General features: G+C 40.8%; 3 protein-coding genes, 1 long non-coding RNA gene and 1 pseudogene across 9 annotated transcripts; 2 read left to right on the forward strand and 3 right to left on the reverse strand.

The window, feature by feature from the left end:
* Positions 1–6,803: 6,803 nt before the first annotated feature.
* jhy (junctional cadherin complex regulator) lies at positions 6,804–36,641 on the reverse strand. 4 transcript variants are annotated; one of them, XM_030439147.1, is made up of 9 exons: positions 36,019–36,641; positions 30,689–31,129; positions 25,084–25,813; positions 20,422–20,517; positions 19,605–19,942; positions 19,124–19,424; positions 12,570–12,656; positions 9,190–9,297; positions 6,804–7,561 (listed from the first exon to the last, which is right to left on the reverse strand). In XM_030439147.1, exons 2-9 carry the CDS (start codon positions 31,072–31,074, stop codon positions 7,352–7,354), a joined length of 2,256 nt encoding a protein of 751 aa, XP_030295007.1. In that variant the 5' UTR covers positions 31,075–31,129; positions 36,019–36,641; the 3' UTR covers positions 6,804–7,351. The 4 variants fall into 4 exon arrangements, with proteins under 4 accessions (XP_030295007.1, XP_030295006.1, XP_030295004.1 ...); XM_030439146.1 differs by having other exon boundaries at positions 9,190–9,312; XM_030439144.1 differs by having other exon boundaries at positions 9,190–9,318; positions 36,019–36,640.
* A 1,017-nt stretch (positions 36,642–37,658) lies between these two features.
* On the reverse strand, positions 37,659–45,545 carry hspa8 (heat shock protein 8). Its single transcript, XM_030438845.1, has 9 exons — positions 45,391–45,545; positions 44,228–44,438; positions 42,306–42,511; positions 42,071–42,223; positions 39,808–40,363; positions 39,515–39,717; positions 39,126–39,324; positions 38,819–39,051; positions 37,659–38,090 (listed from the first exon to the last, which is right to left on the reverse strand). The coding sequence occupies exons 2-9, from the start codon at positions 44,430–44,432 to the stop codon at positions 37,893–37,895; spliced, it is 1,953 nt and encodes a 650-aa protein (XP_030294705.1). The 5' UTR covers positions 44,433–44,438; positions 45,391–45,545; the 3' UTR covers positions 37,659–37,892.
* A 1,522-nt stretch (positions 45,546–47,067) lies between these two features.
* crtam (cytotoxic and regulatory T cell molecule) lies at positions 47,068–56,767 on the reverse strand. 2 transcript variants are annotated; one of them, XM_030438846.1, is made up of 11 exons: positions 56,685–56,767; positions 55,350–55,487; positions 55,059–55,226; positions 54,754–54,873; positions 53,701–53,856; positions 52,964–53,242; positions 48,494–48,544; positions 48,221–48,289; positions 47,913–48,062; positions 47,585–47,671; positions 47,068–47,406 (listed from the first exon to the last, which is right to left on the reverse strand). In XM_030438846.1, the coding sequence occupies exons 1-11, from the start codon at positions 56,737–56,739 to the stop codon at positions 47,246–47,248; spliced, it is 1,434 nt and encodes a 477-aa protein (XP_030294706.1). In that variant the 5' UTR covers positions 56,740–56,767; the 3' UTR covers positions 47,068–47,245. The 2 variants fall into 2 exon arrangements, with proteins under 2 accessions (XP_030294706.1, XP_030294707.1); XM_030438847.1 differs by lacking the exon at positions 48,494–48,544 and having other exon boundaries at positions 47,082–47,406.
* A 1,743-nt stretch (positions 56,768–58,510) lies between these two features.
* On the forward strand, positions 58,511–59,468 carry LOC115594709 (heat shock cognate 71 kDa protein-like; annotated as a pseudogene).
* A 1,541-nt stretch (positions 59,469–61,009) lies between these two features.
* LOC115594648 (uncharacterized) lies at positions 61,010–85,176 on the forward strand. Of its 2 annotated transcripts, XR_003986536.1 has the most exons (6): positions 61,010–61,082; positions 70,236–70,348; positions 70,735–70,975; positions 77,115–78,878; positions 79,589–80,286; positions 84,146–85,176. It is a non-coding gene; the product is annotated as an uncharacterized LOC115594648 (long non-coding RNA). The 2 variants fall into 2 exon arrangements; XR_003986535.1 differs by lacking the exon at positions 77,115–78,878.
* The last annotated feature ends 59,003 nt before the right edge of the window (positions 85,177–144,179 follow it).

A 144,179-nucleotide genomic window follows, 5' to 3' on the forward strand; every position in this document is an offset into this window, starting at 1 on the left:
AGAAAAGCATCGGGTTGCTATAACAACGGACAACGGGAGCAACATCGTCAAAGCGGTTGAGCTGAACGAGTGGCAGAGGATGCAGTGCTTCGGTCACAGATTACACTTGGCTATTAGTGAGTGCAGTGTTTTATTTTAAACAAAAACATATTAAAATGTTAGTTTTTACTTATTTTCCTTTGTATCTGTCTGCAACTTTGTGTATTATGCTGCTGTCTTGGCCAGGTCTCTGTTGAAAAATTGATTGTTAAATAGAGGTAAATAAATTAATAAAACACAAAACTTAAAGTGCTAAAAGTAAAATCGCTTACAATACAGAATGTTAGCTTTCAGAACCATATTTATTAGATTATTACAGCTGGTAAAGGTGAGGTAATTATGACTTTAAAATGCTGGTTAGCCTGTTGATATCATCAAAGTAACATATATTTAGCTATTATGATAGACTATAGTTAAAAAATATTGGTATATATCGTACATCGATATTCAGCCTAAATATATCGGGATATGACTATTGGTCCATATCACCCAGCCCTATCTTCACCCTTACCTCTACAAATGAACTGAAGGACAAAGACCCACTTAAAGTAGTGTATACACCACTAAACATAACATAAAATAAGTCCTTCCCCATTCGAAAGGCAGGACTCATGACCTGCTGTGTTTCCCATTCCAACTTTCTCGTACAACACAGAGCTGGCTTTGAGCCAAGGCAATGAGATTTATTTAAGAGATGGCACCACACTAATGCCTAGCAGAGGCGATATTTTACTATACAGCTTACCCCAATGATGCCCAGAGGTCAGGAGTGGCACAAGCACTAGTCGAGAAGCATCCCTGCTTGAAGGAGCCTGGCTCTTTTATTGGATGTTATGGGTGGCAGCAAAGCCTAAAATACAAATGAGCCCTGAACTCCTGATAAACTCAATGAAAGACAAGATGGAGGATGACAAAAAACCTGCTAAAAACATCAAGAAACCAAAGAAGGCAGAAGTCAATAACCTGCCCCCACATCCACCTGGTGAAACAGACAACACCCTTGAGAATGTGAGACTTGACCTAATTGCAGCCAGCAAGGAAAGGGACAGTGTCAAGAGAATAAATGACATGATGGCCAGGACCTACAGCTGGAGAAGAATAGAAGTGGTTTCCGTTCATTCAGTTAAGTGTCATTAGAAGAGTAAAGTTAGATAATAGATATTAAATATCAAAATTTAATAAGCTGGTATGAGTGAATTTTGACTTAATTTTTTTAATGAAAAACACTTAGACCGATTAGCCAATTATAAAAATAGTTGGTGATTAATTTGGTAGTCAATTACTAGTCAATTAATTGTTGCAGCCCTACTTTACACCTTCTGAATGTCAGTAACAGCCATACAATTGCTGTATTACAGATAAAAGAGGAGTTGCGACAGTGTGCCACAGTTCCACTGGAGTGAACCTTTATGTCCCAGCTGGACAAGTACACTCCAAAGCTGGAGTTTTTCTGTGTGAAGGGAGGAGCAGTTGGTCAGCGCATCAAGAACTTGTTGATGGAACTGATACAGGTGAGGCAAAAGTCGTAAAAACTGGAGCATACTAATACAATGAGTAGTTTGTTGATCTGTTTTCTTGCCTCAGTTGACCCCTTGCTAAGAATATTAAGTTAAGTTGCTCTCTCCCTGCCACTAGACTCTCATGACAAAAATAGTAATTATACCTCACAGAACACCAGAGTTGCTGTTCTGCTACTACATTGATAGGTTAGTTTATGTTAAGTCTGTGGTATAGCAAGGAAAAACAATAATTTTTTTAAATATAGCATACACTTAAACTGATTTTGATTGTTTAGGTGGGCCTGTTTTTTAGGTGGCTTAAGCAACATATTGCTTCAACTGAGAATCCTAATAGCTTTATCCACAGACTACACATTTCAACCTCTCTGGGTAATGTGTATTGCTATTACGCAACATTTATCTATGACTCTCAAAACCAGCTGGAAGGAAGAAAATATCAAGTGGCTGCATGGTAGTCTACTAGCTGGATGATACTAGTGTGTGTTTGAGGGCCAGGACTAGGTGAAGGGTTAATAAGGTGGATATTTCAATTAACATTTTTTGTTAAAAAAAAGTTTTCAGTAATTTTCATTACTTCACTGAATTTAAGGTAGATTTTGTTTGTTTGTTTGTTTGTTTGTTTGTTTGTTTATTGTTCTATTGAATAGGTAATGCAGACCACAGTGATCATGGTATTCTAAGTTTAGAATGATATTGACTGCAAGATTGTTTTTTTTTCATTATTCACACTAGGGACCCTCTGTGGTAAAGAAAAGAGATGTGACTCTGAGATGCCTCATTGAGTATATGGGGGAGAGTGGAGAGGAGCTCATCTCTGACTACTACGTAAGTATTGTATAAGAAGAAGAGTTTTACTTTTTGGGAAATGCACTTTGGTATCAATTTCATATATGTGTGAGTTTAGGATGGAGCTGGAGGTGGGGCTTGATTAGCCGATCATATAATAAATACTGGAAACAGGAGAAACGGCTAGTGTGGTTCTGTCCAAAGTTCAAAGAGACACCTACAATTACCTGTATATCTCTAATATTTGTTATAATAGCCTATAGTCTACCAGCTATCATTATTGTCCACATCGTGCTATACTGTGTATAATCTCAAGTAATATTCTGCATTTTTAGCTAACCGGTGTCCTGCTGAAAATATAACATTGTTACAAAACACCAGAACAAGCGAGCTGTACAGAAGATGTTGCATGGTAACCAGTTAAAATAAAAGGTATTGTCCCAAGTTGACACTCAATTAAAAAACATAGCAGTCAATGCGAGTGCGAAAAATTTCTCAAATCATGGCAAGGGCCTTTATTTACCTCCCCTACAAGAGGGTAAAGGCCTTTTATTATAAGCACGATGTGGTCCAGGTCTCAAATAAGGGCTGTTCTTGAATGTTTAAAGTGGTCACCACAGATGTCATGTTGAATGACTATCTGAATTTCATAACATAACTATCACCAACAAGTGAGACAGTTTGTCTTAATTATTCTTCATACAGGGGACAACAGAGAGCAGTGTGCATGAGGACCTGAAAATGCAGAGTATGAGGATCTATGCTTGTCGTGAGCCAGATGCAGTGGGCATCATCATCGAGGGAATCCCAGTGCTTACTGATCTTGGCAATATTGAATCTCCAATATCTGCCCAAACTATCCAAAACATTCAAGGTCTTTTAAAGACTTTTTGTGGGACTCGATACACTGTGCCCAAAACCAACCTCCAAGTTCATTGGCCTCAAAAACAAGCTCCTTACCTAGACAGCTTGACTTGTCTGCCTTGCAATCATTAATGGCTGTTTTTTGTTGACTGTTAGGTCAACTGTCAACTGTTATTACTGGTATGTCAATTATTAGGATGTTTTAATGAATATACAAAAATAACTCGTTCTGTGAAGGTGTTCTACTAAGCTGCTTTTTGTTGAAATGTTTTAAAATGTAAAATACACTGCTGTGAAGATGTTCCAAGTTGCACAGCTGGTGTGTAAGTTATTTTATGTTGAAAGGGGAGAATTTGTCCATTTTCAACCTCACCCCCATGTTGAAAAGTTTGGGATATAGTGTAAAATGTAAGTTTCTGCTGATCTTCTGTGTCTCTGGGATGCAGCTTTTATTATCCCGTTGCCATTTACAAACTGACTGACAAATGACAATGTTAAGAGGATATACACCGTAAAAGACATTGTACTGTGGAGTTGTAGTACTGTAAATGTGTTGTAAGTAAATAAATGTTGGAAACAAATACCTCTTTCTTTTTGTTAAATTGATGTCAGAGCTAAGTAATTATTTGAAGCAGAGTGCGCTTTTAAAACGGAAAGGAAAACTTGAACAAAATTAATAAGATTGAATATCATCTAAATCAAATTATAAATTTTTCTTTTCAATTTTACTTAATTTAATGACGTTCAATGTGGTTAATATGCTGACCTTTTTTTTTTTTACAGTGGTTAAACAAAATTTTTTGGCCTTTTCTCATACACTATACTTCACTTTTTAGCTTTCAGTAAAGTGCATATTAGTGATTTTTCCAAACTTAAAATTACAAGAAGTTCACTAAACTTCCAAAAAGTGCCTGGAAAATGTTGACTTGTTTTTTTAAAGTAATACCTGAGCAACAGTTTTTACAGTGTAATAGGGTCGTTATAAGCCTTTGGTTTATTGGGTCACATTTTATGTTTGTTAAAGTTTACATCTGTGTTAAAACACAGTTAAAGTGTATTACTGTTAATACTCCACACCTTAGCTTTCCCATATCATTCACAGGCAAAATATATATACACACTGCACTTGCACTCTGGTTAGACTATATTGTTTTTCAATGACAATAAAGTTGAATGAATCTCATCACATTTTCATTATTAGTCTATATTAGTCTTGTGTATGGCACACACCAATCAGTTTTTTTTTTTGTTATTAAAATGTAACATGCAGTGGTCACATATACTTCTCTTCTCTCTTCAGATGCACTTTTAAAGTATTTCACCACCACACCAGTGACACAGAATCAGGTGCTCCTGTCCCTCTACCTCAGTACAGTAGAGTGACAGCATCAGGACGAAAGGCTGCACCAACAGACCCTGCTGACTGGCCATCTCTTCTAACTGACAGTGAGATGAGAGTTAGTTCAAGAGGACCAGTTCAAATAAAAAAGCAGTTACACATCTCTCTATAAAAGCAAGGAATCTCTGTCTGTCTGTCTGTCTGTGTGTGTGTGTGTTTATCAAATATCTCTGCGGATCAGGATCAGACTGACCTGAGACTTACAACATGGCTGCTGCGTGTTTCAAGGGTGTGCGACTTTGCATTTGTTTGGACTGCAATGACACCGTTAATAAATTATTTCATAAATGCTTTACAAATTCGCGAGCATTGTCCACCGAGCCACCACAGTCATGTGCGCACCAGAGCCAATCACTGCACACCTTAGCCATGTGCGCACCAGAGCCAATCACTGCAGAGCCCACCGCGACCCCCCACCTTAAGAAACAAGCAGATTTATCCAGCGCGAGCTGGACCGGGATTTTGCCGGCGGTTCGGTCCCGTTCTGTTCTGTGCATCTAAACTGACTGTTGTGGATTAATGAGACTAAACGAGCCCGGACCGAGTCTGTTCGGGTCTGAGGAGATCTGGAGACGCGCAGACAACAAAGTGGAATCGAATCTGTGGATTCGGACCCACCGGCACGTCCAAAACCGGACTTGGGGTAAATAATGTCCGCCACGCTTTTTCGCGAACATTGCCGTCACATTTGCTTTGTGTCTGGTGCAGAAGAAACAGTAAAAACGGGCTTTTGTCACGAAAGTGTCCAAGCAGCAAATTTGGTTGTTGAGGAACAGGAAGTTGTGGGAGGGACGGAGGCGGATGATTGACAGGCAACAACGGTCGGTGTACAGACAGCGATATTGAGAGTTGAGAGATTTATGACATTTAGCGTGTTTGGAGTGTATAGTTAGTGTGTTATGTAGTGTTTGGTGTAGTGTGTTTAGTGTGTATTGGAGTCAGTTTTTTGTTTAATGAGTCAGAACAATGAGGAGAAGCTGAATGTGGAGCAGGCAGTGCAGCTCTTCATTCAGCTGGAAGGAGCTCAGGCAGACCTGAGCATTGCCTGCATTTAAATGTAAATAGTTACATATAATTTCGTAAATTTTTAAAATGTATGCGCATATTTAGCAAACAACAATTTATATTTGCATTATAAGTAATAAAAAATGTTTTTTAAACATATTTGTGGTTTTCACAGTAAAAAAAATCTAACTTTTTTAAACCTAAGATTTTATGTTTTTTTTTTTGTGATTTTATGTCCATTGTGTTAATACAGTATGTCAAAATGAAAAAATAACTGTAAAGTCACACATGTGAGGTTGTGCTGAAAAAAATGACACCAAGTAAATAGTTTTTAGGGTGAAATATGATGGCAAAATCAAAATTAGTCAAATGGCTAATTATACCCTGGAATATCGGATTTCACAACAAACCTAAATATCCCTGATGTCCCACCTTCAAACACAGCCTCATTTGGCCATCCATGAAAAAGCTTCTTAACCTCCCACTTTTCTATAGGAACACATATTTCCTACGGGCAATGCACTAGTTTCCCAAAAACAAAGATGGGTGAGTGTCAACATGACTTTTGTAACAGAGTCTTACTCAGTGCTGAAAAAAATCCAAAGGAGCTGGCTGATGTACTCAAACAGAAATGATAGCTTGCACTGCTTCTGCTGCTAAATGTTTTCTCCAAAAGAATATAGAATAATACTTACTGAGGAAGGACTAAAGGACTGGAAAAATGCAAGCCACTTACTGAAGGTTTATGAGGATAGCTGGGAGCACAATACCCACATGGCAACATGGAAGGAGTTGGAGGTCGTTTTGCAAAGCGGCTGACAATAGATAAGCGAGAGATGGCACTTGCTGAGGCTGAGAGATGATGTTTGTGCAATTCCTTATTTATATTGTACTTTGTATCACTTTTTTCTTACTTCAGTTTTTATTTAGTGCGATATTTTTGATCAATTAGTATATACAATGAAACCGTACATTATGTAAGTGCAAATGTGAAAATCTATTAATGCACCAAATCTACATTTCATACAAAGTTTCTAACCAAGATAAAAGAAATGTTACTGTGTGGTAGGGCTGGGCAGAATGTTGATATATGATAATATCGCCTTCCCTGTTTTGTGTACCGACTTAAGGGTTACATCTGCATCATTATAAATCTTAGCACACTGTCAAGAACAACACGTTAGATCTAATAAGCAAGGCATGACAGCAGTGTTTATCCCACAGTGCTAAAATTAATTCATGCCATTAGGAAAAGTATGTTGCTCATCTTTATCCACCTGTTCCATTTCAGGCTCATGTCAAACAGTATTTGGATACACTGCATTTCTGTTCTTTTTTTTCCTATAGGCGAATAGAGTATAGGATTTTCACATCAGACAATATAATCAGTCCCTTCAAATGCTTTTTCAGCTCAAAAAGATGGCAATAACTGATTTGTTTAGGCTGCTTTCTATATGTCAACACACTTTAAGGCACTGCAAGTTAACTAAGCAGCATGCAAAAGGCAATCAAACATTTTTTTTTCTTTTTGCAACAGTGCTCACAACTTAATAATTCAACAAGACAGGACATGATGTAACCATGACACAAATTATTACAATTAACTATTGAAGATACCTTTGTTATTTTGGCATAGGTGGCTTTATAGTTTTTTAAACATCATACAATCAAACAGTGTATATTAATTGTAACATCTTAATACAATACCCCTTATATTTAAGTGAACTGCACCTTGCCCTCAGACACCATGTACTTTTCTGAAGAAAGCCACAGCCTTCTTTTCTTCTTCATGCCGTTTTCTAAGGACTTCCAGTGGTGCTGGCTGGGACATGTCCAAGTCCTCCAAGAAAGGAGTGTACTCAGTGAAGCCTTTAGACTGATGTTTCTGTCTCTGTTTTGGTTCAAACTGTACAGTGGGCTTTGGTATGGTCTTCGCATATTCTAAGGCCTAAGATTGAAAGAGAGAGAGAGAGATCCACGTTTGTTAATGTACTAATGTACTAATCACTCTGTACTGTTCAAGCTGTAGTAAGAAGTCAGAAATAGCCATGTTTCTTCAGAAAAGTTCTGTAGAACTGTGATAACCACTCTCTCACCTCCACTGTGACCTGTCCCATATTATGACTGGGGTTGCAGGGGTAATTTGGTTTCAAGGTACACCACATACGAAAATTGATAGTTATCAAACCATGTGCATTCGCTCATTTATGGTATTGAATTTTACGATATATGTATGTGTGTGTGTATGTATATATATTCATATATGGTCTTTTCAATCATGGAAAATCAATAAAAAATAAAGTGTTTTTTAAAGTGTCTTGGGGAATACTACTGCATATGTGAAAAAAGTAGTGTGGAGCCTTTTGTGGCTCCAGAGGAAGCTGCATTTAATCTGATTAAATTGCCTTCAGTGATGTAACTCTGTGGCTTGCATTGTGGGTAATGTGGACACCAGATAAGGAAGAATGTGTGAAACTGAAAAGGTGATATCTCTAGTTCTGCTGTAATGATTTTTGACCATTTGGTAATTCTAACAATGTAATAGGAGTGCAGTGTAGACCAGTGGGAGGCTTTTTCAAAACCTATAGCCTACATTACCCACAATGCAAATTGGACACTGAGTAACATAACTGGAGTTAATTTATCAGATTACATGCAGCATCCTCTGGAGCCACAAAAGGATTTATATATATTACTTTTTTCACATATGCATAGTACTCCCCAAGACAAACAAACACGCTTTAAATGTGTAAATTGGTGGACTTTTCATCACTATTCATTATTTAATATTCAAATATAGTAATGAATTGTCATGTTATCTTTTTGTAAACCAGTTGTGAGCGACAAGTTATCCAGGATAAACAATGTTTTGCTTAGTGAGCAACCTGCCCTAGTTAAAGGGATATTCCGGTGTAAATTTAATCCAAGGTCTAACACACTGTGAAACTGTGTTAGACTCCCTCTCGAGAGATAAAGTTTGCAGACCGCTAGCTAACGTAGTTTAAGCATCCTCAGAAACGATCGCACGACAACAATACATTGCAGTAAATGGTTCCAAATATAAAACTACCATCAAATGCCACAAATAATGCTCAGAACAGCACCAAACTTAAGCAACATTAGAAACAGGGTCCCAGCACATGTTTCGAGGCATCAAACATTTGATATAGTTGCCGTATTTGTCAGAATAGATAAACAAATCTTACCACCCGAGAAGCCTTCCTTGTTGTGGGGAAGCCCTGTGAGTCGATTACCGAGTGCAGTAGAGTCCCGCAGTAATGATCATCATTGAGCTGGGGAACTCTACTGCACTCGGTAATCGTTTCTGAGGATGCTAAAACTACGTTCGCTAGCGGTCTGCAAACTTTATCTCTCTGTGTATAGTCTAACACAGTTTCACGGTGTGTTAGACCATGGATTAAACTTACACCGGAATATCCCTTTAAGGCTTTGAAGGACAGGTCCCAGGCTGGTACCATAGAGTGACAATATGCCTTACATGTCTGTCTCAACCAATCATAGGGACACATGCCAGTTGTAAAAGAGGCATGTCCCAGACTTCACACACATACACACCTTCATCCTGGGTACTTTCTTGTCATTGACTTCTGGGTCCTTGGCTGGTAGAAAGGGAATCCTACTCATCTCTCTGTTCTGCTCACGGATAACAATTGAATACAGCCTCTGTCGTTTCATTTTCTCAGCATAATGATGGTGAAAGAGTGAGAGAGGGAGCAAGAAGAGAGGGAGAATGAGACAAAAACAGAAACAGATTATAAAAGGGGGTTTAATTTACTGAGACATTTCCCCCCTAAGGGCCTTCCTTTTGTGTATGCCCTTTGCAGAGCCTACTCAAGTCCCCCAAAAAAAAACAGACACAGTGAGCCATTCAGTGGGGCCGATCAACATTTACACATAATAGGCTTAGCCCTGGAGATTAACATGGCTCAATCCAGTGCAAATTGACCAAACATGCTCCCTTTTTACAACTGGCAAAATATGTATGAATGCACACCGAACACTTAACTTCTTTACTTACTCCCCCACATCTTTGTAAATGTTATTTTACCTTTGAAACAGCATGGGGCCTTTAAATGATGAACTGGGACAATTGGGAGACGGTGAGTGGATATACAAAGACACTAGTGGACATCAGGATTTATTAATAATAATGGATTGGATTTTTATGGCGCTTTTCAAGACACCCAAAGCACTCTTACAGGGTTCCAGGTTCATTCATTCACACACAGTCATACTGGTGGTGGTAAACTACGATAGTAGCCACAGCTGCCCTGAGACAGACTGACGGAAGTGTGGTTGCCATTCAGCGTCTACGGCCCCTCCGACCACCACCTCAAACATACAGCAGTCATACACATTCACACGAGGCAAGGCGGGTGAAGTGTCTTGCCCAAGGACACAACGACCATGACACAATTGGCCGGGCGGGGATAGAACCAACAACCCGCTCTACCACCTGAGCCACGGTCGTTTAGGCAGCTTATCATCATCCACACAATTTCTAAAGATGTTTGTTTTTGTTTGAATCACTGCTTATAGCTGATAATGCCTACAGGGCAAATTAATATGACATCCTGATATGTAGGACATCATGTTCTTCGGTTCCATCTTCTCTCTTGGTAAGAAAATCGATTAAAGGCAATACAGGCTCCCAGACAATGACTTCTGCCTAATATTGGTGAAAGCTCTCATAACATGGATAGATGCATGTAAAAAAAAATAAGACAGTCAACAAAGAAGTTACAGGGACACATGTGTCTTCCTGCTTGTTAGCTTGTCTCTGCCCAGTAGGGAACAAAAAGTGACTCCACTTTGTTCTATCTCCCTCTCTCTACAATCAAGACTACAATGCTATTGGGTCATAGTCCTTGCAAAACCAGAAGAAACAATTTATGGTGCACAGACCAGGGCAGCCAATGTTATCATTTTCCCAGGCATTTTACAGTGAGCAGTATGTTATCTAGTTAAAAGGGAGCAAAGGAGTGTTTTCTTTTTGAGATTTTTTCTTTTTGGCATTATATTTTGTGATTATGGGTAATACCATAGCAGGATCAGAGGGTAAATTGGGCCAGGGAACCTGAACAGCCCCGGTAATCTTCGATAAATGTATTTAATGTAGGAAAGACAGTGAGGGGTCGCATTAATTGCAGTGAACCTTGATACGATCACTGCCCACAGCAACTTCCAACCACCCAGCCAGACAAGATACAACTGCAAGCAGTGTAATTGGCCCAGGAAGAGAGGGAGCGCAGCAATAAGTTAACCTAACCTATCTTGGACATAAGAGAGCAAGTGAGACAAAAATAGAAGTCAACTTTGTTGCAAGGTTTCTCCCAAAGATAATTTCGGGATTGGACCTCGTCTTTCTAGACATGTATGTTATATGTCTATTATATTTATGAAACTTATTTCCAGACATGATTTTATATCAATAAATCTACATTGGTATTGGTCAATATGATATACAACAATGTTACAATGGTATACATTTTATTACGACTCACGCTGTAACATTTGATGTTGGGTTTGCTATCGTGCTTCAGGTGTTGGCCTATTACTAGACTAAGACACAACATAATAAAGAAATGTTACCCATATTTATGAATGGCACTCTGTTTCCTCCTCCTCTGTTTAACAATCATCATGTTACAACTATTAATCTTACACAGACACAAATAGATGCATTAACTCATGGCTATCTATCCTGTAAACATCTGTTTAAAAATGAAAAATAATATTAAAAATAAGACACTTGCTTCTAGGGCTGGGACGACGCGTCGACGTAGTCGTCCCAAACAGGAAGTGGTAGTACCTGCGGAGGCTGAGAATAGCCCCTCTCACACAGAGATGCTGCATTAACGCCGCAGCGACGGTTCGTCAATTCTCCGTCGCTGGTCATTCACACAGTGCCAAGCCCCGCTGGAATAAAGACGAACCGCCATGTAATTCACACAGAAAGCTGCGGTGCTGCTCCTAAAGAGACGTGACGGTACACGTCATGATGATGACATCAGGGTGTTTCCTAGGTGTCCCCCCAGTCAACCTAAACCCGCAGACTGTTAATAATGTGTAGTGATTGAGAACCCGGCCCCCTAAACATCCTGGAAGGTGAAAGAGTTACGTTTTCCGCGCTAAATTACATTGTTACATAATCGCCATCAGTAAACAGGTCGCTGCGTGACTCTGTCACTTGCGGGGACGGAGGTTGTTTTCTGGGGGAAAGTTAACTGAAGTCTCGGTCGGGAGGGCCGACCATCATGGTGATTTCTATCAACACAACCACTTGAGTGAGTTAAAGGTTTTTGCCGGTGACAGACGTTGTTTTTCGGGCAGAAATGTGACGAAGAGTTGGTAGGACAGGCGGGAGGACAGACGCTGCTCCGCCTACAACTACAGTATTTTTTTCCTCATATAAGTTACCAACGACAGTTACAGTTACTGCGTTACTTTTGTTTGGTCATGTAACGTTAAATTAATCGTTACATTAGTCGACTAATCAAAAACATAATCGCTAGATTAATCGTTTGAGAAATAATCGTTTGGGACAGCTCTACTTGCTTCCATAACACAAATGCATGCAGAAGATGGTGGTGCTTTTTCACTTTTGTTAACAGGGGCTGCCAGAATCAACACAAAATGAAAGTTCCTTGTAGCTGCCTATTTAAGAATAAAATATCAGGGAAAACACAACCAGGTTTGAGCTGCAGCTCAGAAAGCAGTATAATCACTGTATTTACCCATAGTCAAAAAGCATTCACAGTTCACAGCAATGTGGATAATTTCAAGCAGAAAAATGACAGGCCTGCTTGTTTGTTATCAGACAACCTCCTTATGTATCTGTGCAGTTTCTGGATGAATTAATGCACCTGACACAAACTGGTGGCTCAGTGACAATTTTTGCTGATGTGATGCTGACATTGCAGGTCAGTACTTACTGTCTTTTCAATGGCTTTGTAGTCAGGACCCAGGCCTTGCAGATTTATGTCTGACTTCAGCTGCTTGTAGTCTTTAAGACTGTATGTCTGAGAGAGTGGGAGAGAGAGACTAAAGATTTGCAAGTTGACAATTGCCATACACAATAAATACTATCAAACATCAAGTGACAATGTTGATTACTTACTACTTGATTTAAAGTGGACATTTTTAAAACTGAACTTTTTATGGGTGTCAAATCATACCATGACACTTAAATAAACTCCATCCGTCCATTGTGTTACCCACTTATTCTTTACAGGGTCATGGGGGCTGGAGACGATCCCAGCTGACAATGGGCAAGTGGCAGGGTACAGCCTTGACAGTTTTACAAGGCTGACATATAGGGACCAACAACCACTGATAAACTGTCAGAAGACATGGGCCTCAATGTGAGTGAAACTGTCTTCACCACCACCAACATTTGTAACGCCCCATCCTTTTTGTTTGGTCATGGCACTAGCTTGAAGAAACAAAAAACAAAAAGACACTCACCAAACAACCAAACTGTTCTACTAATATTCTATATAATATATTCAAGTTATAAGTAGTGCATTGGATTCTGCTGCATTATAAAGAAGAGCCAGACAGATTTTCAACACTGCTGAAGCGTATACTGAATTGGGCACTATTATATCCCCAAAAACAATATAGACATAGAGCTGTGTATGGAGAGTCTCAAAAGGCATTCTTTGGGACAAAATTTTATCATGGGGCATGATGACCTAATGTGGATATATTTAGGGGGTTCTTGACATGATGAAGCCTGACTCTAGTTCATGCTCAGTCAGACACATGCTAAGTCTATACTCTACTTGCATTTGCTGACATTCTCTACTGGATATGATGTCACAGCTCTGAGTAACATCAACTTTTAGTTTTCTCCCGTCATCAGCCACATTATTAATATACTTTTGCTGCATGAGTTACAGGCATATATATGCATTTGCAGCTCATATAGATCAAGTGAAAGATGCTTTGTGACTCTAATTTGAGGATGACAAAATTCAGTTACTGCATACGTCAGTTTAACTGATCACAGCTGGTGACTACTGTTCAAAATCTTATGAGCCACAATCAAAGTTTATTGAGTTGTCTGACAACACAAAACAGATAAAAGAAATACAAACCGGAATCACCAACATGCCGATTTGCACTTGATCTCTTTTCTATGGCGGTGTTTCCCCTAAATGCACCTTGCAAGCAGCGGTGGATCGCTGCTTTTTTATTTTTTTTAACGAGGAGAGAGGAGAGGTGGAGAGTGGGCTCAGTCTTGTCTCTTTAGAAACTAATGTTGTATCATTTTGCACTATGACGCTTCATATCCAGGTCAATTACACACCTGTTTGAAAAGATTTATGAAAATAAATCACGAACCACAGTGGGCCACCTATAGAGACTATGAAGCCTGTTACGCTATTTCTTACAGGTATTAGAATAATAGGTTTGGGGAAGGTGCAACGAGAAACTTTGAGTTTACTTGATAATGTCAGCACAACAATTTTAACAAGCCCCGCGTAGATGTCAACCATGAAGCAAGCAACACTGATCACAGACTCAGGATTATCATTCGGGGTAGATGGATTTGTGCCGAGTTCACAAGTAAGGACTCCGACTTTGAGTGGCGTTCCAGTGTACTTTTTCTAGTAGGAGGTCGGAAAATTCCTACTGTCTCGAACACAGTATTACTATGCGCGAGGACCACTGTGACGCGCGAAAGCTGTCAATCTCAAATTACTGACAGGATACTCCACAGAGGCACAGACGTTTTGGATTGTTCTAGTATTTGTGTTATGTGATTTTACTGTATATGGTTGGTTGTTAATATAATTTTTGTGTAATTATTATCAATAATTGTTTTAAAGATTATACTTTTATTGTGTTCAATAAAAGTGTATTTTTCTAAAGCTTGAGACACCTCATATGTAAGCTAGACAGACATTTCCCCTGCTCATTACTGTGCACAAATGTACTGTTATGTACTTAAGCCTAAAGAACCCCTCTGGTGCCGGTGGACACATAGAAACCTCCCGGCAGGGTGCACTTAGCAATTTGCTTTTGCATGCAGGCGAACACTCACCTCCACTGTTACAACTTCATCCTGGGGGAAACACTGTATGGACATGCCAGATTTGCACGGGATTAAAATCACAGATGTCTTCTACAGTTATCATAAATTACTACTGTCCCCTAGTCTTGTGCAGATAGGGCTTTGGATGATCCCCTGAATGTTGGCATACCAATGGACAAAACTAAGATGTGAACATGGTAAACCTGCTACTGAAACAACAGTATATTAGCCTTGTCATTGTCATAATGTAAGATTTCTAAAGTTAGCATTTAGCTTAAGGTGCCACAGAGCTAAGGTGGAACCATAACATGGTTTGGACTCTTCATCTCTTTTAATGGCACTTTATAATCAAAAATATTATGGGCCTATACATGATCCTTGCTTATGCATTGTAGTTCACAGAGATCAAATCTAAGTCAAATAATAAATTCAGTCTTGTGAATTCTTTTTCTGTGGATTTTCTATAGATACATTTCTGTCTCTGTAACTGGTGTTCTTTTTTCGGATGGTCAAGAGTCAACCAAAAACCACCAAAAGGCGTGCCAGCAATGAATTAGAAGCTGCTGGAAGACAGGTGTCAATGACCACAGTCAAGCATGTTTTGCATTGCCATGGGCTGAGAAGCTGCCGTGCAAGAAACAAGATCTTTCTCCAGACGCGACAGCTTAATAAAGCTTGACAGAAGTTTTCTGCTGATCACATGGACAAAGAAAAATCCTTTTGAATGAAACACAAATTGAGTTGTTTGGCAACAATGAGCAGCAATATGTTTGGAAGTGAGAGGGAGAGGCCTTTAATCCCAAGAACACCATACCTACTGTCAAGTACTGTGGGGCTGCTGGGTTGGGAATCAAAAGTGGTAAAGGAATGGCTAAATCAGGCTAGAATTGTCCTGACTTGAACTCCGTCAAGAACATTCGATGGGGTTGCTGTGCTGAAGAAAACAAGTCAATTTGCGAAAGCTAGCAAATTTGGTTGAATTTCACCAATTTTATCAATAGAGGTGTATGTACATTTCTGACAAAGACTGTCTGGTGTTTGTTAATCTAAACACCAACATTCCCTTCACCTCAGCAAAGACTGAGACCAGTTCTACAAGGTTTCGGTAAGAGTTAGATGAAATTACGTCACTTATGCAACTTTTGGGAGTGTAGTCTCTCTAATTATATATTTTCACAGACTTATACTTCAACAGTTCAATGACAAACTGCGTTTTAGACTTTTAGGGCGTTTTCACACCTATAATATGTTTGCTCTGGTCCGGATCAGGGACCAACTTTTTCGGATCAGCCAAAAAAAAAAAAAAAAAAAAAGACAAGACAAGACAAATAAACATAACTTTGTAAATGCCGCGGTGATATGCGGTTGTTGAGCAGCATTCGTTTTCACTCCTGTCAGTGAAACACCGGGGTGATGTTGCTTAAAATGCGTGGCCATGCTTGATGTGTTTCCACTGTCATATGGCTTTCTTGTGCCACAGTGCCTACACACAGTCACGGTTTTATCCACTAACCTCTTTCCTTCATCATTATATTTGACAGGGAAGCCAAAATGCTCCCATACAGGGGATTTAAATGATGCGGGGCATTCAAGCTCCTCTGTTCCTCCGCTCGCCATGACCACGCTGCACTTAACAAGTGTGTGGATTGAACATGCGCACTACCTTTTTTTTTCATAAATCAATCCGCGGATCACGTGTGTGCCGAACCGAAGATATTGATCCGAACGGATCACGGATCAATGATGATCCACTGCACCACTACTTAGTGTTGTTGTTTTTATAACACAGACCTATAACTGCGGTCGTGTGTGATCATGTGATTATCGTGGGAACTTGTCTGCTGTCTACCGTACTGCAGCGTGTCCAACTCAAAACGCAACCAGTGGGGGTTACTGGACGGCGGACGACGGAGAAAAAACACCTGATTGGGCCGTAACGCAACGGACACATATCCAGTGGAAATTCGGGGCTAAGCACTGATGCCTCCTGCAGTTGGGTCGGATCGAGGTTGGATCATGTTCTCACCACAAACGAACTGTACCTGAGTTTGTTTGGAACCGGACCGTGACCACCTCTTCAACAAGGTCTCGGTCCGGTTGTTTTGGTCCGCACCCGAGTGTCATTGATGTGTTCACAACTGCACCAAGGGGGTAAATGCTCCAGGGTTCGATTCAACCGAACTAAACAAGGCAGATGTGAAAAAGCCCTTAGAGTGACAAAAATCATGTGCAATCACTAACCCAATTCAAAAATCCTGTACCTCTTGTCAATTACTACCATATACATTTTTTCTGACATGGGGTCCCACAGTGGCCTACCAGAAAGGGAAAACTTCACCTCTTGATAGTGGCTGTCAATGTTATGCTACACTTTACCATTTACTCCTAAAAAACGGTAACCTATTACTACGTTACATTACAAGCAAAGACACAAAGAGATATACTGCATACCTGCTCCTTCACAGGTGCTGGTGATGATTATGATGGTGTGTGTGTGTGTGGGTGTGTGTGTGTGTGTGTGTGTGTGTGTGTGTGTGTGACCATGGGGGCATGCAGTCCACATGCTGCCCCAGACAAAAGAGAGCTAATCATTCCAGATTGTACTGGTTGCTTTTTAGAAGGAGGATTTCAGTTTGCTTTAGCCACTGGTCATGGATGCAACAGCCTACCTGGAAATAATCCAAGCCCTCTCCCCTCCCCTCTTTCTCCAGCTCCTAAATCATGCTCATCTGCTTTCATGCCAAGGCACTGCAGCCAGACTGCTTTACAAATTGAGCCTGTAATCTCGTCAGACATGATGGCTAACACAGTGGGATGGTAGGTCAAGGGGTTGAGAGTGGTGGGCACCACAGGAGGACTATGTGAGGGCTCCAGCATGAATACAATTCTGTTGAGTCCATTCAACACAACTGTTATTTGTTAACTGGTACGAAATTTATGCAGAATGTTGTATTGTTATCAATTATGACATTTGTTGATGTATGTTAATGTAATGATTTTATTGTTAATGTGACAATTCATATGATGCATTTGATTAGATTTTTATTTGATTTGTTGTCAACTGTTACATTTATTGCCAACTATTTTGATAATCAACTAATTAGTTTGAGTAATTTTTTTGGCAAAAAGCTGAATTCAATAAGCCAATTCTCTGATTCCAGCCTCTTTAATGTGAACATATTATGTTTTTTTACTCTTCTATGACAGTAGAAGGAGTGTTGTAGAAAAACATGACATTTAAGGACATTTTTTGGTTAACATTTTTCAACAGTAACTGATATTTTATAGACCAAATAATGAAACCTTTAGTTGCACCTCTACTGTATGTTATAATCAATGTATCTGTGTTAAAGGTTGTTACTATCAGGTGAGGCTCGTGGTCTCAGCACAATCACAAAATGTGTCTTGCATTGTGCCAATTAAGCACGGTTGCAAAAAAAAATCCTTATTTTTCTTATTATTCAATATATTTAACATATATATATATATATTTATATTTAAGTTTGTTTGTCAGTTGAAAGCAGTACTAGGGATAGTTTCACCACTTACACATAACTAGTACGGAATATGCTATTTCTGCAACAGGTACCTCTATTTAAATAAGGCTACACATTGATGTAGAAATTGTTAGTTGGAGCTAAATCTGACTTGTTAAACAATGCCTTCCAAAAGCCAAGTCATAAAACCCTAATATTGCTAAACTGTGTATGCAACAACCTTGGAAAAGGCCGGCTGGTTGAGTCACTTTCTACTCAGGATCCACCTGCACAACTTAACCTGACAAACCAAAGCAGATGGGAAAAAAACAACAATAGCCAATTCTTTAAATGCAAATGGGTTTCTTTAGTGGCCCTGTGCCTCACAGACTCTCTTTAATCACCTTATTCTCTAACACATCTTCAAATGGCTTCTCAGAGCCTGTGGTTTATATAGTCATCGTCTCATAGCAATTAAGTGTATAGCAGTGGAGCTAGACAATTAACCCTATGTTATGGGGCCTTAGTCACCAGAACACTCCTGCTGAATTAAGCAGTTGCTGCATGGAGAAAGCTGAGGGGATTATTTAGGACTTCAAAGGGGCATGTATTTGTGTAACCTCGCGTGTTCATGGGGATTAAAGGGGAATGGCACTCAAATTGAAGACTTTATGTGTCACTGTTGTTAGGTGAAACTGCATAATGAGTTGTTATTTCTTTAACTAGAATGTGATTATTCAGTATGTGCTGAGTGAGTTTTGTGGTCCTTGAGCTTTAAAACAGTTTTAAAAACCATGCATATCAAACAAACACTCATAGTTATTTTCATGTGAATCATCCCAGATATGATGGCAGACATAGATAATACACTGATGAAACACAAATATAAATGTTTTACAACAGAGGAAATATTTGTAAACATAGGAGTCCTTCCAGCCAGGATACAAATGAAGCTCACAGACACACCAACCTTATAAGTGACCTTTGCCCTCAACTGTTTCTGTTTCTCCATCTGAACCAGGTAGCCATCAGAGTTGCTTCTATGGACTGGATAGGCTGTGCTCACACTCTGACAGGGGCTCGACTCAGACTCTTTTCCTGTCATTGGCTTTCCTATCGGGGGCAGAACTGTGTAGGAGCCGGAACCCATTGACAAAGTGGTGGTGGGTGTCCTGGGGAGGCTTTGTGGAAATTGTGTACCGTGAACCTCATTTGAGCTCCAATTCTGGTCATTCCCCTCAAAGGATAATGGACAATGTAGTGCAGTTGTCCTGAAACACAAAATTATCAGTGGATGAATAATGATGGGTTCCATGATACCAGATAATGAGCCAAAACATGTCATTATTCCTCATATTATATAATTATTTTACATACTCCCTATTTTTATTCATTTTCATATGGTGTGTCACCCATACATTTCAACAAATTAATCAATTTAAAATTGATACCCATGGGACTGTGCAATCTCAATTTCAGTTGTGGGGCTAAACTGAGGACCATGAAGAGATGCTACATTAATGACTGTCTCTTGGCCCCTCTGTTGGAGTAATGGAAGGAAATGGGATGAAGTGCTGAGGTTGATGTTGAGGTGGACAGTGTGGGGCAAAGGCTGTGATGATTTCATCTTCTGAGGTTTTGCCTGAGTTCCAGCGGTGGGTCTTGCTAATGGATAACTCAGACTGCCTCTCTGCTCAGCACTGACCCCTGTGGCAGGGGGCTGCTGCTGTTGAGGGGGGTTGGGGTATTCTTTCCACTGGGCTTTCTTCCCTTTGCCGATCTGGGTTACCTGGGTGGAGAGTAGGATTAACTGTTTGAGTATATATTTTTAGTTCAGTCATACCCAGCTAGAATACTGTGTTTTAAAGCTCAACCAATTTATCAACTGGCCGGTATTATCAGCCAATCAGCAGTGATGATGCACTAATGATGTAGGATGATCGCCCAAAATCAATGAGTTACCTGTCAGTCTGTATGACTTCATGATTACTGTTCTTGGTTCCTTGGTAAAATATCAGCGTCAAAAGGAACCAGACCAAAACTAAAATACAACAATGTGCTGTTGATCTGGACCAATTGAACCAAACTTCAGCTGTGAAAACACCTGACACATTTACACCACAAAGACCAGGGTGAGAGTGTCCTGCCTGGGCACCAGCTCGATAGAACTTACTGGACCTTCTGCAATTAGACTTCCATATGCTTCCAATACTGCAAGACAAACTAGGCCAACACATCGACCAAGTCAAAAGAAAAGGAGGGTCCTACCCTCAACTGCTGTGTTTTCTGGAGCCACCTCAGCTTGGGGTCTGAATTGTCCTTTTGATGTTCTGTGATGACCGTCTCCTTCAGAGTTTCATGCACCTTTAGACAGATCAAAAAGAGAAAGCAACATGCTGATACAGATGAATGTTGAAACAAATAGTCTTTATATTTTGCCTGTCTATACAGTGTGAAGTGCAGCCTTTACTGAAGACAATTAAAACCAACACAAATATACCTACTCAGTGATATCAATAGCACCTCCATTTCTATCAATGCCTGTCTCCTTTGACCACATCATATTACATCAATTTACTGTTTCGGTTGTTCCTAATGTACCACTTGTGGAATGGAAATATGTTCTATTAGTGCTGTAATGAAAATCATTTAGTTAACTTCAGGACTCCCCTCAGTGGCAGAGGACCATGTGAGTGGATCAATGATATTGACAGGCTGAAGACTTGTTCCCTGAATGCCACTAATTCTGTGAGCGTGAATAGGTGAAGGTCACAAGGAATGAGTGGATCCAGTTGTAACACATCCATCAATAAGTGTGTCTGTGATGGCATCTAATAGGCTACTATTATGCTGAGAAAAATTCAGGGCACTGTTGACCAAACCACCAAGACCAGAAGCTGTTTACATATGTAAGTGGTCTAGTCTTTTGTCCATAGCTTTCCAGCATTTCTTTATGTTTTGGGGCATTAAAAGAACCCCAAAAGAGAATCTTTTTAAAATGACAGGGAGACTCCAGGACATTTGGCTACTGTTTTTAGATGAACAGTAACAAGAGAGCAGTTGTTCGAAAATCAGTTGTCAGTGGCTTCGCTGTCAATACACACACTCAGACGTTGTGCTTCTCACCTTTACCCATTGCCTTTTGTCACCCATTATAAACATTCCAATCAGTTGGAGAAAATGATCATGCCTATATTGCATTTTGAGCATGGTAAGCTGTGTAAAATCTTTTCTACTAAATTGGAAGGCCCATAATTGCTTCTCTGCAAGACGATGTCACAACAAAGTCTGGCAATTGCAGCTAGCTGTATTACCTCCTGTACCTGGGAAACATCTGCTTTTTGCAATGAAGACTTCAAAGGATCTGTGGATCTTGAATTGCATTTAGCTTCTATTGTGGCCAGCCCAGGTAATCTTGATTAGATGTTTAGACTGAGGCAGGGTATACAGTGACAGAGAGCTCCCCAGAGCATTGGACTAAAGCTATTAAAAGATTGTACATTATGTTCCCCTGGCTTTGAAGTGAGGGCCTGCTAGAGGAGAAGGGACTCTAAGGGGTGAGTGCAATAGCAGAAGATTGATCTGCTACTTCTGTCTTTATCAAAGGAGGCCCAGGCCCTGATGAAGCCAATCATTGCTACTGCCACTCTGCCACTTGGCTGAGCTAAACATCTGCTGCAATAGGAAATTGTGTACATTTAATAACATGTCTAATTATCACAAGTTGCCTTCAGATAGTAGTTCTCTTCAAAAGACCAAATGGGGTATTTTAAAAGGGCCTAGTAACAACTGGCTTGTCTTGACTTGCATTGATGAAACTGATGTGATTTTTACATGATGTTGATATCTTTTGCAAGGAGCTAAGGACAAGGAAGGGTGGGAGGAAGCAGACTTTTAACATATGTTCCAACAATCACATACTGGATGTAGAAAATACAATTCTTAGGTTACTTCTTTGGTCTGGGTTTCATTGAAAATAAAATTCTCATGTTACTTCTTTGGTCTGGGTTTCACCGAAAATAAAATTTCATGCTACTTCTTTGGTCTGGGTATCATTGGATAATCTGTCCTTCATTTTTAATTCAGAAACAAAATAACTGCATAGATCTGTGTATGGTCAATGTATCATTTGTTAATTTGATTTAAATTAGTCCAAAATCAAAAAATGAAAATAATCATTATTTTCATTATTTGATTTGTAATTATTTGATACAAAAAAGCAAATAATGGGCCAAGGGCCAAATTTGATTTTGTATTTCATTGTATCCAATTTGTTTTACTTATGTAATTACATTGTAGGTCTTGCTCATAAACTTATGGTGGTTTACCAGTTACCGGTTTAGCAGTAAGAAAAACACAAGCATTTAACACAAGTGAAAAGAAAAACCTACCTGTCTCTTTGTGGTCTTACTAACAATAAATTCATCATGTTCCACTGGTCATCATGTTCTGGTTTTACATCAGGACTGTTAGGGCACCCAGGGGCATTTGGCACTGAGGGACAGCCGAAAACTGCACTCAGCCATGGGCAAGGTCCTACTGATCTCCCTTCCTTTTGTATTTTGTTGTTCAGTAGTGTAACATAACCAGGGCCATGAAAAAAATGATGATGATGATGATGATGATGATGATGATGATTATTATCATCATTATTATTATTATTTCCTAACTGTATGTTCAGTGGTCATCTGGTGTTATTGGGTTGTGCTTGTGCTATACTTGTGGTTGGTTTGTTAAAACAACTGGCCAGCAGCAGAGCTGATGCGGCAGATAATGAGCCACTTGCCCCGGCACAACAGCAAACAGGTCCAGGTGATGGAGGTGGGCTGCCCTGTCACTGCTCCACCATCCGGCCTGTCCGCTGTACCCAATGAGCCCAGGGACACTGTAGTTGCAGTGAAGTGCGCTCAGGAGGATGACTGAGAGGAGAGCAGCAAAAGACTGAGAGATGGTCCTAAAAGTATGTCCTGTTATTTATTACTTTTAAAATAAGCATACAATCAAAAGTATGGAAAAAAAAAAGAAAGAGTTATTAGTATTTGTTTAACATTCTTAAACAAATAAATAATTATATAATGATATGTTTTTCCATTTTTTTCGCCTCTATGCCCCTTCTACTGAAGCATGCTTTGCCAACAGAAAGGATGCAATCATCAACATCGAAAAAGGAATTGTTGGGTTTGGATTAAGTGCAGGCCGTGAGACAGTCCACCAGTGACAAGCCAGACCATTGGGACAAAACGTTACCAAAAGAGATGGTCCTAAAAGTATGTCCTGTTATTTATTACTTTTAAAATAAGCACACAATCAAAAGTATGTAAAAAAAAAAGAAAGAGTTATTAGTATTTGTTTAACATTCTTAAACAAAGAAATAATGATATAATGATATGTTTTTCCGTTTTTTTTCACCTCTATGCCCCTTCTACTGGAGCATGCTTTGCCAACAGAAAGGATGCAATCATCAACATTGAAAAAGGAATTGTTGGGTTTGGATTAAGTGCAGGCCATGAGACAGTCCACCAGTGACAAGCCAGACCATTGGGACAAAACGTTACCAAAAGCGAAAGTGATTGTTCCAGGAAGAGAGGAAAAGAGAGCCAAGATCAGAAAACATTATAAACTCAATGTTTATAAACCTTGTCAATTGCTTTGACTTGTGGTTTATAAAGCATTTCATTGTCTGTTAACAGTGACATAAACATTAACTAAAGTTTAAATATTAATTTACTTTTTTATTCATGATGGCTATTATAAAGAGTTGCTATATTTTTCATTTATATTTTGTGACACACTCAGTTCATAGATTAATGCTACCATGAAACAAGAAATAAACCACATGCAAATTGGTGCCCGTTCGTTTATGCCCTATGTCCCTGTTAAGTAACGTCTTTTGGGAGACAGCCCAATGTAAAACTAATAAGCGAATTCAGAGGGAAAATGACAAAAACACAGACATTGTAGAGGGCTTGGGCTCAGATGGGTGAACAAGGTTGGGGGTATTATAGCCAGCGAACAGTCGCGTGGCCCGACAAACGGGGACTGTGGGACATTCTGACCAATTATGCTGCTGTGCCAGGTGCAGGGACGTCTAAGAGCCTATTGGTAACCATGCAACTCTTAATAAGCACTGTATAGGCAGACATGGCTCTTTTCATATGGTGGAGAAGGAGGCAGATGAAAACAGCTATGGCCCTCTGCCAAACTAATTTTCCGGACTGGGTCCGAGCAAACATCATTCTCTTGGTTGTTGTCTGAGATGACAATAAAAGGCATACAGCTACCAATAATATCACTAAATGAGCCTAAGCTTGGCTGATGCAGAAGGAGAAAAATAAAAAAGGCCTATATTGTCCTATATTGTGCTCAGGAGCAATTGCTCATTAATATTGTCACCAGATTAGAGTGAGTTTTGCAGAGTACAAATACTGACACTTGGCTGCTTTTCTTATCACCTGTGCACAGCAAATATGCTGGAAAATATAAAGAAACCAAAGCCTGTCTGTTGTGAATGCACACTAGCAAGCCTCTGTCTGAACTGATCTCTGTCTGTAAAAAAAACCCTTAATGCTGTAGATAGTAATCTGTCTATCACCAAGCCATAACCTGTAAGGCCACGGTGCGCATCAAAACAACTTAATTGTAAATTGTCAGTTCAAACTGTGTTTTAGAAACGAACATTTATGTTGATCACAATATTTTCGGTAGTCTGTCCCTAGTCAAATCTAATCTTAAATCATTCAAGTGTAACAATAGCTCAGTTGCCAGGAATCATTATCAATGCTAGTGCAGCTCCTGGTGTCTGTTTCTGTAATTGCAACCTATTTCCAAAGAGGGCCTGCGCTGGAGTGACCATTACAGTGGCATCTTGGAATTTGTAATCAAATTTTCAACCAAAAGCAGATATTGGCTAAGAAAACATTGCATACGTACCTTATTCACACTGTGAGGCATGCCTTCCTTTTGTGCATGCACCGTTGCATACGAGCCATATTTGGATGTGTTGTACCCCAGAGTTAATTTGTTCAGCTCCACTATGTTGTCTGTGAGTCTTTCTAACTTTTTGTTCGATGAAACCTTAGGACTCGACAATGCGGATGTGTTCATACTCTGTGTTTGACTGGGTCCTCCTTGTGTGTTTCTCAGTCCTTGCTGGTCTTGAAAGTACCTAGCATGTACATCCTCTTTTAGGTCAGGAGAAATGCTTATATTGTCACCAGCACTGTCACAACTATTTTCAAATGTCTGTCTGAATCCTCTCTGTGATGATCTGTTTTCACTTTCATTATTGGTGAAAATGCTTGTTGGCCTTGAAAGTTCAGTCTCAGGTGATATAAATGGCAAAGAATGGTTGTGGGAAGACATTACTGTGCTATTCTGACCATCTTGTTGATGTAGGCGGTATGGCTCTTCAGACTTATTGACAGCCATACGAGGGGTCACCACAACAGCTGAACTTGTGTCAACAATATATCTGTATCCTCCTCTCATTATCAGTCCCTGTCTGTCAGCACATGTCTGATGAGATATGTCTTTAGGGACTTCGTAATATTCCTTGATTGAAACCTGCGGACTCTCATTGAAGCATCCAACTCCCTTCAGGTTGGTCCTCCAGTTGGGGTCATAGTACAGGTCAGAGTAGGCATCATCAGAAAGCAGCTGGCTGTAAAGTTAAAGAAAGACAAGAGCAATCAAGAGATATGTAAAACAATTATTGAGATAGGAGACTAAATGTATGTAAAAGAGGATGTCCATATATAGGAAAGTCTAAATCATATTATGAATAATTGATTCAATTGTTGGTAAGAAGATTTATAAATGACATTTCCATAACCAAAGGAGGTTTTACAGACACCTGAATGCCACATACGCATGAGAAGTCAAAGGAACAAGAGGCATTACACCGTTATTAGAATGATGAGGTCCTCAAACAAAGAAAGCTAGGCCTTATTAGAGACTTCTGAAATTGAAACAGATAAGGGGGATTATGAGCCTGTATTTACAGATAATTTTAGTATTTTCACCTCCAGGCTCACTAATGAGAGTATATTTGAGAGCTACAAGCGGGGGAATGGTTCACAAACGGCAATTTTCAGCTTATGAAATGGCTTGAAAATTGCAGGCTAAAATGCTCTTTCTGATGGTGATGAAAAGATCTCATTAAAATAAATAGCAGAGAGCCTCTTTGTTGTGCTTACTGGGAGGACGTGGGGAGCCTACTTCTCTTGCCATGATGCTAGGCATCAGGGGGAGGGTTGCCTAGGTGTAGGGCCCTTCACTTCGACAAGGCCAAAAGGGTAAGGGATGTCTCTCTAATGACTCAGACTTAAACAAGTTGGAGAATACATTATAGACAAAATGCAGCTGGGCGTGATGCCTCTAACACTGGCAAAACACCACAGCCTATTATGTCTTGCCAAAGATACAGACGTCTAAATACAAAAGGCAGTGAAATATTGTGACAAACGCTGAATGGGAAAATGAAAAAACTGGTTATACGGACAACACCCAAATATCCTTTTGCAACATTTAGAATGAGATAGGTGTAAGATATAGTGAAGAGGGATGAATGGAGTTGTTTAAATAGGAATCTTCTGCTTGAATGAGGAATGCCCATTGGGTTTGTAAACTATGCAATGGCAATGGGTGAAAAGGCTTACCCACTTTGAGGAGGCAGTAGAGAGGACTATGAGAACATGATGATTGGAATGGGACTGTGTACACTGCCTTGGCTCTAGGAAATGGAGCCTTTGTCAAAATATGTCATGGTCATTTTCCTCTAAAACAATGTACTTTTCAAGCACACCCACACTTGATGGGCATCAATCTACACGGGTTATGAATAAAATGAAGAATGCCCCTTTTCTATTTCAGAGAGAAATGACTATCAGGCAGTATCTGAAGGTAAGAGCAGAGGAAACAACGGTATGAGTCGACAAGAGTGCAAAAACAGATGTGGTGTTGTTCCTCACCATAGATGCCTACCTCTGCTCCATCAAAAGAGAGAAAGATATCTCCTTTACAGCAACAATGATCCTTGTAATGGACCACGAGTGACCACTTATTGAGATTCACCTAAACAAAACAAAAATCTAATTTGCCTCAAATGAAAGCCGTTATGCTGAAAGCATCTGAATTAGGCCATTCTCACTACAATGTAGCATCGGTGCCTGCATCTCATTAAATAACTGACACCATTCTATTGTTAAGTGATGAATGAAGGCTATTTATCTTTTGTCATCCCTGTGCTTTCTAAAAGTAAATTGTTTGATTGCTGCTGTGATTCTCCTTGTTGTATTTTGTCTAAGCAGTTCTATTATCTGCTTACTTTTAATACATTTGTCACAGACAGTAAAGTGACAGTCCACTTAAATGGGCAAATTGATCAAGTTGTTACAATCTCATCCTGTTGTAATGCCACGTTTGTAGAATTATAGTGATACACAAGGTTACACACATATTGTGATTGGTCAGATTTTTTTCACAACAATGTCTATACCCTACTTATCTCTATAACCACCCAGTGAGAAACTGAGTTGTAATCAGAACAGAACAAATCCTTCAAGAAATAATGACTGCAGGTTTTGTTTTACTAGTCAGTGCTTAGCAATTGTTCCATTCAAATCAACTACTGAACATCTTCTGCCATCTACTGGACAAACTTCATATCAGAATCAGTCATGTATTCTGCAGTCACTAAAAGAGTGTCCGGTGATATTCTTTATTTATCTTACTGAAAAAGGCCAACAATAAGTAAGGAAGGAAATAAATAAATAAGTACCTTTGTGTATGTAAAGCCTGATATATCTTATTCCTCGGTGCCGCAACATACATGAGCCAAAACAATAAAACCACTGACATCTAAAGTGAATAACATTGACAATCTCGGTAAGGTTCTGCTGGGAAACTTTGGGACCTGGCATTCATGTGGATACCACCTGACACACACTGTCGTAGGCAAAGCAAACCCCCTCATAGCAACAGCACTTACGAGTGTGACCGATAATGTGCCCCGCCACACTGTAAATACTGCTCAGGAATGGCCAGAGATACCTGACAAAGAGCTCAAGGCATCCAAGAACAAGTCCTATCCATGGAGCCACCACTTTGGATTAGACTTGGCTCTGACCTGTCGAGGCAGGGAAACAGGACCTCTGGGGTTTGGGCAGATCCCTGTAGTCACTTTGGTTGCGAAGTCGGGCCTCCATGCGTTAGACTTGTTCCAAGACTTTCTACAGATGCTTGATTGGGCTGGACACACACACACACCCTGTACTTTATTTTGACTCAACCCCACATACGTCATCCTGCTGCCGTTAGTACCAGGTACTGCTCCAGTGCCCCGTTTTAGGAAATAAACTTGATTTTTTTTTAAATAACGTATAATGTATCAGGTGTTTATAAGAAACTTGGAACTGTGGATTTTGTTTGCAATAATTAAACTATAGTATTACCAGAGCCTAATTTTATTTCTTGTTGCCTTGGATATTCAGAACTTTTCCTTAGTAGGTGTCATTTAGACTTGGGATGCTTGGACATGTCCTCACCAGTTGTTGTAAGGGTGCTGTATTGAAATTGTTCAGCTGAAACTGGCTGCTGCTGATCCTGGTTCAAATTTATGACAACATTTTAATCCAGGGCCTGATATGTACAGCAGACTATAAAATAAGGCTAAGCAACAGTCTACAACATGTGCAGGAAAACTGCTAATGTTCATCAGACAATAAGACTATCAGCACATTCAAATCAGAATGTATAATATGGACTGTTTAGCTGGCTAGAATAGCCATAAGGTTTGCAAAAATATGAAGATGTCTGTGCAGTGCCGCTTGCTGTAGTTTCTAACACATTGTTTTGCATTTTATGCTGATTATTTCATATTTCATATTTCATCTCTGTAGCCGGGTCATGTGACCAAAAACCTTCTTCAATCTTCACGAAATTTGCAGGAATTAATTTTGAGGAATTTTTTGCCCCAACAGGAAGTCGGCCATCTTGAATGGCATGCAATGATTTTCACTCTAACACTTAGAGCACTTTAGGATTACAGACTCACCAAATTTGGCACGTAGGTTCAAACTCATTAGTACTTAAATTTGATACCACAACTGCTCTCAGGTGTGGCGCAACAGCTCAGTAGCGCCCCCTAATGACTTTTCCCATTTGTACATACAGCCAAACTCCTACACACGCCAAAGTTTCACATTCATCGCAGGTCACGAACATTGAGACCTGCTAGGGTCTGGGCCTTTTCAGTGACAAGATGCCTCCACAGTGCCCCCTGGAAGATTTCAAGCTTGAAGCCCCGCCATCTCCAAGGTTTCAAGATTGAAGCCCCGCCCCCTACATGTACATGTAGACACGACATTCGGTATGTATCATGACCAGACGCACAAAAAACCCTCTTGGACCCATACCCTCAGCCCAAGGGCAACTCTGCCATTTTGATTCACAGTTGAGATTTTGCCACCAATTGGTGCGATTTTCCTGCGTCATACTTTAAGGAACTCATCCTACAGATTTACCACAACACAGACTTCACATTCAGTCAGTATCATCCTCAGACCTTGAAGATGAAAAGTTATTAAAAAAAAAATTGCCTCTGTTATACCTGGTCAGCGTGGCAGTGCGGTCAATTTCAATGCTTTGCAATAAAGCAGTCCTTATTACTCCAACGTACACTTTCTCCTCTACACCTTTTGGTCACAAATGTAGAGGGTTTCGCCCTGAATACATCTATCCATCAGTACTGTCATATCCATAGTGCCACCCTTGGAAGTCAGCCTCATATCAATCAATCTGAATTCATTTATATAGCATTTTTCAAACCAATAACATGTAGCACAAAGTGCATTACATGATAAATGCAAGCAAAACAAAGCAGAAGGAAAACCAAACATCATCCGATTTACATGACAAGTTGTTTTCTCTACATAATACACTACAATATGACATATAATTGATGGGTGATCTCTAGCGCCACATAGTGGATGCAGGCAGTGTTATTTAATCAATTCAGACAACATCCAGTAAACGCGTGCATATGCAGACATCTACGTGTGCACCCTCCAACAGCGCCACAGCCCGATGTTCGTGGGCGGCGAGGGCCCGCTCATCGCTACTTGCAGCTTTAATTACATTTCTTTTCTGCCATATTTGTCTGCCTTGACATCATACCATTACATTCACTAAATCATATGTTAAAAACCGTTTTATTTATTTATATTATATTATATAAATTATTTATAATTATATATTTTTCATCGAGCCCTTATGTCCCCACCACTATTCAATGTAAAGTGGGACCCTTGTGAAAAAATATAAGTGTACTCAGAATGTGTCGATTACAGCCTGGTAACATTGTTGTGACACAACAGATGACGTTTCATGTGCAACAGAACACAAATCCAACCATAACTTACTTATGCTGAGTTACCACTCATATATATGCCTGATGTAACTTTGGATATTTTAATATTATTGCAATATCAAATGGATTGCTGTTTTTCAGACAAACTTTAGAATTACTGTCACTTACCTTGTTCCTTCTCTTTCATATATTTGTGTATCCATATATTCAGTCTGTAACGGGGTGGGATTCCACTTGGCATGGGGGGGTGCTGCTACTTTCAGGCTATCATAAACGTGAAGATCTTCAGTTTCATCATCAGTCGCATCTTCATCCTTTCCATCTCCATGCTGTAGGCTGTCAGCATACTCCTTTTGAGGTAGGATGTATTTGTTTTGATGAATAGACATTGGTAGCTGTTGTTGATAAGCAATCTCCTGGGCAAAACTCTCTGTATTGGACTCCACAGAGCCCCACTGGTAGGCCAGAAGTGCTTGTCTCGGAAAAGGATGCTCCTCTTGCTCAGGGTTCAACACCTGACACACTATACTCCCATTTTTGAGTCCTTTATCCATGTTTGTGTCGTAGGTGGACAGTCTGCTTCATCAAGATGATTGATTGTGACAAACGCTGCAGCCAACACACAAAAAGAGAAAGAGAGCTTTATTTAAGAAGAATCTCAGACTGTGATAGCTTAACCCTCTGGACTCTATGCTGGCCATTTGTGTCCACCTCACTTCCTTTTTGTTGATAATTTTAGCTGTGTTAATGCATATGGAATGATATTTCCCAAGGGTCTGGATTTTTGGCTGATCTTTCAATTTTCAAAACCTGCTCTTTAAATATGTCAATATTATACTGTGTATCTACAATTGTACCTTATGGCTCTATCGTGGACACTTTTGGCCAATTGAAACCCATTAAAACCACATGTTTTAATTCCTTGTGATTTACAGTATAAAATCATATAATTTAGGTAAAATGGCTTTCATTCTAAACTCAACACTTGAAAATTTTAGTTTTTAATGTTTTTTACCAGATTGTGTCATTTGTCCATTTTTGGGCAAGTGAGCAATTTCAGTTAATATTCTTAGTTTCCACTAGGGGCGTATGATGGCTTCCTGCACTCCAGTGGAGCAAATGAATTACACAATTTTGACATAGGTGTAATCCTAAGGATGTCAGGTAATGATGTGTATTTGTGCATGAAAAAAAAAATTGTATTAGCAAGATAAAGTGACATAAATTACAGTGTATCATACCATACAAGTTTTGGTGAATTACTCTTGGTACAGGTTATTGAGCTTTGAGTTTCCAAGGCAAACCTGGCTGTGATGCACAGGTTGAAAACACCTGTAACTTTGATCTTTTCATAAAAAAATGCCACACACAACTACACAATAGCCTTTACATTCTCAAATAGCTGCTCTCCAAAAAAAAGGATCACAGGTCATCTTGACCTCTGGCTTCTGGGGAAACAAAAACAAAGTCTGACACTGTTTATAAATCTGTCCTGGAGTTTTTGCAGGTGCAGGTACTAATGCTATAAGTGAGCCTATCAGCTCCCAAATCCTTCTTTATCTGTAGGATGGTGAGAAGGTCATATGCCCTGACTGAAGCACTTGAGTATGTGATGGGCTCAGAGAGTAAAGATGGAGAGAAATCCTCTGCGGTTGAGGAGGAGAAATCTTCTACCCAAGATGAGGACACGTCCTCTCCTGAAGATGATGGGACACCTTCCTCAGAGGATGACAGCAACACCACTGATGACGACTTCCAGCCAGTGCCTGGTTCCTCTTCCTCAGGGGAAGAGGACAGTACAGACACAGCGATGGAGGCCGATCAGCTGATGGCAGAGACAGAGGGGCTGGCGGGTGAGTGGATGTCTCGTCATGGGAAAATAATGTGGTTTCCCACTGCTGAAGAGACCCTGCACCACAATCCAGTATCCACTGGTTTCACCCCAGGGCCCACCCTGTATGCAGTTGCCCATATCAGCAACCTGAGGTCTGCCTTTGACCATTTTATTACAGAGGAGATCATTCAGCTGCTGTGCACCAACACAAACCTGCATGGGAGGCGAAGGTGTGAGGATTGGAAGAATGTGGATGAAGTGGAGATGAGAGTCTACATTGGGATTCTGATTCTGGCTGGCGTCTACCGCTCAAGACATGAAGCAACACGTGGCATGTGGGATGCCAAGACAGGACGGGCCACGTTTTGTGCCACGATGCCCCTCTACAGCTTCACTCAGATCAGCGCTAACATCTGCTTTGATGACAGGCTCTCCCACCCAGGACGCTTCAGGAATGATAAACTCGCTGCATTTCGCATCCTGTGGGAAAAGTGGGTTGCTTGCCTCCCCCTCTTATTTAATCCAGGGGTTGATGTGTGTGTGTTGACGAGCAGCATGTTGCATTCATAGGTCTTGGGGACTTCGACCAGTGGCGTGCACAGACCTTTTGAAAGGCAGGGGCGAAAGGCAAAAAAAGGGCACATACAGCAAGTTCTTGCGACTGAAGAGGGCACAGTAGCGCGCGTTTTGGCTCCGAGGAGGGCACTTTAGTGCCTGATTTTGTCACCCAAGAGGGCAGTTTATCATGTTTTAACCAGCCAAGGGGGCAGTTTGTTGTGTTTTGCCAATCAAGAGGGCACTTTAACGCACTTTCTGGCTCCCAAGAGGGTGCTTCAGCGTGCGTTTTGGCTCCCAAGATGGTGCTTCAGCGCGCGTTTTGGCTCCCAAGAGGGCACTTTAGCAAGCATTTTGGCACCCATAGGGCACTTTAGTGTGCATTTTCCAACAATTAGGCCACTGCCCACCCCCCCATGCACACCACTGACATCTAAAATATATTCCTGCAAGCCTGCACAGTATGGCATTAAAATCTGGTTCACCTGTGATGTGGCAACCTCCTGTGCCTGGAGCATGGAGATTTACATGGGAAAACGACCCAGTTAATTCTGGAATTGATTAAAATTTTGGATTTCATGATCAGGACTGATGTCAAATTTGAAAAAAGGAGCAAATATTTTCAGTATATAGTGTTTGTATATAGCATTTTGTAAGCAAACAGGAGGTGGACACTTTTGGCCATGCATAAGCTAAGAGGGAGTTTTTATGTTTTTTCTGCCACTGCACAAACAACTAATGAAGCATAAAAATCATTGATACTGCTTATTATTGACAACCATTTAGCTGCAATGATGGTTAAAGAATAATTCACGTAGCATGTATTATTTTGTAAAAACATGGTGATTTAATGCTATTCTCTCTTATAAATCATCAGCATTATGTTATCTAATAGACATTTAAAGGGTTAAAATTCAGAATTTATATGAAATTTTAGTTTTCATGACCAGGACTGATGCAAATTTAAAAAACTGGGGAAAAAAAGTGGAATTATTTTTATATATGTATTAGTTTTATAGCATTTTAGAAATGTAAACATGAGGTGGACACTTTTGGCCACGAACAAGCTGAGAGGGAGTTTTTATGTTTTTCTGTCACTGCACAAAAAACTAATGAAGCATAAAAATCATTGATACTGCTTATTATTGACACACATTAAGCTGCAATGATGGTTAAAGAATAATATAAGTAGCATGTATTATTTTGTAAAAACATGCTGATTTAATGCTATTCTCCCTCATAAATCATCAGCATTATGTTATCTAATAGGCATTTAAAGGGTTAAAATTCAGAGTTTGAATAAAATTTTAGTTTTCATGACCAGGACTGATGCAAATTTAAAAAACTGAAAAAAAAAGTGGAATTATTTTTATATATGTATTATTTTTATAGCATTTTAGAAATGTAAACATGAGGTGGACACTTTTGGCCACGAACAAGCTGAGAGGGAGTTTTTATGTTTTTCTGCCACTGCACAAAAAACTAATGAAGCATAAAAATCATTGATACTGCTTATTATTGACACACATTAAGCTGCAATGATGGTTAAAGAATAATATAGGTAGCATGTATTATTTTGTAAAAACATGCTGATTTAATGCTATTCTCCCTTACAAATCATCAGCATTATGTTGTCTAATAGGCATTTAAAGGGTTAAAATTCTGAATTTGAATGAAATTTTAGTTTTCATGACAAAGACTGATGCAAATTTTAAAAACTGGGAAAAAAAATTGGAATTTTTTCAATATATATATTAGTTTTATAGCATTTTGAAAATGTAAACAGGAGGTGGACACTTTTGGCCACGAACAAGCTGAGAGGGAGTTTTTTCTACTTTGCCTTCCCTGCACAAAAATAACAATGCATAATAATCAATGTTGGTGTTAATCAGTTACATATCTCAGACTGTGTTATTGATAATACAAGATAAACCGGTAGCACTGAGAAGATAGGCAGTGATCATTTTTGTGGTAGTTTTCCAACAAGCGCATTGTGCAAACAAATTGGCATTTGAGGGGTTAAAAAATTTAAAATGAATTAATTTTTTTATGTTAATTAAACATTTTATGCAGTAAAAGCATCAAAAACATACAAAATCCCAAAAATTACGGACTCAATCTGTTGGTGGCCATTTTTGGCCACGAACAAGCTGAGAGGGTAGTAAAAACGAACAAGGCCAGAGGGTTAAGTATTCTGAGCATTAATACATTTATCTCATGACTACACATTTTCTTCTGGGTAAAGTCCAGTTGTAAGGTCTGAGACATCAAAACCTCACATTCCAGCAGGCAAATCTGCTATACTTTCTTATGCCTTTTTCGCTGAAGACACCAAAGTCACAGGTTTTGTGATTAATATTAATGATGGCTTCATTCTATTTCAAGTATTCCATTCGACCTTCATTCATTTTATCACTGATACCCGTGTTTTTTCCTGCAATGACGTGTCAAATTGTTTCCCTAAAAAAGTCGCTTTTTCATTACATTAGGAGTCTCTGCTTTGGTTAACCCAAACGCTTGCTTGAAACACTGGTAGAACAATCAGTGAATGTGTGCAAACATTAACAGGAGTGGGGCCAGTAACAATTATGGTTCGGTTAAATATAGGTGTACAACTAGGCGCTGACAGTGCGATACACGCCTAAATAGATTGCAGCCATTATTATTACTGATTAGCCTACACCTCCGTTACAAAAGTCAAAATGTCTGCAGAGGGCACTCCTGGGTACGCCACTGAAATGACACGAGAAATAATCCTGAGAAGCTCTCAAACCAAAGAAGAAACCCGCAATTGTTCTCTGATACCGTTTCTAAATTTCCCTTGGGATAAATACACTATCTATCGATATATCTATCTAGAGTTTAAATAAGTCGCGTTGTCGCTTAACGGTAGCGTGACAGATGGCTTTTATTCTAAGTCTATCGCTAAACGACTGCATCAAAGCTTAGCCATATATTTTGCCTCATGAGGAAAGAGAGGGAAAACACAGAGAAACCGAAGTTTAATGATGTAAAACATACCTGCTGCATTTCTTACAGTAACAATTAAAACAGGAATTCATTGTTTCGTGGTAAATGAACGTTCAGCAAGTAAGGTAAATAAACTCACCGGGTTTCCACTCAGCGCTCCACGGCCATGCAACCATGGAAACGCCGACGCACACATGCTGCCTTTAAGTCCTTTTCATAAAAGATCCGATTCAATCAACTGGGGTCACGTAGAGTAATTTATCAGCTGACATTTTGACTCAGCAAGAACGTCTAACTAAGTAAGGGATAATGTATAGAACGGCGGTCATTATCGGAAAAATAAGTTCGCGTCGGGGTCTGATTCGTCCTGAAGGGACTTATTTTCCCGATAATGATTTATGTGTCTTTTAATAACCCGCTTATTACACGGTTACTTGCCAACACGAAAAAAACCTTCTTTTTACAATTTGTTACTGTTCAGTGTTTTTCAGCAGAGAAATATAGTTCGCCAAACCAACGCCGTTTCGCTTCTCCCTCTTCGCTGCTTTCCTTGAGCAGTGACGATAACTCAGCCTTTCGCCAAGAGTTGAAGTAACCGTATTTTCCAAAAATATTAAAGCTAATATGAAACTCATCCATAGTGGCCTAGAAGTACGTTTTTACCGATACGAAGTAGACTACAGATCAGCTGACCTCGTTTATCGACCGAAGACGCTGGGGTGATAAATCACCGGACTACTTGCGGAGCAAAGATTCAAGTGCGCGGAGTGCTACGAAATACGTGAATCAGAGGCAAACGGGCCACTTTCCTTGACGACGGTCAAATATGCTTAGCGGCGGTCAATTATACGAAAATAATTGACCGCCGAACGTTGGGAAGGCTCATTCAAGTGAATGGAGCATTCTACAGCATTAAGAAGAGCCGTGCAATAATGTCTTTTAGTTAGACGCTCTTGCTTAATGGCTATAAAAACGTAGAACTGGCTCGACAGTCGTTCATAAAGTGTCACCACATTCGTTGCATGCGATCTGCCTCATTGAAGTACTAGTAGTTCCGTAAAGCAAAAATATTAGTCACTTTCACCAAGAATTCATTATGCCGGCACCAGTGTTGTAACTTGTGACAAAGTGATCCGTTACAGGACTTTGATTACTTTGTTGTAACGAGTAACGTACCGCTTAAGATCTGCATGTTAATACATTTAGCAAGTCTTTCATAAAAGTAATGTTAGTGGATAAAAAAAAAAATGCTGTCATCCGGTGCGCCCACGGCTTTTTAGCCTTGGTTTGTCCTTAGCTCCTAGAAGAACCATCTGTGTCACTGCTTTGCAGTAAAATGAAATAGAAAAGTTTCATACAAGGCCTAATTGCCATATTTGTGCCTTTATCGTTTCAATTCAAAGCACCGTTTACGGGTTCATTAGCTCATGATTAAAAATGTAACCAAAGACTACAACAATGACGGTACAGAGAATATAGTCAGATGGTACATGTAGTTTTTTATTTATTTTTAAAATGCACACAGTATTCCCTTTAAAACATGTACCAAAAGAACTATTTAAATACCCTGCCTGTCAATCAAGCTTGTGCAGTTTCACATTGCGCAATCTGTACAGTGAAGAAATGGCAGTAAAAATAAATGGCTGTCATATTTTACCACGAGTCACTAGTAGTTGTGTGTTAGCTTAATATACCCCTTAACACAAAAAAAAAAACCTACTGAATGAATCAGCTTCAAGTTGAAGGCCTCTGCTAATGCACCAAACAAAAAGACTGACAGAGGGTTGCAAGATATTTTTATTGTCAATGCAGCGATCTCTGTATACAAACACATTACCAGACATGTGAACTAAAAGCTCAACAAGTTGTTCCCAGGTTTCAAACAATGCAATAAATATGATCCCTGAACCTCATTTTTATTTTCAATTTCACTCTTTAGCTTGTGCTACAAGAGGGTTACTTTCTCAAAAAATATCTTTCAGGACTGGAGTGGCAGTTGAAGTGATTGAAAGTTTAGTCAACCTCCTCGATGGTTGGTCCAGATGATCCACCACCAGGGGCTGCACCACCGGCTCCAGGGAAGCTACCAGCCATGCCCTCTGGCATACCACCAGGCATGCCACCAGCACTCTGGTACAACTTAGTGATGATGGGGTTGCACACCTTCTCCAGCTCCTTCTGTTGATGCTCATACTCATCCCTCTCGGCAGTCTTGGGGGGGGGGGGGGGGGGGGGCAAATGAACATAAAATGTCACGTGTTTCATCAGTCAAGTGTAAACAAAAAGTCATGGAGGACACCTGCCACCTACTGACCCTTTGTTTTAACTGCAGTGTGTACTACTTCCCTCAAGAATTCTGCAAAATGTTAATTCTGTGAGCTTCATAGGTGATGTGAGTTTAAAGGACTGGATTTACACATTTCCCAATTATTTAGTGTGCTGTGATGGCGTTGTAGCTTGGTGTTGCTCGGGAGGTCCAGCAATCTGTCGTAAAGGCAACTAAATCTGCACTGTTAAGTCCTCCAATAACTTTTTCCTTCACATCACACATCATTTCAGTCTACTTTATGATGCCTGCGGGGGTGTTGGCCATATTTGTCATGTTGCATGCTGACGCATATGCGACACACGCATAGCTTTCAAACTGGTTCTCCTGTTTGACAAAGAACTTTGTTAACAACTCACTGGAAACTCAAAATATTTCCACACTAGTGATTTCAGAGATGCAGGAGGGGGTTCAAGTTAAGTTGCTGAGTCTCCCATATCAGCGGTTGCCAGGGTGTCTTAATTGGCTGTTTTCTTTCGTCTTGGCACAGCTGCATGATGTGGCTAAATCCTTGTTGACGTCATTTTGATCGATATTTGACTTTGACACCCCCAACAAATATATACACATTTACAGGCAGATTAATGTAAAAAAAAAAAATTAGCTGAATTACCTGGTTCTTGTCCAGCCAGCTTATGACCTCATTGCATTTGTCCAAAATCTTCTGCTTGTCGTCATCACTGATTTTGCCAGCAAGTTTTTCATCCTCCACAGTGGACTTCATGTTGAATGCATACGACTCCAGGCCATTCTTAGCAGACACCTTGTCTCGCTGGACATCGTCTTCAGCCTTGTACTTCTCAGCTTCCTGAACCATGCGTTCAATGTCCTCCTTACTGAGACGACCTAGCAGCAAATTGTAACGTCAGAAACTGAAAGTACATCCGAGATACTGCTCGTATTCAACAAAAAATACTCACCCTTGTCATTGGTGATTGTGATCTTGTTCTCCTTGCCAGTGCTCTTGTCTACAGCAGAGACATTCATAATGCCATTGGCATCAATGTCAAATGTCACCTCGATCTGGGGAACACCACGAGGAGCAGGAGGGATGCCTGTCAGCTCAAACTTGCCCAGCAGGTTGTTATCTCTGGTCATAGCACGCTCTCCTTCATAGACCTGTTGGAAGTATGCAGGGTTAGCAGAAGATTGACACAATGTATCCACAGTTCTTTCAACTTTATTTCACTCAGACATCCAAGGAAGGGTTGTGGCCATCTTTGGTCTTGCAACCTCTGGTGGAAACTACGAATGGCAGGAATAAACATCACTGCAAAACAGACAGATATTAGCATGATGCTGTGCTTACCTGGATGAGCACACCAGGCTGGTTGTCGGAGTAGGTGGTGAAGGTCTGGGTCTGCTTGGTAGGAATGGTGGTGTTACGTTTGATAAGGACAGTCATGACACCTCCAGCAGTCTCAATACCCAGGGACAGAGGGGTGACATCCAGAAGCAGCAAGTCCTGCACATTCTCAGACTTGTCACCAGACAGGATGGCAGCCTGGACAGCTGTAAAAACAAGTCATGACTTGAAACTCAGGTTTAGGTCATACAATGAAGGGATTACAATGTGTGCATCATCTAGCTGAAGACACTTACCAGCACCGTAAGCCACAGCTTCATCTGGATTGATGCTCTTGTTAAGCTCCTTTCCATTGAAGAAATCCTGGAGCAGCTTCTGGATCTTGGGGATTCTGGTGGAGCCACCAACCAACACGATGTCATGAATCTGCCCCTTATCCATCTTAGCGTCACGGAGTGACTTCTCGACGGGGTCCAAGGTGCCACGGAAGAGGTCAGCATTAAGCTCTTCAAAGCGAGCCCTGGTGATTGAGGTGTAGAAGTCAACTCCCTCATACAGAGAGTCAATTTCAATGCTGGCCTGGGTGCTGGAAGACAGGGTGCGCTTTGCCCTTTCACAGGCGGTGCGCAGACGACGCACAGCTCTCTTGTTGTCGCTGATGTCCTTCTTGTACTTGCGCTTGAACTCTGCGATGAAGTGGTTGACCATGCGGTTGTCGAAATCTTCCCCACCAAGATGGGTATCTCCGGCAGTGGACTTTACCTCAAAGATGCCATCCTCAATGGTCAAAATTGACACGTCAAAGGTGCCTCCACCAAGATCAAAGATAAGAACGTTCCTTTCAGACCCAACCTAGAAATAGAATTTACATTTTCAAAGCTGCTCAATTTGGTTATTTACATTGGATGTCAAATATAACCGGAATTGTTTCAAGTTATATTTGGCTCAGTGACGAATAAGGTTTCAAGTTGACCAAAAACGTAAATAGGTTAAAACTGCAGATCAATGTAGTTTTTACCTTTTATGAGGATGCTATTTACTCATTTTTAAAATCTCATTTTCAAAAAATGTATTCTATGTGTTTTAATTTAGAATTATTTGATGACACCAGTCAAACATGTCCTACTAGATAATGTTAATGAATTTTCTAAATATTATTATATTAGAACTTTTAAAGTCAATAATGCTTCATAAATATGTACATATATGTACCAATATTTAAAGCTCAGAAAATGAAACTCGGATAATTCCTTTTTTTCAATATAATGTGTTTGCAGCATTAAAATGTAGGTGAGAACTTGAACAAGTAGGGTCATGTCTATAGCAAAGTGATTCAATCTGCAAAATGTCTGAAAATCCTTTACAGTACTTGGCATCATACTATTGTTTTTTCTCAACTCCATAAAAGGAAATGATGCATTTTAAGGCATTTCAATTAGCGTTATCCCGCCTGACTGAAATCGTTACTCGGTATGACACCTAATGTTTCCACTTGAAATGTCACCTTTATACAACCTAAATATTACTGATGTTCATCAATAATCCATGTTTACATCAGAGTAACAGGGGGACAGTCGACTCAGGGACACATAACATTTTAAAAACTTTAAGCAATTTAAAGTGTTCAAATACTAAAAAGTGCTTAAAAATACCATTATTAAAATATAATATGCCAGCAATAAATTGAAATGTGCATAATAAGGTGTTATCACAATAGGAATTTATATAATGGAAATTATACAAATAAAAGCAGAAAACAATACTACTGTCAAATATGTGTCATCCTGTATAACCGATGACACTGTGGGTCAACAGAAAATAACTGTTTTCCTTTCCTATATGACAAAATCGTAATCCAGTCCTGACAAAACTCAGTTTGAAACTCAGGTAGTTGTTTTGGCCACCTATAGAAATCTGCAAACTTGACCCTCAACATTAAAGTATATAAATTCACATAAAACATTCACATAAAAAACAACATGTTTTTTAGCGTTATCCCATATGACACAGGATTTTACTACATAGGGTACCAGTGACTGAAAAAGGTAAATAAAGCACATTTTAAGACAGACTATCAACCTTTCACCATTGTTTGGGGGTCCTTTCGGGTCTTCCTGATGGCCTAACTTACTGTCTGATAATGTGTGCCCCATAAATTTCGCTCCAGATTGCTTGTTATCCCGGATGACATTGGCTGACATACCAGTTTTGGGACAAGCTGCTCAAAAGCATAACAATCCACTAGATGTCATTTTTTGTAACATTTTCATATATCAAAAGGCAACACTCATACAATAATGCCTGGGGCAGAGATTTTTTAATTCACTTTTTCAACAATTTTGTAGCTTTTTTGAATTTCACCATGAGGTCTGGACAGTTACCCGGAATTACATTTTGTGACCATTGTGTCTAATAACTCTTAAACTTTGCAAAACCCTCAATGCATGTTCCTATTATTAGATGAACAGATTAATAGATTGAATTAATGTGTTTTTTATTTTTACTCCATAAATGTGCTTTGGACATCAAAATTGCACGTCACGTCATTGTGCCATTCACCTTTTTGTCCAATCCATAAGCAATGGCAGCAGCAGTTGGCTCGTTGATGATGCGCAGAACATTGAGGCCAGAGATTGTGCCAGCATCCTTAGTGGCCTGGCGCTGGGAGTCGTTGAAGTAGGCGGGTACCGTAATTACAGCATTGTTGACCGTCTTAAAAAGGAAATAAGGGAAAGGTTGGAGCAATTTATGCCAAAATGTAAAATTTTATCGAGAGCCATGCCAAATTACTTACTTTTCCGAGGTAGGCTTCAGCAATCTCCTTCATCTTTGTCAGCACCATAGATGAGACCTCCTCTGGGTAGAAGGACTTTGACTCACCCTTGTACTCAACTTGAACCTTGGGGCGGGTGTTGTCATTGATGACATTAAATGGCCAGTGCTTCATATCTGACTGTACAACTGCATCGTCAAACCGGCGGCCAATCAGTCTCTTGGCATCTGCAAATGACAAGTCATGTTTTAAAAACCATAGGAAAATAGGCGCTTAATATGGGCTTTCCATCAATAGGAGCACACTCAGGACCCTTTCACCCATGCACTCCAACTGATTTCTCACAGCCTTTCCCCTGCTGGCTACGTCCACGTGGTCAACATGTGTTATTAGAGCAGGCAATTGTCTGGAGTGATTCACAGCGAGCATGCAAATCGACAATATGTAAACTTCTTTGCTGGTCCCTTGTGCCACCATTAACGCCGCTGCTGGACCAGACCAAAAGCGCAACAGCTTTCCCTCTACTGTAAGATCTTCATTTATGGTGGTTCATATTTTGCTTGCCTGTATATTGCTTACTATATGGACATCAGATTCTACGGACATGTCCTTACCAATATCAAGTGAGTAATAAATTGTCCTTGGCACGATTACATATTTTTCTCTATTCCTGCCTCCCTTAAAAAATATGGTTGTATTGCAGGTGGTGATGGAGGTTGGTTGCTTTTCCTCGAGAGGTTGCAACAACTGCTCGGCATGTTTTACACAGTACCTGTAACACGTTGTCTCTCCTAAATCCAAAATAAGTTCATATAGCAGAAGTGCTGTTTCTTTTCACCACAAGGTCTTCGTCGACCACATCATCACTTTTCTGTCCTCCCTCAGCCATCATAACCATGCCGATTAATTTTGTCAGGGTAGCTAAGGGCTAGCTGCAGCTTCATCTGATTGGCCTCTGTATCCGGGGCTCCATCTGATAGGCTAAATGTTGGCATGCATGGCGCATGTAAACAAAATGATTTTTCTTATTCATCGCTTGTCTGGCAGTTTTTTGCAATGTGTTTATCGCACATGGTCATATCGTGATGACGATGAAAATTCAATTCATCGGGCAGCCCTAAAATTTACCAACAGCTGGTTTCTGTTACAGACAGGTGTAGGCATGCGTTTGGCTCCCTTAAATAGGAGTAAGGCGGTTGACACTGAGCTCTTATGGGTGTGGATAATATTGTTTTTGTATAAGCACAGATGTAAATACAAATGTACAGATCATTGTTTGAAGAGGTAATAGTACCCGACAGTGTCCAGGATTCAATAATTCCATTCAGCTGACAAATTTGAGTGGAGAATGTCTTTTTGTGATTACAGGACTTGTTGGCAATTGCACTATGAAGTCTGTTAAAGCCTTCTTGATTGTCAATGCCCTTTTAAAAAAAATAAATAAACCTTCAGTGGAGCAGATATGTAGAATCCTGCCAGCAGGGAATGCTTTGCATTACAATATCAGTGACGTCCTCCGTTGCCACCAATATTACAGCAAACCTGCATCCTTGGGCACCAACCCCTCACTTAAAACGCAGATTATTCCCAGCATGTGTGAATACATCTCTCCTGTTGTGTGCTGCATGTGTGAAATGTGGTCAATATCCTGATTTGATTCTCTGGATATTATTCAGACTTCATATGTGAAAGGTGTTTCAGCTATCAAGGTAGGATTTAGCCATATTTTCCTTAAAACATTGATGGAAACTTCAAGTTGCAGGAATAAGCATCACAGTGAGGAAGTGCCTGATGTCATCTCTTAGGACAATTTAAGGTCTTATAACATACTTGCCTCAATGTTCATAAAATTTTATACGAGACAGTTTGGGTTTTCTTTTCCCTCTTCAATTTTTAACAAGTGTGGCAAGAATGACACCATTTAAACAAACTTAATTTCTTACCAAAAACTGTGTTGGTTGGGTTCATGGCAACCTGATTCTTGGCTGCATCACCAATCAGCCGCTCACTATCTGTGAAGGCCACATAGCTGGGCGTGGTCCTGTTGCCCTGGTCATTGGCAATGATTTCAACTTTGCCATGCTGGAACACACCAACACAGGAGTATGTGGTCCCAAGGTCAATACCAACTGCTGGTCCCTTCGACATATTTCCCTAAAGATTTATTTTTTAATGAAAAAAAAAGAATTATTATCATGGATTCAGATGGAGGTCCTGCCACTAACATACAAATTTAACACTTAAAAAGAAAAAAGGATGGCAGAAGCATACACAATAGCATTTAATAACTAAATTACAAGATGATACGAGTAAATCCCCTGTACTTACTGTATATTTTGAATCAATCTAGGAAATCTTTGCCAATAGCATTATTAATACGGATCGTAGTTTGTGCTGGTGAAACGAGTTTCACGACAAAATTAAATTCGATTTTGCCCAGTTAAAGATACCAAAAAAAAAAAAGCTTTAAAACGTTTCATAGCTCCCCTACTTTTCAATTTAACATACTGGGTAATCCATCTGGAAAAGATGAGGCATTAAGCAAGGCGCTTGTTCAGGCCATGTGGAACGTCAACTTTGCAAAATTAACTTTATCAGCCACATAAACACAATAAACTCAAATATAGCGGCGGCAAAGCTCGAGTTCGGGAAAAATTGGACACAACTGAAAGCCAGCCGAATAATTTAGACGCAGTGCGATAAACCTTTTGTTCTGAAAAGAAAAACCGGAAGTCTACTCATGGCGTCTAGCTTCGCACCGATTGTTCGAGAACATTCTAAACAGCGCAGGATCCCAACCCCCACCCGCTGCTTAGTTGCTAACGCTAGCTTGTGCTCGTGGGCAAGGCCCTGAAACATGTCGTGTCTGGGTCGTACCAATCACCTAACCTACACTGTTAATCTATATCGGTTCTATTCAGAATCAGATAGTCAGAACCCGAAGGCTATAGGATATACCACATATTGACAAACTCCGACAGCGAGTGGGCACAATGTTAAGGTTAACGTTACTTACACCATCTGAGCGACCCACGAGGGATGTGAGGCTTTTCGCTAAATTATATATAAATATTAATTATTGACGACTTATAGAAGAACAACTTACCGAATTGTTCAAACGACGATGACTTTAGGTGTTGGTTTGGGTTGGGTCAGAATGGATAGCAGCGAGGCTGGCTTGCCCTTGCCGGTATGAGGAAGGAAAGGAAGAATGCCAGCTGCCGGAACGTTATATATTGCCGGCAAAGCAGCCAATCAGACGTCGAGTCTTTGAGTCTTTCCTCAACGGTTCACCAATGACGTCATGTATCTTGTGTCTCTGGCTGAATCCAAGGCTGTATCCAAATGTCCACACTTCACCGCACTTGCAGACTCGCGGACTTTACGGGCGGGAAGTCCGCGAGTCTGGAGGGCTGTCCATCGGTCAATCATCCAGTGCACAAGAGCCCTCAAGGGGACTTCCTGCAGACTCCTAGCCAGGTAGTCCGCTTGGGATTACACATATTTAACTACCCACAATTCATTGCATTACTAATGTGACGTTGTAGACTTTACAATCTAAATATGTCCGTTTTATGATGTGGCTGAGTATTATTTCCAGCCTAAAGGATTCAAGTAACCTTATGATAAAGTTATTGTTTTACACATCCATAGAATGTTCTACAGTAAGCTCGTCAAGATGAACTGGGCCTTATTGTGTGCTATGTATAATATGAATGTGGGCTATTAAGTCTCCACACACTGAATGTATTCTGTTAACAGAATAGCCAAAACCTTCAAACTCAGACAAATAAGATCAAAATCTTTTTAATTCAGCAAAAATAAATAAGTTTTAATAAAACGTCATGTAGCTGACATCTAAGCCAATCAGCTGTTCGATCAGGCGAAAGCCAGGCTTTTGAAGTTGGTGTAAGAAATCGCAGCCCCTGACCCCAAAAACTGCACAGCCTCAATCCCGTGAGGTTACTGTTGGCCACATGTACATGATGTCAGTGCAAGTCTGACACAAATCTAACCAGCATGCATTATGTGGCGATCGCTGGTGATTGATTCTGTGCAGGACTGGTTGATCTGTAATGACCTTTGTCAGAAAAGTTTCAAGTCTGTATTTTTGAGGGTTTATTGAGAAAGTGTGAGTAGAGTGCATGCAGTGTTTAACAAAGGCCAAATGGAATCTAACGATAAGGGAGTTTTGAAAATTGAAAGGCACACTGAACATATTCTAAGGAAAAGTTATCCTTTTTTTGTATTGTAATTTCAATATGTGTATTGCATACATCCATACATCCATATATACACAATACATACGTACGTATGGCATAACATTCAGGCATAACATTATGACCACCTGCCTAATATTGTGAAGGTTCCCCTTATGTAGCCAAAACAGCTCTGACCTGTCATGCACGTACATTCATAATTATTTGTATCTTTTCAACCACTAGTAATAATGAACTTGGGACAGCCTTTGTTCCCAGTCATGTGGTTAAGTGACACATGCAAAGCATTTGATTTGGCTTCTGTTTCTGTAAAACAAAAGCAGAATATTTGAAGCCTAAAGACCTGTAGTGTTACACATTGTAGGATACCTTTGGAAATTACGTTTTACTATAAAAAATGATAGTCTACTTTGAGATGATGTGCCACATGCTGCTTTGTCAAGAAACTCACAACATATAGAGAAAGCATCCATAAACATAATCATTCATCCATATTTAAAGAATGCCATAATATTTTAGTAAAATGTAATTTATTGATACAAAAATGTAAACAAAATGTACACAGTATTTATACAGTACAATTGAATAGCCTACTGCAGATATAAGCATTATGTTAAAACATTTTCTGTGTAAACATACACATTTTAGTTACAAGTGTAGTAAAAAGAAAAAAAAAGTTGATCATCTTAATCTGTGAGCATTGTGCTGGTGATATCGCCCACGTTATAGATACATTATTTTTTATAGTTCTGTCTCCTTTATGTCACATTTGGCTGAAGTGTGTCTCTCGGTTTGCTCTTTATTTACAGCCTCTGTTGCTGGCATCACAGTGGTGTTTATCACTGAGGTCATCACTGGTGGTTCTTCAACAATGTACTGTGTAAATGCTGTGTTGAAAAGCCCTGTGAAAAAGACAGAATTTTATGATCAATGTTTTAGGTCACAAAGCCAGTCATAGGAGCAGGAGCAATTCAAGTCCTTGCAGTTGGATCACAGTCTCTGTGGGCACAAATGTTTTTCTCCACATTTATGTATTCCTTACAGTGGAAGCCTTGAAAGAGTACCGAGTCATCTGCCTACCTCTTCGCCTTTGTCCTTGGGAGTTCTTCTCTTCCTGGCTTGATTTGGATTTACTGCTCTCCTCAGATGGATCAGAGTCATCATTCTCTGCAAGAATAAAAACTGCCATATGATTTTTAAAATTTCAAAGTACTTGTGGCTTTTTGCATAACTACAAACCTGCAATAACAAAGTCTGTGTATATGACAGTTCTGGACACGCAGAGTAAAACCATCCCAAAGATTTTGCATAAATGTATGACCCTGACTGAAGTTCAAGCTGCAGCTTCAGTTTGATGTTGCTGGTTTGATGATATAATATGACAAACATGGGACTGTAATCTGCCTACCTCTTTTCCAGGTGATGTGCGCTCTCCTCAACTTCATGGCAAAAAAAATGACCACCACCAGAAGACCAAATATCAGGCATGTCACCAGTAAGACCAGTAAAGGTGAATTTCCTTTGGTTCGTGTCTGCATCTTTGAGCCATTGAAGCTTCCTGGGAAGGCATGCTATAAATTAGTTCAGCAAAACCTTAAAAAGCCTATTACATATTCCATGTGCATAAGAAAATACAGTTATCTATTTTCACACAGGAGGAACAGAATTTTAGTCTCTACCATTCATCCACGGGTACTGTTAATGGTGTGAATATACCTGTTGTGTTTCCCTCTGTATGGTTATAGGATGTGATCACCTCTGTTGTCTCAGAGACTGATGTCCAACCTTCAAAGAAATTATGAAGAAGGAAGATACAATGATTAACACAGGCTTAAAAAAAAAATAAGATGCTGCAGCCTAAGTCAACCCTGTTTTTTGTGGATCAACTCAATTATAGTTGTTCAAGATTACCACTAGATGGCACCAGTCATATTTCTCAATAATGGTTATGCATATAATCTTTCAGTACAAGAAGACTGGATCTAATACCTGTTGTTCTTATTGTATTGCTGATTGTGTCATTCCTCCCCCTTAATGAGTCTGAAAAAAAGACATTTTGAGAAATAAGCCTCAGTAGAAAAAAAAAGTCAAAAGGTAAAGGAAAAGGAAAAGGTTAATTTTCAAAGATTAGAAGAGAAGATTACTTCTGTAGAAACACACAAAAATGTTTTATTTCAAACAAATTGTTGTATTGTGTTTAAAGTTTAAAACCACTGGGTTCAAATATTAATATTTTCCAAGCTGGTATATAAAATAAATAATGATGTTAAGTACACATATGTGTCATTTAGACTGGGGACATGTCCCCACCACTTTAAGAGTGGCCAATGTTTTCATTACTTTTTAAAGCACCATTTTAAAAAGATGTCCTTGAAAATAGCTTGCATCAAGAGATGTTAACAAATGGAATGAAATGAAAATTTCAATTTGCCCCAAAATCTACTCTGACCTCATATTTTTCAACCAGTATGTTGCCAAATATCACATGTGTTTTTCATCTTTTCATGGACTTTTCGTCACACAGTGATGCCCTTCTCTGCATATATTGGAAATGCTTTTCACCAACATCAACCTTCACAATTCCATCACCAGAATTTATGAATACTTTTCACATAACTGAGTTTCATACAATACTCTGAGACATCCGTCACAGGAAACAAACTTTGTGGTATCACAACTAGTGTGTTGAAACACCTATCTAAATGCAAATGTGAAAGCTTTCACACCCCTAGTTTCCATTCAAGGCATGACAGGTTATTCAATATATTATACATTTAGTATACAAAGCAATAAAAAGGCATATAGCATAGAGTGAACACATTTAAGGTTAATTTATCCCCATAATTGTATGAACGTTGTAGATATCCCTTTCTTCATTACCTTATATCATTAAAGATTCATGTAGATATTAGGCTACTACATGCAATCTGTTTTACGAGCATTGAATCTTTGAGGCATGCTATAATTTAGAGTTTAAACTGATGGGGCATTTATTCTTCCATGTAACTTTAAAAAAAAAACAACTTGTTGTTCAAAGGCAGCTTTTGCGCTGTTGTCCCATCGCTGTACACGCCCATCTGACGTGGAATATCTGTCACTTAGGGCGTTTTCACACCTGCCTTGTTTAGTTCGGTTAAATCGAACCCTGGAGCGTTTACCCCCTTGGTGCACTTCGTTTGGGAAGGTGAGAACACATCAATCGCATTCGGGTGCGGACCAAAACAACCGGACCGAGACCGAGTTCCAAACAAACTCTGGTACAGTTCGTTTGTGGTGAGAACATGATCCAAACTCTTTCCGACCCAACTGCAGGAAGCAGGGGCGGTTCTAGGGGGGGGGCCAACAGGGGCCAGTGCCCCCGTAACTCTGAGTCTGGACCCCCTGTGGCCCCCCTGACAGGGAGTCTGCATTACTAATACTATGACAGATTTCTTGCAATGATTTTGTACTGAAGGGAAAGGCAGGAATAAAGTGTCTCGGCAGTTTACTACTATCAAAATTGCTGAAATTGTAAACACTGTTTTGTCTGAATGAGGGATTTATCCTTTTTTCCGGGTTGTATGTGCCCCCTTACAAAAAAGCCGGCCCCAACCTGGCCCCCGTATTAAAACTGGTCTAGAACCGCCACTGGCATCAGTGCTTAACCCCGAATTACCACTGGATAGTGTCCGCTGCGTTACGGCCAGATCAGGGGCCTCATGTACTAAGACTTACGTGGATTTCTTACTGAAACATGGCGTACGCTAGAATCCAGAAACTGTCATATGCACAAAAAAAATCAGATGTATCAAAGTGTGCGTACGCATGGATCCAAGCACTTTTCCTTTGTCCCTGTCCACGCCCCCATTTAAATATGTAAATTCATTTAAATAGGGCCTGCACCGGGGATTCCCCTCTCTACATCATCAGATTCACACCATGAGTAAAGGGAAGAAGCTCAACTTCACCGAGTCTGACCTCGAAACTCTATTAAATAAAGTCGAGAAGATCTGTATTATTTGGTAGCCTCTCGTCAGGGATAAACACCCAAAAAAAGAAATGTGAGTGGGAGCGTGTGTGTGAGGCACTGAACGCTGTGGGGGGGCAAGAGTCAATTGAAGGAGGCATACAACATGTGAAATAGATTTAGTTTCCTTTGCTCATGCACCACTTGATTGAATCACTATTGCTTTTAAAAAAAAATAAATATATGATAATAATAATAATAATAATAACTGCTACCGTTAGTGGGAAACAAACAGAAGGACAAAACAACTTCATTACAAGGATTGACAAGACTGATCACACTTATATTAATGACTGCAGAAGTGCGCCGTGGCTACTGCAGTGTTGCATTTCCAACTTTACGCACGCGTTTATTGACAAATACTGAACGCAAGGAGACAATAAAGGGCTTGATATCTCTGCCGCTCTATTTTCACCAGGGAAAAACAAATACCCATATTTGAATGCACGTGCCCAAATGGGCATTGTGCTGGTTTACATTCGGGGCGCAATTAAACGGATAAATTATTTACTCACCGAGAAGCCACCCATCGCGCACCGTGCCAGCCTCCAGCCTGTTACCAACCATGCTATTGGTAAGAATGAACGAGTCATGCATTGAACCAGGCCACCTTGCCACAATGTTGGTGAGCTGCATTTGCGCATCACATATTATTTGAACATTAACTGGATGACATTCTTATGATCCCGTCCCACACAGCTGGCATGGGTCGGCTCAGAGTGGACTGGCACACTCCTGACCGGTCGGCCAGTTCCCTCTGGAAGGCTCCTGTTGCCAGAAACCCCAGAGTGGTCAGCACCTGTGTGGGCACAGACAACCCCGGGCTCCTGGCTGTGTTTCGTTCTAGGGCCGGCCGCAGCTCTGCGCACAGCTCCAGTAACACTGGCCTCGGCAACCTAAAACGACTCATGAGCCATGTCATTTGCCTACAGATCTTCCCGTTCTCTAATCACCCTCTCACGTCTGATATAACCATTTGCGATGTCTTCTAACAAGACCAAGGCTGCCATTGTTAATGCCATTTTTTCATCACTTTGCGCATGCTTTTATATCCATCCATATGATTGCAAACACGTGCGTGTTAATTGTCCATTAATGTGTCTCTGATGTGCACATTACACTGAGGATGAATTGTTTTCACATAATTAACAGTTTCCCAGCATCACCTCTAAGTGTCGCCAAAGGAACAATAGCTGTAGAAACGTGCGTACGCCAGCCATGAAGCTACGTGGGGCACCGCACATTTCCACGGTCATTTCACTTTTGATACATCTGAACGTTGGCGTGGAAAATGACGTACGCCACGTTTTTGTGTGTACGCAACATTAATACATGAGGCCCCAGGTGTTTTGCTCCGCCGTCCGGTAACCCCCGGTTGCGTTTTGAGTCGTACACGGTGCAGTACGGTAGGCAGCGGGCGTCGCGAGGCCAAGGAGTTCCCGCGATAATCACATGATCACTCGAGACCGCAGTTATAGGTCTGTGTCATAAAGACAACAACACGAAGTGTTCCCGATCAAAGGATCAGAAGAAGAGCTTGTGTTTGTCTCTTTTTTGAGATTTGTGTGCTGGTGTAAACACGGAGTGTTTTATTTAGAAAAATAACCGGATGTCAAATTGTTGTTGTTTCAGTGCTTGACTTCCTGTCTGCTCGGTGCTAAATTCAGCTGAATTGCTGCCTCGTTTTCGAAATTTAGACCAATTAGAGAGCAGTTTCCTCGCGCATCACACATTTTGGTCCACTTGTAAATGCTGCTGTGTGAACACAAACCAAACTCGAGGCAATACGCAACATTGTAACAAGTTTGTCCCTCATTCGGACCAGAGCAAACGAACTATAGGTGTGAAAACGCCCTTAATGCCCATGTCTAGTGGTGCAACGGATCATCATTGATCCGTGATCCGTTCGGATCAGTATCTTCGGTTCGACACACACGTGATCCGCGGATTGATTTATGGAAAAAAAAAAGTAGTGCGCATGTTTAATCCACAAACTTGTTAAGTGCAGTGTGGTCATGGCTGGCGGAGGAAGGGAGGAGCTTGAACGCCCCACGTCATTTAAATCCCCTGTATTGGAGCATTTTGGCTTCTTTGTCAAATATAATGAGGAAGGAAAGAGGTTAGTGGATAAAACCGTGACGGTAGGCACTGTGGCACAAGAAAGCCATATATGACAGTGGAAACACATCAAGCATGGCCACGCATTTGAAGCGACATCACCCCGGTGTTTCACTGACAGGAGTGAAAACGAAGGCTGCTCAACAGCCGCTTATCACCGCGGCATTTACAAAGTTATATTTATTTGTCTTGTCTCGTCTTTTCTTTTTTTTATTTGCTGATCCGAAAAATTATCCGTGATTCTGATCCGTGAAACGATCTGAACCATGAGTTTTTTGATCCGTTGCACCCCTACCCATGTCCCATGAAAATCCCATACAAATGAAAACACTCACCACTAGTGCTGAGAAGTGAGCCTGTGGATGTAACATGATTCACAGATAATCCAGTGGGTGTTGTAAGGGTCCTTGGCTTATTGGAGGAAAACAGCTGACTGGAAGGAACAGTTGATAACTCTTTGGAGCTCTCTGATGGAAACCCAGTCACATCTCTGGTTGTGAGGTATACTGTTGTTCTGCCGTCTAACCAGCTAGTTGTTGTTTTCCCCCCCTCTGTTGGTCTTTGCGGCTGAGCTGTGGTTAATCTGGTTGTGGTTGTTTGGCTGGCCTTTATTGCTGTGACAGAGAGGGGCCTTACATTAATAACAAGTAGCAACATGATCGAAAATATAAGGAAAAATTCCTGCTTACCAATTAACAATCTGCAAATCACACTGTTTTTCAATCAGAATACAGGAAATCAGATGTTTTACAACATACAGAAAGAGCAAATAATACAGCTTTGTTTTATTTAGTTGGCCAGTTTGGTGTTGTGAATCATGGAGCAACTCTTGAGAAAAAACCCTCCCAGTGCTTTCCCTGTCTCATGACGACACAACTACACTTTATCACTGTTCCTCAAATATCTGCCTTTATGCAGAAGTACATTCAAATAAACATGTTTTGGTTAATAGAAGGGTCATTTAAATTTACTTCCTCTGCTGGTGAAAATTTTCTGTTTTAAGTTACTGCCACAAAAGCCACTTTGAGAGAAAGTGAGTGGAAGAGGGACAGAGATAATGAATTGTACTCACAGTTTTTTCCAATTTTGACAAAATCAATCAGAGGTTGTGAGTGCAGTGCTGGGTGACGAACAAGGCATTCCACAGTGATTCTGTTTTCCACAGACTGAACACTTAACATAGCCTTTGAGACATAAATTTCACTTTCCCGCAGGACTTGGGAATTAGCTGTGGAATGGAATAGATGTCATTAGTACCATTTCTCAGCAGGTGTACCAGCTTCCATCCATAGACAAAGAACATACACTAAGAGTTATAATATGACATGACTGAGAACTCTGATCAAATCACAATTTATATTTTTAGAGTTTAGAGTACTGTCTTTATCGTTAAATGGGCTCTGCGGAGCTCCTGTGTTGTGATGGATGCCACTCATTAGTCTATATCAGCAGACTCCATCTAAACTAACATTAGCTACTGTTGCCATGTTAGTGGAGTGACGAGAGGCACTGAGACAAGGCAATTAAGGACTTGCATAGAGTTGCCTTGCGGAAAATCAGACCACAAAGAAATCCACAGTACAGCAGCATTTAACAATTAATAAATTAATCCACAGACTTGTACACGCAACCAAGAGAGACATGGAATTTTCTTTATGATCTGCTCACATATGGCCAATAAAAAGTGATTAAATCGCTACAAATTGTCAAAAGGAGATTGTTTGTGGCTATCATCAGGGCTTGAAATAACATCCACCAAACCAAAAAGGCTATCAGTGGAGTACAGTCCCAATGACCAGCATACATTATACAAGATGCGCAAATCTATGATAAAATTAAAAATCAATCAAAAGGTTGTTTCATCTCTCTAGCAGCCGTGGCAGCTTCTGTTACAAGACAAACATGTCTCCTCACAAAGAGAGCCACGTGTAGACCACCTTCTTTGAGTAAGAACTTTTCCCTGCTGGTTCAGAATAGTCATGCACAAGATACAGCACCACAAACATTCATCAAAGAGGACAGGTGACGCATTTTTGTTAGTCAGGTTATGTCAGCCTACATGGCTGTCTTTGGTTTACTTCTTCATTACTATGTGGCTTTAGCTATTTAGTTAATACCAGCTTACCAAGAATTTCAGGCCCGTGATCCAATTTCCAGAAGATCTGGGGAGGAAAGTGGTTTCCCTTAGCAATGCATTTCATGTCAAACCGTCCTCCACGCTTTGCTTTGGTCATTATGGGATTACCTTTGAAATAATGTTTAAATGTTATTTAAGTATTATGAAATGCTCATCCAACTAACAATGCAATGGTCATGACAAGTCATGGCGAAGGTTATATAGCTCTGGCAATACATTTACAAAATCATATTCAACAGCATTTCTTTGGTGCTATCAACAATGATATAATCTGTGACCCAGTCAATACTCACCTAACACTGTCAACTGTACTGTCTTCTCTGTTATATGGGTGTCATAGTGAGAGCATGTGTAGTTTCCTCCATCTTTGAAGGTGACATCAGATATACTGACAATGAATTCTGACTCGGACAGGTCTTTGATGGTGTAGCGTTGATCCTTTACACCTTTGGACACTTCAGCTGAGGAGTGAAGGAAAATAAAGTAAAAAGTTTAATATCCTTGTTCAAAAGTGAGATATGTATGCAATTATGGCCCAAACATTAGATCATTTGCATTGCTACTCCAAGATAATTCATCTTTACCTTGATTGTGCTTGAAGAACATAATATATCCTTCAGGGTTCTTCCACTCAACACTCTGGTGAGCATTAATAATTGGGCAGCTTAAGTCGACTGTCTGACCTTTTGTCACAGTCACATGCTGCCACACCGCAAGTGAAACTGCAATCAAATAAATAGGAACATCAATTTCTTTCACACTGGGTGCACAATGTCATTTAAACACCATACAGATAAAACACTAAATATTTGATAAAACATTTTCATAAAATAACACCAGGCTGTTACCCAATACCCAATACCCTTTACAAACCGATGAGTAACTATCTTTGGCCTTTGGCCTTAAAAGGTCAAGTACTGATCAATTGAGGTTTGTCTCCCTCCCTCCTACACAGAGGTGTCTGAAGTTAAACACTGTTTCTGTGAGTGAATGCAGGTGGTGAGACAGGAAATGTTTTTTGTAGGTGTAAAATAAGCAGCCCCCTATCACACATGTGATGCATTTCTGATGTGACAGGAAGTAATGTGGTCAGTACTTTCACAGGGAAAGTGAAAGTAACAGCGAGTGTATGAGCAAATACATATATGCTGTGTGGGTTGTTCATGGGGGATTTGGTTGCTTTTTCTTTCCTATATGGTGAGAATGACAAGCTATTTGGAAAACACAATTGTGTGGGCATATTGACACCAGCAGAAATGGTGGTGGGCTTGAAGGATAAGAGGTCATCAAGACTTTTAATAAGCCTGGGTTGTGTAAGATATTAGAATACTTAAACTGAACACTGGAACAAATTACCAGCCACTAAAACCCAGTTAGATTCATTAGTTGTACTGTGGGGCAACAGGTTTTTGAGTTTTCTTTAAACTTTGGTCAATGGACATTTTTTTTATTTCTAATGTCCGAAATATAAAGAACATTTCTTTCCACAGGAAACACTAAATGCAATATAATATATGCATCACTGAAGCTAATAGAGGGGAGTGTATACATATATAAATATGCATGCATTCATATACATATATTAAATATGGGGAAAATAAATGACAATCCAAATTAGGTACTAATGATTAAATATAAATTACATATAGAATTACAAATCTAATGTGTCAAATAACATGAGCTCAGGCAACAATGCTTTTCATTGAAGATAAATGCAACCATTTGATGTGTCAGAAGCACCTAAGTTTGGCATTGTGCCCTACTTTTCACCAGAAGACATCAGACTTTACTTTCAGTAGGTTCATTTGTCGGTTTTAATGATTAGATTTGTTTAGATTAATTTATCGTTTCATTTCAGCATTATCTACTTTTCATAACAAAGTATGCCTGTCAACAAGTATTGAAAGTAAAAGACTCACCCTGTATAATCATCATGAAGATGTAAAGCGGCAGCTTCTGTTCCATCTCTGTCATTCACTAACAATCACACTTCAACTCTGCTGTGTTTCCTCATCACTTGATCTATTTGTACTCTACCGAGGGACGTTCCGTGACATCACAGCCCTGTGGTTTCCACAGAAGTTTTCATTCAAGGGATTTTCATGTGATACTATATCTCTATATAGTACAAGTACGAGGCTCAGTTTAGGTTTATACAGTTAGGACTTATATAAACTATCTCCGAAACTGAATTTTGTGGTCATACTACCCCTGGCACATTTTAAGTTGTTAAATGAAAGAGAGGAATTGCCCAAAACATTTTTTTTGGCTGATATCACAAGTCAACATGTTGTCCTTCAGACAGTTTAGTTACAACAGAAATACAGTCAAAAGTGAAAGCTCAATAAAAAGTATACATAAAAAAATATTATATTATAAATATATTAAGCTAAAACAAAATGCTTCAATACATACCATAGAACATACAAGTAAACTCCTCTTTAACTTCAGGGTAAAAAGGCTGTAATTGTAACCACTAAGCCACCATGTCACTGAGGTAAACTGCTTTGTGCAGGAGAGGTCTACGAAGGGAGAAACAGAGTGACTGTATTAATTCAGACAACCATTGTAAGTATTTATGTAAATGTATCTCATCTATGGTATGATATGACCCTGATGGTATGATATGCTGTTTGTCATCCACCACTTTAGTCCAGAGATTTTCATGGTGCCCAGAGGTTTTAATTGTTGACATCACCTCTAGTGCCACCATGAGGTTGCCATTTCTGGTCTTTAGTGACATTTGCTTTTTATTTGATTATTATTATTATTATTATTATTATTATTATTATTTTCATGGACACTGCACATTGATCCAACATTGAATAGATTGTCATGAAATTTGGTGCACAAATATGGTGCCATTAGACTCCCCCTACTAGTAAATAGGGCTGCAACGATTAGTCGACATAATCAATTATGATTAAAGTGAAAATGTGTATTTAAAGCATTAATAAACTGCAGTGGCATGGCTTTGATAATTCTTAGCTCAGAGTGTCAGTCTCACAATCCATACAACTCAGAGATGCAAAGATGTAGGATTGGCTGGATACTGCAACATGGTAACTTTTTCCTGCAGTCACAGGCAGTGGGGGCGTTATGAGTGCCTGTCTATTCTAGATGGTCCTGTGTTCAGCAATTCGAGCATTCAAGTATGATGATGTAAAATAATGCTTTATACCTTATATCCTGCTGGCTGCACAATCCTGCTCTGCACGAAAATCCACTTTATCAACTGAGTATGGAATGCATGAGAAATTTTGCAAGGATTCCTACTGATGGATGATAACAATATCAAACTGACTTTTTAATTAGTTGCCTAGATCCATACTCCAAACTGTGTCAGTTCAGGATATATTGTGTTTCTACAGACTAAGATGACTGCCTTCCACTGACATCAGATCTGTGCCCAACACTAGACTATTCTATTACACTACACTACAGCCGTCAACTGTCAGGTGGCAAAGGCCATCATAAAGAAAGAAATGGCAGATTTTGTGCTCTCTAAGGCCCACATGAATGTTAAAAACAACATTACATTTTTACAATGATTGTGTTTAACTGATCACAATGTGTCATCAGATATCTCATAATCATACACCATTCTTCTAAGGTATGACTTAGACTAAAATTACTGAACATGTTAACATACAGATAGACCTTACTGATCACTGAGTGGGATTGCCCCCTGCTGGAACAGCAGGTTAACATTAACAATGAAATGTCTTACTTTCTCAGAGCAATCATGTCCAAAGCAGCAGCAGTTGGTATTGATCTTGGGACCACCTACTCCTGTGTTGGAGTGTTCCAGCATGGCAAGGTGAAAATCATTGCCAATGACCAGGGCAACAGGACCACACCCAGCTATGTGGCCTTTACAGATAGTGAGAGGCTGATTGGCGACGCAGCCAAGAATCAGGTTGCCATGAACCCCACCAACACAGTTTTCAGTGAGATTACTTTAGCCTGAAGTGATATTATGTTGTGAAATATTATTTTGTTCCAATGATCTTGTGATGTGACTGCCAGGTCACAGAGTCAATGCATTAATTATTGTCAAGATTTGACACATTTAAATCAACTAGAAGTATGTGAACGAACATCAAAACATTTATTCCTTCAATTTGTCAGCGACAGTGGACGCCCCAAAGTGTGCTCAATGCTGACCTCTTTTGTGGCACCTTGGACCCCGTCGAGAGGTCACTCCGTGACACTAAGATAGATTAAGGCCAGATTCATGACATCGTGTTAGTCGGTGGCTACACCCGAATCCCCAATATCCAAAAGCTGCTCCAGGATTTCTCCAATGGAAAGGAGCTCAACAAGAGCATCAATCCAGATGTAGCTGCGGCCTACAGCGCTGGTAAGTGTCTTCTGCCAGATGGTCACACACACACCAGTTTGTTTCCCTCTCTTTTTTACTGCTCACATTGGAGGGCAGCCTCCATCATCTGCCTTCATGACCCAAACTTCAGTAAGCTCTAACAATATCTTGTTTTTAGAGCTGTCCAGACGGCCATCCTTTCTGGTGACAAGCCCTGAGAATGTGCAGGACTTGCTGCTTCTGGACGTCACCTCTCTGTCCCTGGGTATTGAGACTGCTGGAGGTGTCATGACTGTCCTTATCAAACATAACACCATCATTCCTACCAAGCAGACCCAGACCTTCACCACCTACTCTAACAAGAATATTGTATAACAAGTGTTTGGGGTTAACACATTATAAAAGTAATGCTTACAGTAATGTAATGCATTACTAATAGGATGAGAGAAGAAACGTCTTCAAGAAACTGAAACATGTCCACCGCGTGGACAGCGTCTGCTCCGATTCAACTTGCAAAGTCTGAGAACATTGGCTGTTGACCGTCTGAGCCATTGGATTCTCTGATTGGTTGTGTGCTAGCTGTATGACCATTCTGATTGGCGGTTTGCTAGTGAATCAGTGCGGTGTGTGGGAGGGACGGAAAACTAGCTATGTTCCAATTCAGGTTCTTCGACTTCGGCTGCACATTTGAAGTAGTGGTGCAACGGATCATCATTGATCCATAATCTGTTCGGATCAGTAGGCGAGTTCAACATCACCAGTAGGTGAGTTCAAGATCACGCAGCGCTGCCTAAATCACGATGCATGCTGTTTAAAATGTGTCCACAATGACCTGGATGGGAGTGGTTTCTGCTCCGCATCCGATGTCACATGACCTTAAGTTATCGCGGGAGCAAGGCGGCTGCAGAGCAGTTGCGCAGTTGCTCTCCAGGTACTGCGCGAGCCTAGACCCACCTTCATGACGTCAGGACTTTGCCCTAATTGGCTCTCATCTACACTGACTTATATGATGTGTTTTTTCGATGAATTTCCATATCCATAAGCGCCTGTGCCTCTTTTCTACTCAAGTATCACATACTTTCAGATAAGTAGCAGCTGTCTGGCCGCACCTATGAAATAGTCAACATGAATAAACCTATAAAATCCTTCATCTAACGCAACAACCCTGAAAGATGTCATCAATAAATTGCTCAGTTCTGTCGCCATACTTGTAGTGATGATGGAGAAGTGGTTAACTGCTGCACTGAAAAAAAGAATCCTTTGGATTTACTTGATTTTAATGTGTACATCGGTCCCACATGATAAGAATGTGGATGACTGTCAACATTTCCTTCTTTTTCTCAATGAATTAGTACTTTGTCTCTGACAATTAGTAATTTGTTAATTCTAATATTATTTAAATGTATTATGTAAATTAAAAGCAATTTTATTGTTTCCTTACAATCCAGTTTAGGTCTTTAAATGTAACTTGATTTGTTAAAGCCAGCCAAATGCCTTGTAGACATCATTTTTGTTTTGTGTGCAAATACAAAAAACAAAACCGATTTCAGTGAAAAAAGTACTGTATTCTTCCATAACACTTTGCAAATCACACACATACAGTAACTTTAGCTTGAAATACAAAGCTGTAACCATTATAATACCAGTAGATTCAAAATACAAACCCCAAATCACTTATTGCAGTACATTCAAAAACTGTGAACAGTTAGTACTGCACTCAAAATAAGGAAACTGGTGGGCTGTTATGTTAACTAAAGTGTAACATGTGTTATGTAAGCTATAATTTCATGTTTCAAAGGTGAACATGATTAAATCATGTTGTCTTGGCATGAAATCAAACAACTAAACATTCATTAGATTCATTCATGTTGCCAGAGAGTGAGGCAATTGAGTTTCTACAGGTAGGCGGGAAAAGCAAAGCGACATCGCGAGAATCGCGCAAGGAGACTTGGGAAGAAGATCCTCATCGTCCTTCGCCATGCACATGGAAAAGGTAAGCAGAAATCAATTATCGTCCATCTAAATTCAAACGAAATACTATGCATACATGTCATCAGTTAGTCCATCATTTTCAGCTATATTTGGCCACAATGATAGTTTGTTATTTATTGTTATTAAACTAAATAGCCTACGTCACCATGTGCATGTACCTCTTCGCTATCATGGCGGTGTTGATGATTACAAATGGGAAAACTCGCTGGGAGGAATAATAATTGTGGTGAATTGCCGGTAAGTGTGGTTTGCAGCGCAATTGTGTGCACATTGTTTAGTGTATTTTACAAGTGAGCATGAACGTTTGTGTTTATTTGCTGTGCAGCCGCCACAGTACAAGCAGGTTAGCCACCCGCCAGCTAATCACACAGTTGTGCTGCTGGTGGGAAAGAAGCCCCTTCTGTACGTCTGTATGTCTTTACTTTGTTGTGGATCTTAGCTAGGGATGTAAACCTGGTCCCGGTGTGACAGTTTAACTGGCGTTCATTTTAACTGGCGAGGGTCCCAGATGTGCTGGAGGTGTGGTTTGAGAATCCCGTCTGGAGAGGGGTCCTCGGCCATGTCCGCTAACCAGGAAAAACATACCGATCGCCCTGCTCATTGATCCAAGTCATGTATATGTGTATTCGTTTTGACGTGGCATGAACTCTACTATTCCACACGGAGATGCCGACGTCTGCGACCTGCAGACCACTGTTAAACGAGCGCTAGAAAGCACGCAGTGACAGTGTAGGTGACTGTGACGATGCCTGTCCGAAAAAACGCAACTGTCTATAAATCGTCCAAACGTGCGTGTTGTCGGTTTCATATCTTTGTCGTGAATGTCTGTACTCACAAACAACTCATGGGTGGAACAGTATAAGGCATTTGTTCACGCCGAGCGGCTCGAGAGCAGCGTGGAGACGCTTTTGGCTGTGGGGCTGAGTGCGCAGCGTCCAGGTTAACTTGTGACACCTGTTACCATCGGGTATTTCTTTTATTCCGCGCTGCGCTCAAATAGTTACTCAGCAGGGGTTGTAGCTGATTCTGTGGTCTGTCCAGGGACCATGGTCTCTGGCACGGACCAGTGGTCACAACCACTAGGGGCGCTAAAGATACTGGTCCTGACCAGCTCCTCAGTGATCTGCCCTGTGGTCCCTGTGGTCTGTGAAGCGGCTTTAGTATTTTCTCCCCTTTCCGGTCGTTTTGACAGCACTGTTAGCTGGATAAATGTCAGAGATCATAATCTTTTGTCTATAAAATACACTATATCAGAAATATCATGATTAATATTGTTATTATCATTGATTATGAAGATCTGTGTGGTCAGGACCAGCTGGTCTGTGGCACAGACCAGTGGTCACTACCACTAGGGGCGCTAAAAACACTGGTCACGACCAGTGGCACAGTGGTCATGACCAGCTGCTCTGTGATCTCTTCCGTTGTTTGGACCAGTTGAGTGATCTGTGGAGTGTTTGTTTCTTTGTATTTATTTTTAATACAACTTTTCCCTTTTATCACTGTGTTAGCAGAATAGCCTAAATGTGAGAAGCCATAATCGTTTGTCTATCCAATGTTAATCTTAATTGTCTATCACATTTAATTGTCTATCACATTTAATCTCAAATGTTAACCTACTGGAACTCAAAAACATATACTTATGCTAATATATATATATATAGCTTCCCTCAAACCTTAAGTATGAATATGGCAGAATATAATAACCCCTTTGTGTATCTGTGGAAGGAACATTAGTATTCCTATTTAGGCTACATGCAGATAGATTTATAGATTTAATTATGTTAAATATTAGTTTCTAAATTGGCTAAAATCTTTGTCCTGTGTTTTATTATTATCATAATCATGATCAACTAATTAAAGGCAAAAGTACAAAATCATTCAATGATCAGGAATCTTCAAGTAAAAAGTATCTGTATCAGTATCGGCAATACTGGCCCTGTAATTACTTGGATTGATACCAAAATTAGCAGTATCACCCACCCCTACCTTTAAACCAATGAAATGAAGGAAACGGTTGGTGATTCAGTTCATGACAAATCAGGAGCAATTTCCAATTTTGAAGCCAGATGTGATCGTATTTATCATATACCTATGTTCATTTTAAATCCACAATTTCTCATCAACACTTGAGAATTCGCTCCCATGAGTCTTTGCGCCATCAGCGCTCACTGTCTGCAAACGGTACTCCTCTGGTCACTACACTTTTCGCTAGGATTCCCAGGCACATTCCGACAATCCGTCTTAATCTTTGCTTACGTTATTTTTTTTCCTACTAAAATGTTTTCTTTTATGCAGGCTACAATTGACATCCTGGTGAGATTAGAGGGTTTTTTCCAGATTTTATGCAGAGAAAATCCTTGGAACAATCATCGAGTGATCAGCTACATTTATTTGATATTAGTTTCTAGACCAAGATTTGATACAAAGGGTAATGTGACAAGCTTTTAAAATGCAACACATTGGTAAAGTTTAAACCAGTCAGGAAGACATGGACCTGCATAATCGATAGTTCTACTCATATAACTACAACTAATAATAATAATTTAATTATTGTTTCTCTGCTATCAGAAAGAAGACTCCGAGTGCCAAAGTGCAAATCAAACAGACTGAAGTTATTGTTCATCCCGACTTCTATCAAGCTGTTGAACAACAGAACTAAAATTAAGCTGCCACATTGTCAGTGTTAAAATGTATAGTGTCTTCCATGTTTTGAGATGTTTTAATGTTGATTTTATAATTGTTTTTATGTCTATCTGTTGTTGAGGTATGCTTGTTTCTGTGAAGCAACAAATTGTAGCACTGTGCCCAAGGCAAATGTTCCCTCAGGGAAAATAAAGCTATTTCTGTTCTATTCTATAATGATTTCCATTAATTGTAAAGATCAATAATATTTGACAGACAAAAGATAATTATTTGTATTTATTTATTTTTACATTTATTCAGCACAGTGTTGCCAACACAATGAGAAAAGGGAGAAGGTGTATTAAATGTACAATAACTACTCCAAAGACCACTCAGTAAGACAACAAGCAGATGACGAGGACCACAGGACAGATCAGTGTCTCTAGCGCCCCTAGTGGTAGTGACCACTGGTACGTGCAAGAGACCATGGTCCCTGGACAGACCACGGAATCAGCTACAATGAAAGTACTACTCATACAACTACGACTAATAATAACAATTTAATCATTGTTATTATGATTTCTATTAATAGTAATCAATAACATTGGATAGACAAACGGCTTCTCACATTTAGGCTATTTTGCTAACACAGTGAGAAAAGGGAAAAGTTGTGTTAAAAATAAATACAAAGAAACAAACACTCCACAGATCACTCAACTGGTCCAAACAACGGAAGAGATCACAGAGCAGCTGGTCATGACCACTGTGCCACTGGTCGTGACCAGTGTTTTTAGCGCCCCTAGTGGTAGTGACCACTGGTCCCTGCTGCAGACCAGCTGGTCCTGACCACACAGATCTTCATAATCAATGATAATAACAATATTAATCATAATAATTCTGATATAGTGTATTTTACAGACAAAAGATTATGATCTCTGACATTTATCCAGCTAACAGTGCTGCCAAATGACCGGAAAGAAGAGAAAATACCAAAGCTGCTTCACAGACCACAGAAACCACAGGGCAGATCACTGAGGAGCTGGTCAGGACCAGTATCTTTAGCACCCCTAGTGGTAGTGACCACTGGTCTGTGCCAGAGACCAGCTGGTCCTGACCCCACATATCTTCATAATCAATGATAATAACAATATTAATCATGATATTTCTGATATAGTGTATTTTATAGACAAAAGATCATGATCTCTGACATTTATCCAGCTAACAGTGCTGCCAAATGACCGGAAAGAAAAGAAAATACCAAAGCTGCTTCACAGACCACAGAAACCACAGGGCAGATCACTGAGGAGCTGGTCAGGACTGGTCAGGACTGGTCTGTGCCAGAGACCAGCTGGTCATGACCACTGAGCCACTGGTCGCGACCAGTGTTTTTAGCGCCCCTAGTGGTAGTGACCACTGGTCTGTGCCACAGACCAGCTGGTCCTGACCACACAGATCTTCATAATCAATGATAATAACAATATTAATCATGATATTTCTGATATAGTGTATTTTATAGACAAAAGATTATGATCTCTGGCATTTATCCAGCTAACAGTGCTGTCAAAACGACCGGAAAGGGGAGAAAATACTAAAGCCGCTTCACAGACCACAGGGACCACAGGGCAGATCACTGAGGAGCTGGTCAGGACCAGTATCTTTAGCGCCCCTAGTGGTAGTGACCACTGGTCTGTGCCAGAGACCAGCTGGTCATGACCACTGAGCCACTGGTCGCGACCAGTGTTTTTAGCGCCCCTAGTGGTAGTGACCACTGGTCTGTGCCACAGAGCAACTGGTCGCGACCACTGAGGAGCTGGTCGCGACCAGTGTTTCTAGCGCCCAGCATTTCTAGCATACATAGTTATTAAGCCAAAGTCAAGTCGATGTGAAACCTGTATAATGTCATACAGCCTGCTCGTCAAAGAGTCTACAGAGTACGTTGACATCCAGCCAAAACTCAGCGTGACGTCAGTCAGCTGTGGCAATGCGAGAGACGCCCATATCAACCTGTGATACAAACACCTGTACCGACCATCGACCGTGGTTCATAGGAAAGCCCAGACATGTATCTCACTCTTCTCAAGGTATAACGACGGATATCAGATGGGAGAAGTTGATTCCTCACCAGAAGTTAGGGCAGGTGTCAGCAAACTTCACTTTCAAAAGATAGTGAAGTAATCATTCGGTCCCTCACCACAAAAATCTGGGGCTGCAAAACATATTTGTGAATTATAATGAAGGTAACGCAGCCTAGACAGTCAAACTTAGCCTATCAAGTTTTATAAGAAGCCAAAATAAACATTAATGTATATTTTTACATGACATGTCACGTGGCAACTCTGCAGTGGGCTACTATTACAGTAAAATATACTTGAACTTCGCTTTTCCATTTCAATGATGCCATGTTTTGGTGTATTTATTGAATAAAAGAAGTAGCCTACAATAGAAATGTGAAAATATACCAAATAAAAAGTAGCCTCATTTGAAAATAAATAAGACACATAGTGTTTATTTATTCTAATTTTAAAAAACAACCAACCAAAAAAAAAAGAACACAAGACAGTTTACATTTTATTCTAGTCCACTCCAGAAAGTTAATCCTTTTTTTATCCTTAACCACATACAGCGATCAACCCCGGGCTTGAACTTAAAATACAATGCTGTTAACTCAGGATCATTCAATTAATCACAACTTGATGAAAACAGATACAATTCTGTGTGTAGGCTGAACATTTTATGTCAGAGAATATCAGAATCACTGTAGACCTAAAACACTGATGATGATAAAAAAGATTAATTTTAATGTAAAGAGGTGCGCAGGGAGCCGCTGCAGAGGCGCAAAATAGCTTACCTGTTTGCCAAAATCATGTGTTTCCCGTTCAGATTGAGTGAAATGCTGCATGTAGTGTTACACATCATGTGTTGGTCTACTGTGTGGGACTACTTTTGTGAAGGATGTGACAGCTAAAATAAAGTCCTGCTGACATTACTGTTTTCTTTCCTTTTGTAACAACTGTGGCTCACTCTTGGTACTGTGTGAGAGCGCACATAGGGCTTGCATTGCATCTTGAATGTAATATTGTCTACCACGATGTTGGATTTGTTTTCTGCTGTAACACAGGGCTGGTGTGTTGCCCATGGGTTGATTTGGTGGTTGTAAATGATGACAAATGGGGAACACAGCCAAAATTCTAAAACGTGGATGCTTCACAAACTGTTCAACACAGTAGCACAAAAGACGCACGCACGCACGCACACACACACACACACACACACACACACACACACACACGCACACACACAGGGGGAGTCAACTTCTCCCTTCTGATATCCGTCGTTATACCTTGAGAAGAGTGAGATACATGTCTGGGCTTTCCTATGAACCACGGTCACGGTCAGTACAGGTGTTTGTATCACAGGTTGATCTGGGCGTCTCTCGCATTGCCACAGCTGACTGACGTCACGCTGAGTTTTGGCTGGATGTCAACGTACTCTGTAGACTCTTTGACGAGCAGGCTGTATGACATACAGGTTTCACATCGACTTGACTTTGGCTTAATAACTATGTATGCGGCTGGGAATGGTGGCTTTCATTCAGTAACTATTTAAGCGCAGCGCGGAATAAAAGAAATACCCGATGGTAACAGGTGTCACAAGTTAACCTGGACGCTGCGCACTCAGCCGCACAGCTAACAGCGTCTCCACGCTGCTCTCGAGCCGCTCGGCGTGAACAAATGCCTCATACTGTTCCACCCATGAGTTGTTTGTGAGTACAGACATTCACGACAAAGATACGAAACCGACAACACGCACTTTTGGACGATTTATAGACAGTTGCGTTTTTTCGGACAGGCATCGTCACAGTCACCTACACTGTCACTGCGTGCTTTGTAGCGCTCGTTTAACAGTGGTCTGCAGGTCGCAGACGTCGGCATCTCCGTGTGGAATAGTAGAGTTCATGCCACGTCAAAACGAATACACATATACATGACTTGGATCAATGAGCAGGGCGATCGGTAGGTTTTTCCTGGTTAGCGGACATGGCCGAGGACCCCTCTCCAGACGGGATTTCTCAAACCACACCTCCAGCACATCTGGGACCCTCGCCAGTTAAAATGAACGCCAGTTAAACTGTCACACCGGTACGGACTTGGGTCGGTACCAGGGTACCGTTAAGATTCTGGACCAGCGATACTCTTATCTGTACTTTTTGAACATTTATCATAAAACTGTTGGGAAAGCAGCCTGTCAGTCTACCGTCTGACACACGTCCTGAGTGTGTGGGTTTGTTTAAGCTGCAGATAAAGCTAAAGGAAAGGAGAAAAGAGGGAGGAAATGAGAAGAAGTGGCAGCTAAAGTGACGGTGAACGTGTGGAGCGCCGAGGTCCGGTCAATTCGCCTGTGTCGGGTCGTCACGTGTTTGAAGCCTCGCACCGGAGGAGAAAACTCCGACTTTCAAAACGCTGAGGTGCTTGTGTCGTTTATTTTGCGGTAACCTGTCTCATACGTGACGGTGTGTCCCCGATGAGTGTGTGTCTGTGTGTGTCAGTGCTGTATACACACAGACACACTAGCACACACGGGGCGCAGCGTCGAAGCAGTGAAGTGAAACAACTACCTGCAGGTCACCTGAGCTGAGGTGAACTGTGAGTCAGAACAATAAAACTTTTAAGAGTAAAAAAGCAACATATTCATAAAGAACCATAGAAGGAGATTCGATTTTATCATGATGACAGATGTAGATGTGAGGCTGCCTAATTCCTCTCACTGCAGGTAGCCTAGTCCTAACTAATACATAGCTTCTGTTCTGTTGAAGCTGCATTACATGGATAGTTGCCTGGCTGTATGGATGGTGTGCTGCCTGCTAATTTGTTTGACATACCTCACACATTGTTGACTTGCTAAGGGGTTTCAAGGACAGGTGTTCTTGTCCACAAGTTTACAAATTCCACGAGCATTGTCCACCGGAGCCACTACAGTCACGTGCGCACCAGAGCCAATCACTGCAGAGCCCACCGCGACCCCCCACCTTAAGAAACAAGCAGATTTATACCTGCAGCAGCGCGAGCTGGACCGGGATTTTGCCGGCGGTTCGGTCCCGTTCTGTTCTGTTCTGTGCATCTAAACTGACTGTTGTGGATTAATGAGATTAAACGAGTCCGGACCGAGTCTGTTCGGGTCTGAGGAGATCCGGAGACGCGCGGACAACAAAGTGGAATCGGAATCTGTGGATATTCGTGTGTAGCTAGCCGCTAGCTACACGGCCCACCTCCTGAGGCGACGGACCGGCTTTTTCGCGAACAACATCGCCGTCACGTTTGCTTTGTTTCTGGTGCAGGAAGAAACAGTAAAACCGGGCTTTTGTCACAAGTGTCCAAGCAGCAAGTTTGGTTGTTGAGGAACAGGAAGTTGTGGGAGGGACCTAGGCGGATGATTGACATGCTACGACGGTCGGTGTGTGTGAGAGTTGAGAGATTTGTGACATTTAGCGTGTTTGGAGTGTGTAGTTAGTGTGTTATGTAGTGTTTGGTGTAGTGTGTTTAGTGAGTAGTGGAGTCGTTTTTTTGTTTAATGAGGAGAAGCTGAATGTGGAGCAGGCAGTGCAGCTCTTCATTCAGCTGGAAAGAGCACAGGCAGACCTGAGCATTGCCTGCATTTAAATGTAAATAGTTACATATAACTTTGTAAATTTTTTAAATGTATGCACACATTTAGATAAACAACAATTTATATTTGCATTATAAATAAATGAAAAATAAAAAATGGATTGTTAAACATATTTGTGGTTAAAAAAATCTAACTTTTTCTGATCGGATTTCATGTTTTTTTTTTTTTGTGATTTTAGGTCCATTGTGTTAATACAGTATGTCAAAATAAAAAAAATAACTGTACAGTCACACATGTGAGGTTGTGCTGAAAATAATGACACCAAGTAAATAGCTTTTAAGATGAAATATAATGGCAAAATCAAAAATAGTCAAAAACAGCCAATTATACCCTGGAATATCAGATTTCACAACAAACCTAAATATCCCTGACGCCCCACCTTCAAACACAGCCTCATTTGGCCATCCATGAAAAAGCTCCTTAACCTCTCACTTTTTTATAGGAATACACTTTTCTTACGGGCACTGCACTAGTAATAAAAAAGAAAAGGTTGAATCTTTTAACATTTTGTAGCGTCTTTGTTTTTACACTAAATTACATATTATAGTATTAAATTATAATGTCAAGATGGTAGAGGACAGTAATGTACCGACCACATACATTACATTTGTTAATTTATTATTTGTTTTATGTTTAAAAAAGCATAATGTAACTCGATTTTTTTGTGCTATAGTCATGCAGGTAACTAGTTTCACTTTTTACTGTGTATGTCTGCAAATTAAACATTTAATACATACACATTTACATTTTTCTCATATTCTAATCTCAAAAAGCACCTTTTTCACTACTTGAGTTTGCATGTCTGTCAATGATTACTTGCTAAATTGACCTTCATGGACATTAATTAATCTCTCTCAATTTATCACAGCAATTTGTCACAAAAGTGTCCTGTGTCCTCCATCCGACTGCAAGAGTGTGCTGTCCGACCACACCTGTGTCTGCCATTCAATTGCATTGGTGTCTGCATCTTTTCTGAAAAAGGTATGAAGTATGTGTGTGTTGGAGGTGGGGGGGTTACTGCTTTTTTGTCCTTTAACTAACGTTTTCAGTGCAGGACTTTTACTTGTGACAGTATTTCTATAAACACATCCTGCGTGAGCTATGCAAAAAAATGCATAGTGAAAATTATCTCTTGATAGTCATATTGACATGATCATACCAGCATACACCTGCTTCACACAATCACACAAATATCCCGCTGTATATGTTTTTAACTTATTAATCATATCTAATTGATTCATCAATTCCTGTCTGTCTGTGAGCTAGCTACCTGTTCCACTTGTCCAGATCCAGGTCTGTCAGTGATTGCATGCTAACTTTCATTGGCATTAATTGATTGTTCTCTCACTTTATTTTTATAATTATAGCAATTCCTGTCCACAAGAGTGTCCTGTCCGACCACACCTGTGTCCTCCATCCGACCACAAGAGTGTCCTGTCCGACCACACCTGTGTCCTCCATCCGACCACAAGAGTGTCCTGTCCGACCACACCTGTGTCCTCCATCTGACCACAAGAGTGTCTTGTCCGACCACACCTGTGTCATCCATCCGACTGCACGAGTGTGCTGTCCGACCACACCTGTCTGCCGTTCAACTGCAAGTACTAGGTACTGTGATTCATTCTCTTAGTACTTTCGGAAATAAGGGGAAGCAGTGTGCTGTGTTTAGAGTTTGTCAGAAACTATTTTTGTGTTGTTGCTCTTGTAAAACACTGTTGCACTATCATTCGATTTGTGTTACTACCAGTGCATTGTTAGTCATTGACTAATTTGGAAAATACAATTTTATGGCAATATCTACCGTTTGTCTTATGTTTCTTTCTACCCTTGACACCAAGCAGTCTGTAGACTTTGAAACTTAGTTTGTTACTATTCACTGCAAACCTTAAAGTGTTAACACTCAAATTGTATTCTTTGAATGACCTTAATTAAATCATGGTAAGTATTTCCATGTGATTAAAAGGCTTTTTTTCAGCATTAAGCAGTTCTGTTGGGCCAACTTACTTTATTTGGGTTGGATCAACTTAATATACTGGTGTAATTTTACTACTGTCAAATTAGTGGGTCCAATACTATTATATTTAGTCAGTCTCAGCCCTAGGAAACAAGTTAAATAAACCCTAATGAATTAATTGACCCAACACAATTAAATTGAGTTGGACCCAAACCTAGTAAATAAGTTTAATCAACCCTTATAAATGAAGTTGAACCCATGCAATTGCATCAAAGTTGGACTAACAAAATAGCTTAATGCTGAAAGAAAGCCATTTAATCATGTGGAAATACTTTCCATGATTTTTTTAAGTTAATTCAAAGAGTTATTTTTTTGAGTGTGCACAAGTGCATCCTCAACAGCAAATACAAAATAACAACAGTAATAAAAATGTTTTTTACTGTAAACAAGTAAACAAAATATGCCACAATCTGAATTAGGCAAGTAAGAGCTAGTGTTCACACATACAAATCACACACACATACAGTAACTTCAGCATAGAAATACAAAGCTATTACCATTAAAATACCAGTATATTCAAAACACAAATAATGAAAATACAAACCACAAATCGCTTATTGCAGTACTTTCAAAAACTGTGAACAGTTAGTACTGTACAAGTTCATCCTCAACAGCAAATACAAAATAACAACAGTAATAAAAGTATTTTTTACTGTAAACCAGTAAACAAAATATGCCAAAATCAGAATTAGGCAAGTAAGAGCTAGTGTTCATAAAAAAAATGTAACCATGACAGTTAACCCTGTGAACATCATTTTACATAGGTGACAAATCAAAGTAGATTTGCAAACAAAAAGTAATAAACCCTGCATCAACTCGTCATGGAGAAATAATACAAATACAAAAAAAAAAGGGTGCAGTGATATCAGTGTGACCAGTTCACTGAGAGTGCTTGTTTTTCTTAGAGCCAGTGCTTTGTTGGAAAGCTTACCTCCATCCAGTTCCATCCAAATCTTTTGGATAACCTCGAAAGTGTAGCGGAGGTCAGCAGGGTAGCTAAGGTTGAGCACATACATCAGTCCGAACAGCATAGCAACAGCTAATGCTACATTATCAAGATCTTGTAACACCTTGATGCCTTCAAGAACAATGCCAATGTCCTCTACTTCATCACTTGAAGCATGTCCTTTGACAACATAGATCCCAACAGTGCACTCTAACAAATTATGTGCTGGCTCAACTAGGGATGGAGTGATTTTCGATTGGATCGTCTATCGGCAATCGAAGGGAGGATCGTGATCTTTTTTTCAAATGGCGATCTTTAATTAATTAAATGCCATAAGATGTTACAGAAAAAAATCTCTAGAACCTGCACTCTACTTTGTACTTTAACATTTTCCTCGTGGAGCAACGTGTCTGCATACAGAGCCCTTTGATCTGTGCAACTGAGGAGTGAATATTAAACTCTTAATTACACCCTGTTGCATCTTTTTTTCTTTCTCACTTTTTTTCGGAGGTGCGCGCCCCCGACTCCTCTGTTCTTCGTCTTCTTGCTTGTTTACCAAACACTTTTTTATGCGCCACAAGTGCTGTGCTACATTATCTTTCTTTTAGTCACAAAAGAAATAATTCACGCATATATTTGTACAACAACTTTATTAAGTCGAGAGATCAGCGTGCGTACATGAAATGCTCCTCACACAAATAACTAAACCAAAATAAAATTTTGAGCCACAGACACTTCTGTCATACATGGACTAAATAAATAAGTAAATAAATAAGTGACTGCTTACAGCTGCCAACACAGTTGTCACTTAAAACAAATAAGGAGCCTACAGCGGAAATAATTCGCCAAGAGGCTCAGGCAGATGTGGCGCAAAACCTATATTTCTAAATAAATAATAGGCTGTAATAAACGAAATAATGTGCAAACGGAAAAGCTCAGTACGAGGGTAGATTGTCTTACAAAAATATAAATGCTACCAACATAAAATCACTTCAAAATAATAGAGGTTTGTCTATCATTAGACATTATTTCGAACGAACTTAAAGCTTAACAAAACATTAAGCAATAAAACATTGCAACCTACTGTACAAAAAATAAGTGAAAAAAAATTTGCGTACTTTTGCTTACAAATTATTTGACAAGAAGACAAGCATGTTGACTTTCTCTGGCTTTAGCAGACTGCGGTACCGGGTTACAACATTCCCAGCTTTACTGAAAATGCGCTCTGAAGGCGTGCTGGTCGCGGGAATGCACAAATATTTCTGTGCCATTTTTGCCATCAAGGGGAAGCGGCTTTCGTTGCCCCTCCACCATTCAAGGGCATTTGTTTCTCCATCAGCTACCTCTTCTTGGAGGTAATTTGCCATTTCGGTGTGTGCTCGCTGCTCCGGCGTTGCAACAACAGGAGACATGACTGTGCCAAGAAGAGGCGCAGCAGAGGCAGCAACGATGAGATGGTGACTTCACGCTCACTTGACATAATGTCTGTAAATTCAGAGACAGACTTCAGTCCCTCTTTGATTGCCTCCAGCACACTTACATCTTGCCAGCTTATGGTTGGTAGTGTGCGCCGGCTCCTGTCGTCGTCAAAAACCCTTCTGATGTGAGGCAGCAGGGCCAGGATCCTGTCTGTCATAGCATACTTGCTGCCCCAGCGCGTTGCGCAATCCTATTGTACAAGGGAAAATATAACGGGGAAATGGTTACAAGCGCAATAGCGGTATTGATACTTTCTAAATGCCCTGTTCCTTGTGTAAAAATATTTTTTGTTGTTGTTCATTATCAAAATAGCCTATTATTGTTTATTTATTTAAATTACCCTATTTTTTCTTTTTTGAGTGACAACATTCCAAGCTGGCCAATGGTGTATGATTTTTAACAGAAAAACACTAGATTGAAACAGATTTGGCAATCGCTTAGTTAAAAAAAACAAAAACAAAAAAAAAAAAACGTGTTTAATATGGAATAACGGCTATGTATGTAGTGTAAAAGCCAAAATTTAGTTACTTTCGTTTGTATTAGGCTATATTTTACTTACAGTTATCAGAGAAAGCGGTTTCGTTATCCCTTGTTGCTCTTGTTCTTTCCTGAGTTGCTGCCGCCTTTGCCAGCTGTGTGAAAAGGCTCCGTTTATTTGGCGACACACACCAAACGCCCGATCCGTTTTGGCTTTTTCTTTATTCAAGGCATTGTTGACCGCCAAATTCAAATTATGCCTGAAACAGCTGATCCATGGCCACTTCAGATCACGAACAGCTGCAACGATGTTGGCTCCGTTGTCGGTGGTGATGCAGACCACTTTCTCCTCTCCTACTCCCCATGCTTGCAACGCATCCTGGAGTACTTCAGCGAGCACCGCTGCGGTATGACTCTCCGGTGCAAAAGCTGTCTCAAGACATTTTGATTTTAATGTCCAGTCTTTTGAAACATAGTGGGCGGATATAGACACATAGGGAGACATGTTAGTGCTCGACCACATGTCGGTAGTTAGAGCAATGAAGTTGGCCTCTTTTAATTCGCTGGTGATTTCCCCTCTCAGCTGATCATATAGTTATGGTATAGCGGTCTCCGAGAAATATTTCCTGCCAGGCGGCTCATATTGCGCATCCAGTGTAGCCAGCATTTTTTTGAAACTTTCTCTCTCAACTGTCTGAAATGGGACTGACTCCTTCGCCAGATATCTTGCAACAGCTGTTGTACACTGGGCCCATCTTTCGCTGCCTTGCTTGTATTTGGTTGATTTTGCAGAAGCTGCCGATATTGTGGGCTGCCGAGATGCATTTGTGCTTAATCCGGCCGCAGCACCTGATCCTTGCAGCGCTGGTTGGAGGCAGTTTTGCGGCCTCGGAGGGGTGATGAACTCGTATGTGCCCAAATAAATTTGTCGTCTGCTTATCCTTCACAGGCACACATTTTTTGCATATTGTGCAAATAGGCTGCGTTAGGTCTTTAGGCTCACCATTGGCATCCGGGATAAACCTGAAATATGCCCAAACAGCCGATTTAGCATTCCTTTTTGGCACCAAATTGCTGTCAACCATGTTAGTGCCAGGCGAGTGTTTTTTTTTTTTTTTTTTTTTTTAGCTGACGTAAATGCGCCCGCCCTCTCAGGCGATTGGATCGCCTATGGGCGATCGACAGTGGCCACGATCGAATTATCTGAAGACAGGGCCGATTTCACATCCCTAGGCTCAACGTGATGTAACAATTTGCATGGATATTTTTAAGTTATTTCAACTTAGCCAGTATTGAGTACATGCCACAAAACTTCTTTGGTTAGGCCAACTCAATTACTTTAGTACAAGCAACATGATTTGCCTTGTCCTCTACAAGCTTATTTAAGTTGAACCAACTTAATTTTAATTGTGTTAAAATAACTCCTTTTAGTTATTCTAACTTATTTCTTTTCATTTCATTCTACTCAGAAATGTCCATGCAAATTGTTACATTAATTTTTTTTAGTACAAGAACTTATTTATCTAAGTCAGTATAAATCACACATAGAAATTCCAGTTTTATGATCTAACTGTTTATTCAAACACCAGTCAGCATCTCACTTATAGTAACAGGACTGAGTATTTATTGAAATTTTAACAGTAAACAAAAATGTAGCCATCATAAAATAAGTCAGGAAACTTACAACATAAAATAGCACTGTAAAACTGTCTCAGAAAGATTGAACATTTTTACAGTCATTATCTTCAACATCTTCACTCACTGCACCCTCACAGGATTGTCCCCTCTTCAGAAGCTCAGGTTTTAAGTCATCAATAGTGTGAGGAGTGTGTTTCCGGCTCCTATGAGAAGCAAATGTTCCATAAATGTTTGTTTTGAAAGGACAATTTTCAGAAACACAACAAATAGTTTCCTGTTTCTTAAAATGACGGCCAATATGCTCAAAGTATTCTCTTGCTGTGGAGATAGTGTTTAAGGGGCAACATGGACACTTAAATGACAGTACAGTGGACAATGTCACTGTATCACGGGTGGAGTGACAGATGGGTTCGCAGGCTGCCCCATGTTTTAAATGAGCAACAGCACTCCAAATAAAGACAAGGGCGAGATTCTCCACCATGTCTAAGTCTATAATGCTTTAACAGATCTGTCTTTCTTGGTGTTTCAAATCTCCAAATTTCACAGGCCCACTTTATTTTAAAAACTAGCGGTTCTGTTTAAATTACTTGAATTTAGGTCATTCAGAAGGCTGTGGTGCCTACAATTTGTGTATATAACAGTACAATTTTTAAAAACTATTTTTGACGATTCAAGATTTAAAAAAAAACACTCCTGCTGTTATACCAACAAGCTCCATTATGGTATGACCACTCCTGTGGCATCTCAACAATATTTGCTTCCTCAACGCTGTTTTTAGACTGCACTTGCTGCTGCAATGGCTGACTAACAAACCAAATGTGTGCTCAGTCACCTACAACGGCCTAGCCATGAAGCTATTGCTGCTCAAACGTTCAACACAACTACAAATTTTAAATAAATTTGAAAGAAACATTAACTCCTCTGAAAGTTAAAACTACGGAAAACCAGTGCCAATTAACACCACCATAAACCAAAACTTAACAAACACTAATGTTAGACCAAATTTCTACCATTACCGCTAGCTTATACATTACCACTGCTGACCGAGAAAAAGCATCTAGTATTGTGTAAAACGATTTCTTGTACTGTCTGCTGATGCAGTTATTAGCTGTTGTGAATAAAACGAGTCAAAATTGTACTCACCAAGCCGTAAAATTTGCAAACTGCGTTTTTCCTTCTCTGTGCTCTGCTAGGTCCTGTCTTCCAACCTTATGCTTCCAACAAGCATGCCGCATGATCTGTTCGTGCTAAACATGTCCGAGCAGGTCAGCCTCGTACTTAGCTTTTAACAAACACGGACACAGATTTTTAAGTTGTGTTAACTGAATACACCTCTGTGTTAAGTTAAGGCAGAAATGTCTGTTAAAAATTCATGTATTATTGAGTTAAGACTATTTTATTTATTTCAATTTAGGCCAACGTGTCAAATTAAGTTATAAACTCATTATAATGTATACACATAACAAACTTGTTTTTTTATGCAGAAAAAGCTCTTGATTTTGAGCTATACTTACTAACCCCATGAAGCATTTCTTAGAGTGTGGTGTCTTCAATGGCCTCATTGATGGCGTTGCTATCCAGGCTCTGTACAAAACAGACAAAAAGGTAAGTAAACCAAAGTTAGCCAAATCAAAACTATTCACCAAGCTCCATCAAGAAAATGATAAACATAAAACGGTAACACTATAGATCTAGCTAAGGTGAAAGTTAGAATCAAGGCAAAGATAAACATTTAATAAATGGAACCATTATCTGTTCCATGAGAAACCACTTTTAATGCAGTCTGAGCCACATTGTTGCACATTTACAGATCCATGGCTGTGTATGAACACAGGATTCTCTTTCAGCACATACAGATGAGACAGCTGGTGGGCCATGAGATATTTGCTGAATTTGACCGAAAAATCTTGAGAACCGTTCATTCTACCTTTAAGTTCATTTAGCATCAACCAGAAACACTGTATATATTTCTTGTATGAAACAGTAAGCCATTGATGATGAAAATTATAATGAATATTATTTTAATTGATAAATAATTTCAGCACAAGTGATCAAGAATGGGAATAAGAGAAGAGTGGAAGAAGAGTGTAAGCACTGATTCATATACATACCACATATTCCTGTAGAAGGTTATCTGGATCTTTGCCCATGTAGACACAGACTCCTTTAATGATCCACTCTCGTCCAGCATCTACATCATCACACTGAAAGGACATTTTCTAGATTAGTGTCTTAATTCAGCTCATGTGCCTTAACAACATCGATTGGTATAAACTGTCCTAAGGGTTGTAGTGGTAAATTTTAATATTCCCTTTTTACTTGAGATGCCTCCACACCCTGCTTTCCCCCAAGGTATCAGATCTTTTGTTTGCTACCCATTTGTGTATTTTAATGTCTAGACCTTGTAATTACATTTCAAGTTTCGGAGACACCCAACCTCTCACTTTCTCATGCAAACCCTTTTGTATTTTAAATTGTGTTGATTAGACCTCTCAATCACACTCCAGGATGTCGGTGCTGATACCTGCGAAAGACGAGAGTGTGAAAAGACATTCTGAGTAGGGGGGCCGACCCCACAGCAGACAAAGGATGCAAAACACACCCAAGGGGTGGGTTTTTCCTCAGGGATAAATGTTCAAGTGTCCTGATGTTCAGGGTCTTTCTTCATTTTGAACCGCTCGCATGTTGATTGACCTTTTCTTTGCAAAGAAAATAAAACTTTGTCGGCCGGCAAGAAGTCTCTATTTCATTCTTCACCAAGAGCAGAAAATTTCCACGACAATTTGGTGTCAGAAGCGGGATTCCTCAGGTGATCGTCTGGGACGGAACGCGAACAGTGACAGGCCATCCTGGAAGAGAAAAGCTTTCCAGCCTCCAACCTCAAAAATCTCTTCTGAGAAGGAAGGACTGACCGCAGACGCCCCGGATTGTCACTGCTGGAATTCTGCGAACAACAAGTCAGCGAAATTTATCTGGTGAATGTTGAAATATTGACATTCTAACTCCTTTTCTCTTCAAATGTGGGATTTAATTTGACATAATATTTCTAATTTTTGTTTTATCCACAATTGTATCTGAGTCTATGACTCAGGGATCAAAGTTTAAATACTTTGGGTTACGCTTATATCACTTGTGCGGGTTAGGGTTTATTATATTGATATAAAAAAACGAAGTGGTCCTTACGTAGACGTCTGTATTGAAATTGTCGTGCACGACCTCCACAGCTGGAATGGGGAGTAAAGGCTCTGTTGAGGCGGGACCTCCAGAGGGGGCAATTGTGGATATAATGAGAAAGAAATATGGGGATAAAACTCTAAAATATTTAAATGTCTGGACAGCTGAGTTTGGATTCCCAATAGGGGGATCTCTCAGTTTAAAAACTATATTACTATTAGAGGAAAAACTAAAGAAAAAAAAGAACTAGACATGAGAAGGAAAAAGAAATTATCTAAAAAAAAACAAAAATTAAAAAAAAAATAAATTGGAAACTATAGAAGATCAAAGAGAATGTTTACAGATTTGGAAAACGGAAGCAGATGCAAGAAATAGGAGAATAATGCAGAAACAACTTCCTTTTCCACACGAAAGAACTGAAACCAATGAAAGTCAGGATTTACACACACAAAGAACATCAGACTCGCAGGTTTCTTCCTCTTTGTTTCCACAGTTGGCGGCTTTGAAGCTGGACCCAGACCTCAACGGCAACCCACCCTACAATCCTTCAGCTCAACCACCATACAACTCTACAACAACCGAGAGAAGAGGAACAGATCCCTTCAGCATGACACAACAAACAAGTTCGGGAGCAGCTCATCCTGATGTGCCTGTTCAAACAAAAAAATTCTTCAGACAAACCACCTTCTCCAATCGCACATAGACTACGTCATCCGAATCAAGAGGCAGCCTTCAACATGCCTATGGTTGAAGTTTCTGGACCAGAAGGTGCAACATTGGTTTTCCGTGCATGGACTTCGGCTGACATCACAGCAGCCTCTCAACATCTGCCCAATCCTACAGCATTCAAAAAAAAAAAAAAAAAAAAAAAAGAAGAGACAACTCAAAAGGAACTTCACATGGCAGCAATGACCATGTATAACACAGTCCGAGACTACAGGCAACCACACCGTGAACGCAGACAAAGAATACACAGCCAAGACAACAACTGGAAAAACAATGCTAACAGATCTGCAAGAAAACATCCCAATGACGTCTGTTACCACTGTGGACAATCTGGACATTGGAAACGTGAATGTCCCATATCAAGATCATCAATCCCACAGACATCAGACTGACGGTGGTGAGGGGTTGTCGGCGAGCGATGGACTCCTGCTGACGAGCTCAACCAACATGTGAAACCAGAAGGAGGTACCGCACCACACTCACACACACATATTGAGCAGATTAACACACAATCTATTGGGAGCTCAGACACAATTGCTTTAACATATGTTCAATACACATCTGATCATTTCAAAAGGTTTCCCAAACATACATTGACTATTGCTGAACAAAATGTTGTATTCTTAGTTGATTCAGGAGCCACACATTCTGTGATAAGAGCTCTGGAACTCACTACAAAACCAAGACTGAGTGGAAAACATGTATATTCTGTTGGTTCATCAGGTCAAACAATCAGAGAGAACATCACTGTCCCACTTAAATGTGAGGACGGACCACATACAAATTTCAAACATGCATTTTTACTCTCTGAAGTCTGTCCCATTAATCTCATGGGCAGAGATTTAATGTGCAAATTAGGCCTTTGCCTAATCTCAACCCCAGAAGGTGTGAAAGTTCACAGACTATCCGATTTGGAACCAAGTCTTTCACACTCCTTTGTTCACCAAAATTCAAATTTGCTTTATGCATATCAATGGCAATTGCAGAAACTAACAGTCTCTTCTGAATTAGTCACAGAAGCTAAAAAGACAGTTTTAACAACTGCAACTGATTTCATGACACCAGAGGATCTGCATTGTACCTCTCATGTGTCACCAGAACCTGACGAGCCATTTGAGGAAAGATGGCTGAGAGAGAGATTTGACAAGCTTAAACTATCACACATATATTGGACACAACACAGATGTGCTATATCAATCTCTCTCACATCAGCTCAATCCAACATGTTCACCATAACTGATTCAGTCCCACACATAACACTTGCAAAACACACATCAGATAACTGGGAAGATTTGGGCCAATTCATAAAATCATGTCCGCGCAGCCGATTGGCAAAAGACATGTGATCGATCTATTTTTTTTTCACCAACACTGCAGTGTTATTGTAAAGGTTTAACATCTGTTGTGCACACTACAAAAACAATCCAGCTGGTACCTGAAAGCACTTCTAAATCGTTTTCTTTTTTGTCTGAAGAACAAGCTGCAGCTATCACCGCCCTACAGGAAGTCCCTAAGACAATGTGGGCTGTTAATAAGTACGATGTTGGCCTCATCAAAAACTGTGAACCTGTTGTCATAACTCCAAAATCTGACTTTAGACCTTGCAAGACTCAATATCCACTAAAACAAGAAGCCATCGATGGCATAACGCCAGTTTTTGAGTCCCTTAAAGCAGCAGGAGTAATTATCCCCTGTGATGACTCTCCAGTGCGCACACCTTTGTTCCCTGTCAAAAAAATCAGAGATAAGAATCAACCCACAGAATGGCGTTTTGTTCAAGATCTGCAAGCAGTTAATGCAGCAGTCCAACCCAGAGCTCCAAATGTTCCAAATCCTTACACCATCCTGTCTCAAGTTCCCCCAACTGCGAAATTCTTTTCAGTGGTAGATCTTTCTAATGCTTTCTTCAGTGTTCCAGTCCACCCAGAAAGTCAATTTTGGTTTGCTTTCAACTTCAATGGACGAGGCTACACATTCACTCGCTTGTGTCAAGGATATTGTGAGAGTCCCACCATCTACAATGAAGCTCTCAAACAAAGTCTTGAATCTCTTGTTCTCTCTCCAGATAATGCTTTACTACAGTATGTTGACGACCTTATGATCTGCAGTCCAACCAAGGAACAATGCGAAGCCAACACAGTCAAACTCTTGAAACATCTGGCTAAAAGTGGTCACAAAGCCAGCTTGTCGAAACTACAATTTGTCCAGGAACAAGTTGTTTTCTTAGGTCATGTCATCACTTCTGAAGGAAAAACTCTTTCACCAAACAGAGTAGATGCAATTCAGAATCTTCCAAAACCTATGACAAAAAAACAAATGATGTCATTTCTTGGAATGTGCTCTTATTGTCGACAGTTCATTTTAAACTATGCCATTCTTGAGGCTCCACTCGCCTCCCTCATTCATGGCAATAGTTTGCAGTCACAAGATAAGATCACATGGACTCCTGAAGCAGAACAATCTTTCACCTACCAGGCCGTTTACTCAAACAGTAGATGAAAAAAATGGATGCATGACTTCTGTTTTGTTACAGGATCACGGAAATAAACTACGTCCCATAGCTTATTTTTCTTCAAAACTGGATCCTGTGGCTGCAGGCCTCCCAAGATGTCACAGAGCTGTTGCTGCTGCAGAAAAGGCAGTTATGGCATCCAGAGACATTGTGGGTTACTCTGATGTAACCCTCCTGGTCCCACATGCTGTGTCCATGATTTTACTTGAACAAAAAACTTCTCACCTCTCCACAGCAAGATGGCTCAGATATAACACTGCTTTTAGAAATGTCATCACTGTTAAAAGATGCAATGTTTTAAACCCTGCCACTCTCCTCCCTACGCCCGACGACGGACAGGAACATAATTGTGTTGCTGTCCTCCAACAGGTTTGCTCTCCAAGACCAGATCTACAAGAAACCCCATTAATTAACCCTGATTTGGTTGTTTTTGTAGATGGATCTGCCTCACGTGACCCACAAACCGGTCGCAACAGAGTAGGATTTGCTGTTGTCACTAACCATGAAACTCTTGTCTCAGATTCACTCCCTTCCCACTACTCTGCACAAGCGGCAGAACTGATAGCATTGACAGAGGCATGCAAACTGGCAAGCAACAAAACTGTAACTATTTACACTGACTCCAGATATGCATTTGGTGTTGTACACGATTTTGGCACTCTGTGGAAACACAGACAATTCTTAAAATCTGACGGAAAACCCATTCTCAATCATGACAAAGTTGCAGCTCTTCTAGATGCCATTTTGCTCCCAACCTCAATTGCTGTTTGTAAATGTCTTGTTCATACTTACAACTCTGACCCTATCTCCCTAGGAAACGCAAGAGCTGATGCGGCTGCAAAAAGAGCAGCACTCCAACCCATTATCCTTAATCCTTTGTTTGTTTCAATTCCATCCTCCATACCCAGCTCGCTCGAAGCATTACAGACCTTTGCCACACCAGAAGAAAAAACGCTGTGGAAACGATGCGGTGCCACACAGAAAGAAGCAGTGTGGCAAGGGTCCGATAACAAACCATGTCTACCTAAACATTTCTTTCCTCACTTTGCAAAGTTGACACATGGATTGGACCATGTGTCAAAAGGGGGGATGTTGGATACCATAACCCGACATTGGTTCACCAAAGGTTTTTCAGCCTATGCGCAGAAGTTTTGTCAATCATGTATGATTTGTGCAACACACAATACAGGTAAAACCAAAACAATCACACACGCCGCTCATCCACCACCAAATAGACCATTTGAACATTTGATGATGGATTTCATAGAACTGTCACCAGCAGAAGGGAAGAAATACTGCTTAGTGATGGTTGACATGTGGTCAAAATGGGTTGAAGTATTTCCAGCAAAACACTAAAACAGTCAAGTGGTAGCAAAAGCCTTGTTAACAGAAATCATTCCTAGATGGGAAATACCAACCAAACTGAGTAGCGATAATGGTACACACTTTGTCAATTCTGCAATCACCCAAATCAGTGAATTTCTTGCCATTGACCTTAGACAACATTGTGCATACCATCCTGCCAGTGGAGGTGCTGTTGAACGAGAAAATGGTACTCTGAAATCCAAATTAGCAAAATGTTATGACGAAACAGGACTGCCATGGACAAAAGCTCTGCCTATTGTCCTAACACACATGAGAATAAGGAAAAGATCCAGAGCAAACATGAGTCCTTTTGAAATTCTTTTCGGCAGACCTCCATCTTTAGGAGTGGAGCCTGTATCCAGGCCACTCCCCTCCACTGGCCTATGTGAAGATGATATGTTACAATATTGCAAAAACTTATCTTCCACTCTCTCTCAAATCTCTCAGCAGGTGAAGTCAGCCCTTCCACCGCCAGCTTCCATATCGCTCCATGACTTCCAGCCTGGTGACTGGGTGGTGATAAAGGACCTGAGAAGGAAACATTGGCATTCCAAACGCTGGCGAGGTCCATTCCAAGTACTCCTGACAACACATACCGCTGTGAAGATTGCTGAAAGAACAACGTGGATACACGCCAGCCACTGCAGGAAGGTCCCCGAACCAACAGAGGGACTCAGCTGCCAACCCAAACGACACAAGAACGAACAACGTGAGGACAACACGAGGGATAACTCCGTGAATTCAACAAACACCAATTAGACACACAGAACCCTTTTTCTTCTAACTAAATGACTGCCATGATGATACATTTTAAAATCTACGTGAATTAATGTGTCGGATAAATAAGTTGTAGTAGGATTTTAAAGTTGCATTTTGTCTTTATTTTATTTCATTTTCTCATTTTGTTTTGTCTTATTTCTTTATCATTATTTCATTTCGTCTATTTGATTTTGTAAATATTATTATTTTTATTTCTTGTTTATTTTTACTTTTTCTTCAGTTGTGATTAATGAATAATCAAAAGGGGGAAGTGTAGTGGTAAATTTTAATATTCCCTTTTTACCTGAGATGCCTCCACACCCTGCTTTCCCCCAAGGTATCAGATCTTTTGTTTGCTACCCATTTGTGTATTTTAATGTCTAGACCTTGTAATTACATTTCAAGTTTCGGAGACACCCAACCTCTCACTTTCTCATGCAAACCCTTTTGTATTTTAAATTGTGTTGATTAGACCTCTCAATCACACCCCAGGATGTCGGTGCTGATACCTGCGAAAGACGAGAGTGTGAAAAGACATTCTGAGTAGGGGGGCCGACCCCACAGCAGACAAAGGATGCAAAACACACCCAAGGGGTGGGTTTTTCCTCAGGGATAAATGTTCAAGTTTCCTGATGTTCAGGGTCTTTCTTCATTTTGAACCGCTCGCATGTTGATTGACCTTTTCTTTGCAAAGAAAATAAAACTTTGTCGGCCGGCAAGAAGTCTCCATTTCATTCTTCACCAAGAGCAGAAAATTTCCACGACAGGGTGCACAGTATTTGTCAACTTTTCTATGATTGTGCGAGCCTTGCCGTGTACTCCATGGTAGAGGAAGATTGAAGGGACAAAAGAAAAGAAAGAAAATAAAAAATAAAAGGCAGTAATTCTTTAAAAAACATTTCTAGGACTGTAGGAGGCCTGCATTACTTACATTAGCGGTTTGTGCAGTGACTCTGTCCTCCTCTCCTTTGGAGCAGCCTTGTCAGATTGGAGGTCTAGCTGAGACAGGCACTTGGACTGAAGTGGAACGGTGGTGATTCTCTTGAATTCAGCATTGATCTGAAAAAGCACAGAGGACTCAGGGAGAATGTCACCATCACATATAAAAGCAGAGCAGGACAGTCAAGGAGGGAGATGAAGCACAGACACATGATGTGCTATTAGGCATAATAGCAATTTGCCAGTGCACACAAGACAGTCCTTTCAAAAGCCAATCCAAGATGAAAAAACAACAACAAAAAAACAGCATGAGATCAGCCTTACGTCACTGAAAGCAGGCCATCTTGCCATGAAATCATCCACCATCGGTGCATCACGAACAACCTCATGTCTTCTATATGCAAAAGTCTTTTCCATCTTGAGCTTCACAGCCTCTCGGTTGTTCCTCTTCTTTGCATCCAAGAGTAAAGCTTTCCGCATGGCTTCTAGATTCTCCTCAGTTTCAGCTGATGGGTATGTGGGGCAAAAATTAACTTCTACACTCTCTCTCCTCTTTGCCTTTTTGATGCCAAAGGCTGCGCTGCGCTTTCAAACAGGTTTGTTTTTTAAAGAGTTCACTGTCACTTCTGGGCATCCCAGTTTTCTCAGTTGTGTGCGGTAGTTAGATAGTTTATATTTTAAACTCGTCTTCCATCCACCCTATCCAGTACTGGACCCCCTCTCAGTTAGACGTGAATGTTTCTTGATGAGACTCTGGGCTACTTGTTCAATCTCCTTATCACTAACATAGACTTTATACTGCACAATTTCCTGCACTAACCCATCAAGGATGGCTGACTTCAACTTGGGATCTGGAATGAGTACAGTGCCATTTTGAATGTAGACTAAACCTGCCTGCTGAAGTTTTAATTCTGCATCATAGGAGAACTTGGGTACTTGAAACACAGCTGGCCAGGAGGACCCTGAGCTTGTAGACTCATTTGATGACAGTATATCTGTATCCACAAGTTCACCTGACAGTGATGAAGAGTCATTTGCTGAGCAAGGACTTGATGCTTGGAGGGGTAGGAGTGTTAAGCTCTCATGTTGCATTGTGGGTGTTGTCAAATCAATTACTCTTAGAGTCCCTCTGTCCTCCACCTTTGAAACTGAAGTTAGGTTCATAAACTCATTCCCAAACAATGAGTCCATAAACTGAAGTCTGATGTTTCCCTGAAGGTTACACTGTTTTTTGACTTCAGCCATAAGGTCTTCAAGCGATTCAGGGAGTCCATGTGCAAGACTCAGTCTCTGACAGCTGCCATCAGTCAGTAAGATCTTCACGATCACAGGCATGGCCATCTTCAAAGCCCTTTATTCTGTAGAAACACAAAGAATATTAATCAGACATCAATATAATTTAAAATGTCAAATCCAGTATAAAATATAATAGTATGGTGGGAAAAAATTACAATAGTAAACTAATATTTTATTGAATTTCAGACATTTTAGCACTTCAAGGACCTGAGGACACCCTGAACAGAATTTTGAAGCTAGGTTAGAACAAATTAAGACCCCTTGAATTTAACATGTGTATGTGTGTGTATGTCATAATTTGTGTGATATGTAAGTCATTAAAAAGCTTTAAATAAGAATTCATGGGGTTGGTATTTCAGTTAAAATAAGTAACAAATTGTCATAAACCCTCCACTCAATTATTGCACACCACCTTTTATGTCTTTTCAAAGTCACCATGCGAGCTCATCCAATCTTGTAGTCAGCTAGTGGATAAGTATCAAGGAGTTCACTGGGTGCCACAAGTGTGAATGTTCTTGTGGGTGATGGACTGAGTTCAAAGGCTCTATAATGCTCTCTATACCAACCACAGAGCTCATTGACAATGTAGAACACACTGTTGTGCAAAATGCAGATTTGGCCAATTTCACTAAATTCAGGCAATCCACCTGTTGCTCTGTGGGCCTATAGGTTATGCCCTTGGTTGTCACACACTTTGCAAGTTGAACCTCAGATGTGTTTGGGAACTTCTGTCTGATGACTTGTGCTATCTCCTCTCTGAGTAAGTCTACTGGTAGAGTGGATACAGCTGAAACCTCTAGGTAGGGCTGGGCGATTAATTGAATTTTGATTTTGATTTTGGCTTCCCTCGATCATGAAAACAAGATAATCGTAATAAAATGATCATTCTGCCTCACCCCCTTTTTTGTGTGGTAAATGCAGCGAACCCTTCCATCTCCACCTGTGCACTCCGCACCACCCCGCCCCCACCCGAAAATTGTGCTTTCAGCCACACCGGTGCGTATTACCAGTGCGTGTTTGGAAAAAATGTATAGAAGAAGACGGTAGAAGATGGCAGAAATGCAGCCTTATGTCGGGAAGAAAGGTAAAGCGAATTCCTGTACCTTGGGTTTCGAGGAGTCTGACTCGGAACAAACAAAGATATTGTGCAAGATATGTCACGCGATTGTGTCTGCACCTCAAGGGAACACCATTTTATTTAACCATTTAAAGTCAACACACAGAGTAATACATGACCAAGTAGGGAAGGAACAAAAAAACTTGAAAATGAAAAGCTCCTTGACTCCTGCCACCATCACCCAGTCCTCAATTAAGGACACCATATGTGTTACCATGTGCCATGATATCAGCAGAATTGCGCTGCCTGCCCTTTAGGACGAATGTCGCGGAAAAGTTGCAAGAGAAGTGTCAGCATTATACTTTGCCACCACAACGGACCTATGGTCAAGCTGCACCGGGATAGTGTTTATTTTTTATTTTTACATATTATTTAATTCATTTTATTCAATAAGTTCAATAAGTGCTTGCTCTCAAATCAATGAATAATCGTCTTTAATAATCGTGATTACAATATCAATCAAAATAATCGTGATCATGATTTTTGCCATAATCTAGCAGCCCTACCTCTAGGTCTGACTTATTCAGACATGGAGAGCTCAAAAGGTAGGCGATCATCATTTGATGCTTTAAAGCTAAGGAAAGAGGCACATTTTTGAAACAGCTTGTATGCCTGATGATTTGCTTAAAAAAGCTGTGCTTAGCCTCAAAGTGCATTGTTCACTGTCCGACAAATGGACCAAACAGCCTAATTATTTGGGGGTAGTGCTCCAAATAATGTTGTTTTGGGATGAGTTTGATGTCTGGGAACAGTCTTTGGTACCGCTGCCTGTGCTCCAAGATTTTGCCTTACAAAAAAGCTAGTGAGTCATTGCTATGTACGGGGGCAACAACAAGCTCAGTGATGTCCTTCAGATTGTAGTTGCCCCGGGGTACCTCATGGATTTATATTTTCTTCTCTTGGAATAAACACCTTTTTGGACTGAAGACCTGCTGCCTCGTCTCTGATTTGGACTTTAACTCTGAGCTGTTTCTCCTCTAATTTGGACTTTAACTTTGAGCAGATTTACAGGGTCAGATAGTGGAATAATTGGACGGATAAGGCTGGTAGTCTCCCACCACATTTTGGGCGAGCCTAGCCGCGGAGGAGCAGCCCGGTACACAGCCTGCGGCGGCAGACCGGGAGGGACGGGACGGCGGATCTCAGGCGCGCCCCACATACACCATTAAGGGATATATTTATACTCTTTCTTCATTTACGAGTGATACCGTCTACTCCTTCCCAGCCCACAAGTCTCAGGTATTGTCCTAAAAACCTCTCCAAAAGAACCTTAAACTGATAATTATGAAAAATAAAAAATTTAATTGAGGTAAATTGAATTAAATTATTACCGTAATTTGGTTTTTCGATTTTATTTATTATAAAAAATTATAAAATTATTCTAATTATTGTTATTATTAGTAGGTTTGGTTTTATAAAAAAGTAATTACCTAAATTGAGATATTTACAGTTTTTATTGATTGCTTTGATGCAGCAGTCAACTCAAACTCCACATTTTCAAAACAGTTGACACACAGGCCGAAACAGTGGCACTCATGGTCAAAATGACTCATTTTGTTTGCAAAAGGCTCTAACCGTGCCAAAACATTTAAAATATGCAACAAAAGCTAATTTTGCCTTCAAACAACACAACTTGCAAACAAGTGTATGAGCTCTTCCAATCAACCATTACACAGTGGACAACAAAATACAAAATACAGCACTCAGTGAGAATCGGTGCACCATTGCTTGTCATTGTGGCCTATTACTCTACGTAGCTTTCATGCCAGTGCCATTTGTTGTCAAATTTGCCTTCTTGCAAAGAATTGAATCCAGAATCAGAAATGCTTTGATGCATTTTTTGATTCCATTGATTCTTTTTTTCAAACTGTGGCTGAAAACTGAAATACTGTAAATGATACACAAAATACATGGAAACCAAAATAAAATCTATTAGAGTATAAGAGAATAAGAAAGCTGGTAGTCTCATAGTTCACAAAACATTTCTGCAGCTTCACAGCAAGCATTTTCCTGAACAACTGACCTGTTTTAAAACATAGAAAAGAAGTTACAGTTTTTATTGATTGCTTTGACCTGTTTAAACAAACTGGAATCCACTCGGTTTTCCTCATCACTGTCTCAGCAGAGCACAAAACACCTCTTGCAGATGTGTTAACCCTTTCTCACTGAATTGACACATTTTCCTCACCCTTTTTCAGAAGAGTTAACACGGATGTCATTCAAGCAGTCCAAACTCCATTGTTTTAGCTATGGTAACCAAACAGAAACCACCAACACCGTGGCAGCCTGTTGCAGCAGCTCCTGTGGGTTTCCAAGCTTTTCGTAGTTTTTTTTTAGTAGTTTTTTGTATTTCTGTTTAGATTTTTGTTGTGAGTTAAGACAACTCTTCTCCAATGAGCGTGAGAGGATGGACACTTTCCTTTTCTGAATTTTTGTGGCACTTTTGCGGCACTTTTTTGTGATGTTTTTGCTAACCCTAGCAACGGAGGGTCAGGAGCGCATCACTGAGCGCATTGTTTACACACGCGACCAGCTGATTGCGCTGTGTAAACCTGCACTGCTACCCGGAGCCAGGCCTGAGGTCCTGAAGGAGCTGCGGAGGAGACACCATGGCTGCAGAGCTGGAGTGAGGTGGAGGGTGAAGAGGAGGAGACACAGACCGGCTGTACCGGCGATCGTCATGGGAAACGTGAGGTCTCTGGGGAACAAGACGGACGAGCTCGCCGCGCTGATAAAGGCTCAGAGGGAACATCGTGAGTGCAGTGTGTTGTGTTTCACAGAGACATGGCTTCACTCGCACATCCCGGACCACAGCGTGGCGATTCCCGGCTTCAGCACTGTTCGGGCGGACAGGGACGTGTCAAGCAGCGGAAAGAAGAAAGGAGGAGGGATTGCACTGTACGTGAGTGAGAGGTGGTGTAATCCCGGACATGTTCACGTGAAGAAATGTCATCCTAACGCATTTATTGTCATCACTGGGGATTTTAATCATGTCTCACTGGACAAAACCCTCCCAACATTTCACCAGTATGTTGACTGCCCCACCAGAGACTGTAACACACTGGATCTGTTGTATGCAAATGCTAAGGATGCATACAGTCCCACAGCCCTCCCCCCTCTTGGAAGATCTGACCACAACCTGGTTCTGCTGACCCCTAAGTATATCCCCCTTGTTCAGCGGCAGCCTGTCCACACTAGGAGCGTGAGGAGGTGGACTCAGGAGGCTGCTGACGCACTACGGGACTGCTTTGAGTCGACAGACTGGGATGCACTTGTTGAGCCACATGGAGAGGATCTCGACAGCATGACCGACTGCATCACAGAATACATCAGGTTCTGTGAACACACCACCATGCCAACCCGGACTGTACGCTGCTTCCCTAATAATAAGCCGTGGATCACCAATGACCTGAAAGCTCTTCTTAACAAGAAGAAGAGGGCGTTCAGGTCTGGAGACAGGGAAGAACTGAGGAGAGTGCAGCATGAACTCAGGGATATGCTGAGGGCCTGTAAAGACGCCTACAGGAGGAAGCTGGAGGCCAAACTCCAGCAGAACAATGTGAGGGATGTGTGGACTGGAATGAAGCAGATCACTGGGTGTAAGGTGAGGGGCAGACAGTCATCGGGCAGCCTGGAGAGGGCAAACGAGCTGAACAGATTCTTCAATAGGTTCAGCTCACAGCCTTCTGTCGTCTCCCTGACACCTCCAGACCCCCACATACCCTCACTGCCCCAAAATGCTTCCTCCCCTCCTCCCTCACTCCTCTGATGTGAGCTCTCCTGTGCAGCACCTCTCCTCCTCCTCCTCCTCCTCCTCCTCCTCCTCCTCCTCTTCCTCCACCTCTTCCTCCTCCACCTCCTCCTCCTCCTCCACCAGCAGCCTCCCCCGCATGACTGTGACTGCAGGCCAGGTTAGGAGACAGCTGGAGAGACTCCACCAGCAGAAGGCTGCAGGCCCTGACGGTATCAGCCCTAGGATCCTGAAGACATGTGCCAGCCAGCTGTCTCCTGTCCTACAACACCTCTACAACCTGAGCCTGGGTCAGGAGAGAATACCGGTGCTTTGGAAGACTTCCTGCCTGGTGCCTGTTCCAAAGAAGTCAACACCATCAGACCTCAATGACTATCGACCAGTGGCCCTCACATCTTACGTCATGAAGGTACTGGAGAGACTGGTTTTGGCCAACCTGAGGCAGCAGGTGAGAGCCCTGCTAGACCCTCTGCAATTTGCTTACTGGCCCCACTTGGGAGTTGATGATGCTGTCATCTACCTGCTGCAATGAGCCCATTTGCACCTGGATGGTGGAGGAGGCACTGTGAGAATCACATTCTTTGATTTCTCTAGTGCTTTTAACACCATTCAGCCACTGCTACTGGGGAAGAAGCTGCGGGTGATGGGTGTAGACGACACAATGATCTCCTGGATTACTGACTACCTGACAGGCAGGCCACAGTTTGTCCGTATGGGCAGTGTTCTGTCTGATGCGGTGGTTAGTGATACAGGAGCTCCACAGGGGACTGTGCTGTCTCCTTTCCTGTTCACCTTATACACCACTGACTTTCAGTAAAACACCGGGTCGTGTCACCTGCAAAAGTTTTCTGACGACTCGGCTGTTGTTGGGTGTAAAAGTGAGGGACAGGAGGAGGAGTACAGGGCACTGGTAGACAACTTTGTGGAGTGGACTGGACAGAATCACCTGCGGCTGAACATCAGCAAGACCAGAGAGATGGTGATAGATTTCAGGAAGAGAGGAAGACGGCTTTTCAACATCTGTGCATTCTGGGAAGGGTTGTGGAGACGGTGGAGGATTACAAGTACCCGGGTGTTACCATCAACCACAGACTGGACTGGAGATCTAACACTGAAGCTGTTTACAAGAAGGGGATGAGCAGACTTTACTTCCTGAGTAAGCTGAGATCCTTCAACGTGTGCAGCAAGATGTTGGAGATCTTTTATCAGTCTGTGGTGGCCAGTGTACTTTTCTTTGCTGTGGTTTGTTGGGGAAGCAGCTAGGGCTGGGCGATAAATCGGCAAAATCGATTAATTCGAGTTTTTGGTTTAGGACGATTTTAAGAAATGAAAATCAAGTTTTTAATTTCACTTGCTCCGCCGCCGCTCCTCATGGGCTCCCGTAGTTCATAGTGGCTCCGCCCCCCACATTGACTTTCCACTCAGAAACAAACACAACAACATGCAGCGAGGTCGTTCCTAACACGGCACCGTCTCGTTAGTAGTTTGGTTTTGTAGCGTCGGAACTCGAACAAACCACCGTCCGCTGCAAAGTTTGTTCAAGGCTGTTGTTACTAAAGGCAGCGGACCGACATTTATTTCAGCCTCTCAAACAGACGCATGTATCACAGTGGGACACTTGTTACTACGAGAAGACCGCGGCAGCCCACAAATACCTGCTATAAAGCAACCAACATTAGCAGAATCATTTAATCATTGTGTCCCGTATGAGAAGAAAGGGTCCCGGTGGACAGTTGTTACGGATGCAGTCACGTTGCATATCGCTAAAGATATGGTGCCCGTATTTACAGTGGAAACGCCGGAGGTTCATCCACATGCAGAAAATGTTCGACCCCCCAGGTTTGTGCTACAAAGCCACAACGGGGCATGATGTCTCAAGCCAGAGGAAGCAGACAGGCTCGTGTTCCTGACCAAAAATGTTTTAAAAAGACAGCAAGCACACACCTCATGTCCTGTACACTGCTACAATATGCAGTGTTTACTATGCAATGCATGCAGATGTTTGATTTAGTTTACATATCTTCAGGGATATAAAATACTATTTGGAAACAAAGGCACCTTTTGCAAAATGAAGTATTTAATAAAAGTTATGTTAACACTTTATCAATACCAATATGGAGACTGATCTGTTTTTATAATAGCAAGCAATCTGACATGTTAAATATGTTTACAAAAGCATTTGTTATCAAAAAGGGACACATTCTTTTCAAAAGGATGCACTTTTATTTATTTTTTCAAATGAGTTTGAAGCTGCACTCTTTACAACAGCATGGCAAATTTGTTTAGAATCATAGCATTAAAATAAATGCAATGCTTTTAATAATTTCTTTGTTATTTGAAATTTGTTCTTGAGAAGGATAAAAAAATCGCTTAAAATCGTAAATCGCGTTTGGTGTGAAAAAATCGGAGATTCAATTATTAGGCCATGTCGCCCAGCCCTAGAAGCAGCATTGGAGCCAGCGACACCAACAGACTCAACAAACTGATCAGGAGGGCTGGCCCTGTGATTGGCTGCAAACAGGACACTCTGGAGGCTGTGGTGGAGAGGAGGACACTGAAAAAACTGTTATCCATCATGGATAATCCTCTCCACCCTGTTGTTCTTTGCCAACATGGATTGAAGAGGTCTAAGGCAGATGAGAGTGAGAAATAGGTGCAGAGGAATGTCAAGGTTGGATGGCATGCAAGAAGATTTTTCCCTTGGTTCATTGCAAGAGAGAATAATGAATGTGATGTGGATGAGGCCATGTGGCCCCATCGTCAAGACAGAAAGGACTGAGTATCAACAGTGGCTATTTCTTATACTCTACAGTAATAGATTGTTATACTTTACTATAATATTTTATATCTTTAACTTCTCTTCTATGTTTTAAAACAGGTCAGTTGTTCAGGAAAATGCTTGCTGTGAAGGTGCAGAAATGTTTTGTGGACTATGAGACTACCAGCTTTCTTATTTTCTTATACTCTAATAGATTTTATTTTGGTTTCCATGTATTTTGTGTAATATTAACAGTATTTCAGTTTTCAGCCACAGTTCGAAAAAAAGAATCAATGGAATCAAAAAATGCATCAAAGAATTTCTGATTCTGGATTCAATTCTTTGCAAGAAGGCAAATTTGACAACAAATGGCACTGGCATGAAAGCTACGTAGAGTAATAGGCCACAATGACAAGCAATGGTGCACCGATTCGCACTGAGTGCTGTATTTTGTATTTTGTTGTCCACTGTGTAATGGTTGATTGGAAGAGCTCATACACTTGTTTGCAAGTTGTGTTGTTTGAAGGCAAAATTAGCTTTTGTTGCATATTTTAAATGTTTTGGCACGGTTAGAGCCTTTTGCAAACAAAATGAGTCATTTTGACCATGAGTGCCACTGTTTCGGCCTGTGTGTTAACGGTTTTGAAAATGTGGAGTTTGAGTTGACTGCTGCATCAAAGCAATCAATAAAAACTGTAAAGATATAAAATATTACAGTAAAGTATAACAATCTGTTACTGTAGAGTATAAGAAATAGCCACTATTGATACTCAGTCTCTTCTGTCTTGACGATGGGGCCACATGGCCTCATCCACATCACATTCATTATCCTCTCTTGCAACGAACCAAGGGAAAAATCTTCTTGCATGCCATCCAACCTTGACATTCCTCTGCACCTATTTCTCACTCTCATCTGCCTTAGACCTCTTCAATCCATGTTGGCAAAAAACAACACAGCTGCTGCACTTTTTAAGGCCTGTAAACTGATTGCTCATTGAAGATTTGTGTTTAGGAGTGTCAATCACGTGCTTCAGTGATTTCATACTGATGTAGGTAGTTTCTAATAGTGAGGAACAGATGGTTTCTGTTTGGTTACCATAGCTAAAACAATGGAGTTTGGACTGCTTGAATGACATCCGTGTTAACTGTTCTACAAAAGGGTGGGGAAAATGTGTCAATTCAATGAGAAACGGTTAACACATTTGCAAGAGGTGTTTTGTGCTCTGCTGAGACAGTGATGATGAAAACCAAGTTGATTCCAGTTTGCTTTGACCTGATTAAAAAACAATCAATAAAAACTGTAAGAGGCATGGCAGCAGCCATCAGGTCAAAATCGTGAGTATGTGTGATTGACAATTATATATGTATGTTTCAGCCATATTATGTAAAAGTATGATTTAGTCAGGTCAGTTCATGTGCGCACGCGAATTATGTCTGATAATTAATGTTCATGGGTAGCCTGCCCTAACCACTGTTTAATGATAAAACAAAATATGTATGAAGAGAGATGGATAAATGTGAAAGAATGCTTTTTAACATGTTAATTTGCATGTGGATTTGTATGTGTTTGAGTCTTGGAAGTGGTATGGTATATTGTAAAATATGCAGCAGTACTGGGAATAATGGCACAAGAAAACTGCACTAAGCTGTTATCTGATGAAACAAATAGCTCGAGCTGTGAAGAGTAGGGGAGAAGGGACAGATCAGCTGAGGATAAAATGCGTGTTGATGTCGGAAACAAATTATCGTTGTCCAAGTGTCTCGTCAGTTGTCATTATTGTGTAGAAATCCGGAGAAGTCGTTAATAAGTTGTTGTTGTGGTTTCTAGACTTGAATAAGACCTTGTAGCGGCCCGTGAAGAGGGCCGGAAGAAAAGTTTTATCAGATGTCATTGTTGTTTAAAAATCCAAAGAAGTCGGTGATAAAGTGCTATTGTGGAAATCTGAAGAAGCTAATAAATTATTATTGTGATTTGAGATTAGAATAAGAGGTTGTAGCGGCCTGTGAAGAGGGTCGAGAGAACTATAAGTCTAATCTGCTGTTATTGTTGTTTAAAAACGTCTGAATATGTCGTTAAATAAGGTGTTATTGTGCTCATAAGACCCGGGGGAAGGGTCAAGAAAACTGGCGGTCTTACGAATAATCGTTGTGCCCTCTCAGGAACGATTTAGACGCGCGAGAAGTTCTGTTTGGCAAAGAAGCCAAAATCGCTGTGCCCTACCTGGAGCGATAAAGAGATGAAGCGGATCCAAGAACAGCGCCTATGAAAGAGGTCTGTTATAGTGAAACAGCTGTAGAGTAGAATAAAAGAAAAAAACACAAGGCCTTTGTAAATATATGTACATTAAAGTGTGAAAATTGAAATATGCATGAATATATGTCATAAAATAAGAGGAGTAAGAGTACCGTGTAAATAATAAAGAAAATAATTGAGGCAGAACAAGTTTAACCCTTGTGCCCTCCTCGGGCATTTTTGTACATTTTTCTCAACTTTTTTTTTTTGATTTAGCGATCGTTTTGGCTGTGTTACAGCTTGTGGCATGGATTTCTGTAGGAACTCTTCTTTTTAGTAAAATTTTTGAAATCCAGTGTCTTTTACTCTTACATGTCTTTTATTTTCCTGTAATGCATTTTGCACCCTCTAACCACCTTTGTGGCAAAAATGTACATGCACAAAATCTGCCATAAAATACTCATACATCAATATTTTTGTCTGCTTTTTTTTTTGCTTGAATCCCTTAGTCAACTTGTTCCCTGATCAAAATGATCAAATATTCAATAATGTTCAGGATTTTAACCCTTTAAATGCCAGTTTTATTATCTGAATTACTAATTATTTAAAAAAAAACACAAAAAATTTATTATTTTCCATATAATAAGTAGTAGGCTGATGGGGCTTTAGTGGTGATTAGAGTCTTTGATATATCAAAGATTACCAACAAAATTGATTTGATTGCATTAGTATATTTTATGTAGTAACAGATACTCCCTCTAACCACCTTCGTGGCCAAAAATGCCCCATTGACTTCCATTAAAACCACATTTTTTAATCTCACTACCATTACAGTATAAAACCATGCATTCTGTAATGTCAGCATGCCATTTTGAAGAAAAGTAGTGATATTTGACATTTTTGATGTATTTCACCAGATTGAACCATTTTCCCATTGTAGGCCGATGCATGAAATTCTTGTATTTTTGCCAGTTATATTATGGAGCCGGGTGACTACCAGGGCCCAGTGTGTGTGTGTGTGTGTGCATGTTGTGTGTGTGTGTGTGTGTGTGTGTGTGTGTGTGTGTGTGTGTGTGTGTGTGTGTGTGTGTCTGTCTGTCTGTCTGTCTGTGTGTGTGTGAGAGAGAAAGTGAGAGAGAGTGAGAGTGAGTGTGTGTGTGTGCGTGTGTGTGTGTGTGTGTGTGTGAGAGAGAATCTGTAAGCATGCACTGATCACTTCAGTGGTAAAAAAAGGTCATCTTTTGAGGAATCTGTTTCATGTGTCTTTGAAAAGGTGCTTGAGTGAAAACATGCCTTTGCTGTTCTCAAAAACAAAGCAAAAACAACGGTTAGTGTGTTTATGCACCTGGCTGCTTTCACAGCCAAAGATAAACATGCAACTTGTCTGAGGGGTCATTTCATTAGTGAGCAAAGAGGGTGCAAAAATGAAAAGGCATTTCAGAAGAGAAGAGGCATTAGAAATGGTCATGCAGCCTTTATCTGACAGTGAGCTGCAGGGTTCATCAGGGGAAACCACGATCTTTGAGGGGGAGTCTGACACAGAAGGCTCACTGGAGTCTTGCACGTCTGTGAGTGCCTCTGACCCATCCTCTGAGAGTGAAGCGGGCACTGAGGATCCTGTCCATCCTAAAAGTCAGTGGACAGGCAAGTGTGGTCTCCATCTCATGCTGAGACTCTGTGCTACATGCAGGCACCCACCGGCATGATGCCAGGGCCCACGAGATATGCAATATCAAGAATCCATAATGTAGTATCATCTTTTGACCTTTTCTTCACTCCTGACCTGATCCAGCTCATTTTGCAAATGACAAACTTATACGGGAGGCGTTCAGTGTCAGGATGGAGTGATGTGGATGCCCAAGAGATTCGGGCATACATGAGACTTCTCATCCTGACAGCGTCATTGACCAGCTCCACTAGAAGGAGAGGTGTGTGCTGGTTGTGCAGAGGCCTGAAAAAGAGGTCTTCCACCACCAAGTGTGCATTTGTAGGGAACACTAGGTCACAGGCTGCAGGACCACACACACACACACACACAAACACACACACACTTTGAAACCTCCTTTCTGTCCAGAAGAAGAAGAAGAAACAATAACTTTGATATTTCAACAGCAGCTGTAAACTTGTATTTTATTTAACCCTCAGATTACACACACACACACACACACACACACACACACACACGCACAAGCACACACACACTATCCATGTATCTGTTTCTCTCAAACACACACACACACACACACACATCGTATATTCAATGCCTGGATATTTCTGTTTATATTTCATATTTTGTTCATATTTCATATGTTCTATTTTGTTTTTTGTTGTCTAAATTTCCAAAGTTGTTGCAGTTTGCACAATAAGAGTTCACACTGATCAATCAGATGTTGATTTAAAAACATTTCACACACACACACACACACACACACACACTGGGCCCTGGTAGTCACCCGGCTCCATAATATAACTGGCAAAAATACAAGAATTTCATGCATCGGCCTACAATGGGAAAATGGTTCAATCTGGTGAAATACATCAAAAATGTCAAATATAACTACTTTTCTTCAAAATGGCATGCTGACATTACAGAATGCATGGTTTTATACTGTAATGGCAGTGAGATTAAAAAATGTGGTTTTAATGGAAGTCAATGGGGAATTTTTGGCCACGAAGGTGGTTAGAGGGAGTATTTGTTACTACATAAAATATACTAATGCAATCAAATCAATTTTGTTGGTAATCTTTGATATATCAAAGACTCTAATCACCACCGAAGCCCCATCAGCCTACTACTTATTATATGGAAAATAATAAATTTTTTGTGGGTTTTTTATAGATAATTATAATATAACTGGCATTTAAAGGGTTAAAATCCCGAAAATTAATGAATATTTGATTATTTTGATCAGGGAACAAGTTGATTAAGGGATTCAAGCAAAAAAAGCAGAAAAAAATATTGATGTATGAGGATTTTATGGCAGATTTTGTGCGTGTACATTTTTGCCACGAAGGTGGTTAGAGGGAGTATTTGTTACTACATAAAAAATACTGATGCAATCAAATCAATTTTGTTGGTAATCTTTGACATATCCAAGACTCCAATCACCACCAAAGCCCCATCAGCCTACTACTTATTATATAGAAAATAATACATTTTTTGTGTTTTTAAAAAAAAATATAATTGATAATTCAAATAATCAAACTGGCATTTAAAGGGTTAAAATCCTGAAAATTATTAAATATTTGATCATTTTGATCAGGGAACAAGTTGGTTAAGGGATTCAAGCAAAAAAAAAGCAGAAAAAAATATTGATGTATGAGTATTTTATGGCAGATTTTGTGCGTGTACATTTTTGCCACGAAGGTGGTTAGAGGAAGTTTTTTTAAGGAGGGCACAAGGGTTAAGAAATAAAGTAGTAAGACGTAGTAGAAAAATTGTTTTTTGTTTTTTGACAAAAGTACGTAAGTAAACAGTGAATTGTTTAAGAGAAAAAGAGAATAATAATTGGAGGTCCAGAACAGGAGCAGTCTAATCCATAAAAGATAACGGCAGTAACAAAGAAAAATAGAAGATAAAAGTAGCGAGGCGCCTGCTGTACCAGTTGTCTAACAGAATGGGCAAAACGCACAGTAAGCGGCCGACAGGACTGACACCCGTTTAGTGCATGAAAAGGTGGCACAGAGTATCCTCTGGAGCCACTAAGTGGCCGTCAACAGGGACCTTTGACATAAATTATTGTGACCTAATAGAGGCTGAATTACGGAGAAAAGACCTAAAGAATGATGATAATAAATGATAATGATAACTAGGAGGAAATAGGACAATTTCCACTGTGAGAAGTAGACAGGAGAATATTGAGAAAAATTACGGTAGAAGTGAGAGAGAGAGAGGGCCAGAGGCAGAACACACACACACAATCCAAAAATAGATCAGGGGAGACCTTGAAAACCAGCCAGAGCCCAGCGCAGAGAACAATGAGACACTGTCAGGTCAGCTCTAATTTACACTTTAGCCAAACCTCTGAGCATTTAGCAGAAAACTTAGAGTAGAGAGCAAGCATTAAATCAGTGCTGTGACAAATAAGTAATAAATAATAATAATATAGGTGGCGGCTGTAGCTCAGCGGGTAGTGCAGGTCGGCTAGTGATCAGAAGGTTGCTTGTTCAAATCCCAGCTCCAGGCTGAGCCGAGCTGCATGTCGAAGTGTCCTTGAGCAAGATACTGAACCCAAATTGCTCCTGATGTGCAGTCAGCACCTTGCATGGCGACTTCTGCCATCAGTGAGGGCCCTGCGATGAGCTGGCAACTCGTCCAGGGAGTACCCTGCCTTCGCCCAGAGAGATAACTGCAATTGGCTCCACTAACTGTCACACCGCGGTGAGGGATGTCCTGTCTTGGGTTTTTGTCTTGTGAATTTCCGGTTTTATTTGGAAAAGTAACTCTCCTCTCGTTTCAGGTCACTTGCCCTTCCTCCTGTGTCACCGGTCTGGCGTCTTCCCTGATCCCTGATTGTTCCCACCTGTGTTATCCCTCCTCATGTGTATTTAGTCTTTGTCTTCCCCTGTCCTCATTGCCAGAGTATTTCGTTCGTCACCATCCGCGCACCTCAAGCCCTTTGTTCACAATCTTGCCAGTGCCACGCCAAGTTTCCAAGTTTGTATTTCGATTTTCTGTTTACCTCTGAGAAAGAGTGATCTTTTGTTTGTAATATTTTGGTCAGCTTATTTTTAGAGCTAGATTTCTGTTCATAGCCTTTTGCTTGCCTCCGTTGGAGTGCGTTTATTTTGTACCTTTTTTCAGCCATAGCGCAGAGTAGTTAAGTTTTATAGCCATTTGATTTTCCTCATTGTGAGTGAATTTTTGTTGTTTAAAGTTTCATAAGATTTATCCCGCTAAGATCAGCGTAGACATTTTTGCCTGCTCTTAGATTTAGAGAGTGTTCACAGCCTGATTTATTTGTCACTCATTTTGACGAGAGGACAGATTGTCAAGAAATAAAGCTTGCCTGAACCGTTCGCCATTCTGCTTCTGAATCCTCTTTCCAGTACCAGCTTGACAGTAACAAACCCCGCGACCCCATAAAAGGGATAAAGCGGTTACGGACAATAATAATGATGCTAATAATAATAATAATAATAATAATAGTAATAGTAATAGTAATAATAATAGTAATAATAATAGTTAATAAACAAGAGCAAAAGTAAATAATAAGAGTATAGTAAATAATAGAAGAATAGTAAATAATAACAGAAGTGTAATGAAAATAACTGATAATTATAGGCAAAATAGAAAAAAGTATGATAATAAGTTATGTAATGAGGATAAAGTGGTGGGTGATAACACAGATACAAGCATGAAAATGAAAATAAAAAATGAAATAATTACTGATGACTATTACGCCAATGAACAGGACATAGAAATTCAAGGTGTCAGAACGCATTTTTGGCTTGAACAAGATATTTTGATGAGGAAATTGGACATTAGCAAACTGAACAAGAAATTAGTCAAAAGTTGTGGCATTTGACTAAAGTTGGTAATACAAACTTTTCCATTCAGTAATCAATGTGCTGTAAAGAATATGATCAGGATGTGAGAGGAGTAGGACAGACTCCCTTTTGGTGTGTCAAAGTCATATGAAGGGCAATTATCTCTACATGAGGGGTTACAGGAAGGTAGATAAGATGACATTTACAGTCCTAATAAGTAAAGTAAAAGTAAGATATGAAGTGTTGTAAAAGTATGTGACCTCCACTCTGATGTAGTTAAGTCAGTAATATTTAGCGGACTAGAGCGCTCACATTCTTGACCTTCCCTCCATGCAGCATGTATTAAAGAGATCTGATTCATCACGCTGAGTCTAAAATTCTTCGGAAAATTAGCAACTCTCCACCTCGTAAAGGAGTTCTAGATAATCCTTATAGATGAGTAAAACATTGAATAGAAGAGATCTGTGCCAACCTGATAACGTGTAATCTAATAAAAATAATAGCATATAATAGAAAGAAAATATAATATAATCCAAAGTGAGCTACTGTAATAATGATATGATACAGTACAGTATTATATGAGGCCCCACTACAATAAAATGGGCGTATGAGTGAAAATATATATATATGAAATAAGTATAAAGAATAAACTTTGTGGTGACATTCAGTGACTAGTAGGGGTGCGATGGTCGGAACGAATGTGTCATACAAACCACCTGGCTGAATAAGTTACCCAAAGTTAGTGTGTGGTTGATGAGATCCAACCATACACTGTATGGGAAGATCAGAGTGATTGTGAATTTTGTGTGAATGATAAGCCCATTGAAAATTTAAGCACATCTGTCCCAGTGAGTCAGTTGAAAACACAAGGAACAAAACCGGGAAATTATAAGCTCAATCCGACCCTCTTACACGCTCTGCTGAAATAATGGCAGACAAATGGGGAAATAATGTGGTTAAAAATGTTAAACTTTGGCACTATGTCACCCATGGGTTGTTTCCAGTGAGAGGCACATTAAGCACAGAATGTTTAAGATAGTGTAAAATATGTTAGAAGAAAAGGTAAATGGAAAGCAGGGAAGAAAAAAAGATAGACTGACAAGTTTTTTGTTTTTTTAAATCAGTAGTGGGACTGAAACAGTAATGGGAAAATAGAGTTTGAGTAACAAAAAGGATAAACAATTTAGAATTAGGAATGGACCTCCTCCATGCTGTCTCCACACCTACAACCCTTCTTTCAACAACACCTCCACACCAGGTCAGGCATCCCAGGATGACTCTAGGAAGGAGGGGGGAGGAGAACCAATACACCCTGACTTTTCAGCCTTCTTTCTATCTTCTAAAATGAGTCACAAATGAACCTTCCTTCTCCAAAAAAAAGCCTTTTTCTCCACTAGCAGCTTCTATTGACTACTGGGTGCAGAGTTGAGATCACTGAGGGGATGATGTTCCCCCACCCTGTGCTGAGGCAAACAAGGAAGCAGACTGTCATTGAGATCCAGAAGTGTGTTGTACACAGGCCATGTCAGCCAAACGAATTGAAGGAGGCTACAGAGGAACCACCTGACACAAAGACTGGAGTCGGGTGGGCCACAGAGTCCTGGACAAAGATGGCAGGCACTACACAACAGCCAGAGGAAAAAGAGAATGCATCGAATTATTAAGGAAAGTGCAGCAGCACTGACCAAAAGACCGATGCTGCAAAAGGAAGGTTATGGGAACCCTGAGCTTAATTATCAAGAAGAGAGAGATCCAGAGGAATCCTTGCCGCATGCACCAGCTAAAGGTGTCTGTTCATTTTCCAGGATCCCAGGATCTTGACACAGCAAAAAAGGAGACAGCAGAGGTCAGAGGTCAGAGCATTGAGCAGCACATAGACACACACACACACACACAAAGAGGGAAACACTGATTGACTGTTAAGGACTAGCGTTAGGGCTCTAAGCAAGTTAGATTTTTAGAAATATAAAAGATGCACATTCTGTTGTTATCCAGTTAAGGTCAACTGTTAGACTAGGTAAAAGAAAATATCCACTCAGCCCTAAGGCTGTCAAGGTCATTGCTCATTTATCAGGGTGCCATTGTTGACTCCCTCATTTTACCATGTACCTCCCCCATCTTGCCTGAAAAGAAACCAAAAAGGGGGGGTGGAGATTTTTAAAATACTTTAGGGTCATAAATTAAGATGTTGTTACACTAATGACTGTGGGTTTTCAGTTATTGATTTAACAAATGCATATTCTAGCATTCCTGTTTATCCTGACTCACAGTCCTGGAAGAGGCGCGCACCACTTCTCACGAAAAATCTTCAGCAGCTTCAGCAAAAAGGACCGCAAGGCAGCAAAATGGCTGCCCCGGTGTAGTCGAGTGTCTTGAGCTCCCCGCACTACACCCAAAGCCACTGAAGTAACTACAGGTTGTTAATCCCTAAACTGGGGCAGTTGTCTAAGGCAACTGCACCACTGCTCAAAAAGTTTCGGAGGACATTTGTTTGATGCCAAGGCACACAAGAAACAGCGCAAAGTCATCCACCTCGGAGCGCACAACAGCAATGAACTCTACTGAGATAATCAAGCTGATTGAAGCGGCAATGGAGGAGGAGGAGGAGGAGGAGGAGAAGAGAGAGAGAGAGAGAGAGAGAGAGGGAGAGATGCTCCTCGCCGTTAGCCGGGAGGTGGGGTTGGCGCTTTTCTGTTCTATTTAACTTGCTCCTCCGGCGCTCCTGATGGGCTCCCGCAGTTCAGAGTGCTGTTTTCACAATATTAAAAACTCGCCAAATGTGGACAAAAGCAGCCCAAATTTTATTCACCCGCCCAATGTATTTTTTTCCCGCCTGGGAAAAACTTTGTGCCACTTTGTGTGTCTCAGATATACGGATAGAGCACGCATTTTGAAAGCAGCAAGAGACTCACCCCTGAAGATGGAAGAGAATGAGATACATTTTACAGCGGACTACAGCATGGCAACCAGGAGCCGACGTAGATCCTTCTTTGCTGCTATGGAGAAGGCTTGCCAGGCTGGTTTCCACGCTTTCCTGATCTATCCGGCTACCATGAAAATATCCAAAGGCCATGAACATAACTTCTTTGATGATCCTGTCAAACTGGAAGGCTTTCTTAAAAGTCGGGAGCCAAATTAGTCCAGAATGAAAGTCAAAAGCACGAGTAGAAAACAAGACATTTTCAAAACCGTTGGGAACGGCTGCTGCGTGGTGAAGTACTAAAAATGGTAATTGTTGCCCGTCCTTTGACCAACTTTTATATACGTTTTCTTTACGTTTTGTTTCTTTCACTTGAACTGAACTAATTGTAGCAGAGACTACGAAGAGAACTTTGTTTTGGCTCACAACTTCCGGTCACGTGATGGCCAATGCTGCGGGCTGGGTGGTGTCTCTCACTTGACCGCATAATGAGTAAGATCCGCTAAGTTAAAGACTCCAGAGTAATAGAATATACTTAGGTCAAAGGAGATCGTCAGTTCAATTCATAACTGGAGCATTGTAGTTACTATTATTATTATTGCTGTTGTTTTTGTTGAAGTGGCGAGTGGGAAACGGGACACTGCTACTTTTTTTCACAATGATCACTGATCATTGGGACCGCAAAGGTATTTTGTGTTTAATATGGATGAATGTTTGTGTTATTTATTTTTGTTGGTGGCTGTCAGTGTCTTGAGTTTTGTTTGGGCCAAAATATGGTCAAAAGAGTAGCATCTATCAGATGGTTCAGTTAATAAATGTGATGAAGGACATTAAGGAATTTGGATAATGTTTTCAATTAAATTACCTAAGAAGGCATTAAAGGTTGCTCACATCAATATATGTAGTCTAAGAAATAAATTAATTGATATTACAAATATTCTCTCACAGGGAAATATATATATTCTAGCGATCTCAGAAACTCATCTGGACTCTACATTTGATAATTCAGCAGTAAGCATTCATGGATATAGTATATACAGGAAGGATAGAAATGAATATGGAGGTGGGGTCGTCATCTACATTCAAGATCACCTACCTGTAAAAATAAGGAGGGACCTAATGTCAAATGAGATCGAAGCAATATGGCTGCAAGTGTACATCCCTCATTTAAAACCCTTATTAGTCAGTTGTTGTTATAGACCTCCCAACACAAATTCAGGTTATTTGGATAAAATATGTGATATGATTGACAAAGTTGGTGATTTTACTAATGAAATGTTTCTACTGGGTGACCTTAACATAAATTGGAACGCAATAGACTGTCTACTAAAAAATAAGCTTCTCTCAATCACAGATGCATGTGGTTTAACACAAGTTGTAACTGAGCCAACTAGAGTATGTGTTAAAAGAGATGGGTCTAGAACCTCAACATGTATAGATCACATCTTTACTAACAGAGCCAAATTATGCACCAAAGGGATATGCATACCAGTGGGCTGTAGTGATCACAATCTAGTAGCAATTCTGAGGAAAACAAAGGTGCCTAAAGCAGGACCCAAAATCATTTTCAAAAGATCATATAAACATTTCAAAGAAGACCATTTTATTGAAGATGTGAGAAATATTTGTTGGGACAGTGTGTTAGAGAAAAACGATCCTGATGAGTAGTAGAAAACTTCAACAAATTCTTTGAGGAAATTATTAATAAACACGCACCTGTGAAGAAAAGATCCATTAGAAGTGTTAGATTACCCTGGATTGATAATGAATTAAAGGAATGCATGAAACAGAGAGATAACGCAAAGAAAATGGCAATCAGGTCTAATTATGAATCGGATTGGCAAGTTTATCGCAAGCTAAGAAATTATGCAACCAAGTTGAATATAAAGAAAAAGAAAATTCACCATGAAAAGGTATTTAACAACATAAAGCATGACAGCAAGAAATTATGGAATACTTCAAATAATATAATGGGCAGAAAATCTAGATCTATTCCATCATTTCTAGAGTCAGAGGGACTTTTTACAACCAGGCATTCGGATATTGCGGAACATCTCAATAATTATTTTGTAAATAAAGTAAAGAAACTTAGGGATAAGATGAGCCTAGCAGATAATGCACAATCCTACTTCAATATAAGAAATCAGATTATGGCAGGCAAAAAGTGTGAGTTTAAATTTACTCCAGTTACAGTCAGGTAGAAAAATTATTACTTGCATGTAAGGATAAACTAGCTGGAGTAGATAATATGGACATGAAATTGCTCAGACTGGCAGCAAACTTGATCTCCACCACAATTTGTCACGTGTTTAATTTAAGTTTAAAGAAATGTATTTTTCCTCGGGTAATGGAATAATTTTTGCAGTTTGCCATGCCTAAGAATCATACTGTATCCTTCTGTGGCTCAAAGAGCAGACCAATAAGCTTGCTGCCCACCTTGAGTAAAATAATGGAGAAAATTATTTTTAAACAAATACAAAATTATGATTAAACACTGATTATCAACATGCCTACAGGGAAGAGCACTCCACTGTCACAGCTCTCACTCAGATCGCTGATGAGTGGCTACGAGAAATTGACAACAGACACCCAGTAGGAGCAGTATTACTAGATTTTAGTGCAGCGTTCAATATTATTGATCATAATTTGTTGTTACAGAAATTAGCTTGTTATGGTTTTAGTTCGACTGCAACCCGCTGGCTTGAGAGCTATTTGAAAAACAGGAAACAGACAGTTCTATTTAATGGAAGTTTGTCTGAACCAAAAGTAATTGATTGTGGAGTCCCACAGGGAAGTAGTCTTGGTCCATTGTTATATTCAATATTTAATAACGACCTACCACTGACCCTAAGGGACGCTAAAATTTCAATGTATGCCGATGACTCGACAATATACATAGCAAAACCCACAATTTATGAACTTAGTAGTGCTTTAAATCAGGAACTTCAAGCAGTGGTGACATGGATAACCAACAATAAATTAGTTCTTAACACCGCTAAAACAAATAGCATTGTATTTGGGACAAAAACTATGTTAACGAACAAGCCGAAACTGAGGCTATATGTAAATGTTGTGGCTGTAGAACAAGTGCAAGAAACCAAACTTCTAGGAATAATATTTGACAATAAATTAACATGGTCTAAACACATTGAGAAAGTAATAAATAAAATGGGCAAGAGCCTTTTGACCATAAGGAGATGCTGGGATTTTCTATCTTTAAATGTAAGGGGAAGTGTCATCAAATGCCTTGCGTTATCACACCTAGATTATTACTCAGAGGTTTGGTCATGCGCTGCCACATCATCTATTAAAAAACTGCAAACAGCTCAGAATAAGGTAGCACGATGTTTACTTTGTTGTCCATATCGAACTAATGTCAGTAAAATACACAACTGTCTTGCTTAGTTGAATGTAAACAGATTTATTGTCTTATTACTTTTATTAGAAAAATATCTACATCTAAACTGCCAAGGGTTTTATACAAATGTCTGTCTTTCAGTTCAGATGAACATGGTTATAATACGAGGCATGCTACGGAAGGTAGATTTATTCTACCTAAAGTCAAAACAAACAAGATGAAAAGTACGGTAATGTACAGAGCCATGGTTTTATGGAATGCTCTGCCAGGACATATTATTCAAGAGAACAACAAATACAGATTTAAAGAACTACTGACAGAGCATTTGTTAGCCAAACAGCTCTCTGTGTCTGTTGATGTTTAGTGGAGGCTAATTGGTACAATCAATTTGTAATTTATTTTTTTTTTGTTTTATTTCTGTTTTGTTCTTGTGTGTGTGTGTGTTTGTGCTATGTGATGTGTTTTCTGTGTTTGTGTACTGCAGTGAAAAGATCATGGTGTTGGGTATGGACTCCAGGAAGAATAGCAATGGCTTTGCCAAAGCTAATGGAGATCCAAATAAAAGACAAAAGACAAAGTTCAAGGTTGCTTTCACTATCAATGGTAAACTTTGTTCATGGATGTGGATGCCATAGAGTTTTCTTCTCCAATCCAACTGTGTTCCAAAACTGTGAATGAAAACAAACGATTGCCTTATTGGATTTAGCAGGCCATTGTTGTCCATAGATTAAGCATTTATTTCATTCATTTTTTTTTTCATTCTTTAAGCCTCCCAGACCATAGACATCCCTTAAAGAAAAAAATAATCATGGAAATTAGACACATTTCTGAAATGGGGTGGTTTATTTAAAAATGTAGCCCCATGGTGGCGAATAGTGATTAATAGATCATTAATTAAAACAACCTTCCACCACAAAGAGCGCTATAGTGAAATTATCAAAGGGCTGTAGCAGCTGCCAAAAAGTTATGACCATAGCTGATATAATTATGTGTCCTCAAACTGTTCATGTTCTGCATGCTGTTTCGTTTAACCTTAGAAAACAAAAAAAGAACAAATAATTAAATATGTTGCTGATAGGCGCAGTTTGCCTGTGAAGTTTTAATACAAGACACTCCAACTGGTAAGCAACCTTCAGCATACTACAGCACCAAGTTAGATAACATTGAGGCCGGTCTGCCTCCCTGTTGCCAGGGACTTGCAGCAGCAGCTTTTGCTTTCAGAAAGCCTCAACAGTAACCATAGGACACCCAACCATACTGTATATGTCTCACTAGATACATGCCCTCCTCACCAGTCCAAGGTTTGTGCTTACACAAGCTAGGTTATGAAGTTGTGCTCTCAGCAAGAACTGAACATCCAACGTTGCAATACAGTTAATCCCGCAACACGGATGATGATACCGATAGATGGAACGCCACATGACTGCCTTCAAGCCAAAAATGTGTTTCTGAAACCACGTGAAGATATGCATAATTAACCAATAACAACATATCTCTCTCTGTTTGTAGATGGGTCCTTCTTCAGAGACGTGACAAGCAACAACGCAGGCTACGCAATCGTACAGTAGCTGCTAGACGATACATTTACCACAGTCCAAACAGTCTAGCTTGCCCAACCATGCTCAGCACAGCTTGAAGAAATTAAAGCTTTTAACTATAGCAAGCAAATTAGCAGAAGGCAAGCAGTTAAATGTATACACGGACTCACAGTATGCATACGCAGTGTGTCATATACACGGAAATATCTGGAAACAGAGAGGTTTTCTCAGAGCGGATGGCACATCAGTAATGCATGGAGCAGCCATCTTAACACTATTTGAAGCAATTCATCTACCAAATGCATCAGCTATTATCAAATGTGCTGCACACCAAAAGAGCAGTTCCCTAATAGCCAAAGGCAATAGCATGGCCGATGAGGCCGCTAAACAAGCTGAAACCAGTACATGTGTTGGACCGTTGATGGCAGCCGAAAACTGTGAACCACTCACCACTTTACCATCCTTAATAGCAGCCCAGAACGAGGCTGGCATATACGAACAGTCAGTGGCGAACCGTGAGCACTACAGCTGGGCCTTCACCTCACCGCCGAGAAAAGAAATCATCACAGAAAAAAGCAACAGTACAATGAATTAAAAGGGTTTAACAAGTGCAAACTTAATTAACGATGACAAGGATGTAAACAAATAGATCATAACGTCAATAACATTCTCCGCAACAAGAAACATTCTCAACATTAACTTCGGAAAATCTGGAAATATAAAATTAGGTCACCCAGAATGTCACCCCGTGACGCTGCGGACACAGACACCGAGGCTCATTTCATCACCATGGACAGCGCTATGAAATCACGGAGTATTACAAATTATTCACACATTGACAAATAAATTCATGAGCATCATCAATCTACAATACAATTTCAAAAGTTACACAAAGCTGGTAATAAAAAGACTATTTTTTTAAGTTGCAATGAAGTGCAAATGCCTTTCCATGCGCAATTACGCATGGCGCAATGAATACCTATGTCAAATAAATTGAAGTTACAATTTTTACTACTATACCTCCTTAATTCTCCACAGGGAAAGGGACAGACAAGTGAACATGAGGGGAATAAAAACCCTGAAAACAATAATCCAACCAAACACTTCTGATACGTTTGATACATTGATTGATTGATTGATTACATATTGAATTCAAGGCAATTTGTGCTGGGACAACCTTCGCAATAAATACAAATTCCTGAATGTCCACTTGGCCAGTAATCTTAATCCCTTGAAATAATAATCAAGGTGTATTATAACATAGGCCTACCTTGAACACGAAGTCCATTTGTTGGTCTTTCTTTGTGAAGTGGGTGATGGTGGCGTCATAAAATTTGTCCTTTGATTTGAGCTCCAAAAGAAGTCCTTTCTCTATGGACATCAGTGCCAAAGCTCCCAGGCGATCCTGTCCAGTACTGTTCCTGGCGTGCGTCTTGATGCGCTTCAGAGCTGAGAAAGACCGCTCCACGGAGGAGGTGGACACGGGGATGGTCAGCACCAGGCAGGTGAGGTGATACAGCTGCGGCATGCTCTCAGTCAGCTCTTTAAGAGTCAGAAAGTGCAGCAGGTCTGGTGGGCTCCTTGCCTCAAAGTTTGCCATGTTGTACATGACCGTCAGTTCAGTCTTGAGCCTGGGGAGGTCAAAATGCAGCCCGTAGCTTTCCGCGAGGCTCTGGAACTCAGAGCTGGGGAAGTTTTCTCTGTACGAGGCAAACTTCTTGGGGTCCAGAAGGGCAAGGAACATGAGTTTTTCATGATCCTTGAACCTGCTCCTCAGCTGAGTGAGGATGTTGTCCAGGATTTCACTGCGCAGCTGCTGGTACGCTGCGCGCACATCTCCGACTCTCCGTGCCCTGCGCTCACTGGGAACCCCATCTTCGTGCACAGTGTCCTCATAGATGGAGTCAAATTTGGCCTTTTCTCTCTCTGAGGTGCTGCAAAAGTCCTCGATGCTGGACAAACATAACTGCATGTCATACTCCTTATTCTGCAAGATCCCAAAGAGCACGTCAGAGTAGGCGAACACGGAGTTGAATGTGGCGAGGAGAAAGCAGAACTCGAAGTCCGTCAGCAGTGCAGTGTATCCATCAACGCTGTGTACAGCATCATCATCAAAATCATTGTGGTTGTCAACAATGAACTTAAAGAGCTCCAAGAGTTCTTCTCTCCGCTCTTACACAGTGCAAACCAAACGTGATGAGAAGTTCCACCGTGTTGGAGTCACTCTGGGCAGTCTTCGCTGGCATATTTCATCCAGGAGTTTCGTGTGTTTGGCTGACCTTGTGAAAAAGGCTGCAAGGCCACTTAGGTGGGAGAAATTTTTTTTGCACTCTTTGATTTTGGCAGCACATGATGAGGTTCAGAGAGTGCGCATAACAGTGAACGAAGAGAGCTTGTGGTATTTTTTTCCTTTATTTTAGCTTGCACCCCATTCAGTCCAGAGGCCATGACTGCAGCTCCATCGTAACACTGGGCAATTACTTTATTGGTGCAGGCACAGTCCTCCAGAAACTCCAAAACTTGACGAGCTATGGCCTCTGCGCGCTTATCACCACTGACATCACCAAACTGGAAAAAGTGCTCCTTGACCCCATCGTCAGTGGTGTAATGCAGGACATATGACATCTGAGCAGAGTTACTTACATCAGTTGTCTCGTCTACCATAACGGAGACAAAAGGCGTGTTCCTCACCTCCTCCCTCACTGCTTCGGTCATTACATCTGCCACCGATTGAATCAGGTCACTCTGAATTTTGCTGGAGGTGCAGATGAAAACAGTGGCCGAATCCAGATGACAGCGCAGAGGGCTGTCATACCCCGCCAAAAACTCCAGAAGCTCCAAGTAGTTCCCCTTGTTTTCAGAATCTTTTACTCATCATCATGTCCTCGAAATGCCAGCTCTTGCTTTCCAAGAAATGTGACGACATTGATGAGACGTTTCAGGATCTATCTGTTCTGCCTGACCTTGTTGTTGTGGGCCATAGTATGATTAAGGCGCTGCTCATCTAGCTGAAGATCAACTCTTGTGTCCCCAAAAGTTTTCATACTGACCATCGTTTGCAGGTGTGCCGCAGAATCTTGATGTCGGTGGGCTGACTTTGTCAGATTTGTAAGGCTGACCAATCTGCCGCTGACCCAGGTGGATGACTTGTCAGTTGTAAAAAGTAAACAACTCTAGCAGTACAGCCTGTTTGTTTTCTTACAGCCAGTCATCCATGGATATGGACATCTCTAATTACAAGTTCATCAACAGAGAGGTTTCTCTGATGAAAGATGTCACTCACAGTGTCACAAGATAATGGCACAGGGCAGAACAGATCAAATGATGGAGTTCCCCGAGAAATTCATCTACAGCTGAAGTGGTCACATGGACCAAATGTTCTAACTTCAGCAAAGCAGCGGCAAATCTATGCTCAACACACTCCTTACTGTTTTCTTCCAATTCATTCACAGATGATATCCTTGTAGTTATAACTACTTCGGGTTTAAAATCAACCACTGTGTGATGGCGGTGTTTTCGGTTTTTGTGTGATTTAAAAGTACAATAAATGTTTGTCTTAAAGTCACATCCTAAAAAAAACAGAACTGTCTTGTTTCGTTTGAGATGTGCATTTATATGAGAAAAATAATCCTTCTCTGGTGCTAAATCAGTACAACTACAAATGTGACAACTAAATATAGCTTCTTTTTTGTGAGGGACACCTGTGGTGTGGATTTTACTTTGGTGGACAGTAAGGGCATTCCACGTCTTAAATGCGCATGGACAGGGCTGGTATGTACATGGATAGTGAGAACTACGTCCAAAATGTGGATGCTTTAACTTGTAGTGATGTAAAAGCTTGGACCTTCTTGACACAGTTTCTGTGCACCCCTTACAGCTCCACATTCCCTGGACCTAATCCTGCAACATACATCAAGATCATCATTAGTCATATCATTCATCCCCAAAATGCGAGTCAGAACAAAAAGGCTCACTGCACTACCAAAATTCTACACAAGATGTAAATATGCTATCATTTCCAAATAAAGTCATAAGCCTTTAACCCTCTGAAGACTAAGCCATTTTCAGCGTGTTTTTACTTCTTTAACATTTGGGCTTATAAACAATACTTAATGTATATGGACCTGGACCTATGGATACACCTTTGGTACCTATAGATTCAGGAGAACCTAGGCTATCATTGGCATTCATGTAATGTGCTTATAAAGGAACTATGAGTGAAAAACCTACAATAAACTAAAGAATTTCAAAAACGAAAAGTAGATTTTTGTCATTTTTTTACTCAAAATCACAACTCAAACACTATTAGTGAAGAGTTTTTGAATGAAAATTTTATTTTTCAATCCCTTTGCCTGACATACATATGCAGTTTTTCAACCAAATATGTGAAGAACAATAAAATAATGCCCTTTCAATACAAAAAGGTCTCATGCGTTTTTGCCTCATTTTCCTCATTCGTTGACTGCGTATGGGGCCTGCCGAACATCTATTTTTCGATTGGTCTTTTACGCGGTGGCATAGAACAACAAGGAAATGTTGGACAGACACAAACCTTGCCAACACTTGCTTGTTTAGACCAACGATATTTGGCAGAATAAAGCAAGTCAATATTTTCGATTATAATCAAATGTGAAAAAATACAAAAATGTATCTCAAGGTAAATAAAGATGCAAATTTAGGGCTTAAATTAATGTGAGAGTACCTACCCATTACAGAGCCTTTGGAATGTATGATATCAGGTGGTGATTTTGGGTGGGTGGGCTAACGAATGCATTACATTTATCAATACTTCACACAGCATTAACAGCAGCAACAGTAGCATCACATCAAGTTGCAGCAACAACAGTGTATACTTTGTTGTAGAATCAGAAGCAGACTCAGAATCAGAATCAGAAACACTTTAATAATCCCAGGGGGAAATTATTTGCTTATTAATTAGGAAGTGCTCTATGGCAACACTGGGGAGACATACCCAAAAGAATAGCCTGATGCCAAAAATCTCTCTCTCTCTCTCTCTCTCTCTCTCTCTCTCTCTGTCTCTCTCTCTCTGTCTGTCTCTCTCTCTGTCTGTCTCTCTCTCTCTCTCTGTCTCTCTCAGTTCAATTCAATTTCAATTCAAATGGCCTTATTGGCATGAGGTAACACTGTACACATTGCCAAAGCAAGCGTTCAAGGAATTCAAAATAATAATAACAATAAAGGGAAACAATAGTTACAATAAATTAGTTATAATCTATAGTGTTGGTAATACTGTAACTATGATTGACTCATTCAGTCATAGTCACAATTAATCAATAAGGAATCAATAACAATGAATGAATCAATCGATCAAAAATGTTTTTAAAACAGTAGTAAACAGGCCACAATTAAAACAAGTAGTCTGTTGTCAATATAACAGTAATAACAATCTCTCTCTCTTCTCTGTACACATCATATGCCAATTGCGCTGCAACAACAATTTAGAAAAGTACTGTACCAGCAACAAAAATAACAGTATTTGTAGAAGAGAGAGTTGTTTCAGAGCTGGGCATACCTTATTTAAAAAGCAGCTCACATCGACGGCTTTTCTGTGACGCGAACAGGTTAATCACCATGTCATTAAAGTCCGCTGATTTTGGGATGAAGTCCCGCTCAATGGACAGCATAGCCAGTCAGGGGCGGTTCTAGGGGGGGGCCAACAGGGGCCAGTGCCCCCGTAACTCTGAGTCTGGACCCCCCTGTGGCCCCCCTGACAGTGAGTCTGCATTAATAATACAATGACAGATTTCTTGCTATGATTTTGTTCTGAAGGGAAAGGCAGAAATAAAGTGTCTCAGCAGTTTACTACCCAATCAAAATTGCTGAAATTGTAAACACTGCTTTGTCTGAATGAGGGATTTATCCTTTTTTCCGGGTTGTATGTGCCCCCTAACAAAAAAGCTGGCCCCAACCTGGCCCCCATATTAAAACTGGTCTAGAGCCGCCACTGTAGACAGTGCGTTTAGCCTGTCCTGTCCCATTGTACTTCTAAGAAAGGATTTGATCCTCTTCACTGGGGTTGTGATGGCGATTTGCATTACTTTCAGTGTTTCGCCTTCGTGTTTCGCCTTCGTTGTTGATTTTCCTCAAACATTAATCAGCCCTGAGGTTCACGTTCACTTAGGCCTACTGAGGGACGGTGCGGTCACGGACTATAGTACACAATCATTCGCGGGAGATGCAGCGCTGCTTTGAGTGTTATACATGCACTAGAATTATTACACGGTGAAGGTGTCCTCTGTGCACAGTAAAATCACTTAACATGATGCTACACGGATGTTAGCAACACAGCGCTACTTTTAGCAGTACGGTTACTGAGCGTGAATCAACTCCTCTGCCCTGAGTGAGTGAGTGAGTGACACAGCACCACTTTCAGCACAGTACGTGAACGAGAATCACGTCCTCAGCAACGCGAATCATGAGTGAGTGACAGCGCGAACGTGATTCACGTCCTGGCGTCCCTCGTTTGCAAACGACCTGTTGAGGACGTGAATCACGTTCGCACTGTCACTGAATCAGCGTGAACGTGAATCACGTTCGTGAATGTGAGCGACTATTACTGTGCAGTAAAATCACTTAATATGATGCTACACGGATGTTAGCAACACAGCGCTAATTTTAGCAGTACGGTTACTGAACGTGAATCAACTCCTCTGCCCTGAGTGAGTGAGTGAGTGAGTGACACAGCGCCACTTTCAGCACAGTACGTGAACGAGAATCACGTCCTTAGCGACAGTTCTCTGTGTGCAGTAGGTTCGCGAATCATGAACGAATCACAGCGCGAACGTGAATCACGTCCTCACAGTTTTCTGTGTGAGTCGCGGCAGTTCCACTCACGGCCGGCATGCTCGCGGCTGAGCTCAGCTGAACTGAGAAAGGAACGATTCAGTTCATGAAGTGATTTCATTCAGTTCGTTCACTCAAAAGATTCGTTCGTTCGAACGACACGTTCGCGACCGACACTAATATGTCCAAGCATTTGGCCACACAACACAGCATTATACTCCAGCAATGCTGTGTGTTTGACGCACTTAGCAGTACCAGTGCTAGCACTAGCACAGCAGGTAAAATTAAACAACTGGCTAACGTCGTGTGATAATGATAAAAATTAGGTTAATTTAATCAGCCCTGCCCTGCCCTGCCCTGCCCTGCCCTGCCCGTTCCTTGTTTGTTGTTCCTCTTGTTCCTCTATGGGATTATCCTTAGCCAATAGCCACTTGACTTGTGGACTCATTTTACTCATTTGAATATTGTTAATTTGTTTATTGAGGACTCATTTGAGTATTGTTTATTCTCAGCAGTGAATAATTAAGATTTATATAAATAAACCAGGTTGTATTCTTTTCTGTACTCATTTACTACTTGTTTTTCAGCCTATTTGGGAATCGGTAAGAGAATCGATAAAAAAACGGATCGATAAACAGGAATCGATAAAGCATCGGAATCGCTAAATCCTTATCAATATACATCCCTAGCTACTACCCTTGGTGGTCTCACATATCCCAAGATTCATTGTGCGCCCGGAGAGAAGAAATAAATAAATAACCTCATTTTTTTTTTTTGCTGTATTAGAACCCTTTTGTCTGTTATAACACAAAATAACACATAACATAACACAAAACGTCTTTTACATTTCATTGTGTTTAGGGAGCAAACAGAGGTAATAATGCATAATGAATAATAAATCGCCCATTTGTCAGTCCTAATGTCACAAATCTCTGCATCCCTGTGTTAATGTGATCTTGTGTTTACCTTTTCTCTTGCTTCTCTCTGTGTTCAGAACAGTTCTGGAAACAATGGGCCTGCAGGGGAAGTTCGAGCCCAGCAGGCCAGATACAAGTGGGATCGTTTAAAGAACAAGTACAAAGTAGCTGCAGGTTTGAATGATGATATGGAAACTAAATTATATTTGTTTTACCCATGCAAGTTAATAATTTGCTGATATGATTGATTTCCACTGCCTTCGGATTGCAGATATCCAGGGACGGAGAGGGTCAGCGGGAGGCCCAGCGCTGCTACTACGTGCCGGTTTGTCCTCATGGATGAGGTATTAGGACAGAGGCCCTCCACTGCCCCTCCATCCTACACTGAAAAAAGTACAACAACTGTGTCATTCATCTTAAGTGCATTTTTACATTAGTCAAATTGAAATTCATGGTTTCCAGTTTAAACCTGTTAGATTCATTTGACTGAAAGCAAACAACACCCCCCTCAAACAAAATTAAAAGGAATAGTTTTACTACAATAGTATTTTCGCTTCAAACCAGAGGTTTTCATGTCACGTGACCACATGACGTCGCATCAGGTTGATACCTGTCGAGTTCTGCTGTCCGCCATTACCTCGCTTAGAAAATGAGGCCGGCCGTTGATCAAGGAAACTCATTTTAACAAGGTAAGAATTCGAAATTTTGTTCTTTAAAGGAGGAAAATATAGTTTTTCATGCTCATTTCTGGTTAGAGGGCAGGATGGACAACAACATAACACTGTACTTTTATATTTTGCGCGCGTTATCTAACGCTAGCTAAACCAGCTTATCTACATTAACGCTAGCTAATTTCTCAGGCAAAAGACAATATTTTCGTTGCCCCTGTTTGACAATTGTAATGTTCATAATGTTGCTAATGTTCACTTGCTACCACGTAACGTCAAGGAAATGTATGAAATGGATATGCGACTCTGTTTTTTTATAGTGCTTGAGCAATAACGTGAGAAGAGGGCCTGAGGTCTGTGTCTGGACAGATCTCTGCTGAGAGCCAAGGTCGGCCTCACCTGCAATACACACAGACAGAGCCAGCTCAAGAGCAGCGTGAGGGGAAGAAGGTGAAGGTGGACTGGACACATTTGATCGATTTGTCAACTGAAAACACAGTACTGTTAGTATCATGACGTTAAACCTTTGAAGAAGACACGAAAAATAACTTAAACAAAACGTAACAAGGTGGCGCGTTTTCGCCTGCCGTGTCCCCCATGCACAGCTGACATGTTAACGAGCTGTGGCTATGTAACGTTATACATATCAGCGGTGGATGAGCGACAGCGCTGCAAATCCTCGTCTGTAAACTCGTAGCTGGTAGTCTGTTCAGGACTAGCCACAGCTCGCCGTCTGTGTACCACATGCTGCAAACCTTCAACGAGCTGTGGCAGTGGAAACGTATTTGATGTGGATGTAAGACTCAGACGAATGCGCCTCACTTCTGTCAAGTTTGTCAGGCCTGAGTTAAGTACTGTTATTATTGTAACACTGTGATCATTGTTTTTATAAATATTTGTGCGTTAATTATTGTTAACGTTTATGTGTTTATGAAGACTACTGTTGATATTGCTGTAGTTTGATGAATACATATTGCAGTCATGCAGTCAAGATGATTAGAAATGCGGTTAGTGAAAAGTTAGTGGTAAGTGCAAATATAATTCAAAACCTGTTGTTGCACCCTGTTTTATACCATATATGTTACTCTTCCATGTGAATATCCATGTGTTTTATGTGGCATTAGTAGCAGTTGGTGGTTACTGGGTTTCATAATTAGATAATCCTCCCAAACTATAGTGGTGGTAAAAAGTAAAGTAATTTTATCTTCATGGTAAATTTCCTGAGTAATTTCCACTTCAACTATCAAGAAATTCTTTGAATGGTACAATAGCTGTGATGGCTTGGATTATGTTTCGATGAAGAGCGGTAGTTATTAAATGTATATTCTTAGGTGTTTTATGCACTTGGTTGTCTGCCATGCTTGTAAATGTGAAATTTCACATTTTCCATTGTGTTTACAGGTTTGCTGTTTACAGGCTTGTCTCCTGCTGCAGAATTTGGTACGTTCTAAAGTCAACATTATTTTCATGTACGTTTAAAAAGAATGGCAATCTCAAAATATAAATGCAGCACTTTAGATAATAGAATTGATGAGATGCAGGGTTGCTACTAACAGTTACTGTAATTGTCAATTAATGTGTAGTTTGTTTTATTGATTGTGTGGTCCATAAAATGTCAGAAAATTGTGAAAAATGTTGATCAGTGAAGTGTAAGATGATGTCATCAAATGTCTCTATTTGTCCTCAACTCAAAGATATTCAGTTTAAGAAACCAGAAAATATGCACATTACATTTGAGAAGCTGGAATAAGAGAATTTCGATTTTTTTTCTGACATGTCGATGAACAATGTAGTTTAACAGTTGACATCTTATCTGATTCTGGGTCAAAGGGCAGAGGGTGTCAGTCCCTGCACAGATTAATAAGCCTCCCGAAGGCAAACTGTGATTTAGGATTTTGGGCTATACAAATATTGTATGCTCACTGATGTATGTAAATGTAATTTAAATAATATCAGTGGAATTTGTAGTTGAAATTACATGACAGTATGAAAATTGAATGGCAGGTTCTCTTGACTTTAGTATTTTTGCCATACAAGGAAGTTACCCACTCAATGTAATTTAAGTAAAATTTGATAAGTAATTTCATGCCGTTTAAAAATTAAATAATTGATTTAAAACATTTAAGCTGAAAGAGAGTAATTGCAGTGCAAAAAAAGTAATCACTATGTTCTTTTTGTCTCATTTAGTGTGAACCTATTCACCTATTCCAGCTTTTGAATTGTTTGTGCAGTATGTGCAGATTTTCAGAATGGTGTGATCAATTTAAAAGATTTATAGAGCAAATGATGATACCTTTAGTGAAACTTGCAAGTTTAGATACTGTTAAATAAAAAAAATTATAATAATAACAGTATATCTTTCCTGCTGATGAAGCTGTAACCTACATCAAACATAACTGTTTAAATAAGTTGCAAATGGGTAAGGCAAGTTTTTTCTTTTTGTTTCCTAGTCTTCCGATGAATGTGGAAATGCAAATACTGTGGTACTTCTGTTTCATGAAGATCTGAGCTTCTTAAACATCATAAGCTTGAACACAGACATTATGGACGCCGCCATTCCTATCCATGCATCCATATCAACTGTCCTTGTACCTGCAAGACTTGGAATGCACTACTGAACCACTTGTCAAGATGTCATCAGCCATCCTCAGAAGCTGAACTGACCACATTTAAATGTCTGTTATGTAATTGCAATCAGCGTTCAACCTTAAAAGACTACTTTCAGCATATAGCTCAGCATCTGAAAAACAGTGAAATAGTTGTATGTGTGTTTCAGGGGTGTTCGTATAAAATAAATATCTATGGTTCGTTTCGAACTCACAGAAGCAGAAAGCATAGGGATTGTTCAGTAAATGATTTAAAGCCTGGAATACTTGAGAAACGGGGTCAAGCTCAGGTGTTTCTGTTGAAGGTTCTTATTGTGACAGTATCCAGAACGATAGTGATGGTAAAGAGCACTCACATTATTCAACTACAGAAGACTAGGGTGATTCTAGCTTAGATAGTCAGGATGTAAATGACTTGTTGCACAACGTTGAGCTCAAAGTTGCCCATCTCTTTGTTACGCCCCAGGCTAGGGGAACAGGGGCACAACATAAATGAGGCAGAGAACGACGTTTCGCAACCAGAAAAGCTGTAGTTTATTGTTCACAGCTCAAAGTGAACAAAGAGTATTGTACAAAAGGGTGGACACAGTCAAAACAAAATAAAACAGAAAACAAAGTGAAGTGTCTCTTCGGGGTGAACCAAGGCCAAAATAATAAACAAAAGAAACTGTCTTCTCAACCAGACTAACTTGCCCGGGGAGGATAAAACAAAAAAAAATAAAAACAGATACAATTACAATGTCTAAACCTAACTCCCTAAACTAACAAAAACAGGAGAAAAAAGGGGGATCAAAATAGTAAATGGCAGTTACACCCTTGCTGCTTCCTAACAAAAGAAATATTAAATGCAAGAAGTGCTATGTACAAGGTGAGTTACTAAGACTAGTGCCAAAGCACAGCAAAAAGGGTTAGCACAGTTCAGTAACTAACACACACACACACACACAGGTTAACAAAAACCACATCTAGAAGTTGAACTAGACACAATTCGAACAAAGCTCAGACCAACAGCTCACGCAAATGAGGAGGAAATCACACTGCACAGTGACAGCCCTCTCATGCTGTCTGAAGAGCATTCTTCCGGTTCATCGGCTGCAGCTGCAGAGGACCAATGGCTGGCGGCAGGAGGCGGGACCTGTAGATCAGGCAGAGATGGTGCAGTGGAAAACAGGAGCGCTCACTCGGGCCTAAATGGCAAAGACTATCGGCTGGGGCCGTAACACCCCCCTTCCTAAAAAGAACATCTATCCCAAAAAGATGTGCTCAGGACTGGGAGACACGAGAAAGAGCGTCGGCCATAACATTATCGATTCCCTTTTTGTGGCGGATTTCTAGGTTGAAATCCTGCACTAACAGAGACCACCTCATCAAACGCTGGTTCGCGTTTCGCATCTGGTTCAGGAAAACGAGCGAGTTGTGGTTGGTTGAACACTGAAACAGGTAAAGAACTGGAACCAAGATACACCTCAAAATACTGTGACGACAGCAGTAGGGAGAGAGCCTCCTTCTCTATGGTGCTGTAGACCCCATTTGTATTGTTGCTGAAGTTTGGTGCTGTTCTGAGCATTATTTGTGGCTTTTTGGTGGCGGTTTATATTTGAATCCATTTACTGCAGTGTGTTGTTGTCGTGCGGTCGTTTCTGAGGTTGATAAAACTCCGTAAATTAGCGGTCTGCTAACTTGATCTCTCGAAAGGGAGTGAAACACAGTTTCACGGTGATTTAGACCATGGATTAAACTTACACCGGAATATCCCTTTAAGTTGGGGAGCACTGAACTTTTTGGAGAAATAAATGGGATGAACGATACTCTTCTCATCCTCCTGCAGCAACACAGCCCCGGCCCCGCTGGCGCTGGCATCCACCTCCAACTTAAACTGATAAGACAAGGTGCATCAGACGCTGGAATGTGGCAGGTGCGTTTCAGAGACCAAACGGCATGACAGTGTACTGCAGGAAACTGTCAGGCGTGACAAAAGAACTGGGGAGTGGGAGAAGAACGAGCACTTTGTCGCCAACCTAAAAAAACTCGCTTCACAGACTTTTTATCAAATTTTCCTTTCATTTTTTACAGAGAAACCCCCAGAGAGCGGCATGCAGCTTCACGTGCCGTGTGCAACCTCTCCCTGAATTGACTCACGTAGTCAAGCACGTTGGAGCTGGGGCTAGCTGTGTCAGACGGGAACTTTTCACGGAGCAGACAGAGGGGACCACGCACTGCGTGTCCAAACACTAATTCGGCAGGGCTGAAACCAGTGGACTCCGGCACGGTTTCCCTTGCAGCTAAGAGGAGAAAAGGCAGACCCTCGTCCCAATCTTTCCCCGTTTCTAAGCAGTACTTTTTCATCATGGATTTTAGCGTCTGATGAAAACGCTTGAGTGCGCCCTGGGATTGGGGATGATAGGCACTGGACGTTCTGTGGCGGATGGACAGTGATGAAAGGACTTGAGCGAACAGTTTGGATGTAAAATTTGTGCCTTGGTCAGTTTGGACTTACATTGGCAGACCGAAAGTGGAGAAGAAATTCACAAGTACCTTAACAACAGCTTTGGCTTTTAACGTGCGCAGCGGAAAAGCCTCGGGATACAGAGTAGCAGCGCACATCAACATAATCAGATACTGATGCCCGGACTTAGTTTTAGGAAGTGGGCCTACACAGTCAAGGATGATGTGCTCAAAGGGTTCACCTAGAGCTGGAATGGGCTGTAACGGAGCGGGAGGAATGGTTTGGTTTGGTTTGGTTTACCTACAACCTGACAAACATGACAGGAGCGGCAGAACTGGGACACATCGGAATTCAAACCTGGCCAGAAGAAATAACGCAGGATTTGATGGTAAGATTTCTTAATTCCTAAATGACCAGCAAATGTATCATGAGCAAGACTGAGAACTTGGGCTCGGAACCTTTGGGGAACTACTACCAGCTGCACTGAGTTCCACCCCAGATTTCCCACAGCAGAAGGCATTACGCATCAGAAGGCCATCAACAACACAGTACACAGGAGTCTCAGAGTCAGTGACGGCTGCTGTCACACAGGCAGCCAGGGACGGGTCAATTTTCTGGGCTTGAATGAACACACTACGATCCACTTTAAGTGCAAGCTCTGCCTCGGCAGGCAACAAGTTATTAATTTTCTAATTTTAAACCATGGGCGTTTCTGTCTTCACGGGCTCATCAACAGGACACAGAAAGGAGTCAGACAGATTCAACACTTCATCAAATTTTCGTGACTGGACACGTGTCACGGCACAGGCAGGAAACACAGCAGACACAGACGGACTGGTATCGGGCACAGGATTATCAACAACTTCAGGTGTCGGAAAAACGTTCTCCCCGGCCAAATCATTGCCAAGGATGAGCGCCACGCGTGCGCGGACACCGATTTTCACAGGTCCGGAGACAATGGAGGATCGAAGGAAAACAGTGTGCAGTGGGGCCCTTAAAACACTCATTTCAACCCCCAACACGAGGGTGTCAGAACCATGAAAAGACTGCTCTGAAAAAGGTAGAACACCTTGGAGCATGAGCGACTGAGTAGCTCCAGTGTCACGCAGGATTACAATGGGCACCTGGGGCCGTATTCCTAAAGATTCTTAGTGCAAAGAGTTGCTCCTAGTGGCCAAATTCTAAGAAACTTCTTAGAATCATGATGTTTTCTTAGAATTTCCCCTGAAAGTGAAGAGTAGATCCTAGTAAAGATAAAAGCTATTCCCAAAGAATCCTAGCTCTTAAGAGAGCTCCTCAGGTGAGATCTGTTAAAGGAGTCATCACCTGGTTTTTTACATATCCAGTCCCTCTTGGATCGCTTTGGATCAATTCTTAAAACTTATTAGAAAAATAAATAAATAAATAAATAAAACATAGAGCTTGTTCTGACACTGTTTCATACCGCGACTTTCTCACGCGAGATTATGCGCGAGGTTTTGACCGGTCCGGATGTGCATTGTATTAATATGTAATGAGGCGCGCGTTGATTGGCCGCAGGAAGGACAGAGCCGGAATGGGGGGCGAGCCTGCATGCACGCACAGACTCCAAAACATAAACAGCCCCCTGTCATGGCGCACACACTAAATGACGAACCTTACGGAATTCAGGCATTTATGTACGAGCCAGAGCCGGAAATCGAACAGGAGAGTGAAGAGGCAGAGACGGTGGAAGAGACACGTTTACAGCGGGATGTCTCTGAATGGTAAATTCTTTTTTTTTTCCGTCTTACTTTTCACACTCGTGTTTTACATGTAAGACCTGAGTTTTAATGCTGGCGGTGACGATGTATGGCGTGAAAATGACAGAGAAATAAGCAGATTCGGCGTGCTCACTCAGAAAGTCTGGCTGAGGACGGCTGTGAGCCGATGCATAAGCAAGTAGCCTCCTGTGGTAACGTCACCACAGGAGCAGAGTCAAAATCTCGTGCTTTAGGAACACGCACTACTGTGCGCTATTCTTGTTCGGAAAAAGAGCCAAAGCGAAAAAAATAAGCCACTTTCAAACTCCAGCTTTTCAGGCAAGTTTCAACAGAGGTCCAACACCAATATGCATGATTTAACGAGAGAAATTGCGATTTCCGGGTGATGACTCCTTTAAGAGCAGGGAAGAGGACTTTTAAGCGGCTTAGGAGTTCCCTAAGCAGAGGACAAAATGGCGGACGGAAGAGGCAGGAGAGATATTCTAATATTCTAACACTGGATGACAGTGAATTAATGAAATGCTACAGACTGGATCGTGCAGAAATCATGTTTGTGGATGATCTCATTAGAGATGCACTTACTTCTCCAACCCAACGCCACAATGCAATACCACCCAAAATGAAAGTCATCACAACACTGCTTCTTATAGGCCAGTCAGCAATGACAGACATTGATGAAAGCTGAGCCATTTTACCCTCGTTAATACCAAATTGAGTAGAAATGTTGAAAGTTGAAAGTGCAAAAATGACCAGCATGGCAATTAATATAAGCAAATAAATATAACTATCACTATGTGAATACTGTGCAAGTGGGCCTAAGTTTTCACACATTTTGTGGGATAATTTTAAAGTATAGCTTACTATTCATTTAACAGATATTTTCTTTTATGTGAAATATTATTTACAATTACACAGTCTTCATAAGATTAGATTCTATGATTAAGTTTATCGATTTGAGGGTCCATCCTTTGCCCATTATCAGCAAAAGTATATTTTTTATCTAGCTTTTAGGATCAACCAATCACAGCTTTTGAAATGATGACTCATACCTAGCAACGGGGTCAACCACACCTCCTCACTAAGATAGGAGTTTCTGTCCATTCCTTGCTCAGAGTTCTCTGAGAATGTCCTGGAATCACTCCTAAGCTAAGACTCCTTGCTAGGAATTTTTAGGTTAAGTTTGGAGCTCTCTGAGAGGATTCTCAGAATCTTTAGGAATACGAGCCCAGATCTTTATCCTTGCCTGTAAGCGAGACTAAACCTTTGTGGATGAACAACTTGTAACACTCATCAACTCCATCATAGCCAGGTTCTGGCGGACTGATTGGCGGAGGGGGAGCAGACTGGACTACACAAACACGTTTGGGTCGTTTTGAGTTTCTGACCCTCTTTGCGCCGGAGAGTAGGACAGTTAGCAATGAGATGCCCTGACTCATGGCAGTAAAAACACTCACGATCGGAAGGACTTTGACTGGACCGCAGGGGAGTGTTGGCATTTACTCTTGGATTTTTACCCGCACCGGCAACCGGAAAAGTATTTGCGGCGCACAGAGGGAAAAACAGCACGGTGAGTTAAAACAAACTTGTCAGCACGAACAGCTGAAGACAAAGTTTCAACTTTCTGCTCATTCAGATAAACCACAATTTGGGCAGACACTTTTTAAACTCTTCCAAAAGAATGAGCTCTTGGAACTGATCAAACTTAGTGACTTTACAAGCTGTGCACCACTTATCAAGCAGAACAGACTTCTTCCTTGCAAATTCAACATACGTTTGGTTGGCAGATTTTTCACAAGTACGGAATTTTTGGCGATACGCCTCTGGCATTTGTCGGCTTACATCAAAGTGACCAGGAGAACCGGGAGGGAAACGCATACTCACAGGAGTTGACGCGATTGGGGGAGATGAGCGGTCCAGCTCCATTGCCCTGATGCGGAGATGCATCAGCTCAACCTCGCGGGTTTTCGTTTTGAGCTCCACCTCTCTGAGGCGGAGGGCGACCCTCAGATCCTCCGTCTCCACCCCAGCCTGAAGTAGAGCCATGGTATCCACACCGTGATCCAGGCGCAGACCCGGAATAGAGACAGGAGTCGCCGCCCCTTCCTCCACCGGGTTGCTGAGGGCTTGTGGGGCCGCAGTAGCCTCCGCTCCCACCTCCCCGTCTAAACACTCAGAAGCACCATCTGACTGCGGCTGCGTCTCCACTGCAACTAGCCTCTCTGACAACACTCTTCTAATCTCTGGCTTAAGGGTATTCATAGGAACGGCAACATCAAAGAAAGCAGCAATCACCAACAAATCCTCTTTAGTACATCTGTCCAACTTATCAAGAGTAGGAGCCTGTGTAAACTCATCCATGTCAAACGTCATCCTATGCCTCCACACACATAGAAAAACTGCCAACCAACAGTACAAACAGACTAACCTCCACCATGCGGGTGGATGCAGAAGATCCCGGACGAGCCCCCAAATTATGTTACGCCCCAGGCTAGGGGAACAGGGGCACAACATAAATGAGGCAGAGAACGACGTTTCGCAACAAGAAAAGCTGTAATTTATTGTTCACAGCTCAAAGTGAACAAAGAGTCAAAGTCAAAACAAAATAAAACAGAAAACAAAGTGAAGCGTCTCTTCGGGGTGAACCAAGGCCAAAATAATAAACTAAAGAAACTGCCTTCTCAACCAGATTAACTTGCCCTGGGAGGGAAAAACAAAAAAAGAACAAATGTCTAAACCTAACTCCCTAAACTAACAAAAACAGGAGAAAAAAGTGGGATCAAAATAAATGGCAGTTACACCCTTACTGCTTCCTAACAAAAGAAATATTAAATGCAAGAAGTGCTATGTACAAGGTGAGTTACTAAGACTAGTGCCGAAGCACAGCAAAAAGGGTTAGCACAGTTCAGTAACTAACACACACACAGGATAACAAAAACCATGACTAGAAGTTGAACTAGACACAATTCGAACAAAGCTCAGACCAACAGCTCACGCGAACGAGGAAAAATCACACTGCACAGTGACAGCCCTCATGCTATCTGAAGAGCACTGCTATTTCAAACTGGACCGCTCCTTGAAAGCTCGTCAGGCTCATCGGCTGCAGCTGCGGAGGAACAATGGCTGGCGGCAGGAGGCGGGACCTTTGAAGGGATTATTCCTGTTAAGATAAGACTTTGTCTTTCTGTGTTAATTTCAAAAATACATTTTACATTAGCCGACTTGAATGAAGCAATAACAACATTTCCATTTAAGTGGACTGATAAGACAAACCGTCCCCATCTTGTGCCCATCAACTACACAACGAAGAGAACAATCGGAGGAAATGCACATGAGAATTGGAGCTTGTTGAGATTTCTTCCTCTCTTGATCAGAACCAGAGTCCCTTCAGACGAACCAGTGTGGCAAGTCCTCTGTGAATTTAAGGACATTGTAGAACTTATCGTTGCACCTTTTCACACTGAGGACTCGATATCTTATCTTGACTTCAAGATATCTGAACACAGCACCGTATTCCAAGAAGTTTTCCCTGATGAAAACATTTGGCCTAAAGATTACTTGGAGCATTATCCATTGCTGATACGCCAGTTTGGCCCTCTTGTTGCACTATGGACTATCAGGTTTGAAGCAAAACATAGTTTCTTCAAAAGAGTGATATGTCATACAAACTGTTACAAGAATGTACTGCATTCATTAGCTCAAGGGCACCAATTTCAGACTGCATATAATCTGCACATGTATAGATTTTCTAAGTCTTCTTTGGAAGTTACTGATGTTTCTACACTTTCCCTTGATGTTATTAATGAGGATATTGGACTGGCTGTGAAACAGAAACATCCACATATGGACAGTGTGAACTTTGCAAAAAATGTATCCTTCAACCGCTTCAGCTATAGGATTGGAATGGTGGTTGCTCATGGGTCGCTGGCTGGACTTCCTGAGTTTTGTGAAATAGTTCATATGATTGTCCTACAAGAGACACAAATTTTCATTGTCAAAAAAATGGATGCCTGGTACCTGGAACACTATCGAGCTTATGACTTGGTTCAAGCTACTACTGGAGAATTAAGGCTTGTTGGGGCTCATGAACTGACAGATCCCTACCCTCTGGCTCACTACATGATTGGTGGACGGCGCCTCATCACTCTGAAAAAATACATACATGCATAAGGTTGTATATGTATGGGTGTTGGGTTGGAAATGTTGGAAAAGGTTTTTTGACCTTGGTTTTGTTTTGTAATATATATATATTTTTTTTTAATATCCCTTTGACCTTAAATAATACCTGATCTAATTAAATTCTGATTAAAAAGGACAATTTTTTTTATAGCATGTGATAAAGCTGTGTCATAGACATAACATACAGTATAAATTTCATAGCTGAATAGCTTTGCATTTCGATAAAATATTGTCAGTTTCCTAAAATAGTTCCCTTTGAAATTGTGTATAATTTATGGTATCTTGTGTATAAGAAAAATACAATTGTTAATTCGGATTTGTTATTATGGGAACGTTTAAGCATGACTAAGATTGCCCATTAACTATGAAAAAAAATGAACGAGAATGAGTACACCCTCTAAATGCCCCAAAATGGAAAATGGTACAATACATACAAATCTTGTTCTCCAGATGTAAGAAATGGCTTCTTTGATACAGACCCCAACAAATGTCACCTAATTATGATTTTCATAGTTGTTGTTTTTTTCACAGAAAAAGAATATTATGATGCAAAAATGATTGTTCCCACTAATCATGAAACGTACTGAAATTGTGAAATTTTTTGGTGTAAAAATAAGACTACTGCTACTTAGTACTACTTACCAATTAAAACAAATATTGAGAGTTTCCCAAAGTTATTATTTGCAAAAAGGAAGTACTGTGAATTTGTGAATATAAGCAAGTTATGGCCAATTTTTTTTTACTATAACTAACACTATTGTTTTTATTCTTGTTTTCACTAGATCATTTTGGATGGGCTGACATGGCGGTGAGAAGGCCAGCCAAGTTGAGAATTATTCTCAATCCTGATGACACCAGGAAACTTACTCTGTCTGATGGAATTCCAGAGACAATGGAGCAGCTTATGGATGAAGTCAGGAAAGTGTGTGGGTTAAATGGGAAGATAAGACTGCAGTACCAAGACAGAGACTTTGGAGATGCACTAGTGAACCTGACATCTACTGCGTAACTTGAGGATTTGGTAACTGTCAAGGTCATTCCAATAACTAGTGATTGCAGTCAGGGATTTAATGTCAACGCCTGCAATGACTTTGTGTCTACCCAATCAGATGACAGAGAGCTCCTGTCCACACTGTCCAGCTCTGTCTCTACAAGAACTCAGATGTGGCCAAGAGACTTTCCGATACCAACATTCTCCTATGACACTGAACTGCAGTTAGAAAAGGGAAATGCAGAGTATAGGTCAAACATGACAAGGATGACACTGAGTTCAAAAACAAAGTCAGACATTCTAGAAAAGGTAGCTGAAGAAATATTCAAGTACAAGGCCTACCCAAAAGATGCTGACTTCAGTGATGTTGCAGAAGCGCTGATCAAGAAGCATCCATGCCTCTCTGTACCTTGTTCATACAACGGATGCTACGGTTGGAAGCAGCGGCTGAAGACAAAATGGGTAACTACCGAACGCAGCTAAAGGACATTGGGTGTTCTGAACTGCTTGCTAATTCACTAGAGTCCAAAGCTTTACAGGGTGAGTTGCCAGCAAAAAAAGTAAAGAGACCTAGGAGAGGAGAGGCCAACCACATCCCTGATATTCCAACTGGAGCCCTGACAAACTGGAAAATGAGAGACTGTCACCTTTAAGGGAAGTGAAGAAGCGAAACAATCGCACAGTCACAAAGGACAAAATGGACAAGACTATTTCATTGCGAAGACAGGAAATTGTGGAAAAGGAATCGGGAGTGAGAGAATTGAAAGAGAGATGGCCTGCATTGTTCACGATGGATGAGGTAAGTAACTTTTTTTGCAATAGATCAGCATAAGAAACCTGCTAAGAAATTTAGCCAAACCAATTCAAAATGCATCTCTTGGGCTTTGATGTCAAAACAAGACCTCACACACCACACAGTTGTATTGTAAAATGTGATAATGTTTGCTTGTGCCGTTATGATTTTAAAGATCAATGCTGAATTCATGAGAATTACAACTGCAAACCACGATTCCTGGCCTCCTTGGACAAGCACCACAGCAAGCTGATCGAGATCATCAGAAACAAGTGAGGAGCTGTCAGAGAGAAGACGTGGAATATACTCAAAATTCTTGATCAGGTATGTACTTGCTCAATACATCAACATTTTCTTACACCACATACAGTGTAATATTGTAAATAAAAGCAATAATGATCATTTTAACATACACAACTTAACATATATTGGAAGATGTGTTTGATAGACCTTTTCACTGCTTTGTAAAACACAATCAATTCAACTGCCCATTTGGCCATTGTATTGTTTTTGTGTCTTCAGTCAAGTTGTAAAATTGGACAGCATAATCTTGTGTGTGCGTTTGTTCTCTCACCTAGAGCCTCGAGGTGAATCTAAAAAGAGAGTGCTTGCTGAAGTGCCTCATTGTGTACCTTGGGGAGGATGTGGACAAACTTATCAAGGAGTATCTGGTAAGTACACTTGCATTAAAGGTGCAGTTGGTAACTCTTATAAAAGTGACTTTTTGTCATATTTGCTAAAACTGTCACTATGTAAAGACAGCATTATATGAAACTAGTAATCTGTAAAAAACAAACCAGGCTCATTAAGTCCCACCTACTGCTCCTACTGCAAATTGCCAGAATCCATTGCGACCGGGCAACAAGAACCAATCAGAGCCAGGGTGGTGTTTGATGGGCTGTCTTGATAGCTGTCAGTCACTGCTCACGCACACGCTGCGGACAGCTCCAGCCCCCTTCCTCCTCAGCTCTAGTGATGGGAGTGGCAGTTTTTTTTTACTGTACTGAATCTCTAGAATCCGTTCATTAAAATGATTTGTTCAAAAGATTCGTTCACCGAATCGTTCAGTGCTCTCCAACTCCCTGAACTGATTAGCAGCCAAACGATCCGTCATTCAGTTCATTAATCAGCCCTGAGGTTCACGTTCACTTACTGAGGGACGGTGCGTTCACGGACTATAATACACAATCATTAGCGGGAGACGTAGCACTGCTTTGAGTGGTATACATGCACTAAAATTATTACACGGTGAAAGTGTCCTCTGTGCACAGTAAAATCAATTAACATGATGCTACACGGATGTTAGCAACACAGCGCTACTTTTAGCAGTATGGTTACTGAACTTGAATCAACTCCTCTGCCCTCAGTAAGTGAGTGAGTGACACAGCGCCACTTTCAGCACAGTACCTGAATGAGAATCAGGTCCTCAGCGACGCGAATCATGAGTGAGTGACAGCGCGAACGTGATTCACGTCCTGGCGTCCCTCGTTCGCGAACGACCTGTTGAGGACGTGAATCACATTCGCACTGTCACTGAATCAGCGTGAACGTGAATCACGTCCTCATAGTTCTCTGTGTGAGTCGCGGCAGTCCCACTCCCGGCCGGTATGCTCGCGGCTGAGCTCAACTGAACTGAGAAAGGAACGAATCAGTTCATGAAGTGATTCCATTCACTTCGTTCACTCAAAAGATTTGTTCGTTTGAACGACAAGTTCGCAACACTACTCAGCTCCGCTCGTAGTTGGGGGCCTTAAGCACATAAACAGGTAATTTCGCGCAAATTCATCTAAAAGTGCTAAATTTGGCACAGATGTAGCTCAGGTCATACTGAAATAATTTAGCTAGGGCGCCAGAGCCAGCGACCCTCGGGGCCAAGATGGTGGCCAAATCCAATATGGCCGCTGCCCGAAAAGGGTTCCGACTATAACTTTTGAACCACATGAGCTACAAATACAAACTTGATGTCATTTTTAGCTTAATTGATCATAGGAAACACACAGGAATATTAATATTTATGACCCGGTGCATCTGGACCAATTAATCCTCCAATTCCAATATGGCCGCAGTTTTGACTGTAGTATGGGCCTTATACCCCATTGTTTTCGCCAATTTATCTACAAGCACCAAATTTGGCACTGATGCTGCTGAGGGCATACTGAAATTATTTAGCCAGGGCGCCCGAGCCAATGGTCCCTGAGACCAAGATGGCGGCCAAATCCAATATGGCCGCCATGAGATACAAATACAAACCTGATGTCTATTTTACCTTTTTTGACCATAGGAAACCCACTGGAATACTTACATTTATGATTACGGATATTAGGACCCCCAAAATTCTCTAAATTCAATATGGCAACTGTCCGAAAAAGGTTTTTGGCTACAGATTTTTAACCAAATGCGCTACAAATGAGGATGTGGTGTCTAATTTATGTTTATTGACCACATGAAGTCCATTGGCATATTTATATTTATGCTTGTGTAAGTCTGGAACCTATATTCTTTTCAAGACTGTGTTTAAAAATCCTTTTTTTTTACCACAACTTTGAAGGTTATTCTCAATGTTGATTCATTGCCTCATAAAAGTGAAATGCTTTCAGTGTACCACAGGTGAATACATTTCAAAGTGTAATCATATAAGAAAGAATAAGACACAATTATTATTGCAAGGCATATTTATATTATGTCAAATTGTTAGAAGAATAATATAGTCAGTTTGTCCAAAACTCTTAAAGGCTTGCTTAGCATAACAAAAAACAGCACTAACATAAAACAACAGTGAATTCTCATGCTTGAATTCTCAGCAAGAGCTGTGGTTCCAGCCGCGTAGATGAAGCTAGACATCACCTTTTCTAGAATGGTACCAAGTCTTTTGAGAACCTGCCTCCCACCCAAGCTGCACTGATTCAGCCCATTAAGAGAGCACTGCTGCAGGCCAGCTTCTACTGGAATCAGGTAACCGCTGTCCAGCAAGATATCCCAGAGTTCGATGCATGGGGATGGTATCAGGACTCTACGAGCAAGACTTGGGATCCTTACAACTTTGAAGGTTATTCTCAATTTTAATAGATCCTCCAAAACACCAAGTGACGCCCTTTGTGAGGACTTTGCAGACCATTTCAGAAGTAAAATCAATGACATCAGATCAAGTCTTTTACCTCACCAGATTTTAAATGTCAACACACCTGGATTATTGATTTTACCTGAGGAAACACTGGAGAGTTTTGCCCTGGTTGATACGAGGACACTTGGTCGAGTCTTCTCCCAAGTAAAGCCCACAACCTGCCTAATAGACCGAATTCCCACACCGTTTTTTAAAACACTTTGTGGATTCTTTGAGGATCAGCTGTTCTACATGGTGAATTGCTCTCTTCTGGGGTATCTTCCCCGCCTCCTTTAAAACGGCGGTGGTGAAGCCCCTCCTGAAGAAGAGCAACCTAGATCCCAACATCTTTAATAATTATTGGCCTGTATTCAACTTACCATTTTTAAGTAACATTTTTGGAAACTCATTTTTAATCAAGTAAATGACTTTTTAATCGCGAAGTATCAGTCTGGTTTTAGGACGAACCACAGTACAGAGATAGCCCTTTTAAAGATTTTAAACGACATCAGGTGCAACTTAGATAACCATAAACTCACAGTCTTGGTACTACTGGATCTAACCGCTGCCTCTGATACAATAGACCATCACAGTTTATTAAATAGACTGAAGAACCTGGTCAGCCTCTCTGGTACTGTTCTCAACTGGTTCGTCTCTTACTTCACAGATCGACACTTCTTTGTAAGTATGGATACATGTTCCTCAGAAACCCACTAAATAAAGTGTGGGGTTCCCCAAGGGTCGATCTTAGGTCCAGCTCTTTTTAATCTTTACATGCTTCCACTTGGGGACGAATACAGGAGGCACGGCATCAGCTTTCATTGTTATGCTGACGATACGCAACTGTACATCGCAGTGTCTCCTGATGACACAGGGCCTATTGACGTCCTTTTTAACTGCATTTTAGATATCAAGACATGGATGGCAGCAAATTTCCTATAGCTCAACCAGGACAAAACAGAGGTTTTAGTCATTGGTCCTGAAGGCCAGAATGAGAAACTTTTACCAAAGTTAAAGGATTTCAAACCATCCCAATCTGTAAAAAAATCTGGGTGTAATTTTTGACTCTGAGCTCAGTTTTATCCCACATATCAAAAATATAACAATTCATCTCAAGAATATAGCCAGAGTCCGCCCGTTTCTCTCTCAGGCCAGCACAGAGGTGCTGATGCATGGTTTTATCTCTTGTCGCTTAGACTACTGTAATGCCCTGCTCTCTGGCCTTCCCAAAAAGAGCATGCATTGGCTCCCCGTGCGTTTCCGGATTGATTTTAAGGTTCTTTTACTAGTTTTTAAGTGTCTAAACGGTCTTGGGCCTTCTTACTTATCTGACCTGTTTTTACTCTATCAGTCCCCGCTGACCCTGAGGTCCTCCAGCACTGGCCTTTTAACCATACCACAGGTTAGTTTAAAAAAGCACAGGGAGGCAGTTTTCAGTTATTATGGCCCCCAACTGTGAAACAGCCTGCCGGAGAATGTCAGGGTCGTGGAGACTGTTCAGGTTTTTAAAAAGAGGCTCAAGACCCACCTTTTTAACCAGGCTTTTAATTGATTTTTAAATTCCTTTTAATTCCTTTTATGCTGTGCTAATCAGAGCACTTGTATCCTTCATCCTTTTTCACTGTTTTAATCTCTCACGTTTTTAACTTCTATGCTTTTATGTTTTAGTCTCTTGTGTTTTTAGCCTTTATGCTTTTATGTTTTAGTCCCTCATGTTTTTAGCCTCTATATGCTTTTTGCTTTATTTTTCTGTTTTAGTCTGTCAGTTTTTAATCTCCAGTGTTTCCTCATGGGGGCCTGCCAGGGAGTTGTCTCTGGTCCGCCGCTGGGGGTGCTGTCCCATGGACGGTTTCGGCCCGAGTGGCTGGAGGGCTCTGCATCTTGGTGCGGGGCCTCCTGTCTGCCCGGATTGGTGTGGTTTCTGTGGCAATGCTCCCTGCAGACTTGGACCGAGATCTCTCTCAGTGTGGTTGGCCCCCCAAAGGTAGCTTCCTTCGCGCCTCAGGTCTCGCTGCCCAGCCATGTCTCTTTAGTGACAGCTGGTGTATGTGTGGGTGTGAGTGTGTGTGTCTGTGTGTCTGCGTGCGTATGTGTGAGTGTGTGTATGTTTTCTGTTGTTGTTTTTGTTTTTAATCTCTGTAAGGCACTTTGCGCTACTTTTTGTATGAAAAGTGCCATACAAATAAAGAATGATTGATTGAATGAATGTTGATTAATTTCCTTATAAAATTGAAATGCTTTCAGTGTACCACAGGTGCATACATTTTAAAGTGTAATCATATAAGAAAGTATAAGACACATTATTATTGCAAGGCAATATTTATATTATGTCAAATTGTTAAAAGAATAATATGATCAATTTGTCCAAAACTCTTAGAGGTTTGCATAGCATAACAAAAAAACAGCAATAACATAAAAAAAAACAAAAAAAAAACAGTTGAATTCTCATGGTCTCTCTCATGAATTCTCATTCTCATGGTCTCTCTCACATGAATTATCATTATCACTCACAATCACCGGATCACTCATCATCTCCACCATCATTGTTTGTACAAGCACCCTCACATGCACATATAGAAGTTCAACGAACTCCAGCTTTACAGCACTTGCAGTGCCCTCTACATGCTTTCTTGCAGCCACAGTTGAGGAAAATGGTGCAGGCTTTACTGGCGTCTCTGAGATTAGTCCAGTAAGGATCCCAAGTCTTGCTCGTAGAGTCCCGATACCATCCCCATGCATCGAACTCTGGGATATCTTACTGGACAGCGGTTACCTGATTCCAGTAGAAGCTGGCCTGCAGCAGTGCTCTCTTAATGGGCTGAATCAGTGCAGCTTGGGTGGGAGGCAGGTTCTCAAAAGACTTGGTACCATTCTAGAAAAGGTGATGTCTAGCTTCATCTACGCGGCTGGAACCACAGCTCTTGCTGAGAATTCAAGCATGAGAATTCACTGTTGTTTTATGTTAGTGCTGTTTTTTGTTATGCTAAGCAAGCCTTTAACCCTCTGGACTCTATGCTGGCCATTTGTGTCCACCTCACTTCCTTTTTGTTGATCATTTTAGCTGTGTTAATGCATATGGAATGATATTTCCCAAGGGTCTGGATTTTTGGCTGATCTTTCAATTTTCAAAACCTGCTCTTTAAATATGTCAATATTATACTGTGTATCTACAATTGTACCTTATGGCTCTATCGTGGACACTTTTGGCCAATTGAAACCCATGAAAACCACATTTTTTAATTCCTTGTGATTTACAGTATAAAATCATATAATTTAGGTAAAATGGCTTTCATTCTAAACTCAACACTTGAAAATTTTAGTTTTTAATGTTTTTCACCAGATTGTGTCATTTGTCCATTTTTGGGCAAGGGAGCAATTTCAGTTAATATTCTTAGTTTCCACTAGGGGCGTATGATGGCTTCCTGCACTCCAATGGAGCAAATGAATGACACAATTTTGACATAGGTGTGATCCTAAGGATGTCAGGTAATGATGTGTGTTTGTGCATGAAAAAAAAAATTAGTATTAGCAAGATAAAGTGACATAAATTAGTGTATCATACCATACAAGTTTCTGTGAATTTCTCTTGGTACAGGTTATTGAGCTTTGAGTTTCCAAGGCAAACCTGGCTGTGATGCACAGGTTGAAAACACCTGTAACTTTGATCTTTTCATAAAAAATGCCACACACAACTACACAATAGCCTTTACATACTCAAATAGCTGCTCTCCAAAAAAAAGGATCACAGGTCATCTTGACCTCTGGCTTCTGGGGAAACAAAAACAAAGTCTGACACTGTTTATAAATCTGTCCTGGAGTTTTTGCAGGTGCAGTCAGTACTAATGCTATAAGTGAGCCTATCAGCTCCCAGATCCTTCTTTATCTGCAAGATGGCAAGAAGGTCATATGCCCTGACTGAAGCACTTGAGTATGTGATGGGCTCAGAGAGTAAAGATGGGGAGAAATCCTCTGCGGTTGAGGAGGAGAAATCTTCTACCCAAGATGAGGACACGTCCTCTCCTGAAGATGATGGGACACCTTCCTCAGAGGATGACAGCAACACCACTGATGACGACTTCCAGCCAGTGCCTGGTTCCTCTTCCTCAGGGGAAGAGGACGGTACAGACACAGCGATGGAGGCCGATCAGCTGATGGCAGAGACAGAGGGGCTGGCGGGTGAGTGGATGTCTCGTCATTGGAAAATTATGTGGTTTCCCACTGCTGAAGAGACCCTGCACCACAATCCAGTATCCACTGGTTTCACCCCAGGGCCCACCCTGTATGCAGTTGCCCATATCAGCAACCTGAGGTCTGCCTTTGACCATTTTATTACAGAGGAGATCATTCAGCTGCTGTGCACCAACACAAACCTGCATGGAAGGCGAAGGTGTGAGGATTGGAAGAATGTGGATGAAGTGGAGATGAGAGTCTACATTGGGATTCTGATTCTGGCTGGCGTCTACCGCTCAAGACATGAAGCAACACGTGGCATGTGGGATGCCAAGACAGGACGGGCCACGTTTTGTGCCACGATGCCCCTCTACAGCTTCACTCAGATCAGCGCTAACATCTGCTTTGATGACAGGCTCTCCCACCCAGGACGCTTCAGGAATGATAAACTCGCTACATTTCGAATCCTGTGGGAAAAGTGGGTTGCTTGCCTCCCCCTCTTATTTAATCCAGGGGTTGATGTGTGTGTGTTGACGAGCAGCTTGTTGCATTCATAGGCAGGGTTCTCCCCAGACGGTGGAACAGCGGCGCTGCACCGCTATACCGGTAGGTCAGCACCGCTATACTCCGCGCGTGACAGTGACGAGCGTCCGTCCGTCCGTCCGTCCGTCCGTCTGTCCGTCCGTCTGTCCGTCTGTCCGTCTGTCCCCCGGTTGACGGCTAGGAGCTCCCGGCTGACGGCGATGAGCATCCGTCCGTCCCCCGGCTGACGGAGTTGATGACCGTCTGTCCGTCCGTCCGTGTCTCCCCCCCCCTCCCGGACTGACGTTGACGAGCGTTCGCACCCCCCCCCCGGACAGACGGTGCGCCGCTACACTCAAAATTTCTGGGGGGAACCCTGATAGGTCATTGTGGACTTCGACCAGTTGCGTGCACAGACCTTTTGAAAGGCAGGGGCGAAAGGCAAAAGAAGGGCACATACAGCACGTTCTTGCGACTGAAGAGGGCACATTAGCGCGCATTTTGGCTTCGAAGAGGGCACTTTAGTGCCTGATTTTGTCACCCAAGAGGGCAGTTTATCATGTTTTAACCAGCCAAGGGGGCAGTTTGTTGTGTTTTGCCAACCAAGAGGGCACTTTAACGCACTTTTTGGCTCCCAAGAGGGCGCTTCAGCGCGCGTTTTGGCTCCCAAGATGGTGCCTCAGCGCGCGTTTTGGCTCCCAAGAGGGCACTTTAGCACGCATTTTGGCACCCAAGAGGGCACTTTAGTGTGCATTTTTCAACAATTTGGCCACTGCCCGACCCCCCATGCACACCACTGACATCTACAATATATCCCAAACAAGCCTGCAAAGTATGGCATTAAAATCTGGTTCACCTGTGATGTGGCAACCTCCTATGCCTGGAGCATGGAGATTTACATGGGAAAACGACCCAGTTAAAATTCTGGAATTGATTAAAATTTTGGATTTCATGATCAGGACTGATGTCAAATTTAAAAAAAGAAGCAAATATTTTCAGTATATAGTGTTTGTATATAGCATTTTGTAAGCAAACAGGAGGTGGACACTTTTGGCCATGCATAAGCTAAGATAAGCTTTGTAAAAACATGCTGATCTAATGCTATTCTCCCTTTTAAATCATTAGAATTATGTTATCTTATAGGCATTTAAAGGGTTAAAATTCAGAATTTAAATGAAATTTTAGTTTTCATGACCAGGACTGATGCAAATTTTAAAAACTGGAAAAAAAAAGTGGAATTTTTTTTTATATATGTATTAGTTTTATAGCATTTTAGAAATGTAAACATGAGGTGGACACTTTTGGCCACGAACAAGCTGAGAGGGAGTTTTTATGTTTTTCTGTCACTGCACAAAAAACTAATGAAGCATAAAAATCATTGATACTGCTTATTATTGACACACATTAAGCTGCAATGATGGTTAAAGAATAATTCAGGTAGCATGTATTATTTTGTAAAAACATGCTGATTTAATGCTATTCTCCCTTACAAATCATCAGCATTATGTTATCTAATAGGCATTTAAAGGGTTAAAATTCAGAATTTGAATGAAATTTTAGTTTTCATGACCGGGGGTCTGTTTCACAAAGCAGGTTTAGTGAAAACTCTGAGTCTGTTAACCCTGAAATGAGGGAAACTCTGAGTTTTCCGTTTCACAAAGGGAGGTAACTCAAACCAGAGAAAGAGGGGTAACTCTAGCCTGTTTCACAGAGAGAGGTAACTTAAGCTCTCGGTCAGTTACCATGGTAACATACTCTGTGAAACTAACCTGGTCGGGACCAGGTTTTTCTCAACAAACCTCGAGTTTTTCTCTGTCTCCGCCCTCTTTCAGCCACACACGGTATTTGATTTCCTCATTCATTCAGTCAGCAGGCGAGTTTTGGCTGTTTTTTGAGAAAATCATTGCAAAAATCAGTCAGTAGGGCTACATTAGAAGTTATATTAGGTGGCGACTATTTTCACTACCATGGCATGTCCTTTTGATAATGATCCCGTGGATGAAGGTGCAGCATTACTGCGCAGAGAATTAAATATTCGTCGGGAGATGATTATCAGACCGTACATAGATGTTCTTGCATTTCCAGACAGTTATCTTTTTGAGCGGTACCGTTTCACGTCACAGTCCATCATTTACATACACAACCTGATCCGTCCTTACATTTCCAACATTACCAACCGAAGTCATGCTCTCACATCCCAGCAGATATTGTGTGTTGCGCTGCGTTTTTTTTGCAAATGGGAGTTTTTTATACAACGTCGGAGATGCAGAGCACTTGAGCAAGGCAACTGTATGCAGAGCGGTCAGAAAAGTGTGCCTCGCCCTGAAGCGGCTACTACCATCTTTATCATTTTCAGCTCCTCTGCCTCCGTTAGAGGTGGCGGTGCTGGGCCACCACCCGTTTTACGGGTATCTGCTTTCTTTCTGTTGGCTGAGTAGAAGTCTGTGTTAGTTTAAATAGGCTTAATTATTTAACAGAACATGATATAGATGAGAAGACATTTATGTGTGTGAAAACAGCATTATGTTGGGGATAAAACAACTGTACAGTCAAACAGCCACTTAATATTTACAATGTAAAACATGACCAAAATGAGGTACCCCCATGAGATTATGCCGAGGTCTTACCTGTTTGAACAATGTTTTTATGTTTCAACTTAAGCTGCAGCCAAGTGCGCTTCTCAGCCAGGGTTGCACCTAAATTAAATAAATTAATAGGCTACCACTAAAGCAGTTTCCCCCTGTAATATTATTGTGATTGCAAATGACTACATTTAAACTTACGCATTGACCCGAGCGCCAATGTTCTCCAACGCCTTCTCCCTCTCTTTTGCCACTGCAGCGGTTTTACACTTCCTTCTAAAAACGTGCTCAAACTCACCGTATGAGCGCATTAATATTTCCAATTCCAGTGGGGTGAAAAACGTAGCCCTCCTCTTCCCCGTTGCCATGGTGACTCGTTGAATCAGGGCTCCATTGATGCTGTCTTTTTATACTTGTGGTGCACGTGCTTAACTCCAGGTTAAACTACTCCGAGTTGATTAAACTAACTCAAATCAGCTGTTCTGGAACCGAAAACTCAGAGTTTCCTATCTCAGAGTAGATCAACTCAGAGTTCAGGGTTAGACTCAGAGTTTGTTGAACCTGCTTTGTGAAACAGACCCCAGGACTGATGCAAATTTAAAAAACTGGTAAAAGAAAAATGGAATTTTTTAAATATATATATTAGTTTTATAGCATTTTGGAAATGTAAACAAGAGGTGGACACTTTTGGCCACGAACAAGCTGAGAGGGAGTTTTATCTACTTTGCCTTCCCTGCACAAAAATAACAATGCATAATAATCAATGTTGTTGTTAATCAGTTACATATCACAGACTGTGTTATTGACAATACAAGATAAACCGGTAGCACTGAGAAGATAGGCAGAGATCATTTTTGTGGTAGTTTTCCAACAAGCGCATTGTGCAAACAAATTGGCATTTGAGGGGTTAAAAAATTGAAAATGAATTAATTTTTTGTACTTATGACAAGAACTGATATTAGTTAAACATGTTATGCAGTAAAAGCAGCAAAAAACATACAAAATCCCAAAAATTACAGACTCAATCTGTTGGTGGCCATTTTTGGCCACGAACAAGCTGAGAGGGTAGTAAAAACGAACAAGGCCAGAGGGTTAAGAGTTTTGGACAAACTGACTATATTATTCTTCTAACAATTTGACATAATATAAATATGCCTTGCAATAATAATTGTGTCTTATTCTTTCTTATATGATTACACTTTGAAATGTATTCACCTGTGGTACACTGAAAGCATTTCACTTTTATGAGGCAATGAATCAACATTGAGAATAACCTTCAAAGTTGTGGTAAAACAAAGGATTTTCAAACACAGTCTTGAAAAGAATACAGGTTCCAGACTTACACAAGCATAAATATAAATATGCCAATGGACTTCCTGTGGTCAATAAACATAAAATAGAAACCACATCCTCATTTGTAGCGCATTTGGTTAAATATTTGTGGCCAAGACCCTTTTACGGACAGTGGCCATATTGAATTTAGGGAATTTGGGGGGTCCTGATATACCTAATCATAAATGTAAGTATTCCAGTGGGTTTCCTATTAGTCAAGTTCATTATATTTAGATTTTAACCTTTGTGGGATTTTTTGGGGGATTTGCTAAACTATACATTTTTGGAAAGGTTATTGTATAAGGAGTCAGAAAATCAATGTTTGCATTTGCCCAGATGTCTGTGTGGCAGCCATAATGAATTTTTAAAAATGGCCGCCGTAAAACTTTAATTTGTAATATCTCGGCTTCTTAATAAGCTGGAATGTTGATTTCAACTGCTAAACCCACATTTTCAGGGTCAGGGAATCCAATTTTGCTAGTTACAAAGCAACAAGATGTTAGCATATTAACCCATAGATGCATAAGTGGGTCAAAAATGACCCGTGTGGTTGTTTTCTTGCAATATCTTTGTAAAGAAAAGTTTGTGCAGCCATTCCACATTTTATTTTCGTGCCAGCCTTCCATGGGCCGACAACGCAGGAAGGTTCTCCCGCATAGGCAGGGCAACCTGGCTGCAGGTCTACCTCAAAGCAGATGAAGATATTGTCAGTGCTCTGCAGATGCTTTTGGATGAAGCAGATGTGACAGGACGTATGCTGTCAGCCCTGGAATCCTATATACGCTATATTGCCAAAAGTATTCGCTCACCTGTCTTGACTCGCATATGAACTTAAGTTACATCCCATTCTTAATCCATAGTGTCTAATATGACAGCTATAACAGCTTCAACTCTTCTGGGAAGGCTTTCCACATGGTTTAGGAGTGTTTATGGGAATTTTTGACCATTCTTCCAGAAGCACATTTGTGAGGTCACACACTGATGTTGGACAGGAAGGCCTGGCTCTCAGTCTCCGCTCTAATTCAAAGGGCCAAGCCCAGCTCCTGAAAAACAACCCCACACCATAATCCCCCCTCCACCAAACTTTACACTTGGCACAATGCAGTCAGTCAAGTACCATTCTCCTGGCAACCGCCAAACCCAGACTCATACATCAGATTGTCAGATGGGGAAGCGAGATTCATCACTCCAGAGTACATGTCTCCACCGCTCTAGAGTCCAGTGAGGGTGTGCTTCACACCACTGCATCCGATGCTTTGCATTGCACTTGCTGATGTTTGGCTTGGATGCAGCTGCTCGGCCATGGAAACCCATTCCATGAAGCTCTCTACGCACTGTTCTTGAGCTAATCTGAAGGCCACATGAAGTTTGGAGGTCTGTAGCGATTGACTCTGCAGAAAGTTGCAGAAAGCGACCTCTGCGCACTATGCGCCTCAGCATCCACTGACCCCGCTCCTTCAGTTTACGTGGCCT

This window comes from Sparus aurata, chromosome 13, assembly GCF_900880675.1.
Source record: "Sparus aurata chromosome 13, fSpaAur1.1, whole genome shotgun sequence".
Lineage (NCBI taxonomy): Eukaryota > Metazoa > Chordata > Actinopteri > Spariformes > Sparidae > Sparus > Sparus aurata.

Excerpts from the sequence above, each read along its gene's own strand:
- crtam (XM_030438846.1), bottom strand. The coding sequence starts at position 56,739 with ATGACAGAGATGGAACAGAAGCTGCCGCTTTACATCTTCATGATGATT. Across the intron at positions 55,488-56,684 it reads CTTCATGATGATTATACAGG|TTTCACTTGCGGTGTGGCAG; the intron begins GTGAGTCTTTTA and ends ATTTGATTGCAG. Across the intron at positions 48,290-48,493 it reads CAATACAATAAGAACAACAG|GTTGGACATCAGTCTCTGAG; the intron begins GTATTAGATCCA and ends ATTTCTTTGAAG.
- jhy (XM_030439144.1), bottom strand. The coding sequence starts at position 31,074 with ATGGATAAAGGACTCAAAAATGGGAGTATAGTGTGTCAGGTGTTGAAC. Across the intron at positions 19,943-20,421 it reads AGAAAACACAGCAGTTGAGG|GTAACCCAGATCGGCAAAGG; the intron begins GTAGGACCCTCC and ends CTCTCCACCCAG. Across the intron at positions 12,657-19,123 it reads GGGCAAAGGTCACTTATAAG|ACATACAGTCTTAAAGACTA; the intron begins GTTGGTGTGTCT and ends CCACTCTCTCAG.
- hspa8 (XM_030438845.1), bottom strand. The coding sequence starts at position 44,432 with ATGTCGAAGGGACCAGCAGTTGGTATTGACCTTGGGACCACATACTCC. Across the intron at positions 39,325-39,514 it reads AGCCTGGTGTGCTCATCCAG|GTCTATGAAGGAGAGCGTGC; the intron begins GTAAGCACAGCA and ends TACTTCCAACAG. Across the intron at positions 39,052-39,125 it reads CACAATCACCAATGACAAGG|GTCGTCTCAGTAAGGAGGAC; the intron begins GTGAGTATTTTT and ends ATTTGCTGCTAG.